General features: G+C 31.9%; 1 protein-coding gene across 6 annotated transcripts; it reads right to left on the reverse strand.

The window, feature by feature from the left end:
- Positions 1–271: 271 nt before the first annotated feature.
- LOC142318754 (uncharacterized) lies at positions 272–90785 on the reverse strand. Of its 6 annotated transcripts, XR_012755044.1 has the most exons (11): positions 90548–90775; positions 61198–61508; positions 54288–54356; positions 45734–45903; positions 35607–35710; positions 27668–27874; positions 22542–22701; positions 14834–15053; positions 9805–9859; positions 5591–5654; positions 272–3392 (listed from the first exon to the last, which is right to left on the reverse strand). XR_012755044.1 is itself a non-coding variant. In XM_075355201.1 (10 exons), exons 2-10 carry the CDS (start codon positions 61353–61355, stop codon positions 3282–3284), a joined length of 1254 nt encoding a protein of 417 aa, XP_075211316.1. In that variant the 5' UTR covers positions 61356–61508; positions 90691–90785; the 3' UTR covers positions 272–3281. The 6 variants fall into 6 exon arrangements, 5 of the variants coding, with proteins under 5 accessions (XP_075211316.1, XP_075211307.1, XP_075211334.1 ...); XM_075355201.1 differs by lacking the exon at positions 5591–5654 and having other exon boundaries at positions 90691–90785; XM_075355192.1 differs by lacking the exon at positions 5591–5654.
- Between the last annotated feature and the right edge of the window lie 13288 nt (positions 90786–104073).

Consider the following 104073-nt stretch of genomic DNA (forward strand, 5'->3'; position numbering starts at 1 on the left):
CTCTTCCAAGCAATCACTAGCTTTGCTTAAACAAATGATGACATTTTTAATACTACTTCTTGATGCTAGTAAGGTTGTATTACATGGACCCTTAGACATAGTGACAGTGACGTATTCTAATAATTCTAATATTATTTTCAAGAAAGAATAGACCAAGTATTTTGAATTGCAGCATAGTTAACTATAGGTAAATACTAATAATATAGTTTTACTCTCTTCTGCTTTTATGATTTTTTTTTTTGTTTGGTTTTTATTAAATTTAAACAGAAAGTAAACATTTTAGCTCTAATTTTATTCAAAATTCAAGGTATAGATACAACTAACAATATCCAAATAAAATCATTCGAATACATTACCTAAATATATATATATTACTTAAAAATACATAACTTATTTCACTGAATATAATCAACAACACAAATTTTACAAGGGGATGAGTTATTATTCCTCCCCTAATGCTACATATGATTGGGACATTTTAAATATGTGTTCATACTGTTTTATAATACCAGTTAATGTATCAAATAAAGATACCATAAGTAGTATAAAAATATGAGGATTAATTATTACACACTGACATTATTCATTATAATAATTTAAAATTAATTGTTTATAGAGAGCAAGATTATATTTTGAAAGCTAACTTCAACTTTAACATAAAATAAAATTACCAAAATTTAGACCTTTTCTGCTAATTATATTAATACAACTTTAATGGACACTTAACATAGATTATGAGATGGTTAATGGGAGAAGTTGTGATCAATGTTATGTAAAAAATACTGTAATTTACATTTTTTCAACAACTTATTGTTAAAGTTAAGTAATGATATGAAATACCATAGAGGGGTCAGAATAAGATTAGTTAAGTATGTTTACTTATGGCTATCACAGCCATAATAGTTCATATTTTGAAATTAGTATAATTAAGAAGTTGTGGTTAAATAACAGAAAAGATCTTAATTTTCTATTAATTACCTAAAAATATTTTTCGTAAAATCTACATTTATACATATTATTAATTCATGATACTTTAATAAATATAATACTAAAAAAAGATTTTTGTTTCTTAACTTCAGTCCGGTTCAAAATGTATTCACATTTGTGCACAAAAACACTAAATATATATTGTTTTGAACCAAAGGTAATCAAAATGGTACATAAAATTTAATTAAAACTATTATAAAAAACTTTACTATAGAAGCTCTAAATTTGTTCTTCATGAACAATGAATTGAAAAATATATATTAATGCGTGAAAAAGGAAGGAGTTTACAAACCTAGTAATTATTCTGTAAAGGATATATCTAAATTAAGTCATTATAATATTTATAATGACTATGACCATATGATAATGACTATGACCATCATTATCATATGGTCATTAATAATATTTTTGGGCTGTAGCCTGCAGATGTGTTTGTGAATTTCCTTCTGTTATAATAATGTATTGAGTTTTTGTTCATTATGCGCTGTGTGTATGTGTTTTATATTAGTTTCTATGCTTATATGTGTATGATTTGTTATTACTGTTGGGTAGTTTGATATGTTAAGTGACGTGACTATTTTTTGGTATGTCCTTTTGTGTGTCCATCGAAATGTATATTGTATAAAGTATAGCCAGATCTATGATATAAAAGCTGGGACAATTATTACAGATGATTTTACTATACCACAGATCATTGAGAATATTCAACATCAGAATGAAATTCTTTGTTCACTGAGAACAAATTTAATGCTATAAACTATATTTTTAATAATTATAATTTAAAAATTTGTTAAATAAGCATGTACATCCTACAAAATCCATACTTAGAATTAAATATAAATTTGATTATAATAAATTCATGAAATTCTTATGGTATTTTAAATCTTATAAGAATAAAATGCACCTACTTAAATATTTTTAAAGGAAGACTTAATTTTATGAAGCTGAGGGATATTGAAATTTCAACTAAAACCCTATTGAGAATAAAATATACAATTCTACTTAAAAATATTTCTACATATAAAAACTAACAGGTTATTATTGAATGAAATATTTATATCAACTATAACATGTTATTTATAAAAATAGTTTAAAGAATTTTTTTTTGAAAGTAACATTTTTGTTCTTTAAGGAAGACCTAAAGTGAAATCAGTTTCTAAATATGTAAAAAGGTTTACCCCGGAAATATAAAAAATAAAAATAAAATTTATGTAAGTGAGTTGTACTACTAAACATCACTACTTCTCTATTTATTAATTTGCCCATTCATTTTGGTTTTAATCAATCACTTAACATTTACAACTGTGGAAAATATTATTGGATTTTATAATTTTTATTATGTGCACGGCTAGTTAAAATTTTAATTTATTTAAAACTTTTTCTTGAGTTGAGTTGCTGACACAAAGGAATGTTACTACAAAGTATTTAAAAAATAATAAATGGTTAGGTAATCATTATATTATAAAGTAATAGATTTTCATGAATCTTAAATATGAAAAGGATGAACTGTAATAAAATCTAAAGACCAGGAGAGATGATGAGGAAAACAGCTAACTTGTTTGTATTGTGAAAGAAGCAAGAAACTAACTTGAATAAAAGACTAAACAATTACAGAAAATAATAGAGGTTATAAAAATCAAAATCTGGAAATGGACAATTTTTAAGGCAAGCGTACTACAATAATTGATTAAGACAAGCTTTCAGAAGGAATCTGGAAAAATCAGTCCTATTCCATAGAAGTCATCAGATCCAGAAAAATACCCTTGAACAAAGTTCATTTTTAATATTCTATGGCCTAGATTATTTTCCAGAAAAAATATATTGAGATTATTTTTTATCTATTTGTATTGTTTTTATGAAACTTAAACTACGAACTCAGAACTTTGTATTAACGATCTGAACGATCTGAATGTTTATAGAATCGTTAGATTGCCTATAAGCTTGTAAATTAAGTTTTAGGAACCAGGAGAATCCAAGCTTGGTTTAAAAAAGCAGTTGTTTTTTATATAATGTTTACAAGGAAAGAAATATAGAATTTGATTAAGTTGTAATGAATCACTTCTAAAAAATAGACATCAATAGTAAAATATCAATTGCAAAATTATACCTTAATTGCTTTAAATGATACCAAAAATAAATCTGCATTAAATTTTAAATGAATTCAAATAATTTAAAAAAAAAGAATACAATATTGAAAGATGCTCTAGAATTTAAAACAAAATGATCTAGTTAATGGGAGGTATTTGATTACAATAGAAATAATAATCAGAATCAGTATCACAAATTATTTTATGTTAACTATTTGCCAGAGGTGTTCCTGTATCAAAATTATGACTGCTTCGAGTTAATTTTGATGAATTTTCTTGATCAATTAACACTGACAGTGCTTCAAGAGATTTTCTAACCTGAAAAACATGGATAACATAATTTAATGATAGGGTACATAATATAAATCAATTCTATATTACAGATTATTACACATTATTAATTAATATGTACATTACTTTTGTGTACCCAGACAATTAATTTTGGTGAGTGTACTTTTGCCAAATCAATATAATCAGGCCAAGCAAGAAATGTAACATCAGTGTAAGACGTATATACTCCTCTGTCTGTCTGTAGCACTTTCAGAGTGTTAACTCCATCATCAGCTGACCAGTTTTTATAAAATACACATAATTAATAAGTAATTAAAAATATATATTTTTTTAAATCGTGTAGTTAAAATTGATACATTCTTTATCTTACCATGGTACATAAAGGAAATTTTTAATATGTCAATAGAGTATACATACTAACAACTCTAAAATTTCAACTATATGTTTTTTTTAAATAAAACTATATCTAAATATATATTTTATTTATAATTATGTGTATTTTATAAAAAATGGTCCACTGTTGATGGAGGTAAAGCACTGAAAGTGCTACAGACAGATAGGCGAGTGAATATTCTTACCTTTTATTGAACTGTCATCTGGTGGATTTAAATACGAGGGCTGTTTTTTTTCCAACCTCCAATGGGTTATAAAAAAAGGCACATTGACATAACAAAATGATTTTATTACTAAAAGTTGAGTATAGTTGCTCCAGAGAATTAATGGCAGACAACTACATGACAATGGCAGAGATTATGGTGGGGGGGGGGCGCAACCGCACTACGCGCAGACCTGGCTCCCACCTATTTCTTGTTTACTTAGATGCACGATGGGAGATTGCAAATAAACAGCCCTCATATTTATTTGTTAATAATTATTTGATACAGTGGTATATAATGTAACAAAAAAAAACAAAACATAGTATATACATGTGCAAAAAAAAAAAAAAAATATATATATATAATATATATTTAACCTCATTATATATGAGATTAAATAGTTATGCAATAAAAAATTACACCTCAAACTCATACACACATTTGAGATAATGTTTTAATAACCTTACTGAAAGTAAACAGTTGGGTAGAAATAAAACTTGCAGGCACACACATACACATTCACACATACACACACACACACACAAACACACACACACACACACACACACACACACACACACACACACACAAACACACACACACACACACACACAAACACACACACACACAAACACACACACACACACACTGTATCCTGAAATTATAATTTTAACAGAGATTTGGATAATGAGTAGTGAATCACATTTATACATTATAGCAAATTATATTTTATATTTAAAATGCAATGATAGGTATAGTGCTGAAAGGGGGGTTTGTAATGTACGATAAATTAACAATAAAAACAGACAGTTTATCTTTTATATATGAAACAGGTTACTAATTGGAAGGTGACTAATTGAAACTGGTATTTAAATCAAAGTTACAGTTTTCAATATATTTGTTGTATAGTGATTACATTTTTTTCATCAATATCAATATCAAGAGATATTTTTGAATAAATTAAAAGAATATTTTAAATTGCTAAAAAAATTAAATGAATAATGTTTTACAAATTGGTGTTAATGCAAATATCCTAAAAAACTCCAGTTTAGTAGCTGAGTATTATACTTTGCTGAGTGGTTTAGAATGCTTCATGACTGAGTGTACAGTCACAGGATCTGAAACATGTATTCATCATGTTTAAATGAAGGTAGGAGATTCAAAATTGCAGTTTCCAACTTAGCCCCATTTCTGAGCAAATTCTATTTAAAGATTTTTGATTGGTTCTAATAGATTATTTGCATCCCTAAATTACAACAGCACCAGAAACCAATTGGCAAGCATCCAGTCTCATAATCGAGAATTGGAGTTGGAGTCTAATTGAGTTGGAGTCTATTCTTGTTTTTTCTAATTTTAATTTTTTTTTATATACAAACACTAATGCAGATGATTTTTTTATTATATAGTTTTTTACAATATTTATAAGAATCTAAAAACTGTATGAATTTTATTCGGTTTGATAATTATTATTTTTTTTAATATAACAATTATTAATCTAAAAATCTTTATGAACATGTTGTAATAGGGATCCCGTAGGGAATGGAAGATTAACAAATAGAAAACAAACAGATTTTGTTTTTTGAATCTTAAAAATGTAATAAATAAATTTATTTTAATTTTCAACTTAACTGTTACAATCCAAAAATATTTGTTTTGTTTATTTTTCTTCTTTTTATAGTTATCATCCTACGGACTGAAACAAGCAAACTAAAAATTAAAATAAACTTATTTATTTAATTTTTATAAATCAAAATCTTTTTGTTAGATTAACAATTGTTATATTAAAAAAAAATAAAAAAAGTATATAATAATCAGCATAATGAAATTCGTAGATTTTCGATTCTTATAAATATTATTATTATAAATACTATACAATGAAAAATTAAATAAAATACTACATATTATATAGTATAATAAAAAATCATCTGTACAGATGTATTTGTTGTATAAAAACTTAACAAACAAATAAGTTTTCTTCTTGATTTACCATCACAAAAAGCAACTAACAAAGCACAATTTCAAAATATACAGAAAACTAAAAATAACACACTTATTTCAACACTTCAACACTTCAAAATATACAGAAAACTAAAAATAACACACTTATTTCAACACTTCAAACACTCAACCTCACTAAACATTAGCAGCTAGAAGCATGATCTAAAGATTATCAATATACCCATGTAATCTGAAGTTCTTGTGGAGAATTCAACACTATAAAATATTTAGCATATTTAAATGAATATAAAATGACACTCACTGATTTGTGCCTTTATAAAAAACCAATAAAACAAAAATAATCAAAACAAAGAATACAAAATTCTTACATATATAAAGATCTAGAAAAAATATTATTCATAAATTTATAAAATTTGAACGTCAAGACAACAAAACAAACCACTGTACCCAAAAATCAAGTTTCAGAAATATACAATCTGCTGCTCTGATTACACAAAGTTCTGTACTAAAAAAATATGGAGCTGCTGTTGCAAGTAAACATATAAAAGTACTCTACAGAAATATAGTCAATATTTGCCAACCATCACTTCATAGAAACAAATCACTAACTTACCAATATAAACAATAATCCAAAAAAGGCCATCTAAAAAATTTAACTATTTGTTTGTATACTATGAACTACACAAATGAATAATGATGCTGAACTCTGATATATTAGTGAACAGATATAATACAAAACCAATACACTTTTTGATTATATACTAAATATATTCAGGGATCCCTAGATTTACACTAATTCATCCCTGAAAATTTTCTATTAAAACCGCATAAATCAAAACTGCTTTCTCATAAAAAGGAACAGTACAGTACTGTACTACTGTACAGTATAGTATCTGTATGTGTATGTATTTAATAGGCTAAATTAGTAATTATTTTTTGCAGGTAGAAGACATAATTTTTAGACAGTTTGTCTAAACATGCTTTAATTAATAGAATATAAATCCAATCCAGTACAGAAAATATGATTACATACAGTACAGTATTATTAAAAAAATAGTTACCTTAAAATAAATGTATATAGGCCTAAATACAATAAGGAATATTAAAAAAAAACTTCTGATTTAGTTCGCTTTGGTTTCTTAAAATAACTGTCCAGTTTACTCTGTTTTGCTGATAGCTGCAACTGATCTAGCACCATCTTGTAGCATTTCATATCACTTAACAGTCCACTTACAACTTTTGTATTTTGTTCTTGATCAGGAACATTTTCAGTTGCGTAATCAGAAAATTTTTTGATGTATTCTAATGCCACCTGCAATCCTTTTACTATTAACTGTGGCTGAGAAAGGGGAGGATGAGGTTGAAGATTCATGGCTGTCAATTTTTGATGACCCTGATTTAAATGTGTCATTGCTATTTGAATTGTCATCTAGCTGCTCATTTGGCAACTTGGCCAGTGCTGACAAGTCTTTGTTTTCTAAAAGTTGTTTATCTCCTTCCACAAGATAATTTATATCTTCAGCTCGAATTTGAGCCCTACACTGCTGGTGAGTTGCATAACTTCATTATTACTAGTACTTGTAATTCCTTTTCCGATATCGCTGAATGCAGTTTGATCTTGATCATCATCTTGATACAGCTTGGGCCATACTCTACAAAGTGTACTCTCTTTGATTTCATTCCAAGCTTTTTAAAAATTGTGTACAGCATGAAGGATATTATATTTTTTCCAGAACTTTCGCAAATCACAGATTTCATTGCTTGAACTCAGAAACCACCTGAGAAAATGTTTTTTAAGACAGTAAGCAATGAATGTGGTTATCAATCCTTGATCGCATGACTGTATCAGTGATATATTTGCAGGCATATAAACGACTTTTACATGCAAATTAATTGCTTTCAATTCCTTGGAGTTGGATGTCCTGGAGCGTTATCGAGTAGTAGAACGGCTTTGTGTGTAAAATTGTTTTTCGTGTAAAGATTTTTTAGTTGCAGGCTAAAACAATTCTTAAATTGGTCAGAAAAAATGCACCTCGTTACCCGTGCTTTTTGGTTGGATGTCCAGTACATGGGAAGAGATTGTTAATTCCTTTAAAAGCATGCAGATTTTTTGAGTGATATACTAGCAATGGTTTTAGTTTACAGTTCCTCTTCGCATTTCCTCCAAATAAAAGTATTAATCAATCTTTAGATACTTTAAAACTGGGAATATGGCGTTCTTCTTTTTCAATAAAAGTATGTTTAGGTATCTTTTTCCAGAGAATTGCCGTTTCGTCAACATTAAATAGTTACTGTGATGTATATCCTCCTTCTTTCATGATAATTTGGAGATTTTTAAAAAAAATTTTTGGCTTCTTCATTTGCACCAGCTGTTTCATATTGAATCAAAATGCCATGCAGGTTTGAACCTTTTCTAATTTTAAAAAATTTTCAAACTGTCCTTTGCTTGCACTGAATGGGTTGATATCTTCAGCACGGTATTTAGGTCTTAATAGTTCACGCAAACTTAATGCTCTTTCACAAATAGTAATAGTTTTCATGGGAATCCGATGTTGAGTACAATCTTCTATGAAAATGTTCAAAAGTTTTTGAAGTTCAACCATTAAAGGAGATTATAAATAAGACATTCGTGAACCCTGAACAGGAACAGCATTTTTTCCAGCAAACTGCTGATTTGACAAGGCCCAGATGATTTGCGATATCAATGTTTCATAAACCATCATCATGGTTTTTTATCACCTCCAACCCTTTGTCTCAAGAGTGATAGTTTTCCTTCTCTTTACCATACATTTAAGGTCAGACATAGTTAAAAACACGAAAAATATAAAATAAAACAGTAATATGTAAATAATTCACAACAAAATCCTAAAATATCTCATACAATAAATTACAAATACTGTACATACTGTAGCCTTTTTATCACGCCTTGAACACAAACCGATCAGAATTATATACTGCATGGTAATGTAACATAAGACAGAAAAATCAACATGACGTATTCTCTGAACAGCTGATGGCTGACTGACTGTATGTTAATAAACCAAACACTTCAATATTACCAAGTGGTTCAACATGCTTCAGTATGCTATTAATGAAAGGGGAAACTATTTCATTGTTTATTGCATTACATGTGTATATAAGTCCATGTTTACTGTTTACCGAAAAACCTTTTCAAGAATTTTTTTGGGAATATTATTTTATATCTTATATACAGTAATTCTAACCGTGTTAATTTGAAATCAGACCCGCTTTAAGTCAAGGGACAGTGTTATAAAATCAACGACAATTCAAAATTGCGTAAATCAAATCACATTAAACCAAGGGATTACTACATTCTTATTTTAGATAAAACTGTCACCAATGACATCAGCAGAAACTACAGAATAAAACAGCAATGTAGAAAATTACAAGAGTGATTGTAAGTGTTACAATGTTTATTATGAAACATTTATTTAGTGTAAAATTGATCTAATTTCTCATTAAAAAATCATTTTTGTTTTTATAAGGCTTCACTCCTAATGGTCATTGACAGACAACATATCAACATATTTATTGTGATCTAGCTTATTATTGATAATGATATTCAGTTTGCAGATGATCTTAATCAACATTTTATAACGTTTATTATACAATTGTCTTCTAACTGTTTATATAACTGTCTTCTTGTACATTAAGGTTAACTGCGTAAAGGCTTCTTAGGCTGCTAAATCAGTTTGTTCATTGCCTTGAATTCTTACAAAGCTAAGAATTTGGCAAATTTTATAATATTCTTAACTACTAATCTGGTTTTAAGGTGTAGTTAAAAAATAATTAATATAAATAACATAAAAATTATTTATATTATTAAGATAGTGTAAATATTGACAAGATTATTAATCACTTACTTTTGAAATGTGGTGTAAATTTGAGCTGAGAAACTCCTGTATTTGCATCATAGATCTGAAACAAATTATATAACATAATTTAAAACACTAAAAACAAACACAATATTTTTTTACTTTTAAGAAATTAGTATGTATTTAACACAAAAATATTTTCTCAACTCCATAAATTTATGGATATAAAAAATTTATGGGCGATTGAAAAAATGAAGAATAAGTAGATAATGTTAGCTGATTACAATTTTTATGAATTATTACTGGACTAGAAAATAAATTATAAAGTTTAATGTTTTCAATATTTGTATAATATTTATGTAATAAATATTTTACATAATACTTTTAATTCCATAAAATGTCCACAGATTTTTTTTATAGTTTTTCAAGAGTCTACATGGCTACTGTTGTAATCAGTTCATTTGTTAAGTTAATATTTAAGGTGTGGGGAGAATTGATGAGATCAAATTCACAAATGAAGTACTGTGGGATTAGAAGTTTGTTAAAAAACCACAGTTAATTGTATGAAGTTGGACTATATCTGTTTTATAAAAACATTAACAAGGGAGAGAAATATTATTTTAAGAAATCTGAGATATTAAACTAAAAATTTCTCTTCTCCAATCTTTATGAAGTCTGCCGACAATGTAATCACCTGATAAATTTATAGATTTTATATTTCCTATTCTTATTTCTGGTATATTTTACAAAGGTAAGCAGTATACTGTACCAATTTCATAAAAATTTAGTAATTTATCAGAAATCTATATAAATGAAAATGTAAATGTTTGTTCAAAGTCTTATATCTCCAAAAGCTCTTCACTGATTGCTTTAAAATTTTGACACAACGTTGCATTCGAATACATGTATGTTTTTATATGCCTACTATTATATAGATGTAACACCTGTGCCAGGTAAAAGCATGCTTTTTTTGAAAAACATCACTATCTGTTGGATGCAAAAGCCACACATGCTGCACTATACATTTTACAATTTCATTCCTACGTTTCTTCCGATAGGTGTGTTGCTATAGACTAAACAACTACTGGACCGATTTATGCATGGGGAAAAAGGGAGAAAGGAAAAAATCAGAAAAGGGAAGATGGGGAAAATGGAAAAAAGAAAAAAGCAAAAATGGAAAGGAGAAAAAGAAAAGGGGAAAAGGGAAATAAGTGAAAGATAAATGGGGAAAGGAAAGGTAAAAGGAGAGGAAAATGGAAAAGGAAGAACGGGTAAAAGGGAAAGGTTAAATTTTGTGAAGTTCCGTAATGTTCATTTTGTTAACTTTTAATTGTGTTCATTTAAAAAAAAAAATTAATAATAATGATTATATCTTTCTAATTATTGTTTTCTAGAGATTTTCTAGTTGGCTGTAGGTCTCTGGCTCTAGGATGATCATACTATGAGGTGATCACATTGTGGACAGACTTCATAAAGTTGGGGAAAGAGAAATCATCAGTTTTCTACCTCAGTATTAGTATTATTAGTAAATTAATTCAAATTTAACATTCATTGTGCTGCAAGGTGAATGAATGATAATGTGGTTACATGCATTTCACCAAGATCTTGTCTACCACTTTTTTCTTTGTCTTCAGTTATTTGACTGGTTTGATGCAGCTCTCCAAGATTCCCTATCTAGTGCTAGTCGTTTCATTTCAGTATACCCTCTACATCCTACATCCCTAACAATTTGTTTTACATATTCCAAACGTGGCCTGCCTACACAATTTTTCCCTACTACCTGTCCTTCCAATATTAAAGCGACTATTCCAGGATGCCTTAGTGTGTGGCCTATAAGTCTGTCTCTTCTTTTAACTATATTTTTCCAAATGCTTCTTTCTTCATCTATTTGCCGCAATACCTCTTCATTTGTCACTTTATCCACCCATCTGATTTTTAACATTCTCCTATAGCACCACATTTCAAAAGCTTCTAATCTTTTCTTCTCAGATACTCCGGTTGTCCAAGTTTCACTTCCATATAAAGCGACACTCCAAACATACACTTTCAAAAATCTTTTCCTGACATTTAAATTAATTTTTGATGTAAACAAATTATATTTCTTACTGAAGGCTCGTTTAGCTTGTGCTTTTCGGCATTTTATATCGCTCCTTCTTCGTCCATCTTTAGTAATTCTACTTCCCAAATAACAAAATTCTTCTACCTCCATAATCTTTTCTCCTCCTAATTTCACACAACAATGAACGGCATCATTGTTTCTTCTAAATCCTTTTTACTCTCGGCTAGAATTACTATATCATCAGCAAATCGTAGCATCTTTATCTTTTCACCTTGTACTGTTACTCCGAATCTAAGTTGTTCTTTAACATCATTAACTGCTAGCTCCATGTAAAGATTAAAAAGTAACGGAGATAGGGAACATCCTTGTCGGACTCCCTTTCTTATTATGGCTTCTTTCTTATGTTCTTCAATTGTTACTGTTGCTGTTTGGTTCCTGTACATGTTAGCAATTGTTCTTCTATCTCTGTATTTGAACCCTTTTTTTTTAAAATGCTGAACATTTTATTCCAGTCTACGTTATCGAATGCCTTTTCTAGGTCTATAAACGCCAAGTATGTCAGTTTGTTTTTCTTTAATCTTCCTTCAACTATTAATCTGAGGCCTAAAATTGCTTCCCTTGTCCCTATACTTTTCCTGAAACCAAATTGGTCTTCTCCTAACACTTCTTCCACTCTCCTCTCAATTCTTCTGTATAGAATTCTAGTTAAGACTTTTGATGCATGACTAGTTAAACTAATTATTCTGTATTCTTCACATTTATCTGCCCCTGCTTTCTTTGGTATCATTACTATAACACTTTTTTTGAAGTCTGACGGAAATTCCCCTTTTTCATAAATATTACACACCAGTTTGTATAATCTATCAATCGCTTTCTCACCTGCACTGCGCAGTAATTCTACAGGTATTCCGTCTATTCCAGGAGCCTTTCTGCCATTTAAATCTTTTAATGCTCTCTTAAATTCAGATCTCAGTATTGTTTCTCCCATTTCATCCTCCTCAACTTCCTCTTCTTCCTCTATAACACCATTTTCTAATTCATTTCCTCCGTATAACTCTTCAAGATATTCCACCCATCTATCGACTTTACCTTTCGTATTATTTATTGGTGTACCATCTTTGTTTAACACATTATTAGGTTTTAATTTATGCACCCCAAAATTTTCCTTAACTTTCCTGTATGCTCCGTCTATTTTACCAATGTTCATTTCTTTTTCCACTTCTGAACACTTTTCTTTAATCCACTCTTCTTTTGCCAGTTTGCACTTCCTGTTTATAGCATTTCTTAATTGCCGATAGTTCCTTTTACTTTCTTCATCACTAGCATTCTTATATTTTCTATATTCATTCATCAGCTGCAATAAATCGTCTGAAACCCAAGGTTTTCTACCAGTTCTCTTTATTCCGCCTAAGTTTGCTTCTGCTGATTTAAGAATTTCCTTTTTAACATTCTCCCATTCTTCTTCTTCATTTACTACCTTATCTTTTTTACTCAGACCTCTTGCGATGTCCTCCTCAAAAATCTTCTTTACCTCCTCTTCCTCAAGCCTCTCTAAATTCCACCGATTCATCTGACACCTTTTCTTGAGGTTTTTAAACCCCAATCTACATTTCATTATCACCAAATTATGGTCGCTATCAATGTCTGCTCCAGGGTAAGTTTTGCAGTCAACGAGTTGATTTCTAAATCTTTGCTTAACCATGATATAATCTATCTGATACCTTGCAGTATCGCCTGGCTTTTTCCAAGTGTATATTCTTCTATTATGATTTTTAAATTGGGTGTTGGCAATTACTAAATTATACTTCGTGCAAAACTCTATAAGTCGGTCCCCTCTTTCATTCCTTTTGCCCAGCCCGTATTCACCCACTATAATACTTCCTTGCCTTTTCCAATGCTTGCTTTCCAATCTCCAACTATTATTAAATTTTCATCTCCTTTTACGAGTTTAATTGCTGCATCAATCTCTTCGTATACACACTCTACCTCATCATCATCATGGGCGCTTGTAGGCATATAGACGTTAACAATCGTTGTCGGTTTAGGTTTTGATTTTATCCTTATTACAATGATTCTATCGCTATGCGTCTTGAAATACTCCACTCTCCTCCCTATCTTCTTGTTCATCATGTCTACCACTAGTTTAGTAATTTTTTTCTAAGCTTGTTCTTTGAAGAACACATGTAAAGCACAGGTCTCTGGATTTATATTATTTGAAATAGCCCTTTTTTAAATAATTAAAGAGTATACCAGAAATTTTGATTAAAGGAATTTTAGAATTATATTTGCAGAAATGATTATGATGAATTATAACATTCAAAATAATAAATTTGCTAGAAATAAGATTTAATTTTGGTATTTGAACACCTTAAATTCATAACTAAAAATTCTTATAAATAACTAAAAATTAAAGAATAATCACTGAAGTTAAAATGTACAATTCCTAAAGTGAGATTATCATGATTATAATGATTATATTATCATAATTATCATGATTCACCAAGAAATTTCAACCCTAAGTTTTACAAACAGGAAGTTGAATTTTTAAAAACATTATTTTGTAAGTGAGTGGCTAGAACCGAAATAAAACACTATAAAATATATATGTAAATACTATGTATTTATAGAAGATTTTATTTGAAATAAAACAGTTTAATATTTTTTATTTATTAATAAATGAAAGTACAACTTTAGACAAAAAGTATTTATAAAAGCATGTGGTTAGTTTAGCTTACTACACCTAAAGAAAATGTTACCTGCCTCTTAAAGAGATCTCCATGGTTTTTGTATCAAAACGCAAATATCTTGGCTAACCAACTAAATCTGGTTTTTAGGCTATCTCTACCACTTTTATAAACTTTCATGACTAAAGTATTCTTTAATTACATTCTCACAAATTTATAATTTTCATATCAGCTTATAACCATCATAACTTCCATGACATGGTTTTATCATGTCTGTTAATAAACAATGCATTTCACTGAGATACATATAGAAAAAAAAAAAAATTTATATTACCTTGTTGCTGTAAATTCTTCTGTATAGCTTTGTTGCAAACAACTTATTCTGTATAATAAAATACCAGCAGATAAAAATAGCAATGCCAATATTATTGTTGATGTTCCTATTATAATATTTGCTTTAGTTGGGTAATTAAAATATTGTGTCCATGCAGGTACTCTTGTTTGACAGCATCCATCAACCCTTAATGATTTGCTTGTGCTCATTGTACTAATATCTGCAAAAGAAAAAGAACTAATTGTCATTTATACACCTTTCAAAAGTTTCATATTAAATTGAATGTTTTACGAACATTATCAATCAACTCAGTCACTGGTCAAAACATAGTTATATTTTAGGTAGCATGGAATTTTTGCAGCAGTCACCATGAAAATGTAAGATTGTTAAAGGACAAAACACGTTTCCCCTTCCCTTTTGTAGCCTATAAAAATTTGCTGTCAGGCAAATTTTTATAAAATTCTTTACCATATTCCCCCATTCACAAGTTTCAAGGTGAATAACAGAGAAAAAAGGTTATATTATAAGGTAATATTATTGTAAATATTTCAGTTTTTCAACTTTTTGTTTGATTCTAATAACATACCAACATACACATTCAAGCGTGTATATATATGTATATATATATATATATATACACTTTCTTTAAATATTAAAGTTATTTTTCAAACATGAATAGTCAGTACCCGGAGGACAATGTAGTCATTACTTTCAAGGGATCAGAGTCATTAAGCATAACATCACTGATGTATATATAAAATAAATGAAGTCTTTTCTGTCAAGTCTTGCATTTCTAAAAAATATCTTTTATAAAATGTAAGTCTATAATAGGAGACTATTAAACATATTCCACAACCTTTGCAAAATCTAATTTCTACATCTTGTATTTCTTACTTGCAAAGGCAGGTAATAGCTTAAAATTTATTTATTTTATTATTAAGGGGATATCAGCTTCGAAGATTTATGAACCTTCAAAAATAGCTATCGGAGATACATGTCTGAGCAAGACAAATGATTTATCTGGTTCTACAGGTTCAATGATGGCCGCGAATCGGTCGATGACCCTTGGTCCAGCCGGCCTTCCATTTCAAAAACCAACGAAAACATTGCGAAAGTTCACGATTTAGTGCGTTCTGACCGTAAAATTACAATTAGGAAGATGACTGATGAACTGAATTTTAGTTTCTACACGGTTCATCACTTTGAACATGCGTCAAGTGTCCAAGAAATTCATTTCCAAGAACTGATTAATCGGGCCAAAACTGACTCAGATTCGTTAAATAGGGTAATTACCAGCGAATCATGGGTTAATGGGTATGACCCAGAGCCAAAGTCACAATCATCGCAGTGGAAGGGTCCAAGTTCATCACGACCGAGAAAGTGCAAAAAAGTCGGTCGAATGTGAAGACAATGTTGATGGTTTTCTTCTATTCTACGGGTATTGTGCATCACGAATTTACCCTTAGGAGCAGATAGTCAACCAGCAATACTATAAAATTGTCCTTCAGCGTTTACACAAAACTTTGCGTTAGAAAAGGTCTGCACTCTGACGAGACAAGAACTGGGTCTTTCACCACAACAACGTACCGACTTATTGTGCGTTGTCGATTGCGGAAATTTTGGCGAAATTCCAAATTCTTTTGCTTCTGCAACCCTATCTTCCCCTGATAAAGCCTCTACCGATTTCTTCTTGTTTTCTAAATTGAAATTTTCGCTGAAAGGGAACCAATTTGACTCAACTGAGGACATCCAAGCAAATACGGAGAGGGTAATTTCTAGTAATGCTTCCAAAAGTGGAAACACCATTGGAGTCTGTGTTCAGTCAGATGGGGGCTACTTTGAAGCAGATGCATCACAATAGCCTGCAAGTATTACCATTTTGCAGTTACAAGTCCAGTCTTAAAACTTTCCAATCACACCTTATGGCTCTTTCTGCTATAGTTTTTTCCGAAATGTAATGCATTTCCAGCAACGTAAACAAATAGCTAAGATTCAATGTAAAGAAATATTAAAAAATTAAAATAAAGATTCATCATTAAAACATAAATAAAATCATACACTTAACACAAACCATAAAAAGAGAAATAATGATAGCGACGGGTATGAACATGTATTAAGTGTAAAAACATGAACATTTTATAGATTCCAACTTGATGTGCACTGATACCTTGTAATTTGGTCTGTTGAAGAATATTCGCTGTGAGAGAGTCATGTTCGAACATGCATATGATACATTTGAATACGTTGTGCTCTCAGCGGTATAAGAGAGGTGTAAGCGATTGCAGAACGTCAGTTTAGTTTTGAATGCGAAGCGTGCGTCTAATACCTTTATTTAAAGTTTTAAAAGCGTAGTTTCATTGCAAATAATAATTGAGGTTTTGGTTTTTTAGTTTGCTGTTAAACGGTGTAACTGTTTTTTTCAATCAGATTCTTAAGCAAAGTGGATAAATTTGTGAAAAAACGAAATGCGCCATCTACGAGAGGTGGATCAAAAAATAAGTTACACCCTTTCCGTGTTCTTGAACTGAAAGGGATATATTAATATCTTGCGGTGGCAGGACTGGTTGTTGTTTTCACGTTCCCAGCAGCAATTCTGTGTGACATTTAGTACGTGTGTAGTGTCGTAAATATGGCGTGTCCTCTAGAGGCTTCGTCCAGCATAGAAAAGTGCGTTCAGTAACCCGATTTTTGTGAGCAGAAAGTTAATAATTGTTATGAAATTCAATGCCAAATTGTTGAGGTGTACGGTTAGAATGCAATGTCACGCCGTATGATCACAAAATGTTGCCAAATGTTCAGAAACGGAAGAACAAATGTGAGTGACAAACTGCTTGCTGGACGTCCTTCAACTGCAAACAAGACGGGCAACGCGGAACGCGTGAATGAAATGATCTTGAGCAATCGGTGCATTATAATTAGAGAGATTACAAGTGAACTTAACATTAGTTATGGCAGTGTGTTTGCCAGTATTCACGATCAGCTTGGTTACCGTAAGATGTGTGCCACATCTGTTGACCGACAACCACAAACATCAACGTTCTGCGTCTGCTCTTTCTTTTCTTCAACGTTATTTCAGACTGGACCACAGTTTTTGAAATAAATCATCACAGGGGATGAGAGCTGGGTGCTTCATTACACTCCTGAGACATGAATCATCACATGAATGGAAAGATAAAAATTCGCCGCAGACAAAAGAAGTGAAAACATCCTCACATGTTCGAAAGGTTATGCTGACAGTCTTTTTCGATTCTGAGGGAGTTGCTTACAGTGAATTTATGCCCCGAGGAACCACAATTAATGGCGAATCTTACTGTGAGACTTTAAAAAATTTGTGTAAAGCCATTAAAGATTGAAAAGTCGAAAGATTGATCGATGGGGTCGTTTTTCTTTACGACAACGCTACTCCTCATTCAATTTCTAAAAAGATTGAAAGATCATCTTATACCAAGGGTGAAATGGACACATTGCTTCCTTCACAAACGTGCTCTTGTCACAAAAAAAATGCTGGAAATTCTCAAATAAATTCTTATAAAGCTGTAAAAATGGTTAATTTTATTAGAAGTCGACTATTACAGAATAGGATGTTTACTAAGTATGTGATGAAATGGGTGAAAAAAAAATCTATTCTTTTCCATAAAGAAGTCAGATGGTTATAGTGGGGAAAGTGTTAAACCGATGATTGGAATTGCAGGATGAATTAATAATAGTTTTCCAGGATAAATAAATGCGATTCTCAATGTTTTTACAGAATAATGAATACATGTTGCTGTTGACTTACTTAGCTGATGTATTTTTTCATTTAAACGATTTGAATGTGAATTTACAAGGATGTAATAAAAACATTTTATTAATGAGACGACAAATTTCATTATAAGCTTGATATCTGGATTATTCACCTTCAAAGCAAAAATTTTAATATGTTTCCACTCACTTCCAGTTATATTGAAAAGAATTTGGATAAAGAAGACATTATTATTCACCAGAGTTTTGATAGCATGAAGATGCACTTGCTTGAGCTAAAAATTCAGTTGGCAGAATAATTTTTGGAAGATAAAAATGATTTCTTGAAGAGATGAGTACTGAATCCATTCAGTAAAAATGTTGCAGCTGCTCAGTTACCAGTTGAGTTACCACCAGCTCATTGAAATATCTGTCAATAAAACGTTTCTACAATTCACATCTGAAGATTTAGATACATTTTGGCTTGCTGGTCAAAGTGAATATGGAAATTTAGTCACAGAAGCATTACAAATATTAATCCCTTTTGTCACATCTTACCTCTGTGAAAAGGATTTTTTCACAGAATAGGCTGTTTACTAAATATGTGATGAAATGGGTGGAAAAAAAATCTATTCTTTTCCGTACAGACGTCAGATGGTTATAGAAGGGGAAAGTGTTAAACTAATGATTGGAATTGCAGGATGAATTAATAATAGTTTTCCAGGATAAATAAAAAGAATTTTTTGTCTATGGTAGTGCTAAAAACTAAATACAAAAATAATCTTATACCTTTAATTAATCTTTTTAACTCCACAACCCCTGAAAAGTAAAAAAAATTTGTATACTGAATATTTTGCATAAAAGAATTAGCTTTTATCATTTGAAAAGAATTTGTTTTTTGTGTTTCTAACAAATATCCACACATGGAGAAACATTTAAATAAAAAACAAATGCAACTCTCATTAATTTATTTTCTTTACATGTGTACTTATAAAGTAAGGTACTTACTTATTTAAGTAAGTAAGGTAAGTAAGGTTTCCACATTTTTTACTGATGAAAAAAGATAGTAGCTATGGTATTAGAGGGCCTGTTAACAATTAGTTAACTAAGATGTTTACAATACAAAATGCATAAAAAAAACCATCACACATCAACATTGAGTACATCACAAACAACCAGCTTTATTATTCTCATAACATCGCTTGCTGTCTGTATGTGTAATATATACCAGCTGTCAACAATAATGAACTCAACACGATAAAATATACCAAGGATGTTAACGGCAATACATAAACACTAACAGAACATTATAAATAAAATGCAAGTGCTATACACATTAGCATTAACATCTGCAAATTACCTTGTAGAAATCAGACGCGCATTAAAAATATTAATCACAACATGCAAATCTTACATAACGCAGCATGTAAAGGTCAAACATTAAACAGACTTGAAAAATATAAACAGAATTTCATAAAAAATTCTAAATTCCCACAGTTTACTAAATGAATAAACCTAATTAAAGGTAAACGAAATTGTTCAATATGTGTTAACCACACTGTCTATGTCAACATTATCAGAATATTCTCATCATTTAATTTAAAACATTTAAAAAAAATTTCATTATTTTCCATCTTTTCTGAAGTACCTGAAAATATTATGAACAACTGCCTTTTAGAATTTCTTGGGAAGCATACCGTATTAACAAACTTTCAGCACAGTTTTAGGAAAAAAAATTGTCTCCTGACACAGGCACTTCCCAGATTCTGAAATATAAAATTCCATAGATAACAAAAAAATTCCACATTCAATTTTTCTTTTTTTGCAATGTCTGTAAAGAATTTGATTTAATTCCACATTTTTTACTGATGAAAACAGATAGTAGCTATGGTATCAGAGGACCTGTTAACAATTGGTTAAGGTCATACCTTACAGGCCGTAAAAAAGTAGTTAAAATTTCATCTTTTGATAAGGAACACAAGTAAAATTTAGATCTTCAAAATGTAAGAATGTAGAGTGCCTCAGGAGTGTTCTCAGTCCTTGCTTTTTTTTTATTGTTTATTAATGATATACCTCAAAATCTAGCCATTCATTGTAAACCTTTTCACAGACGACAACTATATCTATATCTGAAGATAATAATTATTTAAAAGAAATTGAAAATTGTATGATAGTAACACAAAAAATTATTCACTTGATGGATTGCAACCATCTAACATTAAATATGGATAAAAACTGCACTGTGATTCTCAGGTAGATGTTAAATTGCTGATCACATGGAGAGAACTCCCATTAATGATTACAATAGTATTTCTATTGCTCACAAAGCAAAATTTCTGGGTATTCTATTAGATGATAAGTTCTTGTGGGATGATCAAATTGATTTTGTTTGTAACAAAATCAAGACATACTGTTTTTCTCTGAAGCACCTTAATAAAAGGTTAATTTTCCATCATTATTAAATATTTATTGTGCTTATATATAATATTCTCGTATAAAGTATATGTCATCTCTTGGAGCTCCCTAAAAAGTCAGAAAGAGTTTTTACAATACAAAAATGGGCCATCAGATCATTATCTGATGCTCGCAGGAATAAATCGTGAAGACATATATTTAGAAAATTAAATGTATTAAATTATTCTTGCATTTATATTTATGAATGTTCAAGCTTTCTAAAAAAAATATGGTCACTTATTCTTAAAAAATAATAATATCAAACCAGACAACAGAACTGTTTTCATTTAACTAACATAATACTTTGGCTTACTCCTACTGCTACTGCTTATGTTATGCTACCATTACCATTTTTAATAAATCATTTGAGAAACTGTCCTGCTAATTTATTTAAAATACAATTAAAAGATAGATAGATATTCTTTTAGTAAAAAATAGTATTTGTTGATGAATTTTTAAACAATACTAATTAAAAAAATAAAAAAGCTGTTTATCAGCATCCTGTTCAACATGTAGATAAATATTTTCCCAAAACAATTTTCAGTAGTAACATCTAAATTGTAAATTATTTTGTAATATTTTTTTATATTTAGTGTAATTACCTAAACATTATTTCCTGAATTTGTATTTAAATAATTAACATGGACTCTTAACACATTATTCTTTTTCTTATAATTTGTATATATTTTTTATAATCTATCTTATACTGATGTTATCTATATAATGTATCTTTATGAACCAACCAGAATAAAATTTTATAAATTCATTAAAATAAATGATCAAATTCACAAAAAATCACATTATTATAAACCTTCAAATACAATAAAAAAAAGAACAAAACTGAAGTGTAACTAATGGGAGATTAATGTTGCAATTTATTACCAATCAAAACTTTAATGACAATATTTTATTCTTTCTGTTGTTTAAAATCCTCTTTTTTTAGAATATATAAAAAGCTAACTTCGCTTGAAGGCATAGTGTATGGTGGGTGGCATATTGCTGGGTGGCATATTGCTGGGTATATAGCCTGATGGTTGGGTTACCGCGCTATTAACTATCCTGAACAACTCTGACAATGTACTATTTAAGTATACACAGCTATATGAGATGTTTTCGTAAAGGAATGATTATTTAACTGTTCCACCCGTCCTGTCAGTCTATCTTTCTCGCACACAATGTGCGCAGCTATACGCTGCTCGCTATACATTTGTGCTCATAACAATAAATGAGAAAAATAAGACAATTAGAAATAATGTTATTTAACTACTAATAAATTTATTTGGTCACTAAAATGTATTTAAATAAAATGTCTATATTAATAATAAGTTGCTATTATCTGTCATACAATTACCATGTTATGCTAGACAGTGCAGTCCGTAGTAGGCTGGCTTGTAGATTAACAGCAGCCCAGTCTGATTCTTGGCATCTGTTGGGGCTTTTTCACCTATAACTCCATCCATCTCATCTTCCTTTTTAAAATACATTTAAACTATGTCCAAGGTTGTAATATTAATTAAAATTAAAAAAAAATTACCTATGTTTTCTGGAAGTTTATTATATTTGTTTGGAGCTGATGTTTGTAGTAAATCCGGGCTTCCATTCATGTTAATATCACTACCAGACAAACTAGAATCATCATCTATTATGATTTGGTTTTCTCGGCTTGTTGAATTTTGAGTATCTTCTTTTAATGCCTGAAATTTTTTATTTTTATGAAATATGAATTTTGTTAAATTTAATTTTATAATTTTTTAAATTTGATACAATGTTTTTAAGATTTTGTACTTTACTGCCTAATTGACTCAGAGGAAAATTTTGAGTTGAGGAATTACTTTTCAGAAGAGAAGCTGAAAACTTGCTATGCTAGTATGTCAAGAATAACAAAGGGTAAGATGAATAAAAACCAGAAAAAATGTATTTGTAATCTCAGAGAAGAGATATGACGGGTGAAATGATCATTAAAGATAAATGACTAGTGAAGAAATACCACTTACAAAATCTTGAATGCAGATTTCACCAAAAGTAACAAAAAAAAAAGTGTTTTTAATATAACTTTACAAAAACTAGGGAAATGAAAACAGAAGTAAATTAATCATTAAATAATACATTATAAAAAATATATAATTAATAAAAATTTCTTCATAACAACAATGATGTAGACTATATAAAATTAAAAATAAAATAGCAATGATGTTAAAAATCAGTAAAACTTGTTACAAAGAAAAATTTTTTAGGGTTAGGGTGTTGTTTTAAATTAAAAAAAACAAATCATTATTTTTCAGTAGTGTTTACTGGAAATCATATTTCTGATGGAAACAACAATTACACCTTCAGTATCCCCTTACGTCATAGTAAAAAAAATTAATGTACCTAATCTTGACTGGTTTCAAATATAACTACATTTCATGATTATAAGTAATTAATTCTTCTGTAATAAAACAAAATAACACACATATAATTAAAATGTATGGAGTCAGAGAAAACAAAATGTTGAAAGATTTAGAGGAGAGTTGATATTCTTTACTCTCCTCCAAATATTTTACATATTTTTCTAATACTTTTCCTCTGCTATATTCTATAACATATATGAAAGCAAAAAGGCAGCTGGAGTGAAAAAAGAACAAAGGATTAGTGACAAAATGTTACAGTCTGAATGATTTTTAAAGTTAAAGAAATTTGGCTATATTTTAACCACAAATAATATCTAAATTTACACTATTATGCCATGCACAGCACACAAGTATTCTGAAAACCTGGAATGCTGAAAATATAAGATGAAAAGAATGACTTCTATGTAATGAGTAGCTCACTCTGACAACCTCCATGACGATACGATATCATTACCTTTTTTTATTTTTGACTATGGTCAACTAGTCATTCAGCCACATTGCTTTCAAGCAATATCTCCCCAAAGCAATCAAAATGAGTTTCTAATCAATGAAGTTCTGTTGCACTTACTGATAAATCAATTAATTTGTTCATTGACTGGAATTCCTTCATGGCTAGGGATCTAGCCAAAACTGACTTGTATAACTCTCAAACAAAACATGTTGTAAATCTATCTGGTCTCTTAGAACTAGCATTAGCTAATATCATGGTACAAGAATAAAGAGATAGGAACTACATAACTAAAGTCATAATCAAGTGGTATTAAACTCAGTGTTTTGTGAGCCAGAATGAAAACTATTTGACGTACCATAAACGCATATAACATTGGATCATATTGTTTAAATTCACCAGTGTATATCACTTCAGTGCAACTATCCTACAAAGGTTAAGCAAAAAATTGTTAGCATTGGATTTGAGTAATGAATTGTTGAAAGAAATAATTTACTTTGGATGGAAATTATGATGAAGGGAACATACTCTGTGAATAGTATACATTTAAGATAGTGTAGATACAGAATGTACTTGTTTGGTTCAAACCTGTAACAACTTTTCACTGAGAATGTTTAATAAAAACTATAATCTAGTCCATTCCTGTACGCAGAATCAATCAGAGGATGTTGAGATTACATCTTACTATAAATTACAAGTAATTACTATCCAAAACTTTCACACTGCAATGAAAATTTATCACTCTCTGCAAAAATGCAGGGTTAAAAATGAAAAGGACCAGTAGCAGATTAAAAAAAGGATGAAATCCAATTTAAGAGTTGATTGCCACATAGAGAAATAAATTACATCATAATTCAGCAATATTTTATCAAATTTGTCACAGGATTTAATTAGCCATGTTTAATATGTACTTCAACTACTACCAGTAACATATAACATATTCATCACTTTGTTATAGCAAATTTTGAGATCTTATAAATAACATAGATTAAAACAGATATTGTGTAGATCGATATACTAATAAATCATTCGATTCAAAAATAGTTTAGAAATATTATTTGTGGATTTACAAATTTTAATGCATTATTTATTAACATAGCAAATAATGCCTTAACTGTGCCACAGATTAAACCATAAACATAAGTTTAAACTCCAGGAAATGAGATGAATATTAAAATAATGAACAACTAATGAACTTAATGCAAATGAACTCAGGATTAATATTAACAAGATCTAATTAAGAATGTGAGGTTAGACACAAATTGTAAGTACATATAAGGAGTCTAGAATCAAAATTATAATCCAAAAAATAAAAATTTAGTTACCAGTGGCTTGTAACAGTAAATATTTTCCAGGAATACAAATATGAAATAAATTTCTGTCAAAAATCACTTAATCCTATAGAGAAGTATGGTTAAAAACAACTGTGAGAGTCAAAAGTCACATAATTCAATGGGTTAAGTGAGTTTTCAGCCAATGACAAAGCAGCATTTTTACTTGTTTTGAGGTTATGTATTTGTTTATCTGTGGGTTAAGTTGGGAAAAGTGGATGCTATGTGGTTGCATGAGTGGTAGGGTCTCAGCCTTTCATCCAGAGGTCCCAAATTTGAATCCCGGTCAGGGATGGCATTTTCTCACGTTACTTGTCATTCATCTCATCCTCTGAAGTAATAACTAACGGTGGTCCTGGAGGTTAAAAAAAAGTGGATGCTGTGAATAATTTTTTATTTTCATTTAATAAGTAATAAAGTTTTACTTAGCATGAATGTGAATGTTTTATCTGTCAAATATGTTAAAAAATCAAGGCAATCTGAAAAGTGGGGAAAAAACAAAGCAAAGACTGTAAGGTAGATGATAAACACGTAGGTATTAAACAAGTGATTTTTTTGTATATTTTAATAATTTTATTTCATTTTGTAGTTTTAAATCCTTGCTATGATAGAAGTAAGATCTAAAAGTATTCATTAAGGAACAAAATTCAGCATCAATTTTAAGCAATGTATTATGAACCTAGGCCTCCCTAATTATATGCTGTGAGTAATGTGAATATATTTTGAATAAAAAAAATAGTACTTGAATATAAATCAAAGAAGATCACTGTAGGACCTTTATCTGATAGTGTTTTCTCTGTTTTAGGTACTACTTTAAAGATCTACCTATGTATCCCCAATGCAATCACAAAAAGGGTAAATTTTTTGTGAATCTCTTCCAGTGAAAGACATGTCTTTCACATCGTACTTTACAAAACGAAAGAACTGCTTTACCAAAATCAGTTTATTATATGCTATGTTGAAATACAATATAAGGTGATGAAAACCAGGAAGTCAAATAAAGAACAAAATTAAAAAATCTACCCTGAAAAATTCAGGACAACAAGATATTTTGTCAGAAGACAAAGCAAAGGTTCCCGTTGGTTTACAGGATTTCCTAAGTATTTTAAATGTTTCCAGTTATCAAATGAACAATTTGACAAACAAATTTCATGACGTTGGTTCTATTGCTAAGAAAAGAGGAGGTTTTAAATATGCTTCACACTAAAAATTAAAACATATACTTTCTAAAAAAAAAACATTAACTTTCACACCAAAAATAGAAATGTATCAAGAAATTTATTAATACCTTTTAGGCCTGGAGTCTCATTATTTCAAAGGAATTATCTCAGTGGAAGCTTAATATTAAAATAACTTTCACTCATATACTCATTGAAACCACGGAACGATGCTGTGAAACTCCTACTTTAGAATGATTTTCAACACTCATTACAATTTAGGAGTCCATGGTCATGGACTTCTTTCTATAGAAGTCAATGAACCAATGTATGTTCATCTTGTCTCCAATTGAATGAAAAAATCAAATGAGATCATGGCCTTAATAAAATATTTATTTTAATGATTGAAAAAAGAGTACACAGGCTGAACTTTAAAGTTTTATATGAGACATTTAAAGATACTAGAGAGAAAATTTTGATTCTCTCATATAATTGTGAAAAGAACATCCCCTGCCTAAAGTTCCAGATCAAAGCACTTATTATAACTGACAGATTTAATTCCACAACTTCACTAGAGTAAGGAACATAGCAAATTAATACTTGGAGTTGGAGCAGATAATGTGCTAGACAGAGGACCAGTTTTCCACAGACTTGAACTTAATTGCCTCTTGTGTTTTCCACTGATATGTCATGTTACAAAAAAAAATATGTCTGGTAGCAGATGGAAGTTTTGACTGAAATAAAAACTCCATGCTTGTTTCAATACACATTTTTTGGTTAGGTTAAACAAAGCTTTAACACATAAATGAAATTGAGATCATGTTTCCTGTGATGGATCATAGTTTTTTGTCAACTAGCAAGGTCTTTAGGGTAGTAGAAAAAACTGAGGAACATGGAAGTGCTGGTCAAGGCTGAAGAAATTAATGATGCAATAAAAACCCATGCAACAATCACACTTGTTGGAAAAGATGCCAAGGTGAAGGATTTTGAAAAGTTAACCATAGATTTTTTCTGTTTGTCATTTGGTTATGGTTGCAGTTTCTATGTCTTTAAAGGAAGACTTCAATCAGCTTGGGGATCACATTGCTACTTCAAAAACTAATATTAGCTAAAGGGAATTGTACTTTATGAGATTTTTAAAATTTATTGATGTAGAAGATTTTTAAAAACTATCCTGACCTAATTTTAATGTGATTATAATTTTATAGAATTTGCAAATAATTTGAACGATTATTAATTTATAAATTTTCAATAACTAACTTTTTATTTTAACTTTATTATAATTTGTATCTTATAATAAATTTTCTATTGATGATTATAATATTTCATTTTACCTTCGATGGAAGTGAAAGATATTGACTTGGCAGTGGATTCATTGCAGCATTCCAGACCTGAATCATAAGTTTATAAGCAGTATCTCTTGAGAGAAATAATCCGAAAACATGCTTCTCTCTAACTGATATAACAGCGACACCATTTGGCTTAATTAAAGCAGTTTTCTCCTTTGAAATACCTAAAATGGATGCCGTTGGTATAAGGAGCTGTAAAAATATTGACAAAGAACTTTAAAACGTATATACACAAACTGTTTACATAATATTTAATAATGGTTTAAAATATACCTATATCTAACAGGTTTTTAATAATAAAGTATTAATTATGAGTATAAATAAATGATTAGGATCAAGTCCTAAGTCATGGCAAAGTTATTAAAAGAAGAAAGGTTTGTAAATTAAAATTATTCTCATCCTCTATCAGTGAGATTATCTTTATTCACAAAATTATAAAATCTATTTTTCCTGTGTATGACTCTTCAGGTGTTCCATAAATATGATTTAGGGTTAGATATATATACATAAGAAATGGTCATGAGTACTAAAAGGTAAAAAAGATATATAAGAAAATTAAAAAAAAATGTTAAAAGTATAAAAAAATTCTTATTAATCCACTCCATTACTTGAATATAGTGAATATATCACTGAAAGATTAAGACCAAATGCTAGACTTAACTGCACAGTAAAAATTTTAATGATTTTTGTTCAAAATAATTTTGCTTTTTAAAAAAAATGTTGGAAACGAGTGAGGCGCAATTTTTGGTGCAACATTGTGTAATTCACTTCAACCAGCAATATTAAACAGTGATTCACAGTCTTGTGCTTATCATAAATAATCCTTATGTTGTTTGTTGATGGCAATGATTTCATCCAAGGTAAACTAATCTACTCTAAATTATTTGATAATTTACTTCACTGATTTAAATAAGCACATCGAATATTACTAGTTCTTATGTAGTTTAGAACAAAATTATTTCAATTTGCTGTAAAATATCCTTGTTTTGTAGTTTAATTTAATCTTTGTCACTAGTACACAATATAAGTCAATATTAGCAACTAATTTGAAACCTCATCATAAGCTTGCTTAAGAGAGTATCTTTTGCATATGCGGTGTCCGTTTTGTCACATAGGTTGGAAAGAAATCAAGCATTCATTCAAAATTTAAGGAGTGCCCAGAGCCTTAATTGTATGCACTGGTGTTTTTAAAATAACTTCCTATGAGGCTACCACTGTATTGGGAAAGACTCTTCCAATTGATTTAGTGGTGAAAATTCAGGCAGCCATGTAGAAATTGCAAAGAGGCAGGGAGGTTGAGGTATTTGGGATGCGGTTTTGAGCCGAGCCTATACTGGAGTAGAACGGTAATCTCAATGCACCACCGGTTCTAAATTTTGAACAGTTGCCCATCTCCTGTATGCGAAGGAGGCTTTACAATCTCGCGATGGAAGCATGACAGCAAGAATGGCATGCCATGACTAAGGTAAGGTCCTTGTCTGGATTAATACAGGATCTGGGGGATGGTATGCCTCTCCTTTATTTTTAAAAGCAATGGGAGCCCAAGTGCTCTTCAACCATGTGAATTTAAACCAATATTTGTTTCGGTTCCGCCTGGCAGATGATGTGCTGTATGTCTGTGGGGGAGGTCCAGTCGAATGAACACATGATGCTTGATTGCCCAGCTTTTGGGGGGGCCAGAACTCAGGATACCCTGGAACTTAGAGGTCAAGGGGAAAATTGGCCACTCTTAAATGGCTAGTCAATGTGGCGAAAGCCGCATTGTCAAATTGTGAGGGAGTTCCTTGATGCGGTTACTTTGTTCAACCGACATTAGTAGTTTACCTAAGGGAAAAGACTCCTACTGCGCTGCTGTAGGAAGCTAACTGAGAGATATGGCTGGCTACCAGACAGATTAAGGCTCCAAGTGTTTTAGTGGTGGACAGGTACTTGCTGGCATTCAGTAGCCTAGGTGTGGCAGCGAATTGCTGTCTTTGATGAGATAAATTTAATTATTGATAGTCATATATGTTTTAGTAGTTGATGGGGTACCCATTTTAGTGATATATAACAAGTGGGCGATGGGATATGCAAGTGAATGGTGTATGGTACCACGCTTATTCCGCTCACGCTTTTAGGTTAGCTCTAGGAGTTAGTTAGGACACTGGTTGCTAAACTGTTTCGAGGCTCAGTAGCCATTTGTGGCATAGACATTCGGTCTTATGGTTCAGGGTGACTGAATGGGGTGGTGGGAGAAGAAATGCCAAGCAAACCAACCAAACCTTGCCAAACACCTTCTCCAGGTCAAAGAAATAAGCAGCAAAACAATTCTGTTCTGTTAACACAGAACTTAACTTATTTGCAGACCCTTTTAGGATGATTCTGAAGGTAAGTTCCCTGATCACCTATTAGAAGATCTTCTTTTCATATTATTCATTACTCTAAAATAATAACAGGGTTTTCAAGATACTATAACAATTGGTGGCTACAAGGAGATACAACTTGTGTTTTCTGAAGTCTAAAAACAGGGACCATAGTAACATTATATCATGAGGTTATTTGTTATTCAAATATTTACTTGTATGATCATAATAAATTTTCTTACAGAGAATTTCGATGACGGAATAGCATAGGTAGACAAATACTGCTGTTTAAAAATTATTGTCAAGCAGCAACTTAATTATAAATTCAACTCTTTAAAATTATGCAAAAATTTAGAGTGTTTAATGATTTATTAGTTTTATAACTGTTTAGTCGCAAGAGAATACCTAACCCCTTGCATAATTTGAATCTCTGTACTCTTGTTTATAGGAGATAGAGTAAAAAAATGAAGAGAATGCATTTTCCAAAATGTTTGCAACATTATCTGGAGATATGTACAAGATGCTATTGTCCAGCAGCCGTTCGGTAGCAGGTATAGAAACTAGCCTGATGTTGGATCTTAGTCTCCTTCTCACAACAAAAATTGGAAGAATTTGACTCATTGGCTTTACATAATTTCTTCAATGTATCTGTACAGCTTTTTGGAATGACCAACTACACACTCCTTAAGGATTTAGTACATTCCAACATATTTAGTGGTTAGTCTACAGCTGAAGTTTCATAGGGCGCTCCAACTAAAAGTATAATCTTTTTGTTAGATTATCACTGTACAAGTGTTCAAAAATAGATGTTTTATCATTAGTTTTTAATTAAAGCAAAATAAAAAATAATTTAAAAGTACTTGAGATGGTTAACAATAATGCAAATAAAAACAATTATAGATTTGAATAATTAGAAAAATATAATATTTACAAAATCTACATTAAACCATGAAATTATGAGCCATGAATTCACTGATTAACCATCATTGTTTATAAACAAAACAATTTTTTTCAACATTAAGAGAAATTTCACACTGTTTTGTCGTCCCTCGTCCTGTACACCAGCAGTCGGGGGACGACGCTTCTCCTATGGCATGTAGATAAGCGCGGAAGTACCCTTGACCCGTTGAAAACTGGGTTACGCAGTACTCGACCTCTCTATGCCACCGCTCTGTTCACGGTCTGACCAGAGGGAAAACCATACGGTCCATCATCTTCTGGTCTCGTGGTCCCAGGTCTCTTGCCAGGCGAGTAACATGTGAGCCCTTTCCTCCCCGGCGATGGACTTCCGGTCTTTTCCTGTCCGTCGCCTCCTTTAGGTCGGCTGGCGCTCCGTTGCCAAAAGAGCGATGGCGGCTACCATCAGAACGCCGGACCATTAACGCCGGCGACCTCCAGAACGGCAGGCTTCAAAATCGTCCGATACGCGGAAGCGACTCGCAAGGCAGCAGTGCAACTGCGCGAACCGCTTCCGGTTTGTCTCGAATCTTAATGCTTGGACCCAAACTTCTGCCACGTATAACAGGGACACCGTGGACATCAGCAGTCGCCGTCTTCCGGCCTTCGATCCACTGACATTCGCCATGAGCCGGCTGAGAGCGTTTATGGCCTTCACAGCTTTGTCAGTGGCTCTCGTAGCGCCTCAGCCAAGCTGTTTTCGGTCAATTATCAAACCAAAGTACTTTGCGACCGGCTTGATCTCGACCACCTCATCCTCGATCAATGGGAGGAGAGTGTCAATATGCTTCCTCGTTAGAATCACAATCTCCGACTTGCTGAGGCCTAGAGGCAACCCATGGTCGTCCAGCCAGATGCTGAACCTGTGCATCGCTCAGCTGAACCTCAGTTGGGCGCGCTCCACGTCGCGGTCTGCAACAAGTAACGCAACGTCGTCAGCGTACCCAACCTAGGCAGACAATTCCGGCATCTCCGTCTCAGCAAGACGTCGTTGACTGCGAATCAAAGGGCTAGGATCTATACCTGCGCCGCCCCCGATGTGATCGTAGAACTACGTCAACCTGCCGCAGTCTCGTAGATGAGGCCGCGGTTGCTCAGGTATGCGTCCACCATTCTGAACAGGTATCGGGGTACGTGGAACGGTGCTCCACAGTCCGAAGCACATCGCTCCACTGTGCAGAGGTGAACGAGTTTTCCACATCCATCGTGAAAAACGCCGTGTGAAAGACCACAAGGCGCGAAAAAATATAAATAATAATAATACTTAAAAATATATATTTGTTATATATTTAACACAAGTTTAATATTTTAATTTAAGTTATGAGTGTAATTAAAAATCAAGACTGAAGATCAACTGTTGTCAATTAGAGGTGAGTTCTGTTTTATTACGTTATTAGGTAGACCATTTATCAGTACTGATATTGATAATTCATAAAATAGAATTGTATACCTAGTATATACTGGTATTACAATGAGTTATTTTAATAAAAATCACCTGTGAGGGGTTGTCTGTTCCCCACTGGGCCTGTTCCCAGGTGGCGGATTGGGGAATGCTCCACAGATATGTGAGGTAGGTGGGAAATAAAATACCACCCGCAGACCAAAACAGAAACCAAATTTGGATGCGTCTTTCTCATTTTGGTCAGAATCTGTATCTGTCATGTGCAGCTGTAGTTGGATTGTTGGAGATCCGCTTGCAGGAGCTTATCCTGTATACCCATTTTTTTATGATGGAGAAAAATCCATTAAATGAAAATGACTGGAGTGGTAGGGTGCTGTGGGCTTTTTTGTGACACCTTTTGGAAGTGTCATGAAACTCAGCCTGAGGTAGAGAATGCTGGAGTGAGGGGTGCGGTGCTTTACCTGATGGCAGTACAAGACCAGACATGACAGGACATTATTTGACTCAGACCAAGTACAGCACAGCTGGACTAAGTGGCAGCCCCTGTTATTCAAATACTGCAGGAAATCAGAATGAAATCTCAGCAGGTGAAATTGTTACTGTAATTTTGTCCTGGCCCACTGAAACTGGAAAACCCAGACAATGCATAACATGGACAAGAGAAATAAACATCATTGTCATGCACTGTTACTACACTGCAACCAAATTTGAAACAACCAGCACAGGATATCGATCAGAGTTCCATAGACTATTCACCGAAAAATACCCACAATTGATAAACACTGTCACTCTACAAAAATTAGCTGATCAAAAACGAGTCATAATTGCCAACTAATGGCTCACAGAAAGGGAAATACAAAACCTCAAGGAACAAATCTCAAAAGAACTAAACACCCATAGCAAACAAGAAAGAAGAAAGGGCAGCCAACATGAACACCAAACACAAGCACAGAACCTACCTTTTCCAGCTCAAAATATTCAGTTCCCCAAAATAACCAATCCACCAACACAATGGATAGACACAAACATAAGAACAGAAAACATGATAGATACAACTACAATCACAGAGGATACAGTAAACAATGAAACAGAAACAAACATAATCAAGTGGAAGGGAATTGCCCCAGCCAGCAGGCCTCCACTACCAAAACTCATGTACAAGAAAAATACAACCTTTATTATCAGTACAGTTAATGCTTCTCAGACCCAATCAATTCTATCAGTTTCATGACTACAATCACCAAGATTGCCTCCCATGAAATAGTATGGTAACCACCTATTACCATTAATAATATAAAGCATTGAGCCCTAAATAATATGTCCCAATAGGTTTTTTTTTTGCCTATTTGCGCAAACAGGCTCCACATATAGCATAATAACCTCGTACCCGCCCTTGTACAGGATGCTTACAGTCTTAAAGTTAAGATCCTAATCAGGATTGACTACATGTCGAATAACAAAGAATACCACAGGCCTTCTCTGTGATTTATTGAAAGTGCTACTTAAATTATAGTTTCTCATCAAGAAACACCCCAAGGTACTTTTGAACCTAAACATACTTGATACACTAGCCTGACATTGAAACTAGAACTTGCTGAGTCCACAGCTCAAGCATCCTGCAAGCTTGAGTGGCTTGGAGTTCTACCTCCCTCCGTGAGCATCCCTCAACCAGCAGGAGTCTAACATCAGCATAAGCCATGATGCGACATCCACTGGGTAAGCTCAGCCGCAGCAGAGAATCAAACTCCACCACCCACATCAAAGGACCTAACATGCTACCCTAGGAACATCCTTTGGATAGCAACTTGCCAACCTCATGGCTGCCCTCGTGGAGCAGTACATCCTGATGACTGAAGTAACTTAGCATGACCTGAAATTAACTTTCAGGAGTTGATAAATACCAGACAGCCACCATAGATTATTAAATATCCAGGAAAATTCGCAGGACATATACCACCTCGCTGGTAGTTCCCACACTCATCACACAGAGTATGGTGTCCTCAGTACCTTTCCTGGGACGAAACCTATATTGGTTCTCCCACAATAAGCCTTGTGAAGTCACCCTCTAGTTTATATGCAGGTCAGAACCTTTTCAAAGACCTTAGCAATAACCAGAAGCAATGTCATAGGCCTATACAATGACATTGATCCTATACATCTAAATTCGTGCATTGAAAGAATTACAATTAGCTGGAAAGAAGGAGGAAGAGGACTTGCAGACCTAAAAATATTATACAATAAGCAAATAGAAAAATTAAGATCTTATTTTCAAAAAAAAAAACAAATCACTCCGCAAAGCAGTTAACAAAGCTGACAACCAATATATACCACTCAAGCTACAACAGAAGGACATAACATCCATACAACCACAACACAACATAAGAAAGAATGATGGGCAGGAAAAGCACTCTATGGTAATCACTACAATGTAATGTAAGACCCAAACATAGACTGAACATTATCATATAAATGGCTCACAATAGAACAACTATTCCCAGAGACTGAAGGATTTGCACTAGCTGTACAAGATAAATTAAAAGCTAGAAAAATTACAGAAAATACATCATGAAAGAGAGCGCAAAAACAAATAAATATGAACTTAATAAATATGGACTTATCACAACAGATATGCCATATTACAAGTACACACCTGAAAACATAGAAGAGATCATAAACTAGAAATTATACTGGGACAAATCAATACTCACAGACTAAACAATTACATGCAATAAATCAGACATCATATTAATCAAGAAATCAGAACATATGCACATAATAGATATTGCCATACTGAACAACAATAATTTAATATTAAAAGAAAGAGAGAAGATAGAAAAATATACTCCCCTTGCAATAGAGCTGAAAGAAATTTGGAAACGGAACTTAACAAAAGTACCAATCATAATATCAGTCACAAGCATAACAACAAAAACAATGACACAGTATCTGAAGAAGGTAGATCTCCCTCTAACATAAAGAAAACCATAATTCTAAAAACAACTGAAATAGTCAGGAAGTTCCTACAATAGAACATGTGACATAATACATTCCTGTCACATGATCTGAATAACCACTTCAGTGAGACACCTAAAAATAATAATACATGTTATGTGTAACATTTAGAGATTGTTGTATTCATAATTTTTCTTTCATAATGCAATTATGAAAGTGCAAAACATAAGTCTACAGTTTTATTTTAAGAAATTTCATAAATTGATATTACCTTATTTTCATTTCCAAAAATACTAGAATAAAACGCAAAATATTTCTTCGTTATATAAAGATTGCCATGAACTGGAACATCTCCAACAAGAACACATGAATAATCTGTAACAAAGAAATATTTACAGTAGTCAGAATATATATAAAAAAAAAAAAACAGTAAACAATTAGAGTACAGTCATCACATTTGATTACTATACTCTAATTGTTTACTGTTTTTTTTTTTTTTTTACATTTATATGATGCTATGGGGGCAGGTCAATTTTTAATGTAAGAAGACAGATGTAAAATAATATAATATATACCTTGATGTATATCAAAGATCAGAATTTGGTATATTTTTTAAAAATTTGCAAATAAATCACTGCAAATGATCCAGAATAGAATTTCTCTTTACGTCTGAGAAAAACTGCGCTAATGAGAGTTTGTTAAGAAAGAAATGAATAAAAGGTTGGTATACTTTTATTTTTTAAGGAGCTCTACTGTGCTCTGTTATCTTAAGCCATTGTGCTTATTAAAAGCTTAAGGCTTTTTACAAGTTAACTTTTTAAAGAAATATAATAATTATCACTAAAAGAGAGAACTGTGCCAACTTTGTGTCAAGAACACTGATAAAAATAAATAATTAAAATAATTTTTACTTTTCTGTCTAGCGCTACAGCAGAAAAGAAATAATTGGTCCAATTTGTGCATATGCCGTTTTCACCAGATCTTTACATTTTGACACCTAAAAAACCGGATGGAAATTTTCCGGATGTTTGTATGTACGTTTGTGTGTTTGGTGTCACACCCTACATCACCTTATAAAGGTTGATTCAAAGAAACGGGAAATATTGAAAGTTGTGTTGGTAGCCGTGGGCGATTGGTACCACTTGATAAGTGGCGCCAGCCTCTCTAACCTAACCTGCCATTTAGTTGTCATGGATCCTTGGAGTGGTGCGCAACGTGCATTTGCTATCAAAGCGTTTTACAAAAACAATGACAGTGTGGAGGGAACGCGTAGAGAATTTCGCCGTCATTTTAATCTGTGACAGCACGACCGTGTTCCATCAGCACATGCAATTAAAACATGGATATCTAATTTTGAAACAACTGGTTCGGCAATGAAAAAGAAACCTCCGTACACCACAGAATGTTCAAGCTTTACAAGATGCTGTCACACGAAGTCCACATTGGTCAATCCGTCGTTTCTCAGCACCTTTACAATTGCATAGTTCAAGTGTTCGAAGAATGTTAGTGAAGGACTTACAATACCATCCATACAAGTTGCAGAACGTCCAGGAACTGAAACCGAACGATGCAGTTGTGCGTGCTTAATTTTGTAATGTAATGCTTCAGAAGATAAATGATAACGAAGAGTTTGTTCACGAACTGTGGATGTCAGACAAAGCGCATTTCCACCTCACTGAATTTGTTAACAAGCAAAATTTCAGATACTGGGCACAAGAAAATCCTACGCAGCTACACCAGCGTCCGTTGCACAGCCAGAAAGTGACCGTGTGGTGTGCTATGTCATCTTACGGTGTTATAGGCCCTTATTTTTTTGAGGATGACAACGGTCTTGCGATTACAGTGTCGGCTCGTTACGTAGCCATGCTTGAAACCTTTGTTGTGGAACAACAAAAGACATTTCCACCAATTCTTAACACAGCCTGGTTTCAACAAGACGGAGCAACGTCACATACTGCACGAATATCGATGGCAGCTATACGCAGATTGTTTGGACAACGTGTCATTTCACGAAATGGTGACATTAGATGTCCTCCCAGATCGCCTGATCTCTCAGCTTGCGATTACTTTTTCTGGGGTCACTTTAAAAGGAAAGTGTTCCACAGTAGACCTGCTACAACGGAAGAACTGAAGGCAACGATCCGAGAAGCAATTGCGGAAATTCCAGAGATGTTACGTCAAACCATGAACAATTTAACGAAGAGACTTCGTAGAAGAGGAGGTCACCTGGAAGATGTCATCTTTAAAAAATAAACTAAAATGTATGTATCCTAAAATGGCAACATTTGTACAATTACATGAAATAAAATTCATTTTCTAAAAAAAATTTCATTAACGTTATTTAATTTTTTTAATTTCCCGTTTCTTTGAATCACCCTCCAGAATTACTCTGACCAACCTTTGTCAGATTACTTATATATAAATGGGGAATTTGTGCCATTAAATTTTTAACTTAAAAGGCCAAGAGGGTGAGGCTGTAGTGCAAGGTCACCTTTTTTCTTTTTCTGTTTAGCCTCTGGAACTACCATAAGGTAGATACTTCAGACAATAAATGAAGATATGTACAGATATAAATGATTTATATAGTCTTGTACAGTCTCAGGTTGACCATTCCTGAGATGTTTGGTTAATTGAAACCCAACCATCAAAGAACATCAGCATCCAAAATCTAGTATTTAAATCTATGTAAAAGTGACTGTCTTTAGCAGGAGTTGAACCTTAGAACTCTCAACTTCAAAATTAGCTGATTTGCGATTATGAGTTCACTACTAGACCAACCCGGTGGGTTAAGGCCACCTTCAGCATCTCAAGATTTCGCCTAATTAAGGCCTTGTTTTTCTTAGGCACATTTGTTAACAATTAAAAAAATAATATTTAAAAATAAATTTTGCAAAATCGCAATCCACCCCAAAAAATGCTTTAAATAAACTAGTGGCTAAATGGGTATACTGTGTCATTAGTACTCCTTCTCATTACAAGGAGTGTTAGTGTGGCACTGATGTAGTCGCCTGCCAAGTTGTGATATCATATGTGACCTGTAGAATTAAATAAATTAGTAATATTTGAAGTGTAAAAAAGTATTTAAAGTGGCCCCTACTACCGCCACACCTGTGTGAATGAAGTACAATATGCACGTGCGTTAGTTAGAATCATTGAATTAAATTTAAAAAAAATATTATAATTAAATAAAATAATAAATATTTTAAATTAAGTTGTTTGTATAAGCCATGCATAAAAAAAAGCCTGATGATGGGAAAATCCTACAACTGTGTTGTCAACTTTTTTAAAATGAAAATGTATGTTCATTATACAATATTTATGCAATCTTTTGTCATAAATTAATGTAAATTCATAAATTAATTTAAAGACATTTTTTTACACTGAGAAGGTAACAATTTTTCTTTTAATAAATTATTAATTGAATACTATTACATCAAGAATTTTTTAAAGTAAATGGAATGTACACAACTTGTTTTGAGTAAAAGATATCTGTTTTGTTGACTGACTTTTCTCCATAAATTTATGGAAGTATAAAATTATAATTTTTTTTAATAGCAATATATCTTTGTAGAACATTTTACCTGTTAATGATAGTAATTACAAAATCAAAAAAGTAGAATTTTCTTAAGTACCAAGATTAGAATAAAACTATCTTCAATAATATAATCTCATTATTATTATTATTATTATTTTACTAATAAATAACAAAAGAAATTTCCAAATATATAAATTATTTTATACCAATACATAATATTTTTTTCAAAATATCAGTCAACTTACAATATTGTTAGCTATGAGAATTGCATTAAACATAGTTTACCATAGCTTAATTTTTTATTCTATTTATTTTTGAAAAAAGATAATATTTACAGAATTGTGATAATAATTAATTTTTTATTTCATTCTGCTGCACAATTGTAAAAAGTTATTTTTACATTTTATTTCAGCAACTTCCTATTATAACAGGAGGCACAATCAGCTTTCTATCATTGCAATCTTTTGTCAACTCAAAGCTAGTTGTATTAGGTTTTCATCTAAGCACTCGAAATTAGGAAAAGATACAACTTAATAAAAGTGCATATTCTATTTCTGAACTGTTGAAATCAACAAAATAGTTTCATTTTTAAAATTTTTATTTATTATAACTACACACACTAAGCTGGCCAGTCACTTATGCCTAGTTCTAAGTTCTAGTTACTCACTATTATTAATATAATCACTATTATTAATTATAATCATGTAGACATTGGAAAAGTGGTTCGAAAAGTAAGTTCCGTTTAGCTATAAATAAAAAACCTGTATAGATAAAAATATTTTATTATATACAACTTAAGACTACAGCTTTTAACTATTTTTCAACATAGTCATTTAAATTCAAGCATTTATCATAGTGTTTACTAATTTACCTTCATAAAATTCAGCTGCCTGGGTACCTAGCCAACCTCTCACAGCATTTTGGAATTTGTTGTTGGTATTGAAATGCTGCAACAAAAGCTATTTATTTACGAGAATGAAGAGATGAAAATCACTTGGTGCCAAGTTCAGGCTGTAAGGGAGATGATAAAAGAATATCCCATTGGAATTGATTCAGAAATTCTTGAATTCTTCAAGCACTGTGAGGACAAGCATTATCATGCAAAAAAACAACACTGGATGACTGCATACCTTGACATTTGTTCTCTATGATTTACCTTTTTCTCTCTTTTTCCTGTTTAGCCTCCGGTAACTACCGTTTAGATACTTCTTCAGAGGATGAATGAGGATGATATGTATGAGTGTAAATGAATTGTAGTCTTGTACATTCTCAGTTCGACCATTCCTGAGATGTGTGGTTAATTGAAACCCAACCACCAAAGAACATCGGTATCCACGATCTAGTATTCAAATGCATGTAAAAATAACTGGCTTTACTAGAACTTGAACGCTGTAGACACGTTAACCACTAGACCAACCCGGTGGGTTCTATGGTTTACCTAAGTTTCTTCAAAGTTTCACAGTAGACTGCTGAAGTACCTGCTTGTGTCGCAGCACTTCGATGACAATGACGATGACGACTAACTTCAAAATGCCATGAAAGGTTGGCTAGGTAGCCAGGCAGCTAAATTTTATGAAGAAGACATTTGTAAATTAGTGAAATGCTATGAAATACTTGAATTGAAGTGGCGACTATGTTGAAAAGTAGTTAAAAGATGTAGTTTTGAGTTGTTTATAATAAAATATTTTTATCTATGCCGGTTTTTTATTTATTTATAGCCAAACGGAGGTTACTCTCCGAATCAACCTTGTAAAACTATAAGTATAAAAATATTTTCATCAATACACCACCCTAGTAAAGCATATAACTAACTGAATGAAATTTTACTAGACCATTTGAACTCCACAAAAAAATGAGGATAAGAGAGTAGTGGGCAAACGAAAATTTCCAGAATCTTTAAATACATATCAAGCCATTCAGCCTCTGCATAACATTTTTATGTTAATGTTTTACAATGTTTATATATATTTTTTAACATAGTATATACTATATATCTAAAATATATTATTTTTGTGTAAACTGATGACTCTTTTGATTAATCATTTTAGTCATTCCTTTTGAAAGGTGAGGATATTGCTGCTTAAATTTGAAAGGGTTTGAAATTTGAAAATGAAAATAAGAAATATAAAAATTATGTTAATAGTTTTGATATTGAAACTAATTATGGAATTGCGTAAAGCTGATAAATCATGAAGAGAAATACCTGATTGCTGGTGTGTATAGCTAATCCACTACATCTCTTACATATTTTTTAAAATTTGTAATAAGAATACAAGATTTACTTCAACTGAAAAATATTATCAAGTATTAATCTATGGTAACTTAAAAACCACTGATATAATCCTAACTAGACAGACCTTCTTCATAGGAGAACATAGATTCTGTAATTACAAGTTTAAATTTATAATTGCAGCAAACTAATTAAGTTTCACCACAACTAGTTGTATGGATAAGTATTTGCTCACACTGCAATGATAAATATTGCACAAAGAAATAATTTCAAACCAAACAGATGCAGAATACAATTTTTATATCATAAAAATTAGTAGGGAGGGATCATTTGGCAAACGTTAAATGAGGGAATGACCTTGCATAAATATTTTGTGTTCAAAAATAGAAAATATTAAACATAATAAAAAAATTTATTATAAATGGTATGAATCAGCATCATTTGACAGTCATTTGACTGGTTTGATGCAGCTCTCCAAGACTCCCTATCCAGTGCTAGTCGTTTCATTTCAGTATACCCTCTACATCCTACAAAAAATTGATATAATACAAAATTAAATATTGATGAGTTGATTTATATCAGGTGTTTTTGTAAGCAAAATGATATTAAAAGATATTAACTGAAGTACATACAAAAAAAAGTTATATAAGCAGATTATTAATTTTCTAAAACTATGTATTTTAAGAAAATTGCAAGGTCCATTAGATTTTCATAATTGAAGGTTATTTGGGGGGGGGGGGATTTAAATATATATCAAGCCAATTAGCCTTGGCATACAATGTTTATGTTTTTTTTTTTGACATAATATATATATTAAATATTTAAAAATATTATTTTTGTATGGGCAAGGAGAGCCCAGATAAGATAAAAAAAAAGTTTCTCATTTGTTGCACAAAATGGCAGATTTGAAAAAAGAATGATTAGATCAATGACATGTCTGTTGCATAATTTATAAGCAGGAAATAATTAACTGTAATTAAATGAAGCCTTGGTTTAGTAAGGCGTCTGTGACCTCTGACATTTTTGTGTGTCCTTGAAAAACTGTCTAGAGTTGAAGATAAACTTTCAATATTACAAAATTTCTTCTGTTGTTTATAAAGGGGCTTAAACAGTTTAAACAGTTCTCAGGTGGACAACATGGTTAAAATTTCAATATCATACATTTTTTGCTGGTCTTCATGTAACATGATACTTTTAAAAAAAGAGTAATTAAATGGGTCAAGTTTTCAGTTTTTAATCAGGGGAAGAAAGGTGTCTATTGAAGGCAAAAAGGGTTGATCTTTAGGATAAAATTACATTTTTTTAATTTTTTCAGAAGATAGAACACATAAAAAACAAAAACTAGTTTAAATACGGTAATATTGTATTTTTTGTTTATTGAAGAAAAGAGAAACATGAACTTCATTTCTTAACTATATTGGTTTTATTTACTGAAGGGAGGACATTTTGCAAAAAAAAAAAGATAGAATATTACGATACTCCAACATTTTAATTTTTTAAGCAAGGGGTTGTAAACTCTCATTATTCTACTTTCTCTTCTTCTGCCTTGTATGTGGCATTTTTATTTTTACCAAAGGTAGGGCATATTTGGAAAAAGAAAAATTCATTCATCACAGTATTTCAATTTTTTACAGAACTAAATCATAATATGCAGAGGTCTTTATGAATATTTGTCTGTCTCCTTGGGTTCAAGATCTTTTCATTCCTAGTGACTTTATGCCTCTGGTTTCATAGAATCAAATTTCAAAGTGGAGGTTGCATGATAAAATTATTGTACAATCAGGATTATTTTTTATCTACAAATTGTTAATTATATTATTATGAAGGGGTTAGGAGGAAGGAGTTAAGTAATTACTGTACAGACTATTCAGGAAAGAGTAAGTTTTTTTAAAACAGCAGTGGAATTTTTGTTATCAGTTCAGTAGCTCTTGAGATCACCTTCAATAAAAAAAACAGACCTTTATATAATAATAGTAGATCTGCTACTAAATTAATGTATTCATTTATTAGATTGTGTAACTGAGGTGCAAATGAAGTTTTACAATTGATTAATGTAATTCCTGAGGTTATGTAAAATATTATGAAACTTTTATCATAGTAAAATAATGTATTATAATAACTGAAAGATGGCAAAGAACTGTAGGAATATTGTATTTAAGTTTCACCCCTTTCAATTATTTCATATTTTTTTCATTTATGAAGGACAAAAAATTTATTACTATAATGACAATTGTTTTTTTTTTTTTTTTTTTTTTCATTATTAGCGCCTGGAAGCAATGATTCTACAATATATAAAGTAATTTTATAACAACATGCACTAAGTACAACACTGTATAAACTGAATAGCAGAATTAAAAATAGAATTAACTTAAAAATCGCAAAGAGATTAAAAGTGAAGGTATCTGATGAACTAGATTTTCTTGTGTGAACATTTACATAATCAAAACATAACATTTTATTAAAGGCGTGATTCATTATTAATCAAAAATTACTTCCTGAAACCATTTTCATGATTTTGGTCATGTACTGGAGAAAAAGTTTGGTAACCATTTCTCAATCTCCAAGAATAGTTGATGGTACCTTCAGTAAAACAGCAGCAAATTTTGAAAAGTTTATTGCATGTAAACTTTTGATGATGGACAAAATTATATATGCACATTTTATGTTTTGAATAAACAGCTATGAAATAATTTTTTTTATGCGTAATACTCACAACTGCATTAAAAAAGTTAGTAATCTACATTAAGACAGTCAAGGAATTAGTAATTGATAAAAAAAATATTAATCAATTTGGGATTTTAGAGATCTAGTATTTATTGAAAAGAGTGTGTTGTAACAAATTATGTATATCAGAATTTATGTTGAGTAATTGAAAGATTAATCAAATAATCTTTGATTTCTTCATGTGAAATGAAAAAACTTCATGAATCATAATTTATTTATTAATTATTTACAAATCTTAAGTAGTTTAAGATAATGTAAATATAAAAAAATTAGTTAATTTTCCTTTTCAAAAACATTCAATCTTATTTTCATAATTTTTTAAGTAATGATTTTATATGAGTCACTGGTTAAATATTCGTACTTGGAAAAAAAAATTAAGATATTTTCAGAGCACTAAGTCAGAAAGATTTTCATAGTTCTCAGTGGCACTAAGTCATATTTTTATGAGTAAAGTAGTATAAGTAAATCTTCAATCAGGGGTGTGTATAATGGTTTACAAGTATGCAATATGTATATATTAGTATACAGTATAAAAAAAACGACCAAATGTTTAAATGTCTTTGTCTTGTATCAACATTAAAAAAAAAAAAAAATAACATTGAAACCACTTCATTTTTTGAATTTCCACAAACGTATCCATACCAATATTGTATCCACAATTTATATTATACTTATTCATGTAAATTCATAAATTGAACTGAATATAGCGTATATATAAGAAACTACTTTCTTTTCTGAATTTGTACAATTTTTTTTAATGTAAATGCATGGATGTCAATCTTCATTATAAACAGAATATAAATTAAACTTATTTTCAGTTTTTAACATACTTTGCTGACAAAATCTTCAAACCCCATTTCTTCCACAATATTTTTTGTGATAACTGATAAGTTATTTCCTTTTTCATATTGGAAGATACCAAAGACATATTTTTCATTTACAACAATCAATCAATCATTTACAACAATTTCACTCTGGTTTTTACATTTATTTTACAGCCATTATATAAAATAACGATATACTTAAAAAAATTTTTGATTATTGCATATCAAGTAATTAGAAATTTTAGCTGTTGGAATAAATATTTTTTCTAATATTCATAAACAAGTTAGAATTTCAATCAATTTGGTTGTTTACAAAACTTTAAAATACAATAACTAAAAATACCTAAATTATTAATATGCTAATTTCTATAATTCAAATTAGACCTGCGAAACACAAAATAGGTTATATAATAAAACCAGTGAAATAAAATGTTAAATCAGAGAATTACCAACTTCAACAAACAGAAGTACTCATATAGATTGCAAACTATCAGATGGCAGTTCAAGCCATATCTACAACTCCTCTCTCTGTAAACTGATTTTTCATTGATTTAACCCATGGAAGAACCTCCACAATGGTTTTTCAAACCATATATCACAACCACCTAAATAGTATCACATCATATGCTCAAGGCCATACTTATTCTATTCTGTATAATTATTATTAATATTCACAGACTAGTTTATTATTAATTTAGTTAAAGTAGTTATGCTAATGAAGATATTGACTAGAATGAGTGAATAGGGTTGGATTCTACTTACTCAACTGTAATCATCATAAATAAGTTCAATAAAAGTTACCTCTAAAATGCTAGTCTATGGAAAAATGTAAACTCTACTTCATTATGCTTTAATGAGTCACTAATATATTGTGAAATATGTCTAGTAAGTAAAATAGTTATTTTCTTTTCCCAAAAATATTTTAGTAGGATGATATTGTATAAAATTAACTGCATTAATATTCATCAGATTAAATGTTGTATGAAAAAACATTAAAATACAGGCTAGTTAATTTTATTTTCCTTTATATTAACTTTTATAGTTGTACTTTAATATTTGTTTGGGTAGTAAATATAATTACTTACAATTAATTACTTTTTCTTCAGGAGGTACCTCTGTAAAATGCCGATGGAACTTTTTCTGCCGTGCTTTACTAGAACCTGGAGTACTAGTTAAAATCTCTTCAGCTGCTGCTGCAGCAGCCGCATGTTGTTGGAAGCTAAGTTCTGGGTTATAATTCATTTTTTCCTGATAACTAAACAACAAAAAAATTAATAAAGTAATAAAAATAAACTACTCCTTGTATCTACATACATACATTAGCTACAACCACCTATGAAACTAATGTGATCTTAATTTAAAACAAAAATTTAATCAAGTAATTTTTCAATTTTTTTATCTGAAATAAAAAAAATTCATGAAATACAATTTATTTATTAATTGTTTACAAATGTTAAGGAATTTAAGATAATGTTTACAATCATACAATTCATAGCAAAATCATTTTATGAGTAATAAACAATTTGATATTTTGATGAATCATTATACCAGTAATCATAATAAGCTATTATTAAATGATTTTAAAACCTACTATAAATATATATTGTTACCACATATATGTCTAATTTAATACAGGCGGCCGAACACGAGATGCGAACTGGCTCACAGTATACGAACCCGCTGATACAAGCATCACTATCGCCGCGCAGTTCTCCTACCATAGCGGCGCATCCCCACCACTATCAGGCTCCAATAAAAGAGCATGCACCACGAGAGTGAAGGCAGGCGCCTGGTTGCCAAAAGCACCGGGTTGTCCATCAGGCTGCAGCTAGGCAGCGAGGCAGACTACCGGGCGGTGCAGAGCTTTCTGCACTCAAAGGGAGTTGCCTTCCACTCCTTTCAGCTCCAGAAGGACAGGGAGCTCAAAGTAGTAATATGGGGAATCCCCTATGGGGCTACCCCGGAAGAAGTAAGGGAGGAATTGGATTTGAGGTGACTTCGGTGAAGAAGCTCCTCACCAGGGACGGTCGGGAAACCCCAACCTGCCTAGTGGCCCTGAAAAGGACCCCTAATGCCCGAACAATTTATGACCTTAGCAGTATTTTTTACTGCAAGGTCGGAGTGACTCCTTTTGTGTCACGAGGGGGACCGCCCCAGTGCCACAGATGGCAAGAATTTGGGCACTCATCAAATTACTGCCGGAGAGCCCAGCAATATGTTAAGTGTGGTGGGGACCACGACACTGCCACATGCTCTAAACCACGTGAGGAACCAGCCTCATGTGTAAACTGTAAGGGGACACATCCGGCTAATTACAGGGGGTGCCCCTATTATAAGGAGCAAGTCAACAGGGTCAAGGGTATTAAAAAGCCCGCGACTGTTGACGGCCACAGCTGGGCCCACGTTGCCGGTGGGGGAAAAGCAGTCCCCAAACCGGTGGTGCCGGCACCTGTGGCAGCGGTAGTGGAAAAAGGGGAGGAACCCTCCCCAACACCCGCCAAGCCAAAACCGGCGGCTACCACCAAAAAGGTGGTAAAACGAAAGCCTGCGGTCAAGCCGGCCCCGGCGGGAAGGCAAAGCCTGCTCCGGCTGGGAAGGCCAAGGAGGCAGTTAAGGAAACCGCGGCCCCTGAGGCCCCGCGCCCCACCAAAAGGCCCCTCCAGCGGCAAACCAAAACCGGCCACCCCGATGGAGAGTACCGGCATGGATTTCCTGTCACAAATGACAGTGAGGGATGTCCTGCCAGACATTATGATGGTCTTGCCACGCCTGGAAAAAACTCTCAATGACTGCCACGCCTGGAAAAATCTCTCAAGGACTGTATTCAGTCCTTAATAGAGTGCCTCATGGCTATACTGTCTAGGTATGGTTAGGCCCACCCTCAGACTCTTGCAGTGGAACGCCAACTCAGTAGTAGGCTGGAGGGAGGAACTATGCCGTCTGGCCGAGGATCTACTGGTAGACGTGATACTGTTGTCTGAGATGCGCTTGAACCCAAACAAGCAACTGACCCTTCGGAACTATTTCACATATAGGACGGATAGGCCAGTACGACCCGGATACCCCACTGCCGGTGAAACCGCGGTTTTAGTCCATAGACGCCACATGCATACGCGCGTTGTTCTTCATACAAACGTGATGGAACAATCGTGTGTGCATGTGGAGCATCTAGGCACGGTGTATCGGCTGGTTTCGGCTTATAGCACGCCGAACGATGCGGTAACCGGCGCAGATCTGGATGCCGTGCTGGAAAATTGGGATGGGCCCACGATACTCATGGGTGACCTCAATGCCAAACACGTGTCATGGAACAGCAATCTGACAAACGCGAATGGCAGATTGCTGTACGAAAGGGCGCGAGCCCGCCGTTTGGTTGTCGTAGGCCCTGAGGTGCCCACATTCGTTCACAGCACATTCAGACATAGACCTGATGTGTTGGACATCGCAGTCATGAGTCCTTTCTTGTGGATTATTTCTCACAGGTGGAGGACGCCCCTCTAGAGATTGACCAGATCACTGAAGCGGAAGTTTCCGCAGCCATTAAGGTCACAAGCCCCGACAAGGCCCCGGGTGTCGACGGGATCAGCGCCCGTGCATTCCGGAACATACCGGCCTCCGTGATTACAACTATTTCGGTGATATTCACGTCCATTTTGTACGTTGGATATTTCCCGAATTGTTGGAAAACGGCCAAAGTCGTATGTTTACCCAAACCGGGGAAAAGTTTACTTTTCCCACGGAATTATAGGCCAATCTCCCTGTTACCGGTATTGTCTAAGTTGTTCGAGAGAATTTTCCTCGAAAAACTGAGGTGATACATGGAGGGAGAAGTGCGGCCGGAGCAATTTGGGTTCAGGGAGGGTCACTCAACGACCCTCCAACTGGTAAAAATAATAGATGACCTTGTCGGAGGCCTGAACAGGAAAGCGGTGACTGCAGCCGTTTTTCTGGATGTGGCCAAGGCCTTTGACAAAAATTGGCATAGCGGGCTGCTTTGTAAACTAGCACAATCGGCGATTCCATACCGCTATGTCAGACTGATGCGGTCATATTTGCTAGACCGACGTTTTGTCGTGCGCGTAGGGGAAACAATTTCCTCCACCAGAGAAATAGCCGCTGGGGTTCCCCAAGGAGCAGTGATTTCTCCTTTCCTGTACACTTTGTACATAAACGATATGCCGCTGTCGGAAGGGGTTAAAACGGCCCTTTATGCAGACGATACGGCATATTTCTACAAATCCGCAAATGTGGATTACGCGGTCCGGAGGCTCCAAAGGCAACTGGACTTAGTGGAACCGTGGCTCGATATGTGGAGAATCAGGGTCAACGCTGAAAAATCGGTGGCCGTGATGTTCACATACAAGACACGCAAACCGGCCCGGCAGCTGGAAATATCAGGGGAGAAAATCCCTTCTGAGAAAACGGTTAAGTACCTGGGGGTGGTCTTGGACAGGCGGCTTACCTTCGGCGAACATGTTAATTATGTGACCCGGAGGGCTAAGGCCGCCAGAGCCTCACTATACCCAGTGCTGAACAGTGCCAGCCCATACCCACTGGCAACTAAGTTACTTATTTTTCGGCTGTACGTACTGCCGATTCTGACATATGCTTACCCGACATGGGGGGCAGTATTGAGCTCCTCGCTTCAAAAGAAGATTGAGGCCGTCCAAAACATTGCGTTGAGGACGATATTTGGAGTTCCGTGGTTCGTCAGGAACGCCACTCTCCGATCCGATGCGAGATTGCAATCCGTGTCGGATTGGTGGGGGTGGCGCAGGCGCGTGTTCGGAAGAGCGGTTGTGTCCGAACACAGTCATCTTCGGGACATCTGCCGAGAGGACCCAACCCCGACAGTTGTAAGGAAGCGGCCTCACGCCGTACTGGACGAACCACCGTGATGATGCGGTGCGGGAGCCGAAAATCGACAAACCAGGCTTAGGGTCCTCCATATCGCATGAGCCACAAACGGAAAAACGAGTCAGAAACGTTTCCGGGGTCGCGAGTGAATGGTTTTCAAGTGTAAACTGTACAAGTCAGCGATTTATACGGTCTCAGGACAACAAAATGCGGTAAGTTGTGTTTTTTTTTCAGACACAACTTCCGCTCTGCAAACGTGGAACTGTGCCACAACAATATTGAGAGTAAGAGCAAAAAACGCCATTTTTTTTTCGAGCGTGTGTTTTGTTTCTCTTGTTTCAGAAACGTGAGAGGCGTGGGCGTGGAGCGACTCGTCGTGCCGTCTTGGTCTTTGGCTAAGCACTCGCCGAAATAGAGAGGGAAACGCCCTTCCTTTAATCCCGTCATCCCAAGATAGAAAGAAAATATAAATTCCTTTTTTTTTCGAGTGTGTGTTCGGTTTCTTTTGTTACAGATACTCACAGCAGCCACCACAACAAACAAACATGATTTCTTCACTGCGGCCACGCGGTCCCCCCAAACCCTTCCCGGATACACGTGTGTCTAGAGATTAATATTATGTAGCGTAAAGAACTTCAATTTACTTCTTCTGAAAAGACGATCGTCGCCCAAAACCGCGATCGCGAATAGGTATCACTAAATTTGTAAGTTCCCTATTCCCTTTCCTTTCAAGAAAGAAGAATGAGGGAACGAGCCCAGCAGTCACCAGCCCAGCAGCCACCTGCCCAGCAGCCAATGACATCATGGAAGAAAGAAGAAACCTGCACTTTCCCCCGTTCAGCCCTTCCGGGCCACGGGAACACTAAGGTTAGTGGTATGTAACTTAGGTTACTGCCAATTCTCGGAAGGTGTAGGCCAAAGAAGAATGAAGAGGTCATCGGAAGAAGAAGAGGAAGAAGATGAAGAAGGAAGACCCTCTACTCGACCCAACATTACAGACAGGAGTCCGGAAAAGAGCCCAGCAGAGATGCGTCCCGAAAGGCAGCCATCACAGAAGTGGATAAAGAGCTTCTACTCAACCTCTCCTTTTAAAACTTACATGTAAATTAACTTAAATCAGCAATTGCGACTCCTCCGGAGAAGGGGGGCGCATTGCTCCCTCCATACAGTTAGTACCCCGTTGTGGCGTATTCCTGTTAGCCTATGAAGCATTAGCACTGAAAGGACTTCAGTGGACGGTCTGAAGGGGAATTACGTCGCGAGGACAGGTTTCATAAGCCTAGCCTTCCCCGGTCGGCCCATAAAATGGGTTCGATAACGCTGGTTTAACAACGGATTGGAATGCAATTAAATCCGTTCTTAAAAACACAAAATATTAAATAAGACAAAAATTGAAAAATTAAACCCGTCACCCAAAATAAACCTTTAAAAACACGCCCGATAGAATCATCCAGCAGCAAGGGACACTGTCCAGGTTCTGCGATCCGTAGGGAGAATCTATAAACTCCCGCCAACTTTGCATTCCATTCCATTCCAGTGAAGGCAATTCATCGTCGAACACCACTTGGAGAAGACCAAGAAGAAGAAGAAGAAGAAGAAGAGAGAAATTCCCTGGCAGGCTCATCGTTGGACCTCCCGGCTGATGCCAAGCATCCCCGCCGAAGCAGCAGGCCTGACCGGCCCGCCGAGGGAGCCGCTGGACCCTACCTTCCCGCTCCAGCTGCGGCTTCCATCGCCCTGGCCGGCCCAGCATTGGATCGCTCGGGGAGAACCAACTCGGCCGCGTCGGCGAAGCACGACCGAGGCCGACCCGACACTTCGGGGCTGTGGGGGCCACCACTGCCACGCTGTAGTTGGGGATCCAACTGCCGCTGAGGGAAAAGCCCAGTCGGACTTCAATGGACGAGCCACAACTCCCGGACTTCGCCGAAGTCCATCTTCCGGACCCAACAGCTCTTCTCAGAGCTAACGCCAAAAAACGGCCCTTTTCAGGGCCACCACAAGGTTGTGAATTACGTGCCGTCGAAGCTATTCGGCGACAATATATAGTTATTGCAGTAACTTTATTATTTGTTTTTTAGATGATTAATTCACTATAAAAACTTTAAATTTTTGATGAAGCTTTTTCCTTCCATTTTTTCACATGTAGTAATAAGATATTCTTAGTCTCAGTAATCTCGTGTTTTACTAAAGATACTCAGTGTCTACTTGAATTCCTTTTTCAAACCTTATTTATTTATTCTTTGCTTCTCACAGACTGCAAAGTTTGCATGTATTCAAAATTGTAATTTTTTATTAGAATGTTTTTTATGCTTTTTTAAATTTGCAGCTGTTTATTATTTCATGTATAAATATTGTATTTGAAGTTTTTAGTGTCTATATAAGGCAGTGTTTTGTGCTGAAAATTCTATATCTAATAAAATTTTATCAGTTGTTGACAAAAGTTTTGATGAGTCTTTGCTGGAGAAATTAACTTTGAAAGGGGAAGTACTGTGAAGAAAATTTGGATAATGTAAAGGAGATTACTATCACAAACACAGCTTAAAATATGTAAAGGGAGTAAATGATACATGTAGTATAACATTGTAGTAGGGAAAATGGGTGTAATTATCAAAAGGTTTACCCTAAACATCACAGCAGAACTTCTTCAGAAAATATTGTACCTGACAAAGTTGTTAAAGGAAAAGACTAAGTAAAGAATAAAATGAAAAAATCGTTTTTAAGGTATTGATGAATGATAATTATGACATCAATAAAATTATGGATTTCATAGAATTAAGATCAGCAAGCAAAATTTGCTATTATCAGTCTGATACCATCATTATACTTATGCAACTGAAATATATGTGCTTATTGTAATACTGTATGTAGCTGGAAAATTATAGCTAGCTCTTTTTAATTCATTAAGTATGTTTGTGGTTTCAAGCAAACATTTTTCAAGTCATGAAGGGAGAAGTAGAGTTCATTTTCCATAATTTTGATGGCAGAAAAAACAAAATATAATTAATGAATTTCTTCTTTCAGGCTTTTTTGAAACATTTTTTTTACATTTATGAACTTTAAGTTATGAATAATTATGAGTAACTACTGAGGCTTAAGAGGAAATTTACAGTAATATAAAACCTAATATATATGATTTGAAAATAACTGTACAGTGTGACTTTATATTTTAAATGCATTTCTTACGATGGGAAAGAAAAATACTGAAATCATATCATTACGATGGGTAAGAGAGTGGTGGTTTATGCAAAAGCCACGCCATAGATCATGTGTTTTCTTAGATATTATTTTCTGAAAGCCTGTTAAAGGATCATAAACCACTTACTAACCATGTTAGTAATTGTTTGTTTTAATGAATTAATAAAAATAAATTTTGATGATGAAGATGAAAAATTTCTAATGAAGATATTGAGGAATATTAGATGAAATTTTAGTAAGACAAAAAATAAAATCGTAAAAAAAATGTATAGCAGATGTAGGAAACTTATACATATGTATTTTCTACTTAAAAGAAATATGAATATATATTTTGTGTGATAAAAATCTGAAATTTCTTTTACTTAATTTGTAGGATAAATTTTAACTATCTTTAATTTTCATTTTACTTTATTTTAACATACATTTTAATTGTCAAAACATTATGAAAGATATTTTATAATTATTCACAAGACAACATTTTGAGCCACAATTTTTTATACAAATGTTTAATTTTACATTTTTATATGAATAATTATTTTCTGCTTTGAAAAATGTTCAAATAAAAGATTCATTCAAAATTTACAATAGAAATGAAAAATATGCAAATGTTATGCAGGTACACACACATACATTATTACCCTGCATGGTACACTTACTGTAAGGGCTATGTGCCTTCTCACAGCTGTATAAATTTTTTTAATTGTAATTCACTAGTGGTCAAAACAAACTACGATAAGTAGGTTTTCATTTTAACATATATAGTCAAATATAAACAAATGAGTTTTTCAAAACAAGAAACTAGCAATTAAATTAATTTAGTATGTACAGACCTTCACTCACAAATATTAAGGTATAACTGAACCACTTTATGATAAATATGTTGAAAAACTAATGTTTTATTAATTGCTACTATTGTAGAAATGTATGTAATTACATGAACCTAATTACATAAATCTGATGAAACTCAATATTATTGTTCATAAACAGAGATAGAAGAATGCTTGTTTAATTTCATATGATCACAATTTCAAGGTTTTAACTAAAATCATCATCAATTTAAATATTCCAACACATCTTTTAGAAAAACATCATTTCCAAAGGCTTATGGCTGCTATACTCACCACACTTATCTTCGTTTTATTTATTTCTGTATAGATATATGAAGAAGACAGATATGATTAATCAAGGTAATCCTCTAATATTACTATGTAATTATTCTTATTTTGCCCAAACTGGAAGAGCATTTTTGTAAAAATACCAACCAAGTATCAATCAAGTATAAAGTCAAGTATGAAGAAATTAATTACCAAGTGTTGGCCCATCTGAAAAGAGAGCAACCACTTCTAGTTTAAATGATATGATATGATAAACTAATAATTTCCAATTATTGATCCTATGCTGTTGCTGTAATGTTTTACCATCGGTGGTAGTGTTATGATGTTTGTTCTATTGTTATGTACATTTGATACACACATAGATTTTAGGGACATCACAGATATAGTTTACAAGAAGTCATCAAATAATATGTTACAGTAGTTTTCATAATTAAAAATTAATGAAGATAATTTATAAAACTGAATTTACCTTTCTGACAAATATTCTGGGGAAGACTCAGTTTTATCATCTTGAATACTTGTGGCACCTGATGATGGGCTGGAAAAAGAGATTCATAAATTACAATAGATGTGTTTTCTATATAATATTTTTTGTTCACAGAAATAAAATTTATCTCTTCAATAATAAATAAAATTATTATTTTAAATTTTATTTTAAACTACCAAACAGAAATAAAAATCAGAATAAATCATAAAAGAGCTATTTTGAAAATACTCTGATAAATAATTTTTTTACGTATATTTAACCAAAAATACAAAAAATAACTAATTTTAATCCAAAATACACCTTTGATGTTAAAAAAATTGTGTGGCCAATTATTTTTGCATGTGAATACACTAAAGAAGCTCTGTGATGAATAAAGAAAAATATTTCACAAAGAAAAAATTGTTATAATTGCAGAAATCCTATGGAAAATACTCGTATCAGATAAAGAAACTAAGTGATGTACTATCATGCATTAGAATAATAAAAGCTGTCAGTGAAATAATAAAGTGCCTAGTATAATGTAACTATGTCAATTTTTTAAATGTAATGCTAGCTGTCAAGCAGTTATAGAAAGCAGTTTATCATTAAATACTTGAAATTTTATTTTTTATTTTAAATTACTTCAAAACAGAATCAAGAATAAAAGTTTTTTAAAATAATCTTTGCAACTTTAAAATTATGTTATATAAGTATGATTAATCCACCAGGTCTTCATGTAAACCAAGGATTTTGATGAACTGAAATAACTTCTAATAACTGTTTCATTTCTGCAAAAGTAGTCATTTCCAGTTAAGTCAATGATACTTTGACTGAATATTACTTTTTGAGTTATGTGGTTTTTCCATTCCAAGAATCTTGTATGAATTCTCAAAAAAAATGTAGATCTAAGTATCAGCATTAAAAATAAATAATTAATAATTTAGAGAAGAACTATCCAAGTTTAACAATCTTTGTGTATTGGTGAATCAGCATTAAAAAAAAAAATTGTGTCTATTTTATGTAGGAACTAATTATATATAAAACAGAAGTGATTTCTTGTTGAATAAATTCCACCTGTAAAAAAATACTTATTTTGGCTGTGGCAGTCTTCCTCAGGCAGATGAACTTATGTTTACCCCAATTCCTAGATTTTTAATAAATTTATATAAAGTCAGCTGCATTACATATCAAATCAAGTCAATGATTACAAATCTTTTGGTTTCAGTTTTATTTAAACTAGCCACTATCAAACTTACTGAAGAATATTTATGTTGTGGTAAATGAATAGTAAAGAAAAAAGGAATTGGAAATACCAATGAGAACTTTATCTTATTTTTTTAACAGCATGTTGTAATTAATAGCTTATTGAAAAAATAATTATACTTTTTTTTTAGGTCAAGCTTGGTATTTAATCGTTTATTCAAAGATTAAAACTCTGATATTTGAAAGTATCAACTACTAGATTTTTTAAAATACATTTTTTGTTGAAATAAGAATTAATAGTGTTTGGGAATCATAATAATAATAATTAAAAATTAATCCTTTTTATTTTTTAGTTTAATTGATGAGAGAATGGTGTAGTTAATCTTCTATATATATATAAATTTGATGTGGACAATACATGACTTCCTTGTATGCCTATTAAATTACATATATTTTTTATTACATTTTTTCACTTTTTTTTTTGTTGTAATTATTGAATTATTATTTACTGCCAAATTGTTTTACTATCGGAGATTAATAATTATTAATAAATCAATATATTTAAATTAAAAAAAAAAAGTTAGAAAAAAATGAAATAAAGTCGCATTTGAACCGATGTACATTGACCCAAATATTTCTCATTAATTAGATTTTTATTGGGCTATAACTCTGAAACCAATGAAAATAAGTACCACTTATTATATATCTCTGAAAAGCTCTCTATGAGGCTTTATTACTGCAGTTAAGAAAAAGTCCAAAATCCAAAATATTTTTTTGAATTTTGGCTTTTTTGGACACTTTTGGTCCAGCTGATTGCAATCAAAAGGGGAGGAGCACACTAGATGTTAGAACAGTCCTAAATCCAAAATTTCAACATTCTGCGGCTAATCGTTTTTTAGTTATGCGAGATACAGACGTCACGCCGAAACTAGTCAAAATGGATTCAGGGATGGTCAAAATGGATATTCCGTTGAAATCTGAATACCAATAGTTTTCGCGATTACAATACTTCCTTGTAAATGAATGTTTGTTTGACCCGTAAGCGTTCCTGTACCATTCATCCGATTGCGATGAAACTTTGGTGAGTTGTGCGCACGCCCGCGAAGGTTTCTGAATTAGTTTGGACCCTCTAGGTGGCGCTGGGAGTGAGATATTTAAAAAATTGTATTTATGGACTGATTTGGCTTGTATTCAGAATATATATTATTTACATGAAGAGAAACATTTTTGCAAAAACTATATCCGCTATAGTTTTTATAGCTATAGTTACTAGTGGCTATATATATATATATATATATATATATATAAAAGGCAATTTTCATATGTGTGTGTCCGCTATAAACTAAAAAACTACTAGACCGATTTAGGCACGGGGTTTTGCAAAATGGCCCGCGTTGTTCGGAGAAGGTTTAAAGCTATTGAATTCATCGAACTGACCAGGAGAAAGAAAGTTAGGTGGAATTTTGAACAGACTACCATGTTTGGTGAGTGGTTTGAATTAAATCCGATAGGTAGTGAGAGACTGTTTTGATAATTGGATTTATTTACATTCTGACTTTTATAAAGTGAAAGGTTAAATTTTGTGAAGTTCCATATGTTTTGTAAGTTTTTAATGTTCAGTATTAATTGTGATGATTTTGCCGACATATCAAACTTTCAATTTCGTTCATTTAATCTATCTATCTATCTATATATATATATATATATATATTATATATATTTACTTTAATCTAGTAATAGTGAATCATTGCCGGATCTGCTAGTAACAAATAAAATGAAAGTAGGAAAGATTGTTGTTTTATTTCTACATCACTCTTACAACTAAATTAAACCAAAAAATGTGGGAATGCAAATGTTTAGCTACAAAATGATTAATTTTCTGAAAAAAAGTCATATTTTTAAGGATTAATTAAATGATTAAATCTATTATTTTATTTGAAAAAAAAAACAATATAGTACACAGCAGCAGTGTTGACTTTTGCATTCATTTATTATTAAACTAAAATAAAAACAATAATACTCATGAAATCCTCAATTATTTCTGTGTAACACAAAGTTATTTTTATTTATCATCATTATTTTATAATTCTGAAGGGAAATGAAAAAAGTAGCAAGCTTTTATAAATGTAAACTTTAAACAAAGATATAAAATTTGAAATTTTGCATTTGTTTACACAAAAATAAATGCTAATTTTAATGACTGTCATATTTATTATTTTTTTGTTAGAAAAATACAGTTTCAAACACCAACAATGTAATTGTTAAAGAATCATTTTTGTAGGGCTCATTACATCCAAATGCTGTCACGGGGTTTCATGACAGTTCTGATAAGTTGTTTCACTGACATAATTTAATTTTTTTTGAATTTTATGTTAAACTAAACCTACTATCATCTAATTGGATTGCTACTATATCCAATTAAATATTATATGTAGTCCAGTTTTATGAGTAAATAACTTGAAAATAGAGTCATATTTTCATAAAACATTTATAAAAATGTAGCCTGTACAATTTTATGGTTTTTAATTACCTTTAAAACTGTTCTTACACTAATTCAGCAGTTTTTTTAGGTGAACTGAAAAAAAACAGCCTGTTTTAAGCTCTGATTCTCCAAGTACACTATTATTCCCAAGGCTTTGCACAGAGTACCTGTACCACTATGATTAAGTTGCAAATAACTTAGCATGAGACACACGTCACTTTCAAAAGTGACAAAAGAATAATAACATCCCATGCCAGACTTATTAAGGTAAGAAAATGGTTGACTCCCTTTTTTGCATTTCCCTACTCCACACTGAGCTGAAATATGTTTGCATATACTGATGTGCACAGTACTTCCTACACGCCTCTATGAAAATGGACTTAGAATACTGTTACCAAGCCCATTTAAATACAGGTGTTATTCAGTCTAAAAAACGGACACCGTCAGTTTATTCACCATAGGGATTGGCTACATACAGAATATCATTAGTCTCAGAGAAAGTGACTGGGATTAGTGCCTCTTATTGCCTCAGGTGTTAAAACAGGGACAGATTGTGTAAAGCAACAAACAAATGTTTTGTCAAGAGACCTTCTCAATACCAAACATTTTTTTTGAGAAACAACGCACTTACTCTCTGCTGAATACCTCTAGTGAATTTAGGTATTCAGCAGGGGATAAAAAAGGATATAAAATTTCCATCTAGATCATTAGAAACTCATTTCATCTCCTGATCTCCTGTTTAACCGTGATTAGATAAAATGTAGAACATACACAAATCTGGTAGATTGAGAAGTCCCAGAAAATTAGGAAGAATCTAAGAATACTGATAAATAATTTGTTGAACGGCATCATAGCCATAGAGAATAGATAAATCACAAAAACTGCTAGACACAGTTAAAACATAAACTGACTGCTAAAACATAAATTATAATCATATAAACTGCTTTTTTGAGTGTTTCTTTTTTTCTTATCTCATGTACTCTTGTAGTACACTCTGCTTCATAAGATGTAATTAATTAATTGATTAAAAAGTTTTTTTTAAATGTAGAAGAAAATTCTTCATCTTCAGTCACAAATTAAGAAAAATTCAATCTTAATTTGAAGCTGAGAGAATCTATTTTAAAAAAGAAATGCTTTAATTGATTTTTCATCTGATCAAACAGGAAATATTTGGAAACAGTTATGATAAGAAAAAAATACCCCAAAAACAGTAAATGTAATTAGAATAATAATTTATCTAAGAATTTTATTTTTCCTTACTTTTAAATTTAAAATTGAAGTGGTGGTATTCTAAATGTCAAAGTGATTATTTTTAAGAATTAAGGATATCTATGGATATTAAAGAAATCACTCTACTGCCACCTTTTCAAAAATTACATTATTTTTAAATTGGCAGATTCTAAAGTAAAGTCCTTTTTCAAACACTATCAGTAAATATTCTACAATTAGTGTATTCCCTAGATTGAAGTAAAGTAAATTAAGAAAAGAAATTTGTAATGTTGAAGAAGGTAGCAGAATAATCACTACATTCGTGGGTGACAAAGATACACATCAATTATATGTGAGTAGTTGCCTTTCTGTATAAGTTATAGATGGAGGCATAGTCAAACTACTTAATTAATGCTATTTGTCTTTCAATTTTATCTCCGGGGCACCATTTATTGTTCAGTTAGATTTAAAAATATGTTCTAGTATGATAAATCTAGAACATAACGTAGCCAGCTGTAAACTTCACTTTGTGTATAAAGCGTGGAACTAAAACAAATTCAGACTAAAAATACTGCAAAAGAAGCCTTCCAGATAATCACATGACTTTTTGATGAAATAATAAATACTGCATATTGTTTTACAATTAAAGAGTTGAAAACTAAATTTAGCAGAGGAAGAAGAAGTAGAAAATGAATGAGAAGGAAAAATGTAAGAATGATAGACAAATTAGAAAGGATAAACTTTCATTAAGTGCAAAATAGTAGGTGTTTTTATTGTACTGTTTTAATATTATTGCATGACTACTGTAGTATCTATCTTTATTACTACTGTCAATCTCCAATACTTGTTCTTTAATTCTTATGCTTACTGTAGGCTGCTCCTTCAAAAATAACTTTGTGAGTGGAATATTACATTTAGAAAAAAAATACTGAGATGCAATTTTTCGGTGCGGTAGAAATAACTTGCTGCAACCAGTTGAGATTTGGAATGACATTTATCATTAGACAATTGAATCCTGTTAAATTTAAAAATATATTTTTGTAACAAAAAAACCGTGTAAATTATACGTCATTTCAAATAATAAAACTTGTCTGAATAGTAGGTTTTCCTGTAAAAAGAATACATTTTTTTTATCTAACGATTAGAAATAACAAATATAAATTACAAAAGAAAAATAAATGCAAATAAGCAATTATTTTCTGCCAGCTAGAATAAATTTAGCAAACATATGCATAAACAATCTTTCTTACTAAGTCACAATAGTGTTAAATTAAATCAGGCGTAATTATTGTATCGGGTATATAGTAGCTGTATCGGGTATATTTTAGCTGAGATTTAATATTACTTTGAGTAGATTCACAAAAATTTTGTAAAATTGCTTCTTTGCTGATTCTTTTTTACATTTATTATGCACTACATATTATACGTTTAAATTTAGTTAATAATTCATAAAGTAATTAAAATAAATATGAGAAATGAGTTACATACTTAAATATGGGAATATTTAATTTTATGTTTCTTTAAGTAGTAACCACTGTCAAAGTATATAAATTAATGCGTCCTCATTGACACATAACTTCCATACATATTTCATAAGACAGTAAATGACAAAAGGTCTGTATATTTTTTTCAATATGTTAAGAGAAATAAATACATTCAGTTCATACTAACTGAAAATCGATTAATTATTTATACAAACAAATACTTAAAGAAAGAATTTTCTCATACCATTTTAAACAGCTTATTTAAATTTATTTCAACAATTTCTATATCATAAACAGAATATTAATCACAGAAAATATTAATTGGACAGTTCTTTTTAAAATAACCTATCATATAATTTTACATACAACAGACAATAAAAGTTTTTGAGATGCTATTACGGTATTTCATAATTTAATAACACTTACAGTATTTCATAATAACACTTTTAATCACAGAAATCATAATCATCTTTCTTTGTAAATGCAATGTTGCTTATATATAATTGCAGATATAATAATAATGTGTTTCAATTACCTTTTCTTTTTTAAGGAGAATGACAATTTTCTTGTAAAATTTTTCTTGGCAGATTTACTGGAAGACTCTTCAATAACATTTGATGCAGGTACATCATGTTTATCTTTTTTCTTTGATGTAAAAGCTTGCACAAAACACAACATATCTGAATGTACCATTAGACATTGAAAATAGAAAAATATATCTTATACTTGATGAGGTGTATTCGTCACTTTATGATTTTGTTGAATAAGTCGGATGAATATTATCTTCATTTATTGTACAAAACTTCATTTTTGATTAACTTGTCTTCTGTACTGTCTTTAAATTTCCTATACATATGATTAATTTAATTACTTGCAAATTATCATATCTGTCAAACTTCACAATTCATAATTCATTCATAATTGCAGCATGCCCATGCACATTTAACTTTAATTACCGTTTTATAATCAATTTTTTTTTTTTTTTACTTTACAATAAATCATTTTTACATCAAATATAATTAATTTTATTTTATAAAAAATAACTTAGAAAAATTTTAAGTTACTTCACAAATTTAATATGTTTGTTAGAAATAATTAGCCAGTCAGTAGTTTTGTAAGACAGCATAATATTAATCAGTTATATTTCTGTAAGGTATTTTAAGAAGAATGTAAACCATGATTATTAATAAAAAAATTAAATACACTAATAGGAAGGGAGATTATGGTGTTAAAATTACAAATAAATAAAGACTAATAATAAGGTCTTTAATCGTATTAGTACACACAAGAATTAATGATAGTGTTACTTTCATATAATAGAAAACTGTTTTATTTTTCATTTTGCAATTAACTATTTTTTAAATAAGTGGTAGCAATTTTACTCAACTCAGTGGATTACATGTAGAACTGTAGTAGTTTTAAGATTTGGTAAACAGAAAGGGATGGGGAAGAAAGACAAGGTACTCGATTAAATTGTTGCCTTTAAGGAATGAAGTTAGGATACGATTAGTTCTATTGTAATAATCTCCAAAATAAACGTATAAATGCAAATGATTTAAAATAATATGGAAATAAGCAAACAGTTAAAAAAATACAACTAAAAAGTAAGTGAATAAGTAAATTAATTAAAAAGAATAAAAATAATGAGAAAACATAATATTTAATGAGAGTAATTTTTTTATATCGGTTATTAAACTTTTATTGATTGATAAAGTGTATGCGACTACTAAGTGATTAATAAAATATGTGTTGATTGGTATTTGCAGTGTTCTTTTGTAAATTATTGGAAATAATATTGTCATTTATCTGTGATTTAGAATAATTGTAACTATAGCTGAAAATGTCATTTACAATTTTTAGTTTTAGTTTAACTTAAAACAAGAAATGTTCTACAAAATGTGCAACCCTTATAAAAATAATGCTATTTCCAAAAAATACAAAGTGAGTAGCCTATTTCATAATAAAAATAAGAAAAAGAAAGCAGAGAAACAATATAAAAAATTTGGTACTGAGTGGATGTATTATGTTTGTACTACACGTTTTTCTACAAATCTTCATAGATGCATGAAATTACTTTGAATACAAGAATGATAACAGTTTATTCCCTGATCATACAGCTGAATGATACAACATATACCATTGTGTAACTTTAATTATCTAATTATGATGGAAAAAAAATATCTTCAAGAGTGTTGATGTAGACATTGTAATTTTTTATTCTAAAAATCTTTCACAAGTGAAAAAGCCTCCAATAAAAATAGAGGAAATTCCACTACAAAAGAAGAATCATCAGAATTGTTCCATTTTGGAGAAGAGTAAGAATTGAAAAAAAAAAACTCTGATGTAGACACCACATGACTTTTTTGAACATTTATTACATTATATATACATATTTTTTTTAATGAAAAGTATATAAAATCTTATTCCATTAATAACTTCCGATATTTTTTCATATTTTATTATTATTATTGAATTATTTATTGTAAAAATTCTTTTACAATCAGAGGTTAATAATTATTAATAAATCATTAAATTTAAATTTAAAAAAAAAACAGTTAAAAAAAGGAGGTGAAGTAGGATTCGAACTACTTGATGTGTCTTCCCCTTGTCAGATCCAAATATTTCATTAATTAAAATTTTATTTGGCTATAACTCTGGAAAAAATGAGTTATCACAATGACTTATCACCATAAGTATCACTTCTGATATATCGTTGAAAAGCTCTCAATGAGGGCTTATTACTGCAGTTAAGAAAAAGTCCAAAACCCAAATTTTTTGAATGTTTGGGTTTTTTAGGACCCTTTTGGCCTAGTCGATTGCAATCAAAAGGGAAGGTGCACAACTAGACGTTATAACAGTCCTAAATCTAAAATTTCAACATCCTATGGCTAATCGTTTTTGAGTTATGCGAGATAAATACGTACGTATAGACTTCACGGCGAAACTAGTCAAAATAGATTCAGGGGTGTTCAAAATGGATATTACCGTTGAAATCTGAAAACCGAAATTTTTTGCGATTACGTTTACCTCCTTTACTTTGTACAAGGAAGTAAAAATACACATAGATCAAATTGAGAATATCCATGTTTACTTTCTGATGTCATTTAAAGTAATTATAATTGAAATTGTCGAAATTTTTTTTTATGCTACGAGTTAATATGAATGTTGAATAATATTTTTCAACATTACACGAAGATTGATACTTTAAAAATTTTCCCACAGCATGGACGTGAAAAACACTGAAGATTTGAAGTCAACAAGCCAAAAAATAATGAAATGAGAAGAATAAGATAGGTAACTAGAAAATACATTGGAATTATTGATTATTATTTTAAAAACCACAAATGTTATAAGCGAAGTACTCATTTTGCTTTTTGAAAGGTCAGCTTTCATCCTTCTATCTCAATTTACAGATAACTTAAAAGACATTTTTAAGAATAATATCACACAATGTTCGTTAAGATGTAAAAGAGTACTAATAATATAAAAAAGTGAAGTACATGGAACTGCAGCTGTACTTATAATATTATGTATTCAGACTGATTTAATAGCTTATCTCTATAGTAAAATTTTATTAAATACTACAACTTTTAAAATTATTAAATCTAAAGAGCCTTAAAGTTGTTTGGTCTCTATCTAATACTGTAGCTATTTCTCACGTAATAGATCTGATTTAAATAAAATATGATAATTAAAAATCTTATTTAATTTTTAGTTTACACCCAACGATTTATAGATAATCTCAACAATGGTGCTCTTAAATAATTAAAAATAAAAATAAATTATGGTTAATAGTAAATTTTTATTTGCGATCATCTTTGGTTCCAGAGTGAAATTTGGCTCGCAGTTTTGGACTTCAGGATTGCAACAACAGAAAGCGATTCCCGAAAATATACTTTCTTTTTTTGTAAATGTCTGTTGCTGAACAACTTAAAGAACGATTTTCGGGATTTCGATTATTTCGTTCATCTGCCTTGGATCTGTCTTGGAAATATGCAGAATAAGAATCGTATCTCAAAATGTATCTCCGGAGACTGCGATTAGTAATGTCACACGTTTACAATCAAATGCTTAACATTTTAGCTAAGAAAATGTACTTGGATAAATTAACGATTATGAGATATAGAGGATTGATTAAAAATTTATGTAACCGTCATTTTTGCAACTTGTGAGTGTGTTTACACCGAAATTTTTTATTCATTAAAGATAGTTGGTGTAAACATCTGTAGGAAATATTATAATGATTCCTTGATTTGATCTTGAGATATAAAATTTTCTTTAAAAAATACAAACCGGCGGAAAAAAAGGAAAACAAAGGGGAAATCGCCATTTTTTCAAACGTTTTTTCGTTTGATTTTGGTATGTAGAATCCGTAACTGAATAGCCAGGAAACTTTTTTCAACACTGTATATTTGAGGTAATTTTGTTTTTATCAGCTTTTAAAAGAAATACGAAAGAATAATACGATTTGCGCAGATAATAATAGGTCTTTAATAGATAATTACCTTATCTATTAAAGATCTAGACGAAGAGTCTTTTTGTTATAATTCTATAGCTATTTTTGCAAAAGGAATTAATTAATAAATTCTCTCCAGTTTGTTGCACTGCAGCAATCTTATCATATACTTAATCTAAAATTACAATAACGTAGGAAACAATTAGAATTGGAATAACAGGAATCATTACTCATTACAGTCACTGTGATAATTAATCGTTGAATTAAATATGTTGTTAAATAAAATAGTCTTAATCGGTGTAAGAGGTCAAGATAACGGCACTACTACCGCCACAAGCATACTCGTAATACGCAATCTATACAGTACGAATGAGTGCATCCAACTATGCTGTAAAATTATATTCCTGTCTCCTTATGATTTGATTTTCATAAAACTTCCCAGCTAAACTATGAATTTACAATAGTACATAAACAGCAAATCTTTAAGCAGTTAAGAGAAAATATTAAATAGATAAACTGTAACTAATTTAAATAGACGTACCTAACAAAATAATAACTAGACAGGGAATACTTAGAAAAGCAAACGTAAAATCAAAGGTTTTTAATAATCTATTCTGGTTATTAAAATTAATTATTTTCTTTATTTTTCAATTTCTACTACGATTTATTGTCTTACTATATATTCACGTAAACCTATTCTTACGCTACATACTCGCTAGTTTTCTTTTAGTTTGCAACAATTGTTAACCTTCTCTTAAAAATATGGTTCAACAAAAATCAATCTGTCATTAGATACAGGTTAGAACATCGGAAAGATTATTTTAAATAAAATAAATTCACGATTTAATATAAGTATAAATAGATAATATTACAGGTAATGGATGTAACCTAACCGATTAAAACATTTTCAATATTCTTTATTATGAAACTAGTTTGCGAGTAAACTATCAAACAAGTTTCGATCGGATTTCAGCTACCCCGGTGAAATGAAGTCGTACAGAAATTTTTAGGATATTAATTAAGAGGCAGAATTAGTTAGTTGAGTAAAGTATGTCCCAGAACCCTATCAGCAGTAGTTCTTGAGAAATCTAAGGTAAAAAGCAATAAATTAGAATAAAAAGCACTGTTTTTTTTTAAGTTTGACGTACAATAACTTTGTTAAATGGGTAACAAACACGTAAAACTTTTAAACAAAACTTATACAGAATTTAATTCTGAACAAAATGGAGTAAGATAAGTTGAATAAAAAAAATAAAAGTTAAAAAAATTAGAAACAGTACACTAAACCTAAGTGCAGTATACGTACCAGTTTATAATAGCTGGCTTTTGTTTTCATTAAATAAGTACTTTTTTAACAAATGTAATAGCATGTTTCAGGACAGATACATATTATTATTTTCTGTTAACAGTAGAACATTTTAAGGAGTTTTTAAGATTATTTAAAGAACAAATAACGTTAGTTTAAAATGTTAATATGTGTTGATGAGTGCACACCTCTCAACGAACGTTCCTCGTTTTCTTAGAAAAAATAGTAATCTGATTCAGTTATTTTACTTTGTTTTATAACAGCTGGATAATTTTTCTCATAAAAAAAAAAAACATATACAGGATATAAATGAAATGCGGATGAATCTGAATTTTAAAAACGAAAGGTCATATGAGAGGTATATAACCTCGTTAGTAAACAGTGACTACTTTTGATTATCATTTATATCTTAAAAAAACAAAATGCAAGGATAAAAAGTTACACTAAAATTTTATTTTATTCTCTTTGTCGGTTAGCAGATGCAAATTTAATTGTAGTACTACTTTTGAGATATCGGCATACAGTAGTAACACAGCTGCATTTAAAAATGAATAACTGCGGAAGGATACAAAATAAAAAATCAGTCATTTGATATTCATAAAAAGAGAACCTTGACTGCGAGCGACGAAGGTTTTGTAATATCGAGTTCTCAAACAACTTAACCGTTTATAGTTTTACATTTTCATTTTGAAGGGAAAAAATTTAGGGTTCGTATTAACCTATTCATACGACTGGGTGCATTCATTCGGTAAGGTGTACATGGTCACTAATCAGGTAAGTTCATATGTGATTTCTTTCTTTTTCCTGTTTAGCCTCCGGTAATTACCTTTCAGATAATACTTCAGAGGATGAATGAGGATGATATGTATGAGTGTAAATGAAGTGTAGTCTTGTACAGTCTCAGGTCGACCATTCCTGAGATGTGTGGTTAATTGAAACCCAACCACCAAAGAACTCCGGTATTCACGATCTAGTATTCAAATCCGTGTAAAAATAACTGACTTTACTAGGACTTGAACGCTAGACTCCCGACTTCCAAATCAGCTGATTTGGGAAGACGCGTTCACCGCTAGACCAACCCGGTGGGTATGTGTTGCGACCAGTTTTATTAGGGATGGTAAATATTTATTCTATTATTTATGACTTGCTCATAATGCTTGCCTCATATTATACCTATAATAGAGATATCTATTCACGTTGAACGGCATGTTGAAACGTGATATCATTTTTAATACAACAAACAAAATTTACAAGATCATATTACAAACTAATAAAATACAAAATGATATTCAGAGCGACCCAGGAGTAAAAAGATTAAACAGCCTGACTCCAATAAGAAGTACATCGAGCAGACTGGTCGCACATTTGCTCACAGAGATAAAAAGAGATTATAACCAGTACACACGAAAGAACCAACATTCGTAAATCACCTCATAGAAGTACACACATATATATTTTTTTTCCTGGACGCACAACGAAGTGTCTTATTAACATCCGGACGCATATCGTAAGCAATTAAAAATTAACTTAAAAATTACACTGATGTAAAACGCCTATTCTGTATGCTAAAAGCAACAAAAAACCACAACAAAAACATTATTGAAAATCTAACTTAAAACAACAAATCTACATCAAAGACATTATACTAATAATCAAATATTTGAATACAGATGCATGGCCTTAAGAAATAATAAGACTTTGGCCGTATTGTTTCCTAAAATATTTCTGATATTAGCTACAATTTTAAATTTCGGACGCAATGACGCATAACTGACACATTCCGAAAGTATGCAGTGTTCCATTAGTCGTTAAATTTTACAGAAACAATATACTGAACAAACACAATAACACATCATATATAAATTTTCTATTTAATACTCAAGCAGGTTTTTCAGCTTTTTATGCGGACGCATTGACAAAAGTGCTATCACTAAATTCAGTTAAGATGCTTCTAATTACCTCCGAAGAGTTCTCTGGATGAGTTTTCATTAATCTGAAAGTGAATTGTATGTAATTTTTAATCCACAGAAAATCGATTTAAAATTATTTTATTTACGAAATTGGAATGACATTTTTTCGTTTACTTACAGTAGTGAAAAGATTAGTTCATCAGAGAGATGAATACAATCAAAATGTAAATTAGATTTAGGAGAACCGACCGGGTTGGTCTAGTGGTAAAACTCGTCGTCCTAAATCAGCTGATTTTGAAATCGAAGGTTCTTAGGTTCAAATCCTAGTAAAGGTAGTTGCTTTTATTTGGGTTTGAATACTAGATCGTGTTATATAAGAGAGAGGGGAGATACTGGCGTCCTTGGGTGGTTGGGTTTCAATTAACCACACGAATCAGGAATGGTCGACCTGAGACTGTTCAAGACTACACGTTTATCGATACATTTAGGTACATTGCAGTCGCTAATGACTTTAATTGTTGATGAGACTACAAATAAAAAAATATTTTAAAAAAATTAAGAAAAGACGGTTTAATAGATTTTCAGAAGAATAATCCCCGATCGCGAAAAAAACTGCTATACAAGCCACAACGTTTTACTTTATACTATATTATTAAGGAAAAAAAAATTATCGGTCAACGGGAAATATTAAGAAACCTGTTTTAGAAAACAGATAAATTAGAAGATGTCTGAGAAAGAGTACATACACGTAAAAGCATATTAAGATGTGGAACCCGTCGAAGATTCAATGAGTTGCTGGAGGAACAGTCGACAAAACTAAAATAGTTATTTTGTTTACGTAATTTTTTTTTTGTTGACAGGACTCGATTACTTTATTATCGGTGATAACTGTTAATGAAAGACCTGGAACTATAATTATCATTGATACTTGGAAGGGTAATGACGATCCGAAACAAAATGATTGCATTAAGTTTTAATACCGATCTTAAATGTCAAAATTTTTAATTACGCTTACATAGACGATCAAAAGGAGAAGCTCAAAATTATTCGTGACTTGAGAAGGTTAATCTCAGGCAGCACATCTGAATCTACGGAAACGTTTAAATGGAAAATTATGCATGATAGTATAAATTACTTATTTTGTCGTTTTTGGAAGTCGTAAACTGTTTTATCATGTTAGACCGAGTTAGTGTAGAAGTCAGGAATTCTTGTATGTCGATGACCGATGTATATACAGTAAAGAATAGAATGTTTTATAGAGTAAAATTAATTAAATTTTGAATAAATTTGTTATTAAAGATTCTTTCTCAAGACAAGGCCGCTTTTAGTACACGGTACAATTATTTTGTAAAATTCTGGATCAGTAAGTCTTTAATTTTAGTGGTTTTTAATATTATCTATTTTTTTTTTTAATAAATATATATATATTTTCTGTATCAACTTATAACACAACCACGGTGTGAATATTACTATGAATCCAACTACTACTTATTACAAACACAAAAACGGTGTGAATATATTTTTCCCGTGAACATTTTACACGGATATCATATTTTTCAAAATAAAACTTGCCTAAATAATAAGTTTTTAACAATGTTTTAATTTTTTTATATTTTTTAATAAAACGACATTAATAAGAGATAAATATTAGATTTTTATAAAAAAAAGACCGGGTTATGTAACGAGACCGTCGTAAAGTACCTTCTTCAATAATAGGAATAAAATTTCAATTCACCCTTAAGAAGTATACCTCAAAGCAGGTGATTTACTTACCTCAGATACGCAGTTATATGGCATTGCTCGTCGATCACAAACTAAATGTCCTGCTTTCATCCTCTATTTGACTTTTTGAATTTTATCACTGTACTCGTTTAACCTAATCGAGAAGGTCTTCTAATAATAAATGTATAATCTATAAGATACGTAAACGTTTTTTTCTAAATAAAACAATTTTATAACTATATCTATAATTACGTAGCTTAATTTAATTAATAAAAGAATGAATTACGATCTAAATCATAAAGTCATAAAGGTGATTAAAAGAATAATGAATGGAATATGTATGTACATTTTTAATTAAGAACGATAAAAACAACCGCTGAAAAGACTGTAATTATCTGACGCTGACAGAAACCTGTATCCTAACCGCAAAACTTAATAACCGCTATAGTTGTTAGTTTGATATCAATTCGTATATTTAAAACAAGTCTTGATAATTTCTCTTAGTTTAATACATTATATTAGAACAAAAAAATTATAAATATTATATTAGAAAAATCATATATTTACATTATACATTATATTACAATTTTACATTATATTAGAAAAATCGTAAATCTGTGCTTTATTGAAAGGAATTATAATGGAAACAAAGTATCGAAATAAAAGGTGTAGGTGCGAAATGTGCGAGCTGGAACGGAGGCCAATGCTCCGCCAGACTGGAACAACGATTCTATCTCTCAGAAAACATTAACTGTATACGGAAAGCTTAAAAAAAAACAAAGTTGCAACATATCGAACGAATACCGTAATATGTGACTGGTTCTACTGTACTAGTGCAAAAATTTCTAAACTTCAAACTTCAAATAAAAAACTCGTTCAACTTACATCATATACCAGTAGCAACGTTCACAAAGCATCTAACCGTGAAATTCTATGAAAATATACAAAATAAATCTTTATTAATAAAATATTAAGACAATTACCGTAGTCGCTTCTTAAATAAGAAAAAATACAAAGAAACCGATTTCTTGCTTTTTTGGAGAATAAGTAATGTTTACCAGACTACCGGTTCATAAAAATTTGTTTCGCTTAAAAAAATTACCGTCCCCTTAGTATATTAACAACATTTTTAGAAAATAAATCAACTATTTTTTTAAACGATGTGTTGTTACATACAATAATTTATATGTTTAAACACATTTTTACAACTTACAACCAATGCAGCTGTATTTACACTAAAAATGTAAACAATAATAAAAAAGGCGACGGTTCATTTATTTTTTGTTAATGAAAAAGATATGACATAAGAAGCATATTAATAACGTCACGGGAAGTTTCCTTTTCGATCGATTTACATTTCATTTTTTACCGACAGATTAAAAAATGTTTGTTAAAACGTAGTACAACGGATGAACTTACAGTCCTACACACAATATTTTAACGTCTCAAAACCAAAATTTAATTCTGCTCCGAGCCAAAATGTTCAGTAAACGAAATTAAGATGAAACAAACATTTTTTCAGATTTTATCTTTCGCATTTGCATTTTGTACATTAAAGGGAAAGTTACAGCATTCGCCTGTAGATCTTATACCGTATTTTAAATATTGGTGCTTTAGTTTTGATAATGTAAATAAATATTTTCTGGTCGATTTTTGTTGATAACGTACCGGGTTTGCAGTTAACCTTTCTAGTAACACTGGAGAATGTTAGTTGTACGGTGAATTATGATTTTAGGGTAAATAAACAGATTGTAAATGATTCGACTTCACAGAACAGAAAATCGTAGCAAACAGTCACTTATTTCACATCACTTTTTAGGATAGGTTAATTTTATCGGTGTAATAATTATTAAGTCTAAAAAAACCTTCAAAATAATTAACGAGAATGTTTAGCGCAAATTATGCGTGAAACAATTAACGAGTAGTTGTGTGGGTGTATTACAAATGCTGTTTATGTCAACGATTAAAGCCTCATTATATTGTCAAAAGAAAATTCAATAGTTGCATTATCTTAAACACGATTAGTTTATTTCAGAACGCAATCTTCGTGTCACAATTTATAGATTAAGATTAAACAACGCAATTACACTTTGCAAATTGGCAGGAGAAGGTGTAGATAATAATTGAAGTAGAAAGGAATGGTTGAAATGTTGGTTTGTATGGTTTGTTTGGTTGTATGCTTCAAGTAACAAACAACTCCCCTATCCGTCACTTTCTATCGTAGTATGTTAAAAAAGAATACGGTGAAATTCATCTCAGCGTTTAAGTCGTGTTATTAGTAACAAAATATGACTGTCAGAGTAAAATAACTAGAGTTTTGCTAACAAAAATATTTTTCTTTTATGATGCCGAAATAGTGAAACAGTTCAACCAAGTGAAATAATCTCAAACCTCAACTACTTCACAATAATAGATTGTACAGTCCACGTAACAAGTAAAAGTTATTCTTATAAAAGATTATAATTTACTTTTTAAAACGGATAAGTCCCTGAAAAGCGATTTTGAACTGGTAATGCTACGGCATTTTAAGGAGTATTTCATTACAAACTCTTTTCTGAAAATTAAAATTTCTCAACAGATTTTATTATTACCGTTACTGACTTGTGTCATATTACTCCTTTTAGTCTCGCTTGTTCGTGAAAGAATTCCTATATAACATTTTTCAACGCTTTCCCTTTTTCAGAATACTAGTTCTTAACAGTTTCATTAATAAAGTATAATTAACACAGTATAATGGACTTTCGAACTAATTTAAGAATTCAGTTAGAATAATAATTTAATGTATGGAAATGGTTTACTACGTAATTTAAATATCCCATTTGATCAGAAATACTGCTCGGTACTAAATTTTAATATTTTGCTATAAATAGAATGCTATAAAAATCTCAGCTATGAATTTATGCCATTTAATATGAATTTTTAATAGTTTTGTATTTATAACTTTAAATATACATAAAAACGTGAGGTGTGGTATTTAAAAGAGGTTTTTTAAATGGGTGATTTGATTAGCTCGCGTGTTAACTTCATCTTTATGCTTTTCAGGATTACCTTAAGAATTAAACATTTAAAAATATTATGCAAAAATCATGATACAATAAAGACATCATTGTAGACTATAATAAGCACAATAATACAACGAATTTCAACCGCGTCGTCTGATTAATTTGAACGAATGATATGGCTCTGTAAAAAGAAACATGAATTGGGCTATATTGAACTAGCATAGCTGCTAAATGAATAATGTATTTACATGAACTCTATATTTTCGTATTTTTCGATAGACGGAACGAATCAGTTCTTTAAAAAAAGTAGACGATACTTTCCCGGTTATTTTACCTAAAACAAAATTTTTATCTGTTTTTCACCTGATGAACGATTTTGAATGTTTCCGCCAAACACAAATAGAATAAGTTAAAATAAACATAAAATAACTGTAGAACGCATATTCCTGAAGCCTATATAAAATAAAGTGAATTCATTTATTATTACATTATATATTGGGTTTTATTCCATACATAATAAAACGAAACTAATAGTTACGATCAACCGTAGAAAGACGTAATTAATTAAAATCTATTTTAAACAGGTCAGTGATCAAAACACTTTTCTTTCTTAAAATATTGTAGAATACTTGATAGATTCATTAACCTATTTATTCATAGCAGAATAATTTAATTGTATAACAAAAAGTCAACAAATAATTATATTCCGTATACAATTTAACAGCAACGTTTTGCAATATAAAAGTAAAATTTTACCATATTATCATAAAATTATTATGATGAAATATTGAACAAACAAAAGCAAATAATATCTACATTTTTTTTCCCCTACTCTCCCCGACCGGATATCCATTTAAGTATACTCAGTCGGGGAGAGTGTCCTTTTACTCTAAGGGAGCGTCCCCCACCCACCGGCAGGTTAGCTCCCCCGGTCACGGATCTTTAATTTTATTTTATTCGCCTGCCTCTAATCCCCTGCCTCGGAGACGGGGTATGGCTACGCCACCTCCCATCCCCTCAGCAGGGAACCGGGTCTCGGTCATTATGCCTTTGCCTCTAATCAGCGGCACCGACTCCACTAAGCGCCGAGGCACCCGCAAGAGCGGCACCGCCAACCGGGACTCGGTCTTTTATTTGTCCCACACTCCCCAGGAGTTCCCCCCCTTCTCAGGAACCCGCACACCACGGCGTACGGGCCCTCCACGGAGGGACTGTCCTCCCTACCCAAAATTCACAAACCCCTTCTTCTGTCCTCTTCTTCCTTGGTGCGTAAGATTTCCCCGGCAAACCTACGGAACCAATCCCAGTAATCGTCACTATAGACCATCCAATTTAAGAGGTTTTCAGGTGTAAGTCCGTTTTCCGAAATTTCTCTTCTATTTGGAGCCCACCTTGGGCATACAAACACAGTGTGTTCCGCATCATCACTCTCTGGGCAGTACACACATTGTGGGGTAGGTCTTTTTCCAATTCTAAACAGATAATGGCCGAACGAGCCATGCCCCGTCAACAGTTGTGTCGTATAAAAATCTACATTACCTAGTCTATTACTAGTCCACGTATTTATGTTGGGGATTAGTCGCCTGGTCCAATCCCCAACTCTAGAGTGTGTCCATGTATCCTGCCACTCTTGATCAATTAGCCGTTCAACCTCATTTTTGGACATACCCCTATATCTAAGTGTTCTTCCTTTAATTTGTAAGTCAATGGGTATAACCTTCGTTAATATACACAACGCGTCGTATGACACTGTTCTGTATCCCGCGGCTACACGCAGTAAAGCAAGCCTGTATACTCTTTTTAATTTTGTTTTGTTTCTCTGAATATTCATTGTATCTCCCCATATCGGGGCCGCATATAAAATTGCTGACGTGGTAGCCGCAGTTATCAGTCTCCTTATTACCATTTTCGGTGTACCATGGTTCTGGAAAAGAGTCCTCAATGCCTTAATCAAAGGAGTGACCTTCTTACAAATCATCTCTACGTGTTTGCTAAATCTTAGGCTTTTATCCAAAAGAACCCCTAAATACTTTGCTTCTTTGACCTCCTTAATTCTCTCTCCTCTAATGTTTATATTGAGGTTTCTAATAGGTCTTCTACCTGAAAACACCAAACAACAGGATTTGTTAGGGGATATCTGTAGCATGCTTCCTACCAGCCATTCATCAATTATTCGTAACGCCTGATTTGCTTTATCCTCTAGGTTAACTTCTCTGTCTTCCACTAGGATAGCAATGTCATCAGCATATCCAACAACAAAAACCCCCTCGGGATAATCCAATCTAAAAATTTTATCATAAAAAATATTCCACAGTATAGGCCCAAGGACTGATCCTTGTGGAACTCCTCCAAATATCTCAAATGTGGATTTTCCTTCTAACGTTTTAACCTCAATGAATCTATGGTAAAGGTATTGATTAATCTGGTTGACTAGATAATCACTTATATTCATGGCTTGTAATGCTGCGATAATGGCTTTCCAAGGAACAGATCCAAAAGCATTTTTTATATCCAACATTATAATAAGTGGGATTTTCCTAGTTCTCCACGTGCCGTTTCTACTATTTAATGCCCAGGTCTTAACTTTGTCGATCGCGTTTATCGTAGACCGGCCTTTTCTAAAACCATATTGCTCCTCATGTAAACAATATTTTTCCTCGATTTCTTCTCTGAGTCGGGTTTCTAGTAGTCTTTCGACTACCTTACCCATGTTATTTATTAGTGTGATTGGTCTGTATCCTACTTGTTCCTGATTTGGTCCTATTTTAGGAATGAAAACAGTTCTGGCTTCTTTCCAACTATTGGGGAAGTTACGGTTTTGTAAGCCATAACTTGCAACATCCACTAATTCCCAGGGTATGATCCTGGCAAGGTCTTTAATGATGGCGGTAGGTATGCCATCCGGTCCTAGACTTTTTTTATTTTTTAATTTCATGATGGCTTCCAAAACCTCCTTTTGAGTGAACCTGCCAGCCTGACACTCAATTACCTCTCTATTGAGATCTTCTATTCTGGGAAATAGCAATTTAACCTGTCGTGCCGACATTTCAGCACTCAATGTCGGCACGTATCTTCCCAGGCGTTTGGTCACTATCCTAAATGCCTTTCCCCAGGGATCTACGTTAAGCTCTTCACACAACTCCAGCCATTTCTTTTTTTTAGCTTATTTGATAAGGAAGTTGAGTATTTTCCTAGCTTGTCTATATTGCTCTATCGCAAGACGACCTTCTTCTTCCGTTCTATTTCTAGCGCGTAATCTCTGAGCTACTCTTTTGTATCGTTGCATGATTCTTCTCTGCTCTTCTATCTCTGCAGACCACCAATAAACCGGTTGATATTTATTGTTACTCGGCGGTATTTTAGATATCTCCTCTTTAATTATATCCTGGAACGCCTCAGGAGTTAGTTGTGGACAATTTTTGATTCTGTTTGCTGCGTTGTTGGTAACGCGGTGAATCTGTTGTTCTGTCATTCTACTGAAGATGTTTAACTGTCTTCTTCCTGGTAGGTACTCTCTAAGGGTGACTAAAATGGCCCTACGGTCACTAGCAGTTTCTTCGTTAAGGACCTCAAAGTCAATTGAGTCAGTACGGATCCTACTGTCGATTATAACCAAATCAATTATCGAATTATGTCCTCTTGCGCTATAAGTGGCGGTTCCGTCGTTAACACAATTCGCGCCATTAGCCTCAAGCAGTTCCTCTAGTATTCGTGTAGGCCGCACCAGCTAGCGCTGTCTTACAATTGAAATCGCCTAGGACAAGGGTTCTCTTACAGGAGCGCGTCATGACTTGCTGTAAGTCAAAAAGTCTATTTTTAAAGGCTTCCGTAGTACAATTAGGACTAATGTAAATTCCTATTATTATTATATTGGTTAACTCTACGGCTACAATACCATCACCCCTATGATACAGGTTGTAGTCCACATTGCCTGCAATCCTCCTGATGGCCACATCCCCATTCCTGTCAGTCACCCATTGTCCCCTGGCCGCTAAGTACACATTTGGTTCCGTGGCCACCAAGAAGTCGGCATCGTACCTTGTTGCAATTTCTTCAAACAGATCACAAGACAGATTACAAGACAGATCACAAGACCATATTATCATAAAATTATTATGATGAAATATTGAACAAACAAAAGCAAATAATATCTACATTGACCCACCTAATCAGAACTATGCACAGTGGCGGTTCGCGTATAGGCACTGTGGAACTACAGCACTCCCTATTTCTACTTGATATTATCGATAACATTTAATATAATGAGTCCTTTTTCTTTAATTCTTTCTTTATACGTGTACAATATATAATCCTTAAGCTCAATGTCAGTAGCCATCCCCCAGCGTATGAAAAAGATACAAAAATTTGTGTGAAACTGTGCGCTTCAGTTCCAACGGCGTGGTTTTTGGCTGTTGTGCGCATGCGCACATTCAGTAAGGCTGCGAAGGAGAGAGAGAACTACCTCTCCCGCAGTGCCGACCCTGGCGTGCTAGTGGAAGATAGTTGTTTTTTACTGCACATGAGTATGGAACGTTCCTTGTTCGTTCCCTTTTCTAGTTTAGTCGGTGGAAGGAATATGAAAATGGTATAGTTATTTTTCCAATAGTAATCAGAAGATGGCGGATTTAAGCACGGGCTCTTTGATTGAAAAATCTGTCCAAAAACACGCGGGAAGGGCGAAAGAGAAAGTAATTAGTAAAAACTAATTATGTATTTGTTTCTGTGTACGTAGAAATTTAAATTAAGCACCATGTGACTATAGTGTTTTTAAGCGGACATTTTATTAAATTGTTATCTACTAATACAAAAAAAAATATTATCTGCATTGACATTTTATTAAACCGAATACGGTTTTTAAAGCATCATGTGCTTAAAAATCGTGTACCATATTCTTGAATGTGATAAAGTGTAGAATTAGATTATTATCCTGTTTCCAGCTGTTCTATTTGATTCATTTTTTTCGGTTCTTTTATTTTACAGAAAATTTTAACCATGGCCTTGAAAAGGCCCAGAAAAAACATTTTCTGGAGCAGCACCCCCACTAATTTTAATTACGAGCCGCCACTGACTATGTAGTAAATTTTTAATCTTAATTTTTTAATTAGAAGGTTTTAATTTAAAGCCTTTTAATTACAATTTTGCCTTTTAATTAGAAGTTTTAATCTTTTTCTTTCATTAATACTTAATTTCAAGAAATAAATAATTTAAATAAAATAAGAAACGGATGGCTATTATTATTCAATATCTATCTGACGTCATGGGTAACAAAATAAGTTTTCAATCTACTTGATGTGTCTACGTAAAACATCATTACGTATATATTTATACGTTTTTTTATTCTAATGCACATTTTCTTAGTCAGCTTAAACAAATAAAATTGTAAGTTTTCTAAACTATTCCTGACAGGAATAGCTATTATTTTTAAATTACCAGTAACAGAAAAAACCGTTGGTCCAAAAACTAGAACGGGGGGGATGTGGCGACCGGAATGTCACTAGGCGGATGTCTTCCTCTACGGGGATGGGATGGTCCAAAAACTATTAATTTTACTTGGCTAGTCTACTTCTCCTCACATCTTGCACTACCGACTGCGGGTTGATTAATGTTAGTTACCCGGCTGGCTAGGGTCCGCCCGGATAGTTTGATTGGCCGGAGGTAGGCGTGCTTGGCACCGAGCCCCGGTTAGAGTATTTCAAGTATCAATGGGGGGTCTTGTTCGGGAGCGTGTTCTCACTCTCCCGGGTACGATTCACACACTTTAGCATGGCGATTTATTAAATTGGGAGTACAATTATTAAGGGGGCAAATAAGTAAATGTTGGTTGCGATCAACCTAGCTGTAAATCCAAGCGGTCCTCAAAGTTGGAGCTGAAGTGGGAGACTAGAGGTTATACTCAGCTCCTGAACGAACCAGACCTGATGTCCTTTGGGACATTCATTCTCGCTGATTGCACTCCAATCACTAATTTATTGATGTGCTGTCGTGGCATGAAAGTTACTGAAAATCGTTTGTAAAGTGGGTACATACGGTTTAGATGGTGGCAATAGCAATAGAATTAGGCGCGCAGGATCTTTGATCTTCCGCGGGTAGGCTGTTAGTTTAGCAGTTCCTGAGGGCTACGTGGTAGAGTTAGCTGTCTGAGGCAAAACTTGACTAGGGCGGAATTTACCGATGTGGATGTCTTTCGAGGCATCTGCATCGATGGCATCTCACGAGGCCGGACTGATGACTGTGGAATGTGATCAGTTTGAGGGCAAGAAGACGTCCTCCAATTAAGCCACTCATGACTAGGAACGGAGGGAGTGGTGTGGTGAGCAGACACGTCACGAGGCCGGTGTTCTTCTTCCTCGGGGGTAATTGAGATGGTCCAAAAATCAAAGTTGAGTTTACTAAGGGAACTAGGAATAAATTCCGTTGTTGCGAACAACATTTCTTGTGGTATGTAATTTATTGAATTTGCCTCAACTATTATGAGACATACTCACAGTAGCTCAATTAAAATGTACAACTAGGCGCGGGGTTCGTGCTTCTGCGAACTCGGTTAGCTAGTTCAGAGGGCAACGAAGTAGGACAGTCAAGATGTCCGAAAGAAGCCTACAGCGAAGGCAAAGGCTGAGTCATAATTCACTGATGTAAATGTCTACCGAGGCATTTACATCGGTGGCATCCCAACGCGGCCTGGCTTATTACTGTGAGATGTAAAAAGTTAGATGGTCAAAAGATGACGCCTCCGTTAAAGCCCATAATGGCTAGAATGGAACGGGGGGGTGGGGGGGTGGCGACCGGAATCGTCACAAGGCGAGTGTTCTCCCGTGGGTTGGGATGGTCCAAAAAACCCCCAACCCCCCAAACCGGGCGAGAATAAAAAGAAAAGATTAGTTATAAAGGCTGTTAAAGTAATATTTTTAGAATTTGTTACATTTTAGGTAGGCGTAAAACGACTTTGGTTAAAAAGTGCCCGAGAATGTTAATTTACTTTATATTTTATTGAAATGAATTTATTAAAGTTAACAAATAAAATAAGGTAGGCCAATTCTTTTATCGTTATTAAGGTCATTTAGCAAATAACAAAGCTCATAAGCAAAGATATAACACGAGTGTATAGTATGCGATACAATAAAAATTTCTTATAACAGTCATGATGACATTATGATTACGTGAATTTATCTGATGACATGATTAATATTATGGATTACTCATAGTGAACTTCTTTGTTTAAAATAAACGACTAGATGTTCGTTCTTTCTTAAGAGAAAATTTTTAATGCAAACCTTGTAATATTTTAATATTTAATAATGTCTTAAGACTCCTACATTACTTAAGACTTCATAAACATATTTATTACGTCCTCCTCAGAATTAGAAGTTTTCAGGTTAAAAAAATGGACGTCAGATCGTGAATTGACATTCGTAAATATCAATCATGTGGAAAGACTTTATTAAATAAAAGATTCTAATTCTAAAGATTCTAACATTTCAATACGTTTATAAAAACAATAAATATTGTAATTTCATGAAATAACAGTAAAGCAAAAACGTCAAGAGAATAAAATTAATATAACATAAAATAATAATTTTTAAGAAGTTAACGGAAGGAAATTGCTAATTAACTAATATAGCCACTTAAAATAAATAAAATAATAACAGTAACGTACACCTAAGTCTTAACTACACGGCAAAAGGTTTTCATAAATAAATAAAATCTTTCAATAAATATTATGGTCTACGGATTTTTTTATTTTTTTTAGAAAATCAGCATGATTCTTCATACACGTTTTTTTAAATATGCTAATGAAAGAAAACTAAATTTTCTGCAAGTCATTTAGTTTGAAAAAGTAATAATCTGCACTAAAATAGTTTCATTTAACATCTTAAAATTATTATATTTTGTAGCATTTTTACTTGTCTTCGTAAGATATTTGATTTATTATTGTAAAATATTTCGTACTTGTTACTTCATCTGCATTTTTTATTTTTACATAACAACTAGCTGAAAATACGGAAAATAAAATTTTTTTCACTCTTTTCTCTGTTTCTTTGTCTTTTCAAGCTTACAAAACATTCTGTGTTTGTACGGAAAGGTCAATTGAAATTCGATCTGAAAACAGAATATATGAATGGTTGATAGTAATGTTAAGGTTTTCTTTTACATGATGCTTCGGTTTAAAGTTTTCAGCACTTTGAAAATATAAACTGTAAATATAGAACCGCTTTTTCAGTTGCATATTCTTAAGGGTGATTTAAAGAGAAATCCTTCAATAAATTTTCATAGAATTTCTTAATCGGCGTTCGTGCCGAATGTTTATTCTCTTTTCAAAGTATTAAATTTATTTACGGGAATTTAGGAATCAATTCTTTTTTTTTTCATTCTTGTTTTGGATTGAGGGATGAAAATTCGTACCTAATTTCCACTTCGTTTGCATTTAACATATATAGATTTCTTCTGCAACACGTAAGGTCTTTGTGTTCGCCGAGTTCAGAACGCCTCGAAATTACTTCGCGTAATTCTTATACCGTGACAAGAATACAACTGAGCTACAATTAAAAATTACGAAATAAATGACTTCCTCTTTTGAAATATGTTTCTGCTATGTCGGAAACTACTAAAGTAAGAGGTACCAGCTGGTACGATCAAACAGTTCATACCAGGGCTGTGTTGAACCACGATCTGAATGGTCACGATGTGAATGCCATTTGACAAATGAATTTCGACAAAATAATAGTAGTGTTAAGTGTAAATATTGAATTCAATGTAGGATGCAAATGTATGAATAACTGTAGTTTATTATTTATCTTTTAAACTGCAATGTTATGCTTTGACTTTGTGGCTGTAGTTCTTAATTGACTTTTAACCAAATCAAAAATCTCAGATATCGATTTCAGTAAATCAGATAGTAATCTGTGAGTTTTTAAAAGTGAAAAATTATGTGAATTATTCTTATTTATTATATAATAACAATTATCATTAACGGATATGTTTTTATTAGTAAAACAGATGTTGAGCTGTGCATTCATATTATTAACACGACGCAGTAGGGGAAATCAAGCACTTGGGGAAGAAGCGAAATAAAAAGTAATAAAAGAAACTTACGCATACAATATTTTTTTCAAAATTGTACACGTATTTGTCAATTGTACTTCCAGTAACATTTGACTAAAGGAAGTCACGCACATATTCAGTCGAATGAAGAAGGAAAGAAAGAGAGAGAAAGAGAAAGGAATAAACCTACATCCTTTCTTTCTCTTATTCTCTTTTTGTCGACTGGCGGGCGTTAACACGCAAGAAAATAAGAAAACAAGGTTTTATATTTGAATTTAAGGTCACGGGAATAATTTTCATAAGGATTTTAAAAAGGTTTGTAGCTTTTAAAATTGTACACTATTTTTTCTTAATGACATTATAAAGATTATAGTATATTATAATTTTTTACTTATTATTACATATAATTTAAATTTAATATGTTTGAGAAAACATTTTAAACAGAAACGGAGATTTAAAAAAAAAATCAAGCCTTCTTGTTGTAAATAAGTCATGTAGATAAACATAATATATTGGAAACTTTATCTTGTGGCTAGGTTAACTGACAATCACAAATAATTGATGTAATAGTGGCTCTATCAGTGTGACCAGAAATAACGCTGTAACTGGGAGTAAGATTAAATTAATCTCTCTCAATTTTAAAATCAACTTACACTTCTTTCATTTACGGCTTCCTTCTCAAGTAGGAGGGAGAGCAATTAACCGAGCGAATTCAATAAAGAGAAAAAAATGTTGTCCTCAAGACAACAGTGAGCCGATATTTTGATGCCTGTAGTTAGAAATAAAACTGAATTTATTTTCCTACTACTTTCACATTAATTTTTTAAAGCTTAAAAAATAGACAGTTCCATTGATAAATAAAAACGTATCGATTAATCAGTATATAGATAAATTATAGCTCAACATTTTCTGAAAAAATTAGGTCAGTAATTGTTAAAACGTTAACATTCATTTAGAATATCACGGGTTCGAGACTGGACTACGGCTACAAAATAAACATTCAATCTTTTCTCACTTTGTTGATAAAAGTAATATACTATGTCGTAGTTAAATGTCTGTATACGTTGTTTAATATGCAGAGTTTTTGATGTAATATGAATAACATTCGATTTAAATTGACACCAACTGAATAAATATTTTTTAAATGGTACTCTTGACCTATTATTTGTACAAGATCGAACAAAATTTACATACTGGTATGTTTTATTATCGTCAGTGTTTTTTTTCAATACGATTGATTTTGTCATTAAGAATTTTAAAAACAATTTAAACAGTGGTTTCCGATTACTAGTTCTCAGAATGCAAATACTAATAATCTGATTAATTCAGTATCCTGGCTGATTTAAACAAAATATAAACTATTTTGCAGATCATACATGTTAAAACATGTATGTGAAACGTAGAAAATTCTAATAAAATCATTCAGTTTTTTCTAACCATGATTCTTCTTTATAGTAATGTTCCGTTAATAATCGTTAACAATACATCGAACCGTTTACCATCATTATTTTTATTTCAGTATATTCTTCAACTCCTACCTAAGTTTGGCACTTGCAAACAGATCTGTATCTTTTTAAGGTTCAAATTAAATTTCAGGGCTAATACTGTGTTCACAGATGTTTATAATTACTAAAATAATATTTTAAACTAAATTACAGAGATATATTATTTTATAAATAAAATTTCATTACTGACGATTGGAAAAGTATTTTTTTTTAACACTATATACGTAATATAATTATGATCCTATAAGTGGTGATAGTTTTAAGGGATTTTCATTTCATAAGGAAATGATGTGATTTTTAATAAAAATCACATGAGATCACAAGCAGAGATCATAATCTGACTTAAAAAACGTTTTAATTTATTTACGTACACAATAAAATATACGGTGAATGAATAAAAGTTACAAATCCAACAATAATAATTTACTTACTGTTCAATAAGCGAAAAATATACAATTAAAAAATAATAACAAAGGTAACATAAAACTAAGAAAATGTGTTCATTAAATCGAGAACATTGTTACGAGTTAGTTAAAATTAATTTTTATGTTATCCACATATTATAAAAAACTTAACAAAATAATCTGTAGGGTGATGGGGTCTCTGTTGTTATGTCGCTAAATTATGATATTTTTGTTTTATATACGAATACTGAGATCTAAAAAAATCTATACCTAGCTGATAAACCACGGGTCTTTGAAAATATTCCTGTCGATATTTGATCGGAAGCTTTTTGGTATTTAAATGTCTTGAACAGTTTTATTTTTAATCACTAGACTTTCTTAGGCTAAACACTATAGACAAATTCACTTTAATATACATTTGTAAAGGTTACGTTTGAAATAATGAATAAACGGAACTTACAATCATTTAACTAATGCATCTGTCTAGCGTAAATATCAGATTGCTTACTCTAAGAATAATGTCATTTTTCACGTAAGCCTACAATTTGGTACGGCTCAAGGTACCTAAAAAACTTTGCTGCTTAATTATTTACTCATCAAGAAATAGGATTAGACAATTACATCGACGAAGTGTAAATTTAATGTATGTTGACTTTCCTACATCGAAGTCTATACTCCATTTTGCTAACCGTGCCTGTAAAGTGTCTAAGTATTCTTGCAGACTCTGTGAAACCACAGTACGATCATGAACACCTTGATGTACGATATGATTCAAAGATCACGTAAAACGTATGAGATTAATTTTTTTCCGATTCGTGTAACATATCTGAATATCACAACCTATCAAATTCTTGGTTGATATTTAATAACAATGCAGAACAGTACTGCTTACTATCGAACGCGTTAAAGACGTTAACAATTCTGTGGACTTGTTCTGAAGCAAATCGATGGCAAGGAATTAATAACTTTCTCTTCAATCGATGATAAATATACAATCAATTTTTTAACGTTTCATTTTTTAAATTTCTTATTAAGTCTTATAATATCTTCCGGCAATCGCGTATTTCACATGTTTCCGTAATTTTTTTTTATAAAAGATAGTTACTGATTTACAGATTTCGTGGTGACGACATTAAACGTTGGAGATGATGTCAACGACGAAGCCTGAATAGTTTGTTGCTTCTTCGACGTAAAAATCGTCATATCAAGATATATTTAAACGATTCTATTATCTAGAATTTAAAAGAATAGTGAAACATCACTTGGTGCTTTTACATCGCCGTAAAAGTTCTTTAAAAATTACAAGTGAACTTACTGTTAAAATTGTCAGATTAACATCCGAAAACAAGTAGTTAGATGATTATGAATGAGATATTTTTGAGATCTGCCTTTTAATCGTATAAAAAAGTCTAATAAATCAGGTATTTTATTTAAACTCGTAGATCACAAAGCCGGTAGAGAGGACTTTTAAATTACAACTATTTACTGAAATAACGGTAATCCGTGTTGGTACTGGCAAGTGCGAGATCTAATATTGTTATTTAGAATATCCCCACTAGAATGAAGCTGCGAACCTCGACTACCATAAAGCTTTTTCTCCATTAACAATCTCTACAGTTTTACAAAGCAATATGTAAAAATTTAATTCTGTATATTAGGACGTTCAGGGTAAATGCCTTAATCCTAACAATTTTATAGTCAACTCTTTTTTCTAATCACACTATCTGGTTGAAATATTAAAATTCAAATTTCATATCTCAGAAATTAAAACTCCATTGAAGAACTTCGATAAAATATTATTATTTTTTTTTAAATTTAATGGAGAACAACAAAAATCAAGAATAAAATTTCGTGAAACCTTATTAAGAAATATAATTCAAATTGACGGACCAAATCTATATAAAAAAAATAATTAGATTTAGGAAGGAAAAAACTCTTGCGGAGTTCTACGTTAGAAGACCGACTTTTCGTTTCCGACGCCTCACTGTTTCGCAGTCAGAGAAACGCACTGATTTTCAGAATACAACGCACAATACGTTCGATTAACGAATAGACCCTACAACTAAATTGAAATAAACCAAAACCCCTTGACTTACTTCAATGATACGAACAGTTATTGTGTTTACTTCCTACTGACTAAATATATATATATAAACACACATTTCCCTTTTTTAATAGTAACAACTCATGGAAATTTCCCAGTAATACAACTGATCTAGATTTATGTATAGTTTTCCATGTATTCATTTTATGGCTAGAAGTCATGCAAATAATTAAATGTTTAAAAAATATTCAGGTATTACATTAATATCGTAAAAACATAGTAAATTTAAAACCTTGATGTACAATATGAGTTTTTAAATTCTAAATAAATTAACACTAGCAACCTCTAAAAAGAATATAACGTTTAAAATATTTTCCGTTGTTCTCTATTGGCTAATTTTAAGAATTAAAATATGGTGTTATCTGCACTCTACAAGGTCGTATTTAAAAATTTGTCTCCCTTTGCACGCAAACTTAAAAATTACTTGAAGCTTTTTGTAAAAAACTGAATAAATAAATAAATAATTCGCGATATTTTTAGACATAAAAACAATAGGAGCATTTTTTCGTATGCACGTACGCACCAGTGCCTCACGTAAACACAAGCATACACATTACACGCAACACATATTAATTTTAATCATAAATATAAAATTACCCGTTATTATTCAATTATTTCTTTAATAGCTCCTTCGCTGTTCACTTATGTAAAAAAGGTATAAAAAAAATATTTAAAAATATATATGAATTATAAATACTGTTTGATATTTACTTTTCTCGTACATACGATGTTGATAAATTATATTAAATACATTTATATATGAAAAACTATAGACTCAAAGTATAACAATTTTGTCACTACGTAAACTAAACCGATAAACAATACGTTTCAAGGCAAATATATTGATTCAAACAAATTAAATTTTTTTGGTAAGCAAATATGCTTAATGTGTTACGCATGCACCATTGCGCACGTGTGCATATCGCACTACTAGAATGCATTTTAAGTGTTACAATGAAACCGTTGAGAGCGACCTGGCATGAGACCTACTTGATGAAAATGGCATAATTCTTTTCAGGATCGCATCTCATGCCCAGTACGTAAGTGAATGTGAGTACTAAAATGTTTTCCGGTGGCGGTCAAAGCCCGTTATATGTCCTTTATTCTTATTTATATAGTTTAAAAAAAACAATACACTTTCAACGTATAAATAAATAAATAAATTTTATAAATGTCCAGAGAAAAAATTCATAATAACAATTTCAATGTTAGGCTTTAAATTAAGCTATCCGAAAAAAAGAAAGTAAAACCTAAGAATATTTAAAGTAAACCTGTCAAAAAAAAAGTGACGCAATATAAGAACTAACTAACTACCACAGAAGCTTTGTGGGCATATAACGGATTTTGACCCCGTTGGCGTTTACAATGAACGGAGAACAACGTTACATAACAGCCGGCCAAGCCCGCATATACTCCACCGGGTTGGTCTAGTGGTGAACGCGTCTTCCCAAATCAGCTGATTTTGGAAGTCGAGAGTTCCAGCGTTCAAGTCCTAGTAAAGCCAACTATTTTTACACGGATTTGAATACTAGATCGTGGATACCGGTGTTCTTTGGTAGTTGGGTTTTTCAATTAACCACACATCTCAGGTTTGGTTGAACTGAGAATGTACAAGACTACACTTCATTCACACTCATACATATCATCCTCATTCATCCTCTGAAGTATTATCTAAACGGTAGTTACCGGAGGCTAAACAAGAAAAAAAAGCCCGCATATCACCTTCACAGGTGATATTCAGACCTACTAGACACAATCTCGTTGTTCATCACAGGGATTGGCTGTATATAAAGAATATCATTACTTTCAGAAAAAGTCTGAATAGAGCTCTTTGTATATCAGATGCTTCACGTGTCAAATCTATAAGTTAAAGTGGAAGTCTGAAAAGATGTGGAAAGTAACAAATTAATGAATCTCTTTCTGTGAAAACAGATGACTTCCAACTTATAGGATACTTTCATCTTATTACTGAATATTCAATTCAGAAGTATGGTAAGTACTGTTTTTATACTGTTAAATAAAATCTAATGTTATAAGTATTTAATAATTTAAAAAAAAAATCTCACGGGTATTAGCTAATGAATAAAGTAACACGTGTTACCTCATAAGAAAAATCAGTGATTTTTAAAAATTTGAAAGCTGATTAAGTGATTTAATGCTGATAGATTATTCTTTTTTTTAATTAAGTAGGAAAATTAATGAAGATTAATTTGTATTTTCAGAGAACTAATATAGAACAGAATAGGAAGCTATTGGAAATAACTTGAATATATTTCCAAAAATTTAGTATATTAAACAAAATAGGCAACTCGCCTCTAAAACATTTTTCCTTTTGGTCTTATAACTTTCCAGTGAATTTAAACAGCGATCTACTAGGGGATTCTATACTTTAAATTATAATTAACTTCGCGAATGTTATTTTAAAATGGGATTCTATTTTATATGAACGGTTACCGAATACACCGAACCATCCACATAAAAAATATGAAACTACCAAAATAAATTATACCTAAAAACCTTAATTAAAAACGATTATTTAAAGCGCAACACCTTTAGCAAAACGTTTAAAAAAGCTGTTAAAATCACACCAATCTCCACTCTTATTTTCTATATATATATATTTTTTTTACAATAAAAACTTGTTTAATATAAAATGTATAGAGACGTTGTTGTCTTGTCTGATCCTTATGCTTGCGTTACATAAAACATATTGTAAAAGGTAGGTACTGCATTTTCAGAATGGACACAGTCTAAAATGGTTTATCAAACCTGACCTTGTAAAAAAAATTAAAAAAGTATAAAGAATAAAATAAAAAACATTCTTGTAGATTTAAATTTACTTGCAAATGTAAATTTACAAGCTGTTTATAACTAAACAGCTAAGTTATATATTATTACTTGTACTTTATTAATGAATTTTCGTAAATCTTAGTTGTCTTTTCAAATATGTTGACTTACTATTTTAACTTTATTTATTATCATATTTTATTACGATACTGTCTTTCATAATAGAATGTCATAACTCGTGTGAGTGTTATTCATTAAGTATTGTGGTTCTCTGTGGCGCAAACATTAAGTATAAGAACAGAACACACATACACGCGCTCTCCTTGTTTGTATTTTTTCACGATTAAAAAAATAATTATAGAAATTGTAATTTCTTAAATATTTATTTCGCTAATTTAAAATAATATCTTTAGAAGAAGTGGTTATGAATTGTAATCCGATTATTATAATGCGGTAAGGGTAGACTGAATTAAACATTTTCTTCAGGGACAAATATTTCAGACATTTTATATTAAAATAAATTTTAATATGAAACATTCTACCTCAAAGATCATTTTTTTTACGTCAGTAAATGTCACAAGAAGAAACCCCGAGGTTGTTTCGAAATAAAAACTGATTAAATTTTTAGAAAAACTATTAAATTATATACAATATTTACAACTAGATGCAGTTATTATTATTTTTTTTTTTAATTTTGCTTCTAATGTCCCATACTTCCGAAAAATATTTCCTTGTAATACAGAAGTTTGAGTTTACATATGAATAAAATCTTCTCGTGTTCATAAATACAAAGATTTTGTTTCTTTTTTGAATATTCTGCTAAATTAAAAATTACTACCTAAACCTGCTTCAATCCAACTAAAAAAAACTACTAAAATTTTCAGACTGGTTTTTTTTTTTTTGAGGACAAATGTATCAAAAAAGGTTAGCAAATTTATCAGTAAAACAGGTAATTTCAGACGCCTTCAATTTTCATTGTTTGTACTTTACTTAACCTATCTTTCATTCATAGAATAAATTTTCAGATTGAAATTTAATAATGATGATTATTTGAACCTGTAAATATCAAACAAGTGTTTGAGTACTAGTACTTTTATGATATTAAACGAAAAAACTGTTATTTGCTTACTACTACTTAATCTTCGTTATACAGGTATAAACTGAAATGTACAATGAAGAAATGTTCGATAATAAAACAAAAATTCACGTTTTAAATTCTATAATTAAAACACTTTATATATATGAATATTGGTATATCCGAAAAAAATGCCTAAAAATTACTTTAATCTGCTCGTTAAAAAAAAATACATTAATGTCTTGTTTAGAAAATATAAAATTTTCAATAAAAACATTACTTCTTTTCGCCTAAAAATTTAGTGGTATAGAACATCACAATTCGATAAACATATTATAAGGATGAATGTAAACTAAGTAATTTGACTGAATTAGATTTAAAAAGATAAAACTAGTAATCATAATTTGTACATATAGTTTCTGTATTTCTTTACACTTATGTACGATTGTGAAATATGACTAACACTCAAAACAGAATGTGTCAAATGTGTGCATTTATAATTTAAATCCATTTACAAAGCCGAAACAAGAAAACAATTTTTGAGCCATCGTATAGAAACAAATATTACTACTCACGTAACCGTACTGATGGACACCAAAATAAATGTATTTACGTATTGCTAAGTGTCAAAATTTAATTGATGCTGATGTAGTTAAAAAAATATAAGATGTAACACTGCTATAAAATTATACTGACGCAATATTAATTTATTACAGACCGATGTGTGAAGGAATGAAGAGTATATATGCAAAACAGAGATAAAAAAAACAGAATGATGCACTACAATACCACAGACGTTAACTAGTGCATGAGGTAAAGATTACTGAAGGTAGTTCACGATTTGCTTAACTGCTCCACCGGCTGCGCCACTGTCGTTGCCTCGCCGGCCGGTCAGTAAAATGTTTAATGCAGATGAGATAAGTAAACAGCCGGCTCAGTTCGCTCAGTGCCTGTCAGACGAATGAGTTGGAAATAAAAACAACTAATTTTAATTTTTATATCATCAATAATAGTTACAAAAAACACACAATTTTTTTATACATTTTAATAGAATTTATCACTTTTTTAAATATATTTTTAGGCCATTATTACCAATTTTGTCTTTAATTTTCCTTCCCGATGCCAACCTAATTAAAGGAAATTTAAGGTTGAAATTTTTAGTTTGGATAAAGTCAACCGAAATTCGTAACAGAAGCCTTCTGGATGAAAAACAGATTACCTTTCTATCCGGAAGTAGCATTTTTTAATAATTTTATAAAATGTTTTTCAACAACACCGAAACTCATACTATAAGTATGTGACTAGGATTTCAGTTAAATTATATTAATGGGCCTACAATGTTTTTAATTTTTGCTTGAATTAATTCTTTTATATAATAAATGAATAAGTTTTCCCAGAGTTATTTAATATATATCACGGAACGAATTGCAATTATTCCTAATATTAAAACGAAATCATGATATTTAATTCATCCTTCAAAACTTCTTCTTGACGTTCATTCAAACAAAGCTGCATGCAAATATAGAACTATATAATTAATCCACGTAAAATAATTAACAAGAAAATATCGTTATTGCGTAATTGATTACTAAACCAAAAGTTTTCGAATTTTCAACATAGATTTAACTTTTTTTTCTAATTCATAAAATTAAAAATAATTATTCTTTTTACATTAAATAAAAAAATATTATCATTTTTAACTTTTACATCTACACTTTCGGCCATGTTTGATTCATTTTCATATAACGTAAATTCATTTTCAGATTTTAACGCAAATGAAAACCTTAAGTAATTGTTTAACGTTTGCAGTGGTATTGTATTATTTATTATTTGCAATAACAAGAATAAAACTTATAAAGAGAATTTGTCAATATTCTTATAAGGACTTCCATTTTACAGATTATTTTTCTTGTATTCAGGCATAGAATGAATGGGACGTTATAGTTCTACGTAACGTTTGACGTGGGAGATCTCTGCGAGTCATATTCCCTGGGTCGATAAAATCGCGATGACTGCGGCGTGTCACTGTCGGAGCGATGTCGTCATTGCTACGATTTTTATTCGTAATTACGCGACTATAATATTGGAAATATTCACCGCACGGTCTGCGATATTTTAGTTATTTTTATTTGCTTGTTATAATGTAAAAATTATTTTTATCTTTGTTCAAATCCTTCAGTTCTGCTATTACTGTTCGCAACTTCAAACAGTAATTTTCCTGAAAGAAATCGAATCTTAGAGTACAACTGGGATACACACAAAGAAAATTATGTATAAGGGTTTGGACACATTAGGGGCCTGTAAATAAAGGGATCCAAATCCCTTAACGATTCCCATCCTGTTATCACAGAATTACCCTAACTCAAGGCAGAGGATAATTTAAAATTTAATTGTGAAATTACAGTGACTTTTATGTTAAAGCTATTTGATATTTATGACATGATGATTTATGTTTAGAATATTACTCACTGAATATGAAAATCACTTCTCCTCTCCCTTCTGCTCTTTAAGTTCTTATGTCAATACAATTTTTTCATCTTCAGCACACGGAAGAAAGTGTTAACTAACCATTCTACTTATACAGTGTTAATTGAACAAAAAATATTAGTTATTTTGTAATAACAAAATAACCGTAATACAAGTTCACCGTAATACAAGCTGATGTTGAAGAATCTGTACAAAGCTTAAAAATGTCAAACACATGTTGATGTTATTTATTTTCTGATATTAAAGTGCAATATTCTTAATACAAGCAATTTTTACGCTGAGAAACATTTTTTATCTGTAGTGATTGTATTTTGTAATTTTTTTCCTATTTTTAATGTGTACTTTACAATATGAACAATAAGCATCCTCATAACCCAGTAAGATGAAGATGATATCTATGTCATTTAAATGAAGTGTAATCTTGAACAGACTCAGAAATGCTATTCTTGAGATATGTAATTAATGAACCCCAACCGCCAAAGTACACCGGTACCCACCAACACCCAAATCCGTATAAATCTAGTATAAAATCTGCAACTTACCTTTAGTATAATTTGAACCTTAGAACCTTTGACATTGAAAATCAGGTGATTAGCGATGATGATTTTTACCACTAGATGAATCCAGAGGGTTTACCTTAAAATAAGGATTTCATATAGCCTACATATTTTCAAATATTATGTTTATTTGCCAATTAAGTGATGGTACTGTTTGTATTACGTAATTTTAAACAGCAAATAATCTATTTTTATAGACAAGATTTTTTATATAGAATTTAGTATTAGTAAAATATGACAGTTTAAAAATAATAATAAGCCACATAATATACTACTAATGTATCATTATCAAAAAAAAAAAAAAAAAAATTAGAATTTACTAACAACTTTTAATATGAAAAGAAAATCCAAACATTTTTAGTATATCTTAAATTGTAATTTTTATATAATCCAAACCAGGCTAGTGGATTAAAATAAATTGAAATATAAGATATGTTTGATTGTTTTCATATACTCTGTTCATTGTGAATGCTTAAAAAAAAAATCTTATTTTTTGTTAGGATTAAAAATTATGCTAATTAAATTGTATACATCACATTCTTCTTTTACATAAGATAATATAACTGATAATAGTTATAACTTTCAATTAGTCTGATTTTTGCAAATAAAAGAGATAAATTATTTCAATCAGTCAGAAAATGTCTTCCTCTAGATTTCTGTTTCTTAAGGTTTTCAGGTCCTTGTTTCCAAAAATGCCACGCTCTTTGTTTTCTAACTTTCTATGTATATGTGTATACATGTTTACATCTATTTTTCTTTATATATCAGCGACAGTGAACCCTATAATAATAAACTTTCTGTGGTAGCTTGTGTATGGCATTGGTTCTATTAAATTTACAAAAAAAGGATAAATTGTATGAGGTTAGGGAGATGATAGAGTTACACTTACAAAGAAGTTTGAATGGATAATTAAAATTTTATGTCTATTAGTTTTGTACGATATCAAACGGTAATAAAATTACAAACTCTACTGGAAATAAACTACATAAAAACAAGAATTTCTTTTTTAAATTGTTTCACTCGAATGTTGTCATTAGAGATGGTTTTAATCATTAAGTATTCAATCTGAAGTTTGTAGAATATTTCTTTGCACTTGGTTATTCTAGGTAGGACAGTGTTTCTCTTAATTGTGTCTATATTGATTGTTTGATTGTATCATTCAGCATGTACTAAGACGTACATGCTGAATACATGCAAGTATGTACATGATGTAAGGACTTTACATCATGTAAAGTCATGTAAAGACTGAATTATTAAAATAATTCAGTCTTATATCTCATTTGTTCATATTGCGTGTTATATTTAATATGTAACGAAAATTTCATTCATTATTATTTAATGTAATATTTCTTTAATTATGAATTTCATTTTTTATCTGTTGTAAAGAATTATCAGAATTATCTCCACTAATATTTGTGTAAAATATTAGTATGTATACTATGAATTTCCATGAATCCTCAATACTTTCCAAAGCAAAAAAAGAATCCATCTATTGCAAAGAATCCTCTGGTATGATAACAACTCATCAATCATTCCATGCAATTTACAGACAGTTATTTATGGTTTAGCACCTTCAAGTTTTCTAGCAATAAGATGTTTGATTGAAATTTCAAATCAAAATTAAGCTTCCTTTCCTCAAGCTTGCCAATCAATCAAGCAAGATTTTTATGTAGACGATTTGCTCACTGGTTGTGACAACATCGATCAGTTAAAACAGTTATATTTCGTTATTGCTTAACAAATACGAACTTTCACTGCATAAATGTCATTCAAACATGCCTGATATGTTTAACAGTTCTAATTCCTTCATAAATTAGACATGGATGAAAATATCAAGACACTTGGATTATATTGGAATCCGCAAGAGGATAATTTCATGTATCAAATCAAACCAAAAGTTAATAATTCTTCTTACACCAAACGTTCTATTTTTTCAATTATTTCTTCATTGTTTAATCCCTTAGGTCTACTTGCTTCTACATACGTTCTGTTTAAAGTGTTCATACAAGAGTTATGGTGCGCCAGCCTTCAATGGGATGAAGCTCTTCCTGCTCCGCTAGCTGAAAAATGGAATTTTCTATACTCTCAGCTCAAATCGTCAAGTAAGTCAAAAGTAATTTTAAGATTCCTAGATTAGTTAAAATTAGTTTTAGTAAAAGTTATCAATTACATGCTTTTTGTGCTGCAAGTAGCAACGCATATGGTGCTTGTCTTTTCATCATATCTGTTGATAGTAATGAACACGTTGAAATCCACTTATTGTGTTCAAAATCTAGAGTTGCGCCATTCAAGCAAATCTCTATTCAAAGGTTGGAGCTGAATGCGGCTCTTCTATTATCTCGTTTATTAAATAAGGTTAAGTGTATTTTAGGTATAAGGTTTCATTCAATCCACTTTTGTTCGGATTCTCAAGTAGTACTTTAATGGTTGTCATTTCTTCCTAATCGATGGAAGATGTTCGTCACAAATAGAGTTGTGAAATTCAAGCATTAACTGAGGAATGCTTATGGAAGCATATTCCTTCAAGGGATAACTCCGCAGACAACCTGTCATGTGGTTGCATGCCGGATGCATTAATCTCTTCACAACTTTGGTGGAATGGTTCGTCTTTCCTGAAGGAAAAGGAGAACACCTGGCCCTCCAATCAATCTGTTATTTTTATGATTTCGCCAGATTCGCTTAAGGAAGAGAAATTTAGCAAAATGTGTTTTCAGCTGCTCTTCAAGCTACAGAAGCTGTAGAACTTTCAAAGCCATTTTCTTCGTTCATGCGAACACATAAAACATATTTTCATATTGTCGATTCATCCACAATTTGAAAAGTAAAAATAATCGCATATTGTCAGATCTTTCTCCACGAGAAATCCATTCCACTTTAGAAATTCTTGTTCGCCAAACCCAAGAATTGTATTTTGCAAAAGAATTAAGCGATTTAAGAAAAAAATCTGCTGTATCTGGCAAAAGCAAATTAGTTTCTCTCAACCCATTTTTGGATCAAAATGGTATTATTCGCATTGGAGGTTGTAAAAGTTTTTCAAATTTGTCTTTAAATGCTAAGCATTGTATGATTTTAAGTCTTCATAGTCATCTCACTCGATTGATTATTTCTCATGAGCATTTAAGATTATCCCATGAAGGATTACAATTAATTCATTCCTCACTTAGACAAAATTATTGGATCGTTAATTCCAAAATCATAATTCGCTCCATCATACATAAATGTTTAACTTGTTTTCGCTTTAGAACTCAACTTAAGAGTCAGTTACTTGGTCATCTGCCAAAAGAAAGAGTCACAATATCCAGACCATTCCAGTCAACTGGTGTTGATTATGCTGGCTCAATAGTTATCCATCATGGTGAGCGGACCTACCAATCCTTTGGCTATTAAGACTTATATCGCATTGTTTGTATGTTTCAGCACAAAGGCAGTAAACCTTGAACTCGTGACTGATTTATCTACAGAAAGTTTCATCGCTCCCCTACGAAGATTTGTAGGACGCTGAGGATTGCCCTCTCATATTTTTTCTGATAATGGAAAAAATGTTTGTGGTGCAAATCGTTATCTTCAAGAAATGTATGATTTTCTTAAAGCTGATACTGTTAGCTCCAAAATTAAATCTTTTTGCACCTCAAACAATATAAGGTGATCTTTCATTCTTCCATACTCTCCTAGTTGGGGTGGTTTGTGGGAAGCCGCTGCGAAGAGCATGAAGTTTCACCTGCGAAGTCATGGGAAATTCTGTTCTAAATTACGAAGACTTATCCACCTTGTTAATCCAAATAGAGGCATGTTTAAATTCCAGACCATTATATTTACCTTCATCTGATGCATCTGATTTAGCTCCACTTACTCCTGGATATTATTTAATTTTCATCCCTTTAAGTTCCCTACCTGATCCTGATTTCTCAGGCATTAACGTAAATAAGCTCGCTAGGTGGCAGCTTATACAAAAACTATTAAATGATTTTTGGAAAACATAGTCTAATGATGATTAGTTACATTCTCTGCAACAGAGAAATAAGTCCAAAATTTCAAATGTTAACATTTGTGTTGGTAATGTGGTTATAATTAAGGAAAATAACCCTTCCTCCACTGATGTGGAAATTAGGAGTAATAGTTCAAGTACATCCAGGTAAGGATGGACTCATTAGGTTAGCAGATATAAAGGCAAATGATACAATAATAAAAAGAACTATTAACAAACTAATTGTTATTCCAAATTAAAATGCTTGTGATAACATGAATCATTCAGAATGTAATCCTTGATATTTATTTAACGTCATTTTGATGTAATTGTTTATTCTTAATTTATTTTCTTTCAATCTTTGTGCTTATCAACACTGTATTATTGAACTAACTTTAATTTAAATCTGTAAATATGACTAATCTCATGTATCACAATTTATTTGTAGGTTAAGTTAACTTGTAAAATGTCATAAAATTATAATTAAAATAATTGTAATTGGTGGGCGGTGTGTTACGTTCCACTTTGCCGTCGGTTGCTGCTACCTAGTGAGGACTAGTCTCCACGGCAAGCTTGGTCAGGGATCTGATCATGCCATGACCTACGTCATAATGCCACAGTAGTGGTCATTATGAGGTAGCGACTTAATTATTCGGCGCTCGAATCTGATCCAAGGCGTCATACTCTTAGTCCGGGTGGACTACATTCTTTGTTCGGATGAATGTTAGCTTTAATGTAGTATTTCATTTTATATTTTTTATTTTTATATGTCAAGTTATACGTTATGTTACAATTCATTTTATTAATTGCCAAGACGACAATTCATTAAACCATTATTCAACAAGCAACAAGGCGTTGTCTTCATTCATCACTTATGAACATACAGTCCAACCTTGCTCTAAAATCTACCACAACGTGTTAACGGTCTTCAGGCGATATCGTTCATAACAACGGGATTTTATTGGGACTAATTCTTCTGCGATTTGTTTAAAGTTGTTGACTAGATTTTCGAGTTTATTCGTGATTGTTATTTTTTCGGATGCTTTTTTGTAGTTTTCATTCTTGATTAGTTGGGTAGGGTACATTTTTCTATTAGTTTTAGGGGCTTGGTTTGGTTACTTTCTCTGGGAAGTGAATTTAATTTTGATTACATAGTGATCTGAGCCTATGTCTACTCCTTGGTGGACTTTGACATTGAAGATCTCCTTTTGGTGGTGTTTGTCCATGAAGACATGCTCTTGTTGACATTCTCCTTTAGTGCAGTTTGGGTGTTTCCAGGATTTGACGTTTTGAGGTTTTATATTTGGATAAATCTTGAAATATGTGGATTTCGAGATTAGGTTGTGGTTTCTGGAGAGATCGACGAATCTGTTTGTTTTCTTTGGGAGGGCCATTGCCGATGATGTTGCGGTATCTTCTTTCTCTGCCTAGTTGAGCATTCAGGTCTCCAGTTAATTGTATAACATGGTTTTTGGGGATGTTATTTATAGTCAGGTTGAGTAGATAACAGAAATTTTCTGTTTCTTTATCGTCTTTTGGAAAGTTATTTTTATTATTAGTGAATGCACGAGTGTTTATTATAGTGTAGATTTTAATAGATGCTTTTAGAGTGACGGTTGACATTCTTGGGAACTGTGACTTGAATTCTTCAATGGAGTTTATTATATTGAGAATAACTAAAATGCCTGTTCCAAACTGTGGGACTTTTTCATCACTCTCTTCCCAGGGATACCTTTGTAGAGCTTATATCTTTTAGATTTTATGGAGTCCTAGTCGGTGTTTCTTATTTCCTGCATACCCATGATGAGAATGTTGTGTTGGTTCATTAGGCCAGGTATTATTTTTAGTTTATCAGTTTATAAGAGCGAGTTTACATTGTGTGTGGAAATGTAGGTGATTTTCTTTGGTTTGATTTTGGACTTTGTATTTTCCTTGTTCATATGTGTAGTGTTGGGGCATTCCAATGCTTCTGATTGCATGATAACTTCTAAGTGGCAACCCACCAACTTGCTTCAGTAAACAAACAACAATAATAACAATAACTTCAGCAATAATAACAACAAAAAGAAAATTTGAAAAAAATCAGAAATTATTAGTTAAATAACATTTTATGCATTTTTAAAAATATGTATATGTAATTAAATAGGCCTACAAAGACGTCATGTGGTGTCCACATCAGAGTTTTTTTATCTAGCACCTGCTATTTGACTGCTTTTAAATATCTTTCTTGTCCTATAAGAAATTCATTCCAGGTTCCATTTAAAAAATGTTTGGATATTAAAAATGACCCAGAAAAGAATTAATGAATTAAAATCGTAAAATACCATGGACTCAAAAATCCAATGTTTGTTGAAATTAATTGTTTATGCAAAATTTTGAATGTAGTTACATTCTGATTCGTATTTATTAGAAAGTATTTGAAGGTGCAACCATGTCCTATAAGTACTGCAACTCTGGAGTTGCAGTACTTATAACAAGTCCAGCCTGGGCTGGACTTGTTTTTCTTTCTTACATTTATAATTGAGCCATATGTTTTCTTTAATACATTTTGTATCGCTTTATAGTTTACTGATGAGATTGATGTAAAATCAGTGCTACTGTTGTGAGCTTAAATTTTGAATTTATCCGGCCAAAAATAATTCTCTGTCTAGAGTACATGTCACTAATCGCCTGGAAGGCACTCATGGAATCTAAGCAAACAAGTACATGTCGAAATGGACTAATTATATTTAAGGCCTTATTAGTAGCACACAGCTCTGCAAAAAAAATACCTATGATGCTGGAAATGGCAAATATGTATGTTCTGTTGCCTATCACAAAAGGACAACCAAGAGAATTAATGTTTTTAAAGCCGTCTGTATAAACTATCGCATCAGGATTCATGGTATTTATAATATTATAGAATTTGTTTCTTACGATATTTGTTCTTTTTATGATATTATGGATTTGTGTTCTCTTTATGTTACCAACAGATATCAAAGCAGTAATTAGTGAGAGAAGGCCGCCAAAAGGTGCAATAACATGGAGCAATAGTAAGAAATGAAGATAATTGTATATTTAGAGCTGTGTAAAAGTTCTGAGCTCTGATGCGTAGCGAAGCAGTAGATCTAGGCTGTTCCTGATATTGATTAACACGCTGGTTGGAGAATAAGACATCAAAGAATGGTTGATTTGGTTGCGTTTTAATGCAAGCCACATAGGAGCATATCAATTGCTGCTATCTATTACAAAGAGATGGCTCGCTACTGTCCACCAACAGAATTAACACGAGGCTTGAGCGAAACGCATCCGTGGCAAGATGGATGAATGAATAGTAGACGGCATAGAGCATCCTTAGAGTGGTGGCCCGCATTGACGAATAAGCTACGCTGCTGTAGTCTGAGCAGAAATGGACCAGAGATCGGTAGAAGTGCAAGCGTATATGATCAACTCCCCAACGGGTATTAGATAGAACTCTCAGCATGCCTAACATTTTTAGATATTTTATCTTCAGCTCTTTCAAATGTGTTATCCACGTTAGTTGTTGGTCAAACCACATATCTAGAAATCTAATCCATGTACACGAGTAGATATAGATTGTAGGTTTGGGCACAGCAGCCAATCAGAGAGCAGCATTCTGATCACGTGACAAGCCACGCCCACTTACTCTGGAGAGAAATGTACAAATTATGAAGCCTTTTACAGGCAAAATTCACATATTTCGCACTCTTTCGCGAGCGTCATTAATGATTCTTTATTGTATATACCCTAAGATTTGCGAGATGTCACAAAATACATTAAATTTATAGATCAAACAGCTGTATCTACATGTAGGTCATTCAAACGAATTAAATAGCATAATATTAATACATCTTATTATAACATATTAGATCGTGTGCATGACATAATGGGATTCCCCCAGCTGTAGACCTTTGTTCGCGCAGGCGCATAGCATTTTTCATAACGAATATAATATTATACAAAACTTTTCTCACTTACTATATAGACGTCATGAATTGTAAACATGCGTGTTTAGATAATGATTGCGCAACCGCTAAAAAACGATCTAGATTAGCTATCTGTCACGCGAATTCTTTCACAATTTTAGAAAAGGCGTTTAAAAAAAGGTTAATCACATATTATTATAAAAATGGAGACGAAACAAATAAATATATTTATTTATTTTTAAACAGTAAAAGAAATTGCGTTTTCAACATCTTAAAATCACATGTAACAACGGATACTGTAAAATTTAATCTATTATTGGAATGTACGTATGAAAAAAATCGAGGCGACCAAATCGATTGTCAAGACATTGCTTTTAACTTAAATACACCCATATATACTGTAATGATTTAGATCAAGTTATAGATGAAGTGTTTGAAAAACTATTAGCCGAAGAATCCGAATTTCAAGGTAAAGGCAGCGGTTAGTCTTTAACCAGTATCGACGGTTTAATGTTGCGTATAAATAAATTTAAACCGTTACACGTTTCTTCATATACAGATTTACCCGATAAAATAAACATAAATATGCTGTGATTAATGTTAACAATAAAGACATATACTGCTTTAAATGGGCTATTTTATCAAAATATGTAACCAGTAATAATCTGCAACGCTTAAATAAACGTTATACTGTTGTTTTAAAAAATAAACATCACTTAAGCATGTTAACGTTTCCAGTCGAGATAAAAAATTAAAAAAATTGTAATCCGCCAACAATGTTTCTAAAAATGTATATAAGCTGACAGATGATGGTGAAGTTAGACCTTTAAAAGTTTCCGTAATTGAAGAACCGAACCATTTTCATTTATTATATTTAAAGAATGATAATTCACACTATTGCTACATAAAAGATTTTTCACGATTGGTTAGGTATCAATTAACGAAACACGAGTCAAAAATAGATGTATACAAACGCTGTTTTGCATTCTATTATAAAGACGGAAATAGCCAACGTAGAATGAAAGCTCATTTAAAACGTTGTATTCTCAATGAACCGGCACATATAAAATTGCCAAAACCGGGTGAAAATATAATGAAATTTAAAAGGTATGAAAATCAATTTCCAATGCCTGTTGTAGTATACGCCGATTTTGAATACATTTTGAACCAGACTCCTTATCATCCAACGTATACAACTCATGTGCACGAACCGATGAGTTACTGTTTGTATTTCGTTTGTCACGAATCGGTTTTTGATAAAATAAAACAAGCCCTCCCGCAAGAACCTGTACTTTATAGAGGCGAAAAGCGGTTGAAAATTTCATAAATGTTCTATCCTATCTGACGAATCAAGTTGCAGATGAAATTATACACGTGGCAATGACACCTCTTTCTGTCAATGAACAAAGAAAATTCGACAACGCTAAGCGATCTGAAATGTACAATGTGAAATTCGGTTTGGATTGTGAAAAAGTTCGCGATCATTGTGACTTTACCGGTCGTTATCGAGCCGCATTATGCAATAGCTGCAATTTACGCAGACAAGCACAAAATACCATACCAATATTCATTCACAATTTGACCGGTTACGATTTGCATTCATTATACGACAGCTGGATTATGATAAAAAAAAATAAGCGTTATACCGAAAACCACCGAAAAATATACAATGTTTATGAAACGGATGTCTGATGTTTTAAGCGTAAAAATTCGTAGACACTTTTTTCAATTTATGGCCTCGAGTTTGGAAAAATTAGCGTCCAATTTACCAAAATAATCATTTAATCACGTCAAACAACACTTTATGGTAAACGATTTACCAATGGTCACAAAAAAGGGCGTGTATTCGTATGAATATGCTGACTCGTGGTCGAAATTGGATGAAACATAATTACCGGTGAAAGAAAATTTTTATAGTTCGTTAACCGACTCACATATTACCGAGGATGAATATAAACACGCTAAAACAGTTTGGGATCATTTTAAATGTAAAAGTTTAGTAGAATACAACGATATATATTTAAAATGTGATGTGTTGTTGTTGGCTGACGTTTTTGAGAATTTCAGGTCGTTTTGCCTACAAGAATACCGCCTTGATGCGGCACATTATATTTCAGCAGCCGGTTTAGCTTTCGCCGCCATGCTATATAAAACCGGTATTGAATTTGAACTGTTCACAGACGTCGACATGTACATGTTTTCGAATCAGGCCTCAGAGGAGGCATATCGACGTGTATCAAAAAACACACTGTGGCAAACAATAATACCTCGAAAACTACAACGCCAACGCCTCTAATAAATACATAGCTTACGTACGTTGACGCCAATAACTTATAGGGTTCAGTATGAGTCAGCCTTTACCATACGGCAACTTTAAATGGGAGGATAAAGAGCATTTTAATCAAGTTTTAGATTCTATAATGAATCATCCTCACGATGCGGATACAGGCTATATATTCGAAGTCGACGTAACGTATCCAATACGTTTGCATGACTATCATAACGATTTTCCATTTTTACCCGTTTCGAAAGTGCCGCCCGATTCAAACTGCAAAAAATTATTGACCACTCGACGATAAAACAAACTACGCCTGCCACTATGTAGTGCTTAAGCAGGCTATAGCGAACGGGTTAATTGTAAAACAGGTACGCAATATATTGTCCTTCGATCAGAAAGCGCGGCTCAAGAGCTAAATAGATTTGAATACCGATAACCGCAAGAAAGCCGCAAACGATTTCGAGAATGACTTTTTCAAACTGATGAACAATTCCGTGTTCGGTAAAACTATAGAAAACATGAGAAACTACAAGAATTTTAAAGTGTTGGTCGATGAAATCAAAATGAGAAATTTAATCACGAAATCCACCTTTATAGACAGGATAATATTCAGAGTCTCTTTAGTCGGCGTACAAATGGCCAAAGATACGGTGCATTTAAATAAGCCGATTTATGTGGGCTTAACGATATTGGATCACAGTAAAACTGTGATGTACGACTTCCATTACAACGTTATGAAGCCAAAATATGGGAATAAAATCAATTTATGTTACATGGATATGGATAGCTTCCTCTACGACATTGAAACCGATGATTTTTGCGCTAACATGCGAGGCGATAATCTGTTTCAATATTTTGATACGTCAGATTATCCGAAAGACCATCTGAA

The sequence above is a fragment of the Lycorma delicatula genome, chromosome 1, assembly GCF_047948215.1.
Source record: "Lycorma delicatula isolate Av1 chromosome 1, ASM4794821v1, whole genome shotgun sequence".
Taxonomy (NCBI): Eukaryota; Metazoa; Arthropoda; class Insecta; order Hemiptera; family Fulgoridae; genus Lycorma; species Lycorma delicatula.

What these genes read in the sequence shown, in the direction of transcription:
- LOC142318754 (XM_075355201.1), bottom strand. Translation starts at nt 61,355, where the DNA reads ATGGTACATTCAGATATGTTGTGTTTTGTGCAAGCTTTTACATCAAAG. An exon ending in TTTTTGGAAATGAAAATAAG is followed by an intron (nt 27,875 to 35,606) that starts GTAATATCAATT and finishes ATATTTTTACAG; the next exon opens with CTCCTTATACCAACGGCATC. An exon ending in TAAACTTCCAGAAAACATAG is followed by an intron (nt 15,054 to 22,541) that starts GTAATTTTTTTT and finishes TTTCTTTTGCAG; the next exon opens with ATATTAGTACAATGAGCACA.